The sequence below is a fragment of the Pristiophorus japonicus genome, chromosome 23, assembly GCF_044704955.1.
Source record: "Pristiophorus japonicus isolate sPriJap1 chromosome 23, sPriJap1.hap1, whole genome shotgun sequence".
Classification (NCBI taxonomy): domain Eukaryota; kingdom Metazoa; phylum Chordata; class Chondrichthyes; family Pristiophoridae; genus Pristiophorus; species Pristiophorus japonicus.
This window is the reverse complement of record NC_091999.1, coordinates 50400983-50545161: the sequence shown is the minus strand read 5'-3', so window position 1 is coordinate 50545161 and position 144179 is coordinate 50400983. Positions and strand designations below refer to the sequence as shown.

Below are 144179 nucleotides of genomic sequence, written 5' to 3'. Positions count from 1 at the left end.
GGAGTGGAGAGGAGAGTAGTGATAGAAGCGACTTGAAAACAGGGGGGAGGAGAGGATAGGGGAGGAGAGGAGATGATTGGAGATGAGAGAGCAGAGGAGAGGAGATGAGAGGAGATGAGAGGAGAATGGAGGAGAGGAAAGGGGAGGAGAAGAGGGTCGGGGTGAGGGGAGAATGGAATAGAGGCATGGAGAATGTAGGCGAGAGGGGAGAAAATGAGGACATAAGAGAGTTGAGAGAACAGCTGAAAGGGGAGGAGAGTTGTGGAAAGGCGGGGAGATGGGAGAGGAGAGAGGAGAGAACGGGAAAACAGCTGAGGAGAGAAGTGGAGAGGAGAGAGGAGCAGATGGGAGAAGGGATGAGCCGAGTGGAGAGGATAGAGGAGGAGAGGGGAGAGGAGGAGAGAAGATGAAAGGAAAAGGAGGTGAGCAGAGGAGAGAGGAGATGAGAGGAGTGTGGAGGAGAGGGGAGGCGAGAGGAGGAGAGTTGTGGAGAGGGGAGGAAAAGAGGGACGAGCGGCGAGAGGAGGATAGAGATGAGCAGGGAGGGGACGAGAGTGTAGGGGAGGAGAGGTGACAAGAAAGCAGAGCAGGGGAGAGTAGAGGAATGGAGAGTAGATGTGATGAGAGGAGAGGAGAGGTAATTGGAGTGAAGAGGGGAGGGGATTAGCGGAGAGGGCTGGGCAGGGGAGAGGAGAGGGTAGGGGCGAGGGTAGGAGAGGAGAATAGAGTAGAGGAGGGGAGAAGGCAGGGGAGAGGAGAGGAGACGAGCATAGAAGAGATGTGAGGAGAGAGGAGAGGAGAGGGGAGGGGTGAGGAGGGGAGGTGTTGGGGTAAAAAGGAGGCTTCTCTCCTTTAAGGTGGACTAACTTATGTAGTTAAATGACATCTCGCCCAGCTTCCCACTGTATAACGACCAAGGAAGTAAACAAACGAAACCTCAGGTTTATTGGTTTTATTACGAGCAATGCACGGGAAGGTTCAATCTTGGAACCTCTGAAATAGAAGCGTTTTCAAGCATAATTTATACAGGTGTTGGAGAGGAGCTAACCTCCTGCAAAATCATCGATAGTTCTATTGCTATTAGCGAAGTTACATTGATTTGTTGACTCTTATCAGACGGGCTCTGAGTGGTACATGCAACTGCCCATCTCTCATCTTTGTTTTGTTCCATTTTGCCCTCTACCCCAGTATATCCGATGCCTCGTATGGTTGTCCTGGTTTCTTTATCTCTTCTCAGGGACTTGTAAAGAAAACTGCTGATTTTGGCTGATTAAGTCTTACTAAGGTTAAGCTATAATATACTGCGTATAAGCGTGTTTTCCCTTTATAAGCAAGTGTTACATACATAGGTAATTGATAAGTTCACAACCTTCAGCATAATGCTGACCCCATATCTAGAACCTTACTATTTATCCCTTACAATTACCCCCAAATGGCCCTTGGCTATATGCCCAAGATAGGTCATTTCGCAATTAATTCCACATGGGTGAGCTTCCAGGGGTGACCTTTTACTTGGGTAGTGCTACTTCCCGAGCTCCTAGATCTATCTGTTGGTTTTCCCATCAAGGTTATACTATGTATGTCCTTTCTGCCGGACAGTCTGATTTCCCTTTCTTCAATGTTTTATCCATAGTACGGACTAGGGCCTGCCTCTTACGTCGGTTACAGCTTTTTAAAGGATAATACTAGCAAGGTGAGTTCCATTGCACTACAACCAGTACAATGAGTCCAGCATAGTTCGTGTATAAGTCCTTTCTAGCCAATATTTTCTCGGTGTTCGAATTATGCCCCGCCTGGGGTATACTCTCTTTCTTCTATTTTTCCTCCACTTGGGGTCTTCTCTATTCTACCGAATTCTTGCCCTGCCTGGAGTATCCTCTATGTTGTCGAATGGTGTCCAATTCAGTCCAGTTTGTTTCTCTTTCAATTCGAGTATCGGTTTTCCTTGTTGTCCGATGGCCTTCGCATAACCTCCTCAGGTAATGTCCATCATTGTCCCATCGATCATTCCTCCTTTAGCTCAGGGGTTATAATAAACCCATTTATATCTGTCTCGTTAAGTGGAGTAAAGCAGAAGTCAATATCCATAATGGTGCATGAGGTGTTCCTTTCTTCATTTCAGTTGCCGTGATGCTCACACATGAATCTCCATAACCTCGTGAAACAGCGATAATTTTGTAGTCCTGTGTTAGTGGGGGTGATACTCAAGATGCACCCGTCCACTTGATTATATCCACAGTCATCTTTGATCATTCGTAGTGGATCTCGACATAAAGCAACTTGGTTATTTTTATAACAATCTACATATGCTGAGACTCTTAGTACTGTTGTTCTCTTCAATTAAATTTCTGTTTTTTCATCGTACCGCACACGAGTTTGATTCCTTTTTACTCCTACATTGTTTGGTGTAGAGTATCTACCATTGTCACATCATACTGTCCTTTTGATAATAAAAAATCTATTTAATGTGCGGTTACACAGCAGGCCTTTGAAACCCAAGCATGACTGTTTCTCTGCACCTCGCAGGCATGAGTCATGTTTTTTCTAAGGTCCAGTTGGTAAATATATCAAGTGTTATCCAACCGGCACCTTTCTATTCTGAAGCTGTTCAATGTTATGTTGTATTCCATTCAGCAACCATACTCCATATCCTATACATAATAGTTCTGTCTGTATGGTTTAACTTAAGTTCGTTTCTGCTCTATTCATTTTTAGTTCTGGCGTGGTCTCGCAATGTGTGGGCCACTTTAATAATTCCCTTTCTGCGCCATTACCCAGTTGTGTCTGTAACTTTTCATGATCCTCATCCCTTTCCAGCAATCCCTGTAAGGTTTGTGTTTGGGCGTTAACTCGATCATCTATCGTGTCTGGCCCTATAGTGTTCCAACTCCCGCAACGTATCCCACCGTGTGCCATTTCTAGCATCCCTCATTTTCCCCTGTCCCGTTTTTTACCTGACCCTCTTTCGACAATAAATTTCATGGCTTTTGATTGAGGGCCTTTAAGTGCTCGCAGGGTCAAGTTTCTATACAGTCTTATACTGTTTAACCTGCAGATGTTGGTGTTAGTTATATTGTTTAAATTTACGAATACAGTAATTATTCGCTGACGTACCCTGACGTGTATCTTATCCTTGGTCTGCCATAGCAATTTCTCTTTTGCCCCAGTGTTTACAGTTGGACACGTTTGTGGCGCTGGGCGTGTGATGGTCGAGGTCCTGGTAATGCTCACTGTTGCTAAACTAGTGGATGGGGCCGTGTTGGTGGGTCTATCTCTGGAGATATCCCTCCACCACCATTCATAGATGTTGAGTGAAATCTGCACCCACTTCCCCGGGTGCAGTATGTTTGACCCTCCTGATTATAAAACACACCGCGGTCTTATTCCCACTAATTATGGTCCCGTATTATTGACACATCCCCAATGTTGTTTCGTTTCCTTGTTACGTTGTTTTATGCCCGTTATTTAACTCTACTGTTGTTCCGTCCTTCACCATCAGTGTTTTTGATGTTTTATTAAACTAATGTCGCCCAAGTTCCTGTAATACAGGCCTTGCCATCCCTCAGTCTGTTGTCCCTGATATGAGGCTGCGTTACTCCACGTTATTTCCACGAGCTCTTGAGTCCTGCAAAAAGCAATATTTTCCGGTCGTCACTGGTTAGTTAGTGTCATGCTTTTTTAACTGGATCCAGTGTTTCCACTTGCCGATACTCCTTATAAGTACCATAATTTACCATGATTACCTGATAGAGACCGATCCATTTGGATGCGATCCCGACCCTCTCTGGGGTAATCTCTTGACTGCCTATTTGGGGTGTTTGGAACTTCTGTTTCTTAGTGTCGTTCTCTAAATCCATCACCAGCATCTGGATATCGAGCTTATCATGTTGGTTCTACCTGTATGCACATACCCGTGGTATAAATTTAATAGGCTCCCCTGGATGCATTCCGGGGCCACCACATTCCCATCTTTTCTCCATATCCCGTCGGTCCCTTGTTTGGCCCTCTCTGCTTCCACTCCTCCTGTTCCTGCGGAGTGGCCTCTCCCTGTACCTCAAGCATATTTACTTCCTCAGGCCCAATTGTACATGCTCTGCCTTGGGCTTCCCCGGCCAGTGTACCTGCCACTCGCTTTGCTGCTTCATCTGTCCATGCATTCCCCTGTTCATACTGATCATTATTTTTTACGTGTGCTTTGATCTTTATTATCGCACACTCCTGGGGTAGGAAGGAGGCTTCCACTAGATGTTTCCCAATCTCCTCATGTTTAATCGGTCCTCCTCCTGAGGTCGTGTATCACCGTCTGCTCCAGGCTATCATATAATCATGCTCTACTCCGATAGCATATCGACAGTCTGTATAGATATTTACTCATTTTGCCCTCGCAAGCCTCAGAGCCTCAGTGAGAACCACAAATTCAACCACTTGAGCTGATAGATTGTCTTCTAACCGTCCTTCCCCTTTGACCTGACCGCTGCTATCTACCACGACCCATTCCGTCTGTGGTGTCCCATTGATATAGCGCCGAAACTCATCTACATGTAGATCCATGTCTGCCTCCTCAAGCAGGGTTTCACTTGCCTGACTACTTCCCTCATCTTCTGTTGTGCTACAATGATGCTCCTCTCCCTCTGTAATGATCCACCCTGCAGGCGTCTTTTATTATTGTTACCGTCCTGTTGAGTGGGGCGGGGGGCGTGGTGGGGGGTGGCGGGAGAGGAGGGGGGAGAACATTATTTACCACCTCGCCATTTGTGCATCGAATACATTTTTAGCCTTCCAGTTTTAAGTAATTCTACTAAGGTACGCTGGGTTTGTAGAATAATGCATCCTGACATTATTATTGGTTCGTTAACTCTGATGGCCCAAGCCGCACAGTCGAGGGCAGCAACGCACCTGGACAGTCCTGCAGCTGCAGATTGCGGTTTATCTGAGTAATATGCCACGGTCTATGCCTGTCTCCATGTAATTGAATCATCACCGCGTTATAATGATGGTTAATATGGTAGGTATAGACGTGAAAGGGCCTATTCTGGTCTGGTAGTCCCAGGGCTGGATGACTTGTGAGAGTTTGTTTTAACCGCACACATGCAGTTTCTTGATCTAGGCCCAAGTTTACTGGCTCTTAGGAGGGGTCCCATCCTTTGACCTGTTTCTGTATAGGTTAGGCCACCTTGGCATATTCGGGAATAACATTTCTGCAGTAGTTTAATAGCCCGAGTACCTGCCTGACCCCTTTCACGGTTCCTGGTCTGGGGATTGATTGAATTGTTCCTTACTGTCCTCGGGCATCTGTTTCTTCCCTTACGATATTATGTATCCCAGATATGTTACTTCGCTCCTTCTTTCTCCTAAGTCTACTGGTTCCAAAATCCCTGACAATATTCGATGAAGTATGCTCCAGCTGTTATTGAATCCCAGTGGTACCTTCGCCCATGTGTTTTGTTATCCATTTACCTTGAAGACAAATTTTCCTTGAGACTCTTTGGCTAAGGGAATGGTCCAGGTTCCATTCATTATATCCAGCACGGTGAATATCTTATGATCTGGATCCAGGCGATTAAAAATTGTGGCTGGACTTGCCACTATTGGGTGTTCTCCGGAAGTCACCTTATTCAGGGTGGTATAATCGATAGTCAATCGGTAAGACCTGTCGGGTTTCTTCATCAGCCACACAGGTGAATTAATAGAGGCTATTACATGTTTCAATATACTTTGCTCCTCTAATTCATGCACTATCTGACAGACCGCTGCCTCAGCTTCGGGTGTTAATTGGAACTGTCGGTGAGCTTTGTGTTCGGGTCCAGGAATTTTGATGGGTGATATCTCGGCTAATCCATAATCTTGTTTGCATTGTGCCCACAGAGTCGGGTATAATTGGCACACGCTACCCCATACACCCTTTGTTTCCCACTCGGGTTGGATTATGTTTGTTCCTACCACTCGTTGCTGCTGGTGTCCCGGGTTTTCGAACTTAATTCGGTTTCGTGCTTATCTCCCAAAATTATCCGATTACGCTGAAGAACTATCAGTACCCCTCTCTCCCGAAATGTATCGCTGCCTTCTGTATGCCTTCTTTATGTTGTCTTCTGTATTCTGACAGCACCTAAACTGAGCAGGTAGCATTAACCCTGTACTTCGACAACACCATCTCACTTCGGGTTGCTTTCTGATATCCCCCACTCTCTCCTTGTATGTTGATGGTCCTATGGGTCAGGGGCAAATCTAAGTTGGTTATTGGGTGTTCTCGGGTTGGGGCGGTGGTGGCAGTGGTACCAGTGGTGCTGGTACCTGTCTGAGCATGTCCATCAGATCTTCCCTGGTTAATGGTATTCCCTTCTTTGCCTGTTTGTGGTCTCGCCATCCAGCGCCTTCCTCATAACTCCAGCAATCTTTGGCCAAATGTCCAAGTTTACCACAATTTTGACATGTCCCTTTAGAATTGCTGTAACGTCTGCTTTTCTGCAGGCAATCCCTACTGAAGTTACCTTCCTGATTGCAGTTTAAACATATCAGTGGAGCTGCGCGGGAGTGTGTCTCTTCCTCCTTCGTCTCTGCTGCTAACGCTGTTGCTGCTATTTTTGCTCATTTATCCCTTGTTCTAACTTTAACCACTCTACATGTTCTGCCCATTCCAAAGTTTTATCATAATCATCTCCTGTCTTAAATACTCACTTAATTATCTTTTGATGTGCCTTTCCTAGTCCATCCTTAAACATTTTCAAGAATGCTGCATCATTTCTGTTGCGGTCATCAGCCCCAGAGTGGTTTTTGTATTCAATCCACTTTCGTTCCCCGTACTCCCCAACCCTTTTCCCTGCCTTTTGAGTCACAGTATTCTACTCCAGTCTTTTGTCAGAGTTCTGTATCTCTACTATTTTGCTTTAGCGGGTGGTAACTTATTCAATAGAATTTGTCTCCTGTGGGCTGAGGGGCACCTCCTGTATGGCAATGTGGGCTGCTCTACATCCGCTGGAGCGAATGGTGGTCGTGCGTATCCGTGCCACTGATAAATAGCCATTATCATGTGCCGGGGCCACCTCTACTCCAAACTCATTATCCCTGTCTGATTGACTGTTAGGTTGGGGTTGTGGACTGCACTTACCCACCTTGGGGTACATTATCTCTATTACCGTAGGTGATGGTGCTATGGCTGTGCTCTGCGCTATCTATCTGATCCTGTCTTTTTCTCTGCCAGCTTATTTATCTTAGCTTCTAACTCTTGAATTTGATGTGTTTAAATATCTAAATGTCCTCTGTAGCAGGTGATTATTATTACATAGGCTTTCTTCGTTTTGTTTTCATTCTGAATATCCCCACATTTCTTCTGTCTGTCAGGTGAGTCTTTTTTCTTTTATTAAGAAATCCAAACTAATAATGTCCAGTATAAAACATCTTTCAATGGAAAGGGTTAACTCCACTACAGGTTTGTAAGAAGGTTTGGCGTCATTACGTGACTTCGGGTATCCATCTGAAAATATTACCCCAAGTCTTTGTGCTTTCAAAACTTGATAAGAAATTAGGAATCCGTTAAAATAGCAGAAATTATTGGTAAAGTTGTCAAAATAAAACTTTCTCAGCGGGAAAGGCAGCATTTTAGATTAAACTCCAATTTCTCTACACACCCAATTCAAATACGTGCCAACGAGTTTTTCATTGATTTAAAGCGAGACCACACATTTTAATAGCTATTTTGTTTACAGAAATCCAATTTCCACGCAAGCTATATACATTCCAGCATTTTGTTTTTTTATGGTCCCGTTCACTGAGCAAATCTTGTGTTTTATTTTCACTCGGCACAAAATCTAAACTTCGGTGCCGGTCCATCTTTTTAAGAATCCTGTAATTCCCAGTTTTTTCTTTCTGTGCTGAGTTCACATAACTTAGATCTTTCCCCCCTTTTGAATCTGAACTTAATCATTTTTTGATGACATTACTCCAGTCCATAGTTAAACATCTTTGTTTCTCTTCCTCGGCACAAAGCCTTGTCGGGTTTAACTCATAAGTTTTTATATTTCAACCAATATGCTTTTCACAGCCAATTTAAATCTCGTTTCTTGAAATTAGGTTTAGTATTTTGATGATCTTCCTCCAGTCCATTTTGCTCAACATCTTTGTTTCTCTGCAGCTTTCAAAGTCAAATTTCTATCTTTTGATAAAAACAAACTGTCCTTTGTAAATTCAATTTGATATCCAACATTTTTCTTTTCTTTTATTAATTTTCCATTTATCTCAGCGAGCATTTTATCCCACTGGCATAGGATCCTGGGGTCCCACCCCACGGTTTAGGTTGTATTCCTTCTTGTTTGCACCGCACACGATCAATACCAGCTTCACTGTGTGATTACCACGTCATGCTTCAGGACATACGCCTTATATTTCCTCTAACAATCGCTGGGGTCCACTCCCCATGCGGTTGCATTCCTTCTTTTTCAGGCATACACCTATCCCACCCTTGGTTTTCAACCATCTGTGGTTCGTTATAAGTTGTCCTGCAGCTGACCCCTTCAAATTCTTTATACAAATTAGCTCCTTCCCCGTCAATGCTACAGCTGCATGTGGTAAAAAACATGCTCACTCCCATTTAGCTGTCACGTGATCCAGGTCGGAAGGTCTGCATCCGGTTCATGACGCCAAATGTTGGGGTTAAAAAGGAGGCTTCTTTTCTTCGACGTGGACTAACTGATATAGTTCATCGACACCTCACCTTTCTCCCACTGTATAACGACCACGGATGTGAACACACGAAATCCCACGATCAACTGGCTTTTATTACCAGCAATTGCATGGGAAGGTTCAGTCCTGGAACCTCCGAAATACAAGAGTTTTCAAGCATAACTTATACAGGTTTTGGAGAGGAGCTATCCTCCTGCAAAATCATCGACAGGTCTATTGATATCAGCGAAGTTACATTGATTTGTCGACTCTTATCCGACGGGCTCTGAGTGCTAAATGCAACAGTCCATCTCTCATCATTGTTTTGTTCCATTTTTCCCTCTACCCCAGTCTATCCGACGGTTAGAGTGGCTGTACTTGCTTATTTATCTCTTCCTCAGGGACGTAAAAATACTGCTGACCGGCTGTTTAAGTATTACAGAGGTTACGGATTCAGTTCAATGCGTTATACATTTGCGCTGTACCTACATAAGCAAGTGTTACCTACATAGCAATTATAAGTTCATAACCTTCATCATAATTCTGAGCTCCTATTTGCAACCTTATAATTTATCCCTTGATGGGGTCGATGCAAAGCCTCCATCATTGTTCCCCATGAGTCATCTCATTGTTTGGTGAGACGGTTATTCTCTCTGCTTAGATCTTCTTTTTAAATCTCAAGATTTCCTAATTGTTTACATTGCAGCCCCTACGTGAATTGCATTGATACTCTGCTGTTGCATTACTGCAGTAGCTGAGGCAAATTGACTCTGCAAATTCACAATTTTCTGTTTAATGTCTGAATCTATTTTCTGCAATTCTTCATTCTTAGCCGAATTTTTTTTTCCAGTTCTGATATTTTATCCTCTAATTCTTTCTTGACCTTTGATTGACGTCCTGCGAAGTACGAAGCTGCACAGGTGACTTAACTCATCGCCTTACCCAGCTTCCATTTCTTAGCTTTAATCTGTTCATCAATAAAAGTGACCGTATCCTGAAGGGATACATTCGGATTCTTCCCGAGGCAATCTAGCAACAGTGTCTGCACTTGCGTTTCGTCACATCTTTTTTCTAACTTTTCCAAGAGACTCTTCCAAGAGACACTCCTCCGGCATCTGAAAATTAATTATTTTTAAGTAAGCTTCCTTAATGAAGATAACAGTCACTAGCAGTTGACGTAAATCAACCTTACACAAGATTTGATCTGCCTTGCATCTGCTGGTGACACACAAGAACTTGTTTTCAAATAGAGAGAAAAAATTACAAGAGTTCCCAATTAACTTGATTATTGAGTATATTGCATTTTGTTCAATATCTCTTTGTTTTGTTCCTTCGTGGTCGCCAGATGTAGTTTTTAACCAATGAGCAGCTTTTTGCCGCTTTGCTAACTATAGCAATTCAGCTATTTCCAGGGTATATAATTAATTCAAACTGGGAGACTCTTGTTCAGATCATACCAAATACGTGTAATACAGGTATAGTGAGTAAAAACAGTGTTTTATCAAGTAAATTACATTCTGTTACAAAAAGTAATACTTAACAAATTATAGTCACAGTCTAATTCTCGATAGCGTCCTCTCGAGCTGACCGTGGTGCCGACTCCTTATCTCCTGTTCGCTTGATTCGCACTGCCTTCTGAGTAGAAGAGCTGTTACTTTATACCATTTTTCTCCCATTCAAAAGCTGTGAAAATTTACAGCTGTTGTAGCCTTACAGTAGTTCATATTATCTACTGCCTTTGACTTTCTATGTTATCTCTATCTCCCTCCCTCTCTGTGGCAGGAATCACTTCTCTGAGAACAATTATACAGACCATGGTCACACAGAATTCATTACTGAGGTTGGCTTTACAAAAATATGACAAGAACTGGTACGCAATGTATACCTTTATGTTATTGATTAATAATTTTGGCCTTGATCTTTGTATTTCTAAATGAAGCTTTATCAGCAGTTACAAAAATGGATAAAATAATAATGACTCAATTTTAAAATTATGCTTTGTTCATGTTTGTAAATGTATATGTGGTTATGTCGAAATGTTTGTTTATGTTGAGGTGTAAGTGTGTGTGAGTTTTCGTGTAACATTGTGTTCACATGTAAGTGTGTGTGTGTGTGTGTTTTGTGTTAGTTTGTGTTTGGATTTATAGGCATGTCAATGCTTGTGTAATTGTGTTGAGGTATGTGTTTTCCTGTAAGTGTATGGTTATGTCTCAATGTTGTTCATGTTTGGTGAGTGTTTGTGTGTGTATGTTTCGTGTAAGTGTGTGTTTTGATGTGTGTGTATAAGTGCAATAGTGTGTTTGCATGCAAGCGTGTGTGTGTTTTGTGTAAATCTGTATTTGATTTGATGCATTTGTTTACGAGTGTGTGTGTGTTTTGTGCAAGTCTGTGTGTGGATTGACGTGTTTATTTACCTGTGTGTAAGTCTGTTTTTGTGTTTTGTGTAAGTGTGTGTGTGGATTGATGTGTGTGTAAGTGTGTTTTTGCAAGTGTGTGTGTGGGTAGATGTGTGTGTTTTATTGTGTGTAAGTGTGTATAAATGTGTTTTGTGTAAGTGTGTGTGTGTGGATTGATGTGTGTGTTTATGTGTGTGTAAGTGTGTGTGTGCTTTGTGTAAATGTGTGTGTAGATTGATATATGTGTTGATATGTGTGTAAATGTGTGTAAGTGTGTTTTGTGTATGCGTGTCTGGATTGATATGTGTGTCTATGCTTGTGTAAGTGTGTATAAGTTTCCGTTGTGTTAGTGTGCGTTTCGATTGACGTGTATTATTGTTTTGTTCAAAGTTTCAGAGAGTACCAATAACTGGATTTGACAATGATGGTTTTCATTATATTCTAGTTATGTATAATATTATGTTTCAGGTTGTTAGTATGTCTTTATATGTAAGTCTTTGTGTGTTCATGTGTAATTGTGCACTTACACAAAAACACAAACTTATACAAAATCATCAAAACACTTACATGTGAACACACACAAACTCACTTTCACATGTATTCTCCTCCGCTCTGTGTAAATGTGTTCTGTGTGAGGCGCAATGTGACATCAGCCGAACGATTGCAACAATTCAACCGATGGGCTTCAGCAACATCAGGGACACAACTGTGAGAAACCCGCAGAGGATTCAGTCACCAGTTGAGACATGGCCCATTAGAATTCAACATGTTAGTTTACAATTAACATTGACTGTTGCACCCCCAACCCTATTTAAAAATATTACGTGAAATAAATAGTTATTTCAGAATATAATACTCATATGGCAAGTTTAAAATTTTTAGATCATGGGTTAGAATGTACGATGGCAACTTAGTGCATTAAAAAGAGAGTGGTTCACTTCCCATCTCCCTGCAGGAGGGGCAGTGGGGGTTACATGAATTACACGTTTCCCTTTCTCCTCTCGCTGGTGCGTGTGAGAGGTACAGTGAGTTAAAATTACCCTTTACTCCCTCTCAGCTGAAGTTACCTTCAGGAATCCTGTAATGAGAGAACTCCACCCAGTTTCTAACTCATGCTGTATCTGAGCTGGGAGCGCTGGCTGTACAAGCCTTGGGACCAAGATCCGCAAACACCCTACTTCAGATAAACAGCCCTCACATTGGTCAAAATAGGAAACATAATTAATTGAGCGGCTGTGTGTTTAACTCACGATGGAAGAAAAGCCCTTTATTGTTTTTTAGTTAAGAACTGAAATGCAATCGAGACATTCTCATTGACAAGAACGACTAAGAAAGCAATAAAGGAAGGAAAGATAGATTACAAAGGTAAACTTGCGCAAAACATGATTACGGATAGTAAAAGCTTTTACCGATATGTAAAACGGAAAAGAGTTTCTAAAGTAAATGTTGGTCCCTTAGAGGATGAGAAGGGCGATTTAATAATGGGAAATGTGGAAATTGCTGAGAGCTTAAACAATTATTTTGCTTCGGTCTTCACAGTGGAAGACACAAAAACCATGCCAGAAATTGCTGGTTAAAGGAATGTGGGAAGGGAGGACCTTGAGATAATCACTATCACTAGTGGGGTAGTGCTGGACAGGCTAATGGGACTCAAGGTAGAAAAGTCCCCCGGTCCTGATGAAATGCATCGCAGGGATAAAGAGATAGTGGAAGTTATAGCAGATGCATTCGTTAAAATCCACCAAAACTCTCTGGACTCTGGGGAGGTACCAGCGGATTGGAAAGCAGCTAATGTAACACCTCTGTTTAAAAAAGAGGGCAGGCAAAAGGCAGGTAACTAAAGGCCGGTTAGTTTAACATCTGTAGTGGGGAAAATGCTTGAAACTATCATTAAGGAAGAAAGAGCGGGATATCTAGATTTGAATAGTGCAATCAAGCAGACACAGCATGGATTCATGAAGGGGAAATCATGTTTAACTAATTTACTGGAATTCTTTGAGGATATAAAGAGCATGGTGGATACAGGTGTACCGATAGATGTGCTGTATTTAGATTTTCAAAAGGCATTCGATTAGGTGCCACACAAAAGGTTACTGCAGAAGATAAAGGCACGTGGAGTCAGAGGAAAAGTATTAGCATGGATAGAAAATTGGCTGGCTAACAGAAAGCAGAGAGTCGCGATAAATGGGTCCTTTTTGGGTCGGAAATCGCTGGTTAGTGGTGTGCCACAGGGATCGGGGCTGGGTCTACAACTGTTTACAATATATATAGATGACCTGGAAGAGGGGACAGAGTATAGTGTAACACAATTTGCAGATGACACAAAGATTAGTGGGAAAACGGGTTGTGCAGAGGACACAGAGAGGCTGCAAAGAAATTTAGATAGGTTAGAGAATGGGCTAAGATTTGGCAGATGGAATTCAATGTCGGAAAGTGTGAGGTCATCCACCTTGAGGGAAAAAAAACAGCAAAAGGGAATATTATTTGAATGGGGAGAAATTATAAAATGCTGCGATGCAGAGGGACTTGGGGGTCCTTGTGCATGAAACTCTTTTAGGAGCAAACAAAAAACATTAAGCCGTGCCCCCCGATCTGGGGGAAACACCAACATTTACAAGGTTTATTTTTGGCACAAAAGCATATTTTTTCTCCAAGTGCCCCCTATAAAAGGGGCGGGGGACACTAAAAGCACCGGCAATTAAAACAAATTAACTTAAAAATATGAAATCAAGTTAAAATTTGGTTGCCGGGCGTGATGATGCACTCCAGTCCCTCTGGTGACCACCTCTTGCGGAAGGCAACGAGTGTACCGGTGGACACCGCATGCTCCATCTCCAGGGACACCCTTGACCGGATGTATGCGCGGAAGAGAGGCAGGCAGTCTGGCTGAACGACCCCCTCGACCGCCTGCTGCCTGGACCGGCTGAGGGCCCCCTTGGCCGTGCCCAGGAGCAGTCCTACGAGGAGGCCCTCGGACCTACCCGCTCCCCTCCGCACAGGGTGCCCGAAGATCAGGAGAGTGGGACTGAAGTGCAGCCAGAATTTCAGGAGCAGCCCCTTTAAATAACAAAACAGGGGCTGCAACCTCGTGCACTCAATAAAAACATGGAACACGGACTCTTCCAGACCGCAGAAATTGCAGGCGGCCTGGGAGCCCGTGAACCGGCTTAAAAATTTATTGCTCGGCACTGCTCCGTGCATCACCCTCCAGGCCAAGTCCCCGGCAAATAGTGGGAGGAACCCTGCGTAGAGTGTCCTCCATCAGGATCCCCCGCCTCCTCTGGACGGCAAGATGGTACGCAATGGCGTGTCCAGACGGCAGGCAAGGATGGCAAAGTTGAGAGTGTGTAGGAGCAGCCCGTACAGGAAACCCCTCCGCGCGGAACTGAAAGGCACGGAGGGGATTTCCCCGAGGCGGCTCAAGTTGTGAGGCGCCGGCCCCGAGGGAGGTTCCGGGGTTTGGCGCCGATGAGAAATTCCGTCCGGACGGGGGTCAGTTCGGATGGGATCTCCCCGCATGCTTGAGCCTCCTCGATGCACCTAATGGAGTCGGGGCCCAGAGCTGTTTTTAGCGACTCGATGGCATCAGCCGCGCGGCGGACGTTGGCAGAATTTAGGCGCCACGCCAGCGTGTCTGGCGCCATCCAAGCCGCTCCTCCGCCATCGAGCAGGTCCCTGACCCTGGTCACCTCACCAGCCAAAGCCCTCTCATCCGACCGCCACCTAAAACCTCGGTCGTGGAGGTACGGATTCCCGAGCAGTGGCTTCTGCAGGACGGCCGCCACTCCAGCCGGTGGAGAGCTGCGTTTGGTGGAGACTTTGTTCCAGACCCTGATGAGTTCCTTGTAAAAGACAGGCAGCTCCCGGAGGGCGGTCCTGACGCCCCCCACACTCACAAACAGGAGCTGCATGTCGTAATTGAGGTCGCGCTGCTGGCGGAAGAAATACGTCGCCAGAGCACGCCATCTAGGAGGGGGCTCGACGTAAACGTATCTCTGCAGTGTCTGAAGATGGAAAGTAGCAAGCTGGGCGCTGACGCACACCAACGACTGACCGCCCTCCCCAAGCGGGAGACTCAAGACCGCGGCAGAGACCCAGTGCTTCCTGTTGTTCCAGAAGAAGTCCACCAGCTTCTTCTGTATCTTGGCGACAAACGCAGGTGGAGCGGTCAAAGTGACCAGCCGGTACCACAACATGGCGGCCACAAGCTGGTTTATGACTAGCGCTCGACCCCTGCAGGACAGCACTCGGAGCAGTCCTGTCCAGCGCCCTAGGCGAGCGGCGACCTTGGCCTCCAGCTCCTGCCAGTTCGCCACCCACACTTCCTCGTCCGGGCTAAGGTAGACTCCCAGATAGAGGAGATGGGTCGTGCTCCAGGCAAAAGTCCTGAGCTCCTCCGGCAGGGAGTCCACCCGCCACTGACCCACCAGGAGTCCGGAACATTTCTCCCAGTTGATTCTGGCGGAGGATGCGGCCGAGTAAATCTCCTGGCACTCACGCATTCTCCGCAGGTCAGCGGGATCCTCTACCGTGAGGAGCACGTCATCGGCATAAGCCGAGAGGACGAACTCCACGCACGGCCCTTGCAGAGCCAGTCCCGTCAACCTCGTCCGCAAGAGGCGCAGGAAAGGCTCCACGCAAACGGCGTATAACTGGCCGGACATGGGGCATCCCTGGCGCACCCCTCTCCCAAAGCGAAGGGGCGCCGTCAAGGACCCGTTAACATTAATCAGACACTCCGCGGCGGTGTACAAAAGTCGGATCCGGGCGACGAAATGCGTCCCGAAGCCGAAAGCGCGCAGAGTTCCGAGCAGATAGTCATGATCCACCCTGTCGAACGCCTTCTCTTGGTCGAGAGATAGGAAGGCGACCGACAGACCAGCCTCCTTGGAATAATGGATGATGTCCCGGACCAGATGGATGTTATCCTGGATTGACGGCCCGGGACCGTGTAGGACTGGTCGGGATAGATCATGTGGTCCAGCACGGCACCAAGACAAGCAGACATCGCCCTGGCGAAGATTTTGTAGTCCGTGCTGAGGAGGGAGACCGGGCACCAGTTCTTAAGGCAGCGGAGATCACCCTTCTTAGGCAGCAGGACGATGACTGCCCTGCGCCAAAAGAGGGGCATCTCCACGGTCGCCAGACTTTCCCCCAGGACCCGCGCGTAGTCGCCCCCCAGGACGTCCCAGAACGCCCTGTGGAACTCCACGGTTAGCCCGTCCAGCCCCGGGGATTTTCCCCTCGAGAGCCGGTCGAGGGCGCCAGTCAGCTCCGCCAGGCTTAGCGGAGCTTCCAGATTTTCGGCGCCCTCCGGGCTGACCTTCGGCAGGTCCTCCCACAAAACTCTACGCGCTTCCTCACTGGACGGCTCCGGAGAGAACAGGGCACCGTAATATTCACGGGCCCTGTTGTTGACGCCCTCCGGATCCGAGATAGAGCCGTCGTCGGCCAGCAGCGTCAAGAGCTGCTTACGGACACTCTGCCTTTTTTCCAGCGAGTAGAAGAAGGGGGAGTCGCGGTCCAGATCCCGCAGTAACCGGATCCGTGACCTCACGAACGCGCCTCGGGACCCGACGAGCTGCAGGTCATTTAGCGGGGCCTTCTTCGCTTCGTACACCGTCCGCAGGGCCGGGTCCCCGACGACTTGACCGAGATGGGCTTCCAGGTCGAGCACCTCTTTTTCTAGACGCCCGACCCTGGCCGCCCGCCTCTTGGTCGAATCCCTCGCGTACTCTTGATAGAAGACGCGGACGTGAGCCTTGCCCACGTCCCACCATAGCCTCAAGGAGGGGAAGCCCCCCTGCCTCCTTCTCCAGTCGGACCAGAAACGACGGAACGAGTCCTGGAACCGCACGTCCTCCAGCAGCTGGTTGTTAAAGTGCCAGTACGCGGACCCCGTCCTCGCGCGGAGCGAAGCGAGCTCCGCCCACACCAAGTGGTGGTCCGAACACGGCACCAGCCGCATGGAGGCCGCCGGGACACAGGAAACGTACCCCCGAGACACGTAAAGGCGGTCGACTGTGGACCATCCAACTCCAAGCCTCACCCAAGTAAAGGCGCTGGGGTCGGGGTGGAGATTTCGCCAGACGTCCACCAAGTCGAAGGACCCGACCAGGTCCCACAACTTCTCCATCGCCGTCATGCACTGCGGGGCACCGGAGCCGTCCCTCGCCTCGAGGGTGCAGTTAAAATCCCCCCCGAGGACAATGCAGTCGCCGACGTCGACGGAGCCAAGAAGAGCGGACACCTCTTCGAAGAAGCGCGTTTGCTGCGGGCCGGGCTGAGGGGCGTACACGTTCACGAGATGGAGCGGCACGTCCCCCAGGCGAACCGTTACGTGCAGCAAGCGGCCTGGCATGGGCTCCTCGACCCCCAAGATCTCCGGCTGAAAATGCGGGGCCAGCAAGATGGCCACCCCACTAGAAGTGGCAGTGAGGTGGCTCATCAGGACCTCTCCTTGCCATTCCAGGAGCCACGTGGCTTCGTCTCCCGGAAAGGTGTGGGTTTCTTGCAGGAAGCACACCGCATATTTCCCCTCCCGCAGGAGCGAAAAATTGTTAAATCTACGGCGTGCCTCTCTGCTGCCGTTGATGTTGAGGCTGGCTATGGTTATCTTCATGACAAAAGCATAGTGCAACCTCGACCTAACCTATTGTGGCGGGGGGAGTGGAGTCGTTTGTTGACCTCCACTCCTTCAGCAGCCCAGCGAGGAACCTTTTGAGCCGGCGCAGCTCAAGGCCTTGCGCCTTTAGTAAGGGCCCGCCCGCGGCCATGGTTTTAGTGGCGGTGCGGACGGAAGCGATGAGCAGCCCCAGCTCGGATCATCTTTCCCGGGCCAGATGGGTTTGGTTGCGGCGACCCTGGCTCTGGACCAAAAAGTCCCGGAGTTCCTCTACGGGAATGACGGGGGAATCAGCGGCGGTCACGAGGAGATCCACCGCCTCACTGGCGATGGACTCGAGATCTTCACCCGCGTCCCCCACCGAGTCCCCGTCCTCCTCCGGGAGGTCGCCGTCAGCAGCCGGCCCGTCGACCGCACGAGGTACGGCAAACGGCCCGGCCGCTCCATCTGGCCCCGGCTCTGCCCCGATCCCACCCCCAGGATCGTCGGCAGAGGAGTCCCCACTGGGCTCTTGTAAAATTGGTACTGGGTCGGGAAGCGACAGCGGAAGGCGTTCCTCCTCCGCCCCAGGAACCGGGGAACACGGAGAGACCTGGTCAAAGTAATGTTCCAGGTCCACCAAGTACCCCAGCTCCAAAGTAGGTGGCGAAGGTTGTTGTTCTTCCCCCTCCCCGCCGCCACCCCCCCGGCCCAGCGTGTACAGAATCGTTAAAATTAATCCATTTTCAGTTTCTTCCGGGCCGAGCGACTCTAGGGGGCAGATAATTAATAGCTGGGCGGGCTCAGGTTCGGCCTGTTCGGCCCCGGCTGCCTCAGTCCCGGGCACGCTCGACCCGGCGGCTACGCATTCCACCGCTGGCCCCACGCACCCCACGACAGGCAGATCATTCACGCCATCCCCGGGAGGCAGAGGCCGGGCAGCCTCGACTGCCTCACCCTCCCCGGGTACAGATTCCTCGCGCCTACAGCGCAATTTGGGGGCTCTGGTGGGGGACGCGGGACACGCGGCGGGCACCGACTCCTCCGCGGAGGGATGTTGTTCCCCCTCCGCCTCATTGGAGCCGCACCTCCTTTTGTTCCTGGGAGGGCGTGGAGGCAGGGAGACCTTCATGTCTGACGAGGCCTCCCGCTCCACCCCCGCCTTTTTCTTTTCTTGCCCGCGCCCGAGCGCCTCTGTGATACTGGTCAAGGGCTCGGGCACGGGCTCAGGGCACCCCGCGCTCGCCGGTGACGGGGTTGGCCCGAGCGCGGTAAACAGATTGTCTGGCGCACTGAGGGGTCCCGCCTCTAGATGTTTCGTCTTCTTCCGTGCCTTCTTTCCGCTCGGACGCTCTCCCTCCCCCCCGCCGGAGGCCGTGAAAACAAAGGCCTCCGACGATTCCCGCGCACCTACGGCTCCCGGCACGTGGACGCTACTCGGGGGAGGGGTGGCGGCGGCACCAGCCTTTGCCGCCTTCGGTGGTTTGGCGGCTTTGGAGGCGGGGCAGTTCTTGCGAACGTGCCCCACCTCCCTGCAGGCATGGCACCGCACGCCGTCCGACGTCCAGAAGACGCGGTAGGCAGTCCCCTCGTGCACCACATTAAAATAGCCCTCCGTCGTCTCCTCCCGCGCCAGCCGGACAAAGAGCTGATGGCGGAAGGAGAACACATGGCGCAGGCTGTTCTCCCTGAGGCCGAGCGGTATGGGGTTGATCCCCGGCCTTACCTCCCCCAGTTGGTGTAGGTGAGGAAGGAGGAGCTCAGCGGCAACAAAGGGCGGGACGTTTGAAATGATGACCCTCTGCGCGGTGGCCTCGAGAGGATGCACCGGCAGGAACGTCCCGCCCACCGTGAGCCCCTTTTCAATGGCCAGGGACACCGCTCGCTCTGACCCCAGGAAGAACACGGCCTTCCCAGACATCTTGGAGGCTGCAACAATGGCCGAGTGGCCGACTACCCCAGCCATCGCCCGCACGCACTGCTCGATGCTCATTGTGGGGTGAGTGTAGCTCTTGACCCCGTGTTTCTTGGCTATAAGTCTGAATGGTGGCAGGGCAGCAGGAGGCACAGGAGGTGCCGTGGAAGCGGTTGCCACCTGCGCATATGTCCTCGCTGGCCCTGCCACCGGCGTGGATGGGGTCGCCATCACAGGGTCCCTTTAAGGCCTACACCCACCCCAAAGTCACAGGCCTTAATGGTCTTAAATGGCCTCGTTTAAGTATTTGAACAGAGGGAGCTCTGAAAGAGGCACACCTCTCCCCTAGTTGGCAATTGGGGAGGGTCCTTGCTCCCTCTGCTCAGTTGTCTTAATTGTTCTTGTCTTTTTTTCCCAATTGGGAGGAAAGGCTCTCAGAGAGAGAGGGGAGAGACAGAGAAAGAGTGAAAGAGCCAGGCGACGTGGAAAAGAGGGAAGCTGCGAGGGCTGGTCTCCCCTCACAGCGATGGGTGGGTGCACTCCCCAGATGTCAAACAAAACAGTCTTTGGGGTGGTCTTCGGGTGGGTGGAGAAGATGTCTTCACCTGGGACAGCTGGAGCCACACAGGTACACACTCCCACCGATGTTATTCAGGGTGATTGAGTTTCTTCAGCCAGGTAGCTCCAGCTATCCCAGGCTAGGCAATGGTGGAGGGGTGCTTCAGTGGTGTGTGGGCCTAGCTGTAGGCAAGACCCCCACACACACTTCAACACACACACACACACACACACACACACCCCGCGATGTTCCGGCCCTCAATTGGTCTTCTTTCCTCCCCCCAACCGATAAAACAAAGTCTTTTTGGGGAATGCACCAAAACACACCCACCTCTGGTTGAAGAAGTCTTTCCCTCCTTCCACACTGGTAAGTTGTTGTTCTTTTTTTTTCCCCTCTCTCGAACTCTTCGTAGGAATAATAATGGTGTTGCAGTCTTCTGCTCTCCTCCTCTCACTCTGGATAAATGGTAATGAAGCTCCTTCCTTCCTCCTCCTATTCCTGGTCTGTTCTCAGGGCTCAGTCAAGGCATCCCAGACAGGAGCAAAGCAGGGAGTTCCTTCTCTCTCAGCAGCACAGCTCCAAGTGAAGAGGCCACGCCTCCAAAGCTCCACCATTGGTCTTTGTGCATCAAACTCTTTTAGGAGTAAACAAAATAATTAAACCGTGCCCCCCGATCTGTGGGAAACACCAACATTTACAAGTCCCTTTTTTAAATTTTTTTTTTTTTGGGGCACAGAATCAAATTTTTTTTCCAAGTGCCCCCTATAAAAGGGAAGGGGGACACTAAAAGCACCGGCAATTAAAACAAATTAACTTAAAAATATAAAATCAAGTTAAAATTTGGTTGCCGGGCGTGACGATGCACTCCAGTCCCTCTGGTGCCCACCTCTCGCGGAAGACCGCGAGCGTACCGGTGGACACCGCGTGCTCCATCTCCAAGGACACCCTGGACCGGATGTATGCGCAGAAGAGAGGCAGGAAGTATGGCTGAACGAACCCCTCGACCGCCTGCTGCCTGGACCGGCTGATGGCCCCCTTGGCCGTGCCCAGGAGCAGTCCTACGAGAAGGCCCTCGGACCTACCCGCTCCCCTCCGCACAGGGTGCCAGAAGATCAGGCGTGTGGGACTAAAGTGCAGCCAGAATTTCAGGAGCAGCCCCTTTAAATTACAGAACAGGGGCTGCAACCACGTGCACTCAATAAAAACATGGAACACGGACTCTTCCAGACCGCAGAAATTACAGGCGGCCTGGGAGCGCGTGAACCGGCTTAAAAATTTATTGCACGGCACTGCTCCGTGCACCACCCTCCAGGCCAAGTCCCCGACAAATAGTGGGAGGACCCCTGCGTAGAGTGCCCTCCATCGAGGACCCCCGCCTCCTCCGCACGGCAAGATGGTACGCCATGGCGTGTAAGGACAGCAGGCGAGGATGACAAAGTTGAGAGTGTGCAGGAGCAGCCCGTACAGGAAACCCCTCTGCGTGGAACTGAAAGGCATGGAGGGGATTTCCCCGAGGCGGCTCAAGTTGTGAGGCGCCGGCCCCCGAGGGAGGTTCCGGGGTTTGGCGCCGATGAGGAATTCCGTCTGGACGGGGGTCAGTTCGGACGGGATCTCCCCACGTGCTTGAGCCTCCTCGATGCACCTAAAGGAGTCGGGGCCCAGAGCTGTTTTTAGCGACTCGATGGCATCGGCCGCGTGGCGGACATTGGCAGAATTTAGGCGCCGCGCCAGCGTGTCTGGCGCCATCCAGCCCGCTCCTCCGCCATCGAGCAGGTCACTGACCCTGGTCACCTCACCAGCCACAGCCCTCTCGTCCGACCGCCACCTAAAACCTCGGCCGTGGAGGTACGGATTCCCGAGCAGCGGCTCCTGCAGGACGGCCGCCACTCCAGCCGGCGGAGAGCTGCGCTTGGTGGAGACTTTGTTCCAGACCCTGATGAGTTCCTTGTAAAAGACAGGCAGCTCCCGGCGGGCTGTCCTGACGCCCCCCACACTCACAAACAGGAGCTGCGTGTCGTAGTTGAGGCTGTGCTACTCGCGGAAGAAATACCTCGCCAGAGCACACCACCTAGGAGGGGGCTCGACGTAAAGGTATCTCTTCAGGGTCTGAAGATGGAAATTCGCAAGCTGGGCGCTGACGCACACCAACGACTGACCGCCCTCCTCAAGCGGGAGACTCAAGACCGCGGCAGAGACCCAGTGCTTCCTGTTGTTCCAGAAGAAGTCCACCAGCTTCTTCTGTATCTTGGTGGCAAACGCAGGGGAAGGGGTCAAAGTGACCAGCAGGTACCACAGCATTGCGGCCACCAGCTGGTTTATGACTAGCGCTCGACCCCTGTAGGGCAGCACTCGGAGCAGTCCTGTCCAGCGCCCTAGGCGAGCGGCGACCTTGGCCTCCAGCTCCTGCCAGTTCGCCGGCCAGGCTCCCTCGTCGGGGCGAAGGTAGTCTCCCCGGTAGAGGAGATGGGTCGTGCTCCAGGCAAAAGGCCTGAGCTCCTCCGGCAGGGAGTCCACCCGCCACTGACCCACCAGGAACCAGGAATATTTCTCCCAGTTGATTCTGGCGGAGGATGCAGCCGAGTAAATCTCTTGGCACTCACGCATCCTCCGCAGGTCAGCGGGATCCTCTACCGCGAGGAGCACGTCATCGGCGTAAGCCGAGAGGACGACTTCCACGCCCGGCCCTTGCAGAGCCAGTCCCGTCAACCTCGTCCGCAAGAGGCGCAGGAAAGGCTCCACGCAGACGGCGTATAACTGGCCAGACATGGGGCATCCCTGGATCACCCCTCTCCTAAAGCGAAGGGGCGCCGTCAAGGACCCGTTAACCTTAATCACACACTCCACGGCGGCGTACAAAAGTCGGATCCGGGCGACGAAATGCGTCCCGAAGCCGAAAGCGCGCAGAGTTCCGAGCAGATAGTCGTGATCCACCCTGTCGAACGCCTTCTCTTGGTCGAGGGATAGGAAGGCGACCGTCAGACCAGCCTCCTGGAAATGATGGATGAGGTCCCGGACCAGATGGATGTTAGCGTGGATTGTCCGGCCCGGGACCGTGCAGGACTGGTCGGGGTGGATCATGTGGTCCAGCACGGCACCAAGGCGAGCAGACATCGCCCTGGCAAAGATTTTGTAGTCCGTGCTGAGGAGGGAGACCGGGCGCCAGTTTTTAAGGAGGCGGAGATCGCCCTTCTTAGGCAGCAGGACGATGACTGCCCTGCGCCAAGAGAGGGGCATCTCCCCGGTCGCCAGACTTTCCCCCAGGACCCGCGCGTAGTCGCTCCCCAGGACGTCCCAGAACGCCCTGTGGAACTCCACGGTCTGCCCGTCCAGCCCCGGGGATATTCCCCTCGAGAGCCGGTCGAGGGCACCGGTCAGCTCCGCCAGGCTTAGCGGAGCTTCCAGATTTTCGGCGCCCTCCGGGCTGACCTTCGGCAGGTCCTCCCACAAAACTCTATGCACTTCCTCGCTGGACGGATCCGGAGAGAACAGAGCCCCGTAATATTCACGGGCCATGTTGTTGACGCCCTCCGGATCCGAGATAGAGAGCCGTCGTCGGCCAGCAGCGTCAAGCGCTGCTTACCGACACCCTCTCTTTTTTCCAGCGAGTAGAAGAAAGGCGGAGTCACGGTCCAGATCCCGCAGGAACCGGATCCGCGACCTCACGAACGCGCCTCGGGACCCGACGAGCTGCAGATCCTTCAGCGCGGCCGTCTTCGCTTCGTACACCATCCGCAGGGCCGGGTCCTGGAAGACTTGACCGAGACGGGCTCCAGTTCGAGCACCTCTTTTTCCAGGCGCCCGACCCTGGCCGCCCGCCTCTTGGTCGAGCCGCTCGCGTATTCTTGACAGAAGACGCGGACGTGAGCCTTGCCCACGTCCCACCATAGCCTCAAGGAGGGGAAGCCACCCTGCTTCCTTCTCCTGTCGGCCCAGAAACGTCCTCCAGCAGCTGGTTGATAAAATACCACTATGCGGACCCCGTTCTCGTGCGGAGCGAAGCGAGCTCCGCCCAGACCAGGTGGTGGTCCGAACATGGCACCGGCCGCATGGAGGCCGCCAGGACGCAGGAAACGTCTGCCCGAGACACGTAAACGCGGTCGACTGTGGACCATCCTACTCCAGGCCTCACCCAAGTAAAGGCGCTGGAGTCGGGATGGAGATTTCGCCAGACGTCCACCAAGTCGAAGGACCCGACCAGGTCCCTCAACTTCTCCATCACCGTCATGCTCTGCGGGGCACTGGAGCGGTCCATCGCCTCGAGGGTGCAGTTAAAATCCCCCCCCCCCGAGGATAATGCAGTCGCCGACGTCGACGGAGCCAAGAAGAGCGAACACTTCTTCGAAGAAGCGCACTTGCTGCGGGCCGGGCTGACGGGCGTACACGTTCACGAGATGGAGTGGCACGTCCCCCAGGCGAACCTTTACGTGCAGCAAGCGGCCTGGAACGAGATCCTCGACCCCCAAGATCTCCGGCTGAAAATGCGGGGCCAACAAGATGGCCACCCCACTAGAAGTGGTAGTGATGTGCCTCATGCGGACCTCTCCTTGCCATTCCAGGAGCCACGTGGCTTCATCTCCCGGAACGGTGTAGGTTTCTTGCAGGAAGCACACCGCATATTTCCCCTCCCGCATGAGCGAAAAATTGTCAAATCTACGGCGTGCCTCTCTGCCGCCGTTGATGTTGAGGCTGGCTATGGTTATCTTCATGACTAGAGCATAGTGCAACCTCTACCTAACCTATTGTGGGAGGGGGAGTGGAGTCGTTTGTTGACCTCCACTCCTTCAGCAGCCCAGCGAGGAACTTTTGGAGCCGGCTCATCTCAAAGCCTTGAGCCTTTGATAAGGGCCCACCCGCGGCCATGGTTTTAGTGGCGGCGTGGACGGAAGCGATGAGCAACACCGGCTCAGACCATCTTTCCAGGGCCAGTCAGGTTTGGTCGCGGCGACCCCGGCACTGGACCAAAAAGTCCCAGAGTTCTTTTGCAGGAATGAGGAGGGTCTCAGCGGCGGCCGCGAGCAGAACCACCTCCTCACAGGCGATGCACTCGAGATCTTCACCCGCGGCCCCCACCGAGTCCCCGTCCCCCTCCGGGAGGTTGCCAATAGCAGCCGGCCCGTCGACCGCACGAGATACGGCAAACGGCCCGGCCGCTCCATCTGGCCCTGGCTCTGTTCCGATCCCACCCCCAGAATCGTCAGCAGAGGTGTCCCCACTGGGCTCTTCTAAAATTGGTGCTGGGTCGGGAAGCTTCAGCGGAAGGGGTTCCTCCTCCGCCCCAGGATCCGGGGAACATGGAGAGACCTGGTTTAGGAAATTCTCCAGGTCCATCAAGTCCCTCAGCTCCAAAGTAGGGGGCGAGCTTTGTTGTTCTTCCCCCTCCCCACCGCCAACCCCGGCCCAGCGTGTGGATGTATATTACAGTTGTCTGCAGTGTCAGTTTCTGCCGAGTCGAGCAAATCCCGGGGGAAGTTGGGTATTGGCTGAGCGGGCTCTGGTTTGGCCTTTTCGGCCCCGCCCGCCTCAGTCCCCGAGACGCTCGATCCAGCGGCTACACATTCTTCCGCTGGCCCCACGCCCCCCACGACAGGCAGATCTTTCACGCCATCCCCGGGAGGCAGCGGCTGGGCAGCCTCGAATGTCTCACCCTCCCCGGGGACAGACTCCTCTCGCCTACAGCGCAGCTTGGGGGCGCTGGTGGGGGACGCGGGACACGCGGCGGGCACCGACTTCTCCACGGAGGGATGTTGTTCCCCCTCCGCCTCATTGGAGCGGCGCCTCCTTTTGTTCCTGGGAGTGAGCGGAGGCAAGGAGACCCCCATGTCTGCCGAGGCCTCCTGCTCCACTCCCCCCTTTTCCTTATCATGCCCGCGCCCGAACACCTCTGCGGTATTGATCGAGGGCTCGGGCACGGGCTCAGGGCACCCCGCGCTCGCCGGTGACGGGGTTGGGCTGAGCGTGATAAACAGATTGTCTGGCGCACCGAAGGGACCCGCCTCGAGATGTTTCGTCTTCTTCCGCGCCTTCCTTCCGGCCGGACGCTCTCCCTCCCCCCCGCCGGAGGCCCTGAAAACAAAGGCCCCCGACGATGCCCGCGCACCGACGGCTTCCGGCACGCGAACGCAACTAGGGGGAGGGGTGGTGGCGGCGCCAGCCTTGGCCGCCTTCGGTGGTTTGGCGGCTTTGGAGGCGGGGCAGTTCTTGCGAACGTGTCCCACCTCCCTACAGGCATGGCAACGCACGCCGTCCGACGTCCAGAAGACGCGGTAGGCAGTCCCCTCATGCCCCACATTAAAATTGCCCTCTGTTGTCTCCTCCCGCGGCAGCCGGACAAAGAGCTGGCGGCGGAAGGAGATCACATGGCGCAGGCTGTTCTCCCTGAGGCCGAGCGGTATGGGGTTGATCCCCGACCTTACCTCCCCCAGTTGGTGTAGGTGAGGGAGGAGTAGCTCAGCGGGAACAAAGGGCGGGACGTTCGATAGAATGACCCTCTGCGCGGTGGCCTCGAGAGGGTCTACCGGCAGAAACGTCCTGCCCACCGTGAGCCCCTTTTCGACGGCCAGGGACACCGCCCGCTCCGACCCCAGGAAGAACACGGCCTTCCCAGACATCTTGGAGGCTGCGACAATGGTCGAGGTGCCGACTACCCCAGCCATCGCACGCACGCACTGCTCGATGCTCATTGTGGGGTGAGTGTAGCTCTTGACCCCGTGTTTTTTAATTATCAGTCTGAATGGTGGCAGGCAGCAGGAGACGCAGGAGGTGCCGTGGAAGCGCTTGCCACCTGCGCATATGGCCTAGCTGGCCCTGCCACCGGCGTGGATGCGGTCGCCTTCACGGGGTCCCTTTAACGGCTACACCCACCCCAAAGTCACAGGCCTTAATGGTCTTAAATGGCCTCGTTTAAATATTTGAAGAGAGGGAGCTCTGAAAGAGGCACACCTCTCCCCTAGTTGGCAATTGGGGAGTGGCCTTGCTCCCTCTGCTCAGTTGTCTTAATTGTTTGTTTTTTTTTAATTAGGAGGAAAGGGCTCTCAGAGAGAGAGGGGAGAGACAGAGCGAGATAGATAGAGGAAGAGGGGGGATGGGAAAGAGGGAAGCTGCGAGCGCAGGTCTCCCCTCACAGCAGTGGGTGGGTGCACTCCCAGATGTCAAACAAAAGAGTCTTTGGGGTGGTCTTCGGGTGGGTGGAGAAGATGTCTTCACCTGGGGCAGCTGGAGCCACACAGTTACACACTCCCAACCATGTTAATTAGGGTGATTGACTTTCTTCAGCCTGGTAGCTCCAGCTATCCCAGGCTAGGAAATGGGGGAGGGGTGCTTCAGTGGAGTGTGGGCCTAGCTGTAGGCAAGACCCCCACACACACTTCCACACACACACACACACCCTCCGCGATGTTCCGGCCCTCGATAGGTCTTCTTTCCTCCCCCCACCGATACAACAAAGTCTATTGGGGAATGCACCAAAACACACCCACATCTGGTTGAAGAAGTCTTTCCCTCCTTCCACACAGTTGTTTTTTCCCCCTTTCTCCAAATCTTTGTAGAATTAATCAAGTTGTTGCAGTCTTCTGCTCTCCTCCTATCCCTCTGGAAGAATGGTAATATAGCCCCTTCCTTCCTCCTCCTATTCCTGGGCTGGTCTCAGGGCTCACTCAAGGCCTCCCAGACAGGAGCAAAGCAGGGAGTTCCTTCTCTCTCAGCAGCACAGCTCCAAGTGAATAGGCCACGCCTCCAAAGCGCCACCATTGTTCCTTGTGCATAAACTCCTTTAGGAGTAAACAAAAAACATTAAACCGTGCCCCCGATCTGGGGGAAACGCCAACATTTACAATGTCCTTTTTTTTTTGGGCACAGAATTGAATTTTTATCCAAGTGCCCCCTACAAAAGGGGAGGGGGACACGAAAAGCACCGGCAATTAAACACCTAAAGTCAAATTAAAACTTGGTTGCCGGGCGTGATGATGCACTCCAGTCCCTCCGGTGCCCACCTCTCGTGGAAGGCCGCGAGCGTACCGGTGGACACCGCGTGCTCCATCTCCAAGGACAGCTTGGACTGGATGTAAGAGCGGAAGAGAGGCAGGCAGTCTGGCTGAACGACCCCCACGACCGCCCGCTGCCTGGACCGGCTGATGGCTCCCTTGGCCGTGCCCAGGAGCCGTCCAACGAGGAGGCCCTCGGACCAACCCGCTCCCCTCCGCACAGGGTGCCCGAAGATCAGGAGTGTGGGACTGAAGTGCAGCCAGAATTTCAGGAGCAGCCCCTTTAAATAACAAAACAGGGACTGCAACCTCGTGCACTCAATAAAAACATGGAACACGGACTCTTTTAGACCGCAGAAATTGAAGGCGGCCTGGGAGCCCGTGAACCGGCTTAATAATTTATTGCACGGGACTGCTCCGTGCACCACCCTCCAGGCCAAGTCCCCGATAAATACTGGGAGGACGCCTGCGTCGAGTGCCCTCCATCGGTGACCCGCGCCTCTTCCGGACGGCAAGATGGTACGCCATGGCGTGTCCGGACGGCAGGCGAGGTTGGCAAAGTTGAGAGTGTGCAGGAGCAGCCCGTACAGGAAACCCCTCCGCGTGGAACTGAAAGGCACGGAGGGGATTTCCCCGAGGCGGCTCAAGTTGTGAGGCGCCGGCCCCCGAGGGAGGTTCCGGGGTTTGGCGCCAATGAGGAATTCTGTCCGGACGGGGGTCAGTTCGGACGGGATCTCCCCACGTGCTTGAGCCTTCTCGATGCACCAAACGGAGTCGGGGACCAGAGCTCTTTTTAGCGACTCGATGGCATCGGCCGCATTGCGGACGTTGGCAGAATTTAGGCGCCGTGCCAGCGTGTCTGGCGCCATCCAGCCCGCTCCTCCGCCATCGAGCAGGTCCCTGACTCTGGTCACCTCACCAGCCACAGCCCTCTCATCCGACCGCCACAAAAAACCTCGGCCGTGGAGTTACGGATTCCCGAGCAGCGGCTCCTGCAGGACGGCCGCCACTCCAGCCGGTGCAGAGCTGGGATTGCTGGAGACTTTGTTCCAGACCCTGATGAGTTCCTTGTAAAAGACAGGCAGCTCCCGGAGGGCGGTCCTGACGCCCCCACACTCACAAACAGGAGCTGCGTGTTGTTGTTGAGGCCGTGCTGCTGGCGAAATAAATACATTGCCAGAGCAGGCCACCTAGGAGGAGGCTCGACGTAAAGATATCTCTGCAGGGTCTGAAGATGGAAAGTCGCGAGCTGGGCGCTGACGCACAACAACGACTGACCACCCTCCCCAAGCGGGAGACTCAAGACCGCGGCAGAGACCCAGTGCTTCCTGTTGTTCCAGAAGAAGTCCACCAGCTTCTTCTGTATCTTGGCGACAAACGCAGGGGGAGGGCTCAAAGTGACCAGCCGGTACCACAACATGGCTGCCACCAGCTGGTTTATGACTAGCGCTCGACCCCTGTAGGACAGCACTCGGAGCAGTCCTGTCCAGCGGCCTAGGCGAGCGGCGACCTTGGCCTCCAGCTCCTGCCAGTTCGCCACCCACACTTCCTCGTCGGGGCTAAGGTAGACTTCCAGATAGAGGAGATGGGTCGTGCTCCAGGCAAAAAGCCTGAGCTCCTCCGGCAGGGAGTCCACCCGCCACTGACCCACCAGGAGTCCGGAACATTTCTCCCAATTGATTCTGGCGGAGGACGCGGTCGAATAAATCTCCTGGCACTCACACATCCTCCGCAGGTCAGCGGGATCCTCTACCGCGAGGAGCACGTCATCGGCGTAAGCCGAGAGGACGACTTCCACGCCCGGCCCTTGCAGAGCCAGTCCCGTCAACCTCGTCCGCAAGAGGCGCAGGAAAGGCTCCACCGCATATTTCCCCTCCCGCAGGAGCGAAAAATTGTCAAATCTACGGCGTGCCCCTCTGCCGCCGTTGATGTTGAGGCTGGCTATGGTTATCTTCATGACTAGAGCATAGTGCAACCTCTACCTAACCTATTGTGGGGGGGGAGTGGAGTCGTTTGTTGACCTCCACTCCTTCAGCAGCCCAGCGAGGAACTTTTTGTAGCCGGCGCAGCTCAAGGCATTGCGCCTTTGATAAGGGCCCGCCCGCGGCCATGCTTTTAGCTGCGGTGCGGACGGAAGCGACGAGCAACACTGGCTCAGACCATCTTTCCCGGGCCAGACGTGCTTGGTCGCGGCGACCCCGGCACTGGACCAAAAAGTCCCGGAGTTCCTTTACAGGAATGAGGAGGGTCTCAGCGGCGGCCGCGAGCAGATCCACCGCCTCACTGGCGATGGTCTCTAGATCTTCTCCTGCGTCCCCCACCGAGTCTCCGTCCCCCTCCGGGAGGTCGCCGCCAGCAGCCGGCCCATCGACCGCACGAGATACGGCAAACGGCCCGGCCGCTCCATCTGGCCCTGGCTCTGCCCAGATCCCACCCCCACGATCGTCGGCAGAGGAGTCCCCACTGAGCATTTTTAAAAGTGGTGCTGGGTCGGGAAGCGACAGCGGAAGGGGTTCCTCCTCCGCCCCAGGAGCCGGGGAACACGGAGAGACCTGGTTGAGGAAATTCTCCAGGTCCACCAAGTATCCCAGCTCCAAAGTAGGGGGTGAGGGTTGTTGTTCTTCCCCCTCCCCGCCGCCTCCCACCGGCCCAGCGTGTGGATGTATATTACAGTTGTCTGCAGTGTCAGCTTCTGCCGAGTCGAGCAAATCCCGGGGGAAGTTGGGTATTGGCTGGGCGGCCTCAGGTTCGGCCTTTTCGGCCTCGCCCGCCTCAGTCCCCGGGACGCTCGACCCGGCGGCTACCGATTCTTCCGCTGGCCCCACGCCCCCCACGACAGGCAGATCTTCCACATCATCCCCGGGAGGCAGCGGCTGGGCAGCCTCGACTGCCTCACCCTCCCCGGGGACAGATTCCTCACGCCTACAGCGCAGTTCGGGGGCGATGGTGGGGGACGCGGGACACGCGACGGGCACCGACTCCTCCGCGGAGGGATGTTGTTCTCCCTCCACCTCATTGGAGCGGCGCCTCCTTTTTTTCCTGGGGGTGCGCGGAGGCAGGGAGACCCCCATGTCTGCCGAAGCCTCCCGCTCCACTCCCCCCTTTTTCTTGTCTTGCCCACGCCCGAACCCCTCGGTGATACTAGTCAAGGGCTCGGGCACGGGCTCAGGGCACCCCGCGCTCGCCGGTGACGGGGTTTGGCCGAGCGCGGTAAACAAGTTGTTTGGCGCACCGAGGGGATGTTTCGCCTTCTTCCGCGCCTTCTTTCCGGCCGTGAAAACAAAGGCCCCCGATGATGCCCGCGCACCTATGGCTCCCGGCAAGTGGACGCTACTAGGGGGAGGGGTGGCGGCGGCGCCAGCCTTGGACGCCCTCGGTGGTTTGGCAGCCTTGTTGGCGGGGCAGTTCTTGCGAACATGCCCCACCTCCCTACAGGCATGGCACCGCACGCCGTTCGACGTCCAGAAGACGCGGTAGGCAGTCCCCTCGTGCACCACATTAAAATAGCCCTCCGTCTTCTCCTCCCGCGCCAGCCGGACAAAGAGCTGGCGGCGGAAGGAGAACACATGGCAGAGGCTGGTCTCCCTGAGGCCGAGCGGTATGAGGTTGATCCCCGACCTTACCTCCCCCAGTTGGTGTAGGTGAGGGAGGAGGAGCTCAGCGGGAACAAAGGGCGGGACGTTTGAAATGATGACCCTCTGCGTGGTGACCTCGAGAGGGTCCACTGGCAGGAAAGTCCCGCCCACCGTGAGCCCCTTTTCAAGGGCCAGGGACACCGGTCGCTCCGACCCCAGGAAGAACACGGCCTTCCCAGACATCTTGGAGGCTGCGACAATGGCCCAGGGGCCGACTACCCCAGCCATCGCCCGCGCGCACTCCTCAATGCTCATTGTGGGGTGAGTGTAGCCCTTGACCCCGTGTTTTTTAGTTATCAGTCTTAATGGTGGCAGGGCAACAGGAGGCGCAGGAGGCGCCGTGGATGTGGACGCCGCCTGCGCATAATTCCTAGCTGGCCCTGCCACCAGCGTGGATGGGGTCGCCATCACGGGGTCCCTTTAAGGGCGACATCCACCCCAAAGTCACAGGCCTTAATGGTCTTAACTGGCCTCGTTTAAGTTTTTAACAGCGGGAGCTCTGAAAGAGGCACTCCTCTCCCCTAGTTTGCAATTGGGGAGGGGCCTTGCTCCCTCTGCTCAGTTGTCTTAATTGTTCTTGTCTTTTTTTCCCAATTGGGAGGAAAGGCTCTCAGAGAGAGAGGGGGGAGACAGAGAGAGAGACAGAGTGATGGGGTGTGGGAAAGAGGGAGGCTGCAAGGGCAGGTCTCCCTTCACAGTAATGGGTGGGTGCACTCCACAGATGGCAAACAAAACAGTCTTTGGGGTGATCTTCGGCTGGGGGGAGAAGATGTCTTCACCTGGGGCAGCTGGAGCCACACAGGTATACACTCCCAACGATGTTAATTAGGGTGATTCAGTTTCTTCAGCCTGGTAGCTCCAGCTATCCCAGGCTAGGCAATTGGGTGAGGGGTGTTCAGTGGTGTGTGGGCCTAGCTGTAGGCAAGACCCCCACACACACTTCCACACACACACCCCCCCCCCCCCCGCGGTGTTCTGGCCCTCGATTGGTCTTCTTTCCTCCCCCCACCGATACAACAAAGTATTTTTGGTGAATGCACCAAAACACACCCACCTTTGGCTGAAGAAGTCTTTCCCTCCTTCCACACTGGTAAGTTGTTGTTCTTTTTTCCACCTCTTTCCAACTCTTTGTTGAAATAATGAAGGTGTTGCAGTCTTCTGCTCTCCTCCTCTCCCTCGAGATGAATGGTAATGAAGCCCCTTCCTACCTCCTGTTCCTGGGCTGGTCTCAGGGCTCACTCCAGGCCTTCCAGACAGAAGCTAAAGCAGGGAGTTCCTTCTCTCACAGCAGCCAGGCTCCAAGTGCATAGGCCACGCCTCCAAAGCTCCATCATTGGTCCTTGTGCATGAAACTCTTTTTGGGAGTAAACAAAAAACATTAAACCGTACCCCCCCCCCCCCGGGTCTGGGGGAAATACCAAACATTTACAGGCCCTTTTATTTTTGGTGGTATTTTTTGGGGTTTTTTTTTGGGCACAAAAACATATTTTTTCTCCAAGTGCCCCCTATAAAAGGGGAGGGGGACACTAAAAGCACCGGCAATTAATGTTAGTTTGCAGGTGCAGCAGGTAATCAGGAAGGCGAATGGAATGTTGACATTCATTGCCAGAGAGATGGAGTACAAAAGCAGGGAGGTCCTTCTGCAACTGTATAGGGTATTGGTGAGGCCGCACCTGGAGTACTGTGTGCTGTTTTGGTCACCTTACTTAAGGAAGGATATACTAGCTTTGGAGGGGGTACAGAGACGATTCACGAGGCTGATTCAGGAGATGATAGGGTTACCTTATGATGATAGATTGAGTAGACTGGGTCTTTACTCGTTGGAGTTCAGAAGGATGAGGGTTGATCGATAGAAACATTTAAAACAATGAAAGGCATAGACAAGATAGAGCAGAGAGGTTGTTTCCACTGCTCGGGGAGACTATAACTAGAGGGCACAGCCTCAAAATACAGGGGAGCCAATTTAAAACTCAGTTGAGAAGGAATTTCTTCTCCCACAGAGTTGTGAATCGGTGGAATTATCTGCAAAGGGGAGGAATTGAGGATAGCTCATTGAATGTATTCAATTCACAGAAAGATAGATTTTTAACCAATAAGGGAATTAAGAGTTATGGGGAGCGGGCGGGTAAGTGGAGCTGAATCCACGGCCAGATCAGCCATGATCTTGTTGAATGGCGGAGCAGGCTCCAGATGCAAGATGGCCTACTCCTGTTCCTAATTCTTATGTTCTTATGTTCTTATGAAGGTGTCCATCAGAACAAGGAAAATGCTTTACCACTGGATTTATTGACGGTTCTGTTGGTGATTATCAAGGAGATCGCTTCATGTCCCACCACACAGGTGTGAGAGGCGTCGCTGGCCCATACCTCGGCTGCAATGGATAGCAGGCTGTACATGAAGAAGGAGCTGCTACCGTTCTCCGCCATCACCTCGGTGTTCTTGCAGTTGCGGGAATCCACCGGCTTGTCATTGACGGTCCATTTGACGAAGATCTCTCGGGGGGAGAACCTCTCACTAAGCAGGTGAGGCTGACCAACCTCTGAGCAGAGACTTCTGCTGAGGGCAGGAGGACAGACACGGCTGGTTCCCGCGGATCTTTCGCTGTAGAACAGTAACAACAAAGGCCAATGAACTGGATAGTTCCAGAGACAATGGGGGAATTTCAACCCAATACAGCGGGCGGGTTTTGGGCGTGGAGGTTGTTAAATTGGTAAAAATTAGAATCCCTACCTCAACTCGCCTACTTCCAGTTGTAATATTATATTTGAGTAATATATTTAAATGAGACTTGAATCCTCTATTTTAACCACCATTTGGTGTTTAACAGTCGTTGGTCCGGTTTGAAACACTGTGTAAATCTCAGCAGTTACAGCAAGGTGGGGATTGCTGCTCCCAGGTGGTAATTGCCCTTACACCTACCTCCTGGATCCAGGATCCGCGACCTCCTCACTCGGCTTCCAATCCTCCCGTTTTCACTGGTGGCCTGTGAGACCAACGCCCACAACTCGCCTTCCTCATTTAAATTCAGCCAATTTCCGGTGGTTAGATGTGAGAGAAATGGACACCGCGTTGAATTTTGACGCTTTTCCTTTTCCCCTCTGTTGCCTCTCTGGTTTTCCATCCCTTATCCGAGGGAACGTAATCTTTCTCTCTGAAATATTGAAGCATTGGACTGGAAAATGACAAAGAATTTAATGCACAGAACGAGGAGATTTGGCCAACTGGTCGATGCCGGTGTTTATGATCCAAACAAGCCTCCTCCGAGACCACTTCATCTAAACCTAATAATATACCGTTCTATTTCTTTCTCGCTCATGGACTTATCCAGTTTCCCCTAAAATACATAATGTCATGTCCCAGAGTGCTGAGTTGGTGGAATTACCAACCTGAATTATCAGAGTAGCCATTAAACACTTTATATAATCAATTGGCCCTTGCACACGCATCGAAATTGTCGCAGTGTCGTACTTATTGCAACAATCTCCCCGCTCACCCTTTCCCTTGTGGATGGAATCTCTGAGAGCAGTCGGCATATCCTGATGGCTCACCACGCAGTAGAACTTATTCCCACTCAGCCAGTCTTGTGTCGAGATGTTTTAGTTGCTGATCACACTGTTGGGATCCTCTCCGGGTTGGACGGCAATCTCTGATTTCAAAGACTCGTTTTTTCGTGTCCAGGTCACGGTGAGCCCATAAGGAGCGTTAGACACGACGCACGTTAAGGTCACCGTCGCCTCCAGTAAAACCTGTTCCAGTGACGGTGGGCGAAGAGTGATTTTTAATCGCTGCATGGGACATCCACTGCGAAACAGGAATGAAAGTCAGGAAAAGCCGCATCTTCAGAATCAGGACACCAATAATTAGCCTTAACTCTTTCAAGGAGAATAACTCACTTTTGAGATATCAACCTCTCGCTATTGCTTGAACACCGTCGTTATGGAAGGACAATGAATTGGCAACGATTCCGGGGAATCTGTAATATTTCCTGTGTATTTGAGCCAGAGCTACCTGTAATGGCCTGTGAAGCAAATACCTGGCGTAAAATGGGAATACATTGGGACGCAGTTGTTAAAGGCACTGAATAGCGCTCTTCCTGAAATCCCTTGCTCCTTTACGCCCGTCTATAGATTCTTGCACCCAAGTGCATCTCCACTGGTTATAATAGCTGAAGCCCGAATATCCCCAAGTTCAAGAGGTCTACACCAGCATTACACTGGTTCAAAACCAGTGTCAAATTAATTTCAGGATTTATGGGACAACAGGAAACAAAGTTAAGTTTCTAGTCTTTTGCTGCTATTTTTGTTGCGATGAAAATGTGCAGGAACCAGTCACATCCGCCGTCAGAGGAGAAGTGCAAGGTCCGGAGAATGGAGTTGCAAGGAATCTTTTGTGGTGGGGCATCATTTGTAATGATGTGAGGTAGTTTGTTAATATCTGTAATTACTGAACATTTATCATGTCTGGTGAGAGAGATTCAGAAAGCACTATGACCTCAGGGCATTAATAGCAACATAGGAATAGGAGAAGGCCATTCAGCCCATCCATCCTGTCCCGCCATCCAGTTAGATCATGGCTGATCAACACTCAACACCATCTTCACGCCTTGGTTATGTAACCCATGATAAACTTGCCGAACAAAAATCTATCAATTTCAGTTTTCAACTTTTCAATTGAAAGCAAGTGTCAGCAGCTTTTGGGGAGGGAAATCCCGAATTGCAATATTCTTCCTGTTAGAAAATCCTTTCTGACATCACCTCTGCACGGCCTAACTCTAATGTTAAGGTTCTGCTACTTGTTCTGGACTCTCCCATCAAACTAAATACATGTTTCTATATCTACTCGATACAATTCCATTTATCAACTTAAACACGTCAATTGGACCATCTCTTAACGTTCTATTCTCACCACCTGATCATTTTACATTATTAGCCCCGGTATAATTCGGGTAAACCTGCAGTTCAACACCTCCACGTATATCCTTCCTCAGGTGCGGAGCCCAGAATTGGGCTCAGTACTCTGAATATGGTAGATGCCCATTCTTGCAGTGGGTTCCTGGACAGTCAGCAGTGAAGGATTCCAGACTCCTATTGCCATTCCGTATATGATCAGCTAACTCAGGATATACCTGAGACGAAGGACACTTCACTCACTGCCTGGCACCAGAGCAAGGGGAAAGCTTCTTTGGCGAGGTTAATAAATCCTGAGCAATGAGGAATCCTGAACCAAAAGATCGTGGGTTGAAGTCCCACTCCAGATATTTGATCACAATATGTAAGCTGAGTCTCTCAGTGCAGTACTGGGGGCGTGGTGCTTTGTCGGAGGTGCCGTATTTCGGATCATGTGTTAAACCAAGAATCCGTCTAGCCTCTCAGGTGGAGGTAAAAGTTCCCCTGGAATTATTTCAATGAAAAGCAGAGGAGTTCTCCCTGGTGGCCTGGGAATATTAATCCCTCAAGAAATAACACTAAACAAAAAAAATGGTCGTTATCACACTGCTGTTTGTGGGAGCTTGTTGAGCACTAAATGACTACAGCACTTAGTACATTACAACTGTGACCACATTTCACAACTTAATTCATTGCCTGGCAAGCGCTTTGGTTCAATCTGTGGTCGCTGAAGGCGCTGTTTCAAGGCAAAATTTTATCACAAGAATACACAAACTGCATGATTGGGAATTAGGAATATTCCTCTGCTTTCTACTAATTTCAATCAAAGTTCTGACTGAGATCAGCGCTCAGAATGGTCTGGAACCTCGCCGGATTGTGCCTCTTACCCTAAGATCTGCTGAAGTTACGGCTTTGTGTGCCCCCTTCATGAGTGACCTGGCAGGTGCAGACCGAGCCGGTGAACCATTCCCTGTCGGGGAGTGTCAGACGACTGGCCGTCAAAACGTTTCCGTTCATCTCAAAGGCGGGAGAGGTGATGAAGCCCGAATCCAGGAGTTGTCCACTCTTCAGCCAATTCACGGTCAGTGACTTTGGCCTTAATTCGATGATTGAACACATGGCGCTTACATATCTGCTGCAGATGATTTGTTCAGTGGAACTTAGCAAGAGGAGAACAATTGGAGGAACGATGATCCGTTCAGGACGTTCACGAGAAGGCATTTTATTGACATTGCTTGCAAAATAAATGATTAAGAAAGGCAAAGTCTCCTTATATTTTAACAAGTTCTTTGCTGTCAGATCCACACTAACCTGGCATTTGCAGAGAGCAAAATTGTGCGCAGTATACTCAGTGTAATATGCAGACCAGAACTGTGCATATTATTGTAAGTGCGATATGGGGACCAGAACCATGCACAGTATTCTAAGTGTGATATGGAGAGCAGAGCTGTGCATACTATTCTAAGTATGATATGGAGAACAGAACTTTACACAGTATTCTAAGTATGAGATGGAAACCAGAATTGTAAACTAAAACCTAAATGTGATAAGGAAACTAGAACTGTGCACAGTATTCTAAGTATTATATGGAGACCAGAACTATGCACAGTACTCTAAGTGTTGTCTAAACAAGTTTCTATACAAGTTGAACATAACTTCTCACCTTATCACAGTTTGCCCTGTATCCCACATCATTAACCTGATATTGTGATGTTCCACAGCGACCCACCACGTCGAACTTCGCAGCAGATTGTGCTGCTCCCCACCTCGGACTCGGTGATGGTTAATTGGCTGCTCAGGGTGTTGGTTCAATTCTTTTTGAGCAATGACGGGTAGGTCTTCAATCCAGTCGTGGTCGGCTCTTTATCTTCCTTCCAGAAAAGGCTGATGATGTCAGGGGAGTCGTCCATCACCAAACAGCCCTACGTGATGGAGCCATCGGTGCTGGGCTGTTCACAGGAGGAGAGCAGGGCGCAGACGATGGGGGAGACGGTGTTACTGGGAAGGATTGGCCCATTGAACAAGTTAGACTCTGTAATCCGTGCTTATAAAAGAAATAAACAAATCGAAATTTGACTGCAGAATAAACTAATTCCACCATTTCTCCATCAAAGGCTACACGGGCATTTGAGCTTCTGTCAGTTCTATCGTAAGCACCTGTCAATGCGCTGGTCAGGAACGCACCACTCTATCACCGAGCTCTGTCACATTACACAAGAAGAACCTTTACACAACTCGTCAATAAAGAAGCCTTCATTGGATCGTGCAATAGCAGAACAGAGACGTGTTCCTGTTATTTCGGCCTGCATTTATTTCTCAATGAGCACCATTTCTTGTCCTTTATTTAATTGCAGTTTGGGGAAATTTGCTCTGTGCACATTGCCTGTGGTGTATCCCTACAAAACAACAGTGACTGCACTTCAAAGGAGCAGCGGAATTCCTGCTTAGGACGTTAGCAAAATACCCTCCAAACTTGCCTACCACATAATTCAACAGGTAGCATTTCCATAGTCTAGTTTCTAAGATGCATGTTGTAAATGAACCGCGATTGAGACGAATGTCTTCCTTATTTTCTCAGCATTTGAGTGAGAGCGATGTCCTTCAGCGCACTGTGATCTGAGCACTATTCCATTCAATTATATGCATGTCTCTTGAGTAGCCTGCTTCCTGCCACTCCATTAATAATCCGAATAAAATACCATTCCAAAATCCGGTTAATTTGAAGTTTACTTCTTAAATGGCCCGTTTCAATTCCCATTGTTGTTCTTGTTATATAACAATAACATGGACTTGGTTACAGGGAATACAATTTCGAAGTTCGAAAATGATGCAAAACCTTGCAACGTAGCCAATAGTGAGCATGATAGCAGCAGACTCCATGAGAAGACAGATGGACCAGTGAAATAGGCTGGGACATGGCAATTGCAATTAAATGCGAATCATTGAGAAGCGATGCACATTGGGTGGAAGTTGGAGAGGCAGTATAATCTAAATAGTATTGTTTTGAGGGGATGCACGAATAGAGAGATCTGGATGTACATATTCACAAATCTTTGAAGAGGGCAGGGCAAACTGGTAAGGCTGTTAGGAAAGCGTATGGGATACTTGACTTTGTAAATGGGGCATTGACTACAAAAACAAGGCGGTTATGCTAAGCTTACAGATCACGTGTTAGGCCTCAGCTGGACTATTGCGTACAATTTTGTCACCACAATGTAGGAAGGATGTCAAGCCCTTGGGGAGCGTAGAGGGGAGACTTTTACCTGGATGATGCCAGGGATGGGGTCATCAGTTGTGTGGCGAGATTGGAGAAGCTAGAATATTCTCCTTAGAGCAGAGGTTAAGAGGAGACCTAAGAGAGATATTCAACATTATGTAAGGTTTTGATATACTAAGTCGGGAGAAATTATTCCGCTGGAAAGTAGGTGGGTAACCAAATGTCGCCGTTTTAAAATAATTGTGAAAAGATCAGAAGGTGAAATTAAGGTGATTTTTTTCACACAGAGGGTTGGTAATTTCAGGAATGCACAAGGCAGTATCTCCAGTACGTCAGGAGGATTCATTTGCACGTTAAATTCTGGGGAGTTGGACTAAATTGGACAGCTCTTTCAGAGCCGGCACAGGCACGATGCCTGAATGGCCTCTTCCAATGCTGTGAGATGCTATCAGTCTACACGAGTCAGTGGGAATAGTTCTTCTAGATTTCATGGAAGGAAACACTTCATATTTTGGACACCTATACCAGATCTATTTTTATTGTTCGTTATAATAAAAGAGGATATTTAAAATAAAGGGATCTTATAAATCTGACGCAAATTAGTCAATCACATGCTGTTAGAAAGGCTTAAATTCATTGCGAATGATGACTTATTGCAGGTTGACTCTCTCTCTTTAAATGTTTCACAGTATTGCAGCTCAGTGACTGTGTGCCTTGTGTTGTGACCCAGGCCAATAGCTGCATCTCGTCACAGTTTGTCCCTGCCTTTAACCTTCTCAGGAAGACTTGGACAACATAATTTTTCTAAACATGAGGTCCCCATGATGGTTATTTGAAGTGGGAGTCTCGATATTCTCTATTTTAATTGTGGAAATAACTTGTAACCTCCCATCAGATCAGAACAGGCGCTGCTTTCTGAAGCGTTATTCACTTCCTGAAACTGTTTGTTCTGAAAGTGAGCTGAGGATCAGGCCAATCATGTTCATTAGTAATCTGATGCTCAAAATGTTCAAACATTAATAACTCATTAAAAATTGAGCAGTTTATCTGCTATCTGTTAGACGCTGATAACGGTGCCGAGAACACTGCCTGACCAAGCACTCTCAGGTCAGATACAGCACGGATAAGAGAGCAAAGCTCCCGCTATGCTGCCGTGTGGGTCAGGACAGGTATAGCAAGTGTTGCACACAGAGTAATATATTATCTATACTATCCCGTCAAACATTCCCAGCTCAAGTACTGCAGAGATGTGCTACGAAATGTCTCCCCATAAAATGCGTTATCAAATTGACCGATTAATTAAGCACAATTATGACGAGTACAATGAAAAGCTTCCAAAACACTGTCCCATTAAAGCGCACCACCCCTCCAAAGCTCTGATTAAATAGAAGATCATTCTATATTGAAGGACCCAATTAAATTCCACGTCCTTTTAAAGAAAAGGTTAAAGACTGATTAAAGCTATCTCTGCAATTTCCCATCAAGCATTGGCAGATAAGATAACGCACGGGTTAGTTGCAGAGTAAAGCTGTCATATCAAACACTGTCAGGGCAGGTACAACCGGGTTAGAAACTGATTAAAACTCCTTCGACTGTCTCCCCGTGGTGTTTCGGAACTGCTCCTTCTGACTGTCACAATCTGGATTACTGATCTCATCTCTACAGCGACTCCTCAACCTTAAAGTCAATCTTTCCCGTTTCTCACATATACCAGTTTCTTAAATAACTGAATTAAGTGACACTGCCCGCAATACAGGATCACAATCCAGAAGGTTTACAACCCGTCAGGAGGACTCCTGATTCTCACCCAGTGAGCAGGCGCACAGAAACAGAACAGACACAAACGGTGCAACAAGGGTGCTCCAGGCAGAGAGAGACCAGTTCAATCTGTTAATTTCAATGAAGCTGTTTGATTTCTAGTTTATTTCTTTTCAATTTCCAACCACCTCAACGCTGCAGATTCTTTGAAATTAATCTGATATTAATTTGAGAGACTCTTCAACATCCAGCCATTTCCCCATTTCTGTCAACTATCTGGTAAACCGTGTAAAAATTAACTTCCCTGAAAGCAAGTATCTGGAAATAATTCACATTCCACGGGAATTTGCTGCCTGTCACACGGGACTCGGTGACAGAGTAAGAATGTCACAATCCAGGAGACATATCCAGTGATACCTAATCACCCACTGATTTTATATATTTTCATCAGTAAATATAACCTGTAAAATCATCGCGGAAAAACAGGAAATTAATTCACTAAAATCTGCAGCGACACCTTGTCGAACTCAGCACAGCCGAGTTATAAATGTATTGTTTTCTAAATTAATTTATGAATGAATTAAACATTATCTCCAACCCTTGAAATTTTGCAATAATTGTAATACTGACCAGTATGCAACACAATTGTAAGGGCTCGCTTATGTTTTAATGAATTAGCACTGATGTTACATTCTAATTTAATGTTCATGTTAGCTGAATATTGAAAATAATCTGAGTGCCAGTCTGGCCCTTCCTCCTCAGAAGCATACCTACCTGGAACTTTTGAAATTAAATTAACGTGCTTGAATTTCAGCCATACAAATACAAGTAATTATTAATAATTCTAAAACCTTTTCTGCCTGATAACTTGTGATATATTATGGTTTACTTAACTTACCATAACAATTAATCAATATTAAAATATTAAGCAGCATATTAATACATAACTACTCAGAAATATACCTTATTTTTACTTAAATGGAATCAAATTTGAATAATTGACAATAATCAGGCAGTTCTACTAATGTCCCGCTCTCGACCGACACCTTTTTAAACTCTGCATGTTTCTAATGTAGCATAAACTGCGTCTATTCGCAGAGAACATTTCACATGATGGATTTGGGGGTGGTCTAATTTAAATAGTTCTCTGTCCAGCCGGGGTCACAACTCCGATGGGCTGTAAACCGCTTGTTTACTAATGCTGGAATCTCGAGCTGAAATATTCTCCTCAATCTTAAACCCCAAAAATGGTTTTATTAATTAAAATCCATCCTTGCAGTTTGCAGTCAGTAGCAGAGCCTCCGCTACTGAATAACACAGACAATCTTTTAAAGTTCATAGAGACATAGAAAATAGCTGCAGGAGTAGGCCATTCGGCCCTTCGCGCCTGCACCGCCATTCAATGAGTTCATGGCTGAATACTCCAGTTAGTCACAAAATGCCCGTAAGTTAATGATTAAATATATTCTGCTACTTCTTGAAAATAGTTTCCAGAATGGTCAGTGTAAAACTAGAGGATAACAATTCATTCAGACCATCTGGGGCACTGAAACTGAATGAGCAAATGGAGGAGAGACATTGTTCATCAATTTAATATTAATAAGAATTAAACATAGCTCTCAGATATGATTTGTGCTTTGTCTACCGTTCTATTCCGCATACAGCAGCGTTTTGGGAGTTGAATTTTGTTTTAAATTCAAAATAAGATGAACCTTTTGTAAGTAAATTAATCTGCTTGAATTTCAATGGATTATTTGCTGTCTCCAGCCATACGCAGTCGGAACCTGCCTTGAATTTCAATATAATTACATGAACAATTCTTTGACTGCCAGCGACGCCTGTCTTTCAGCTTTGGTTCTTGCAAAGTGTTCAAGATTAACTTAGTGATAATTCTATCAAACAACACACAATATTGATTCAATAACAAATTTCTGCTACACAGTGAGAATGTCATACCCCGGCAGATATATTAAATTGATAAAATGGAATTTGCAACACGGCTTTAAGTTATAATTAATTGCACTCAGTCATTCATCTGTGTAAACAGGAGGTAGCAAGTAATTGAACTCCCGACTCAAACTGAACACAGCGGTGGAATCAGTATGTTGTTAATGAAATAATTGCAGGCATAATTAATAACTGTATCCAGCCTCTAAAAGTTTCTGCTTGCCTTAATGGTGCCCAGTGTCGAGCAGGATTTTTGAAGGCGAATAATATTAAGTAAATGAACATTGGACTTATAGCATATTTGAATAACATTCAGAGATATTATTGCATTATAATCGGTTGGTTAATAGTAATTTAATCCAACTACAACCTGAATAAGTTAATTATGTAGATGGCAACTAGTTACATTTCACATATTAATATACCAGCATCGTCAACATTGATTAATAGTTGAATATATAATTATCACTTCAATAATTGTGATGTTAAAATACCTTTCAATAATTTCTGATGTCTAAACCCGTCCTGTTCTTTGCCTACCGACTGTTTTCAAACAGTTTCAAAATACATATCGTGTTTGGATTCGATCAGAAACCTGCTGCTGTCACCGATATTAAACATTGTAGAAACGCCAAACAGTTTCACAAATTCTAGGTATTCTGAGTAACACAGGCACAAACTCTCCTCAGCAGATCAACACTAAATCACATCGCTGAGGGGCGGAATCCCTCGACAGAACCTTTCATGGAGCAGATCCGTAATTCTATAAACCCTTTCAGCAGAATCAAATGTATCATTGCAAAAAATCTCATTACACAATCATCAAACCCGCCTAACACTGAAATAACGAAAGATTGAATTCAACAGAAATATAAAATACTGACAGAGAATTGTGATTGGACGGATCATGTTAAATACATTAATTTTGATATTATAGCGTATTTCAATAATAATCGGTGATATTACTACGTTATAATAATGTTAATTTAAATGTGTTCCAGCTGGAAATATGTTAATTTGTCAGTTCTTAATTACAACTCACGTATTGAATCTGATCATTCGGGAACATTCGGTCAGTAGATGACAATGTAATTTTCATGAAAAAACTTAAATGACCTTAAGGTTATTTACTGACCTCTAAGCTTTCTGTTTTGTGCCTACAATGTTCTTTTAAACACATTCAAACACAATGTTTGCATTCGATCAGAAAAACTCCAGCAATCAGAGGTCACCAAGATTAAACATTGCAGAAACGTCAAACAGTGTAATGATCATAAGGTATTTAAAGTAACCTCGACACACAGTCTCGTCAGCAAATAAATACCAAATCACATCAGCAACATTTTCTGTGGAGAAACAGTTGAATTTTATAATCACTTTGCAGCAGAATCACATTGATAATTGCAAAAAAATCTCAAAACAAAATCCACCGGACCCAAGTTTCAGTGAACGAAATAATTATTAAAATAAACAGAAATATAAAATAAAGACACAAATACAAGTGTTACTGAATCAGTGAATGCTCCTTACCTGCAGTCACCGTCACCATGGTCCCTTGTCCCCAGTAGCCAATTGCGTAACAGAGTGAGACACGTTGTGTCAAATACTCCGGCGGACTGTTAACTGTAAAATACAGAGATTAAATTCCACCCAGCTCTAAAAACCCGATTCCGACTATCGTAAGAGTGAATCAGCGAGATATTTCATTTTGTACCGTTCATTATATTTACAAAAATGATTGGAATACTTCTGAAGCATCTGTGCATGTTCAACATGGCAATCAATAGTAATAAAGAAGAAAACTGTTATACATTTAAATATATATATATATATATATATATATATAACTTATTTCTAATTATTTTTATTTAAGCCTCAGTTCCTTCGACGCTCCTGGCGTGGTAATGGTCGCAGGTTTGAGCAAACTCCCTGTCTGGGGTTTTTGTATGGAGAGCTCGCTCTGTATTGCACCGTGACCCACTCCCATAGTCCTTCCTTGCACAGTAATAGATGGCGGTGTCTTCGCTCCTCATGTTCTTCATGTCCAACGTGAAGATGTTGTTTGAAGTGTCTTTGGATGCAGTAAATCGGCTCTCAATCCCTGGGACGTTATTGTTGCTCGCTGGAGTGTAGTAGTAAACCAGCCAATCCAGCCCCTGTCCGGGAACCTGGCGGACCCAGTTCATACCATAGCCGCTAAGATCGAACCCGCTGGTTTACAGGTCAGTCTCAGGGAGCCTCAGGAAATCCTGGTCTTTGCCTCGGGCTGAGTCAACACCACATCCGACTGGACACCTGTAAAAATAATCAAAATACCCCGAGGATCAATCCTCGAGAAATGATTCCTGACTCTGTAAAATTCCATAGAGAGACTATCACTGAGACAGTAACAATGAGAGAATTGGACAATAAAAACGACTCACGGGAAAGTAAAGCCAGCAACAAAACGAAAGCAATCGCCGACCTCATCCTCCTGGCAATGTGTGGTGACTGGTTCTGGCAAGAACTCACTGAGCAAACCCACTCCCAGACTGTTGTATTGCGCTCCCAGTGGCCGGCAGCTAAATACCCGGGAGATGGGGGCGAGGTTAAAGGCGCCACCCATTGATTCCCTGATAGAAGCGGTTTCTGTATCCACGTCACTCTTTCCACATCACCAACAGAATGGACTCACATCTGGACTGTAAATTAAATCCCTTTATTCCTCACTCTTTCACAGGGGATGTAAATCTTTGAGATTGAATTACATTATCAGGATCTAAACACACGGCCAGTTTGTGCTTTTACATCTCCCGCTATCTATCCATGCAACTGTACCAGTAAAGTATCCCCTATAATCTGAATTGATATCACTCTATGTACCCGAGTGCGGTAGATGGGTAATGTGATTCTATTTACAGTGTACTTGGCTGAAGCTACACTTTTGTTCTGGAGATGATATCATACTCCTCACATTATACAATTGTCTCTCACTGCATTTCACTAATGCCCCTGAGTCTGTGACTCTAAGACAGCCGTTTAGCTGTAAAATTTAGCTGTAAAATAAGTCCACTTGTCTGATGATTAAGGAGTGAGTTGACGAAGACACATAAGAAAGTGGGGCCCGCCCGCTTCAGACCAGCGTTTTATGAGAGAAGCTGGTGAATCAGAATCGATAATGTGATCAGCAAACCTCGACATCCAAATCCTTGCAGCTAACTTTAATAGCGACCGAATGTGTAACAGACACGGGTAACAGGAACACGGTCTATCAGGACATAGTGATATGTTACAGAATATCACAGGAATAAATGCTTCATCTCCAGCAGAAACAGATCACAATCTGGGCCTTTCACCACCCACTGGTAGCCGGGCTGTGAGAGGGCTTGTTCAGCGATCCAAATCAGTTCAAATTACACTGCACACTGCGCGGCTACTGATCACGAATAATGGAGACATTAGTTTAGACCAGGCGCAAAATTCTGTGAGAATATTAAAGAAGTGCAGCTGGCACTTCTCTGTGAGAATATTCAAGGCACTTCAACCTGTTTTAGTTGCTTTGCGAATCCCACTCATCTCATTACAGTGTGGGGTGAGGACATTAAACCTCTCTCCAGCACTTCATGCTGTACTGAATAAATCGACTGAAAGATTTAGAATGGTCTTTATTTGGAAATAGTTTTCATTAGGTACTGTGTGTATCAATTCATTATTTTCCGATCCTGTTTTGTAATATTGTGAGCATGCAATTTACGTAAAATCATTCTTGAGATGTTATACGATGTAAAATGTTTCTTATTTTAAAAGTTCGACTGAATAATGTAATATTTAAATAGTTAAATACCATCTTTCTCTCATTCTTGTTCACGCTAATCTGACCCGCACAATATTTGGCAGTAACCCAACCGACTGCCGTCAGCGAGCCTCGAACACCAGTGTCATTTTCAGGAAGCATCTGGGGTTCTGTGCACTCCATCAAAGGTCAGTTTTCTCTCTACTGACCGCATGCCTGGAAGCCAACTTCAAAACATTTACGTTGTGAAAAGACCTATTTATATACACATCTACCCAATAACAGAACTGGTGTTAAGTAAAATGTTTTCGTTGTGTAAATGTGTGTAACTATTCACATATTGCAGGAAAGGAAATATATCCAAAGTCTCAGACATCATGTCATTAGCAGCAGTCAGCTGGTGTATCAGTACTGCACATAACCCTGTAATTGATAGATAGATAGATAGATAAATAGATAGATAGATGGATAGATAGATAGATAGATAGATAGATAGATAGATAGATAGATAGATAGATAGATAGATAGAAAGATAGATAGATAGAAAGATAGATAGATAGATAGATAGATAGATAGATAGATAGATAGATAGATAGATAGATAGATAGATAGATAGATAGATAGATAGATAGATAGATAGATAGATAGATAGATAGATAGATAGATAGATAGATAGATAGATAGATAGATAGATAGATAGATAGATAGATAGATAGATAGATAGATAGATAGATAGATAGATAGATAAACAGATAGATAGAAAGAGGGATCCCACAAAGGTCAGTGCTGGGTCCACTATTGTTCACAACTTATATTAACAATTTAGATTTTGGAGTCAAACACACAATATCTAAATTTTACCAATGCACTTGGGGCGGGCGGGTTGGCGTTTAAATACTGTGGAACACTGCAACTAATTAAAAGAATACACGGACTGACTAATTAATTTCAACACAGACAAGTATGAGTTATTACAGTTTGGTGAGAAAAATAAGGAGGTCACTTATCACGTTTAAAATAAGAATCTATGTGGGATGGAGGAACACAGGTCTCTGAGAATGCAAATACACACATCACTAAAGGTAGCGACGCAGGTTAATAATGCTATAAAAAGAAGAACACCTACACTCGGGTTTATTTCTAGAGGGATCGAATTGAAACGTGAAATAGTTATGCTAAACATGGTTAGACCACACTTGACGTACTTTGTATAATTGACCAATCCCCCGCCATTTCCCTGAAGCCCTGCATATGTTTCCATTAAGATATGTGGATAGTGCAGGGAAGGGGAGTTGAGGTAGAAGAGCAGCCATGATCCCGTTGAATGACGGAACAGGCTCGCTGAATCATATGGCCTACTCCTGCTCCCAATTCTTATGTTCTTATGTTGTGATTTCCGAGGAAATATGGACATTAGATACTCAATCTCTCCTGATAGAACAGCCTCACGCCCCCGCCGCCGTCCCAGGAATCAGATCAGTCTGATGAACCTGAGATGCACTCCCTCCAAGGCAAGTGCATCCTTCCTTAGATAAGGAGAACAAAACTGTACACGATACATCAGGTGTAGTCTCAGCAGAGCCCTATATAAGTGCATGAAGGCTTCTTTTTTCTAATATTCCAATCCCTTTGCAATAAAATGTTGCTTACCATTTGCTTTCCTAATTGCTCACTTTGGCTCCATGTTAGCTTTCTGTGATTCGTGTACAAGGCCATCCAGGTGTTTCTGAATAACAATATTACCCAGTTTCTCAGCATTTAAAAAATTTTCTGCGTCTCTATTTGTCCTACCAAAGTGCGTAACTTCACACTTCTCCACATTATACTCAATCTGCCATGTTCATGCCCACTCACTTAACCTGTCAATATCCCTTTGCAGCCTCCTTACTTCTTCCTCACTGTTTACTGTCCTATCTACCTTTGTATTGTAAAGTACGCTAATTTAAGTCATCTTTCTATACACGTGTAGAAGCTCTAACCATCTGTTTGTAGATTTTGATAGCTTATTTAATTTTATATTTTCTCCCATATTATCAGTTGCATGTGCATCTTTTGCAGAATTCCAAAATCTTCCTAATTTTCGGGCTTACTACTCTTTTTGTCAACATTCCATGGCTGTTAATTTAATCTAATACTATCATTAACTTCCCTTGTTAGCCACGGTTGCACCATTTTTCCTGTGAGGTTTTTATTCATTATGGAAGTTTATCTAATCTGACCGCTCTGTATGATGAGCTGAAGGTGAATTTGCAATAATAATTTTGCTAATTCCGCCCTTGATACTTCCTGATCATCTGCACCTCTTGTGGTTTGTTCTAAAAAAAATCCTCTGGGTAAACGTTCAAGCAAGTTATTGTTGTGGGTGTTATGAATCATGTTTGAAGTAAGCTCTGGAGCTTGCAGTAGATGTCGTTTATCAGCAGGTGGCGACAATGATCATATTGATACATGAGTCATGTGGAGACGGATGTTGCTGAGCATTTCAGTCACCGTCCATTTTGTCAAAACAAGTAAAACAATATAATTAATGCTTCTCAGTCAGTCAAATTTGAAGGGAGCATGTATCCTTAGAAATAATCTGAAGGGCAAATAAAGATTGAATTTTTTTCAATCCAAATTTTAAGAAGATTGTCGGGCTCTTGTCGAGGATGCAGAGGAGATTGGTGCAAGGCATGAGGGAGTTCAGTTTTCTGGAGACGAGAGAGGATGGGTTTATTCTTATTATAGCAGGGAATGCTTAGGGGAGATTAACAGATGTTTTCAAAATTGTGAAGGGGTTTCATTGAGTTGATAGTAAGGTGGGGATTCTATCGGCAGGTCTATCGGTAACCAGAACACAAAGATTAAGATGAATGAAAAAATAAATCCAGACGGGAGATAAGGAGATTTTTTATGCAGCGAGTTGTAATAACCTGGAATGTAGTGTCTGGAAGGGTGATGGTAGCAAATTTAATTATAACTTTCAAATAGGGAAATCAATATATATTTGAAAAGGAAAGATGATCTGGTGTAATAAAAAGAGAGACAGTGTCGAAGATAATATAAACAGTGACAATGCCTGGCGTATTATAAGAAGAGACAGGGTCTCGTGTGATATAAACTGAGACAGTGTCTATTGGAATATAAACAGAGACAGAGTCTAGTGTAATACAAACAAAGATAGGGTCTAGTGAAATATAAACAAGGATAGTGTCAGAAAGATTATAAACAAAGATAGTGTCTGGTGTAATATAAACAGAGACATGGTCTAGTGTAATATAAACAGAGAGAGGGTCTAGTGTAATATAAACAGAGACAGATTCTAATGTAGTATAAACAGAGACAGTGTCTAGTATATTATAAACAGAGACAGGGTCTAGTGTAATATAAACAGGGATAGTGTCTGGAAGAATATAAACAGAGACAGGGTCTTGTGTGATATTAACAGAGACAGGGTCCAGTGTAATATAAATAGAGACAGGGTCTAGAGTAAAATAAACAGAGACCGGGTCTAGTGTAGTATAAACAGAGACAGGGTCTAGTGTATTATAAACAGAGACAGGGTCGAGTGTAATATAAACAGGGATAGTGTCAGAAAGAATATAAACAGAGGCAGTGTCTGGTGTAATATAAACAGAGACAGGGTCTAATGTAGTATAAACAGAGACAGTGTCTAGTATATTATAAACAGAGACAGGGTCTAGTGTATTATAAACAGAGACAGCGTCTAGTGTAATATAAACAGGGATAGTGTCTGGAAGAATATAAACAGAGACAGGGTCTTGTGTGATATGAACAGAGACCGGGTCCAGTGTAATATAAATAGATACAGGGTCTGGAGTAAAATAAACAGAGACAGGGTCTAGTGTAGTATAAACAGAGACAGGGTCGAGTGTATTATAAACAGAGACAAGGTCAAGTGTAATATAAACAGGGATAGTGCCTGGAAGAATAAAAACAGAGACAGGGTCTAGTGTAATATAAACAGAGACAGGGTCTAGTGTAATACAAACAGAGACAGGGTCTAGTGTAATATAAACAGGGATAGTGTCAGAAAGAATATAACAGAGGCAGTGTCTGGTGCAATATAAACAGAGACATGGTCTAGTGTAATATAACAGAGACAGGGTCTAGTGTAATACAAACAGAGACAGGGTCTAGTATAACATAAACAGGGATAGTGTCAGAAAGAATATAAACAGAGGCAGTGTCTGGTGTAATATAAACAGAGACATGGTCTAGTGTAATATAAACAGAGACAGGGTCTAGTTTAATATAAACAGAGACAGGGTTGAGTCCAATATAAACAGGGATAGTGTTAAGAAGAATATAGACAGAGACAGTGTCCAGTGTAATATAAACAGAGGCAGGGTCTAGTGTATTATAAACAGAGACAGGGTCTAGTGTAATATAAACAGGGATAGTGTCTGGAAGAATATAAACAAAGACAGGGTCTAGTGTAATATAAACAGAGACAGAGTCTAGTGTAATACAAACAGAGACAGGGTCTAGTGTAATATAAACAGGGATAGTGTCAGAAAGAATATAAACAGTGGCAGTGTCTGGTGTAATATAAACAGAGACATGGTCTAGTGTAACAAAAACAGAGGCAGCGTCTAGTTTAATATAAACAGAGACAGGGTCGAGTCCAATATAAACAGGGATAGTGTTAAGAAGAATATAGACACAGACAGTGTCTAGTGTAATATAAACAGAGACAGGGTCTAGTTTAATATAAACGGAGACAGGGTCTAGTGTAATATGAAGAGAGATAGGGTCTAGTGTAAAATAAACAGAGACAGGAGCTAGTTTAATATAAACAGAGACAGGGTCCAGTATAATATGAACTGGAAGAGGGTCTAGTGTAATGTAAACAGAGGCAGGGTCTAGTGTAATATAAACAGAGACAGTGTCTAGTACAATATAAACAGAGACAGGGTCTAGTGTAATATAAACAGAGACAGAGTCTAGTGTAATATAAACAGGGATAGTGTCTGGAACAATATAAACAGAGACAGGGTCTAGTGTAATATAAGCAGAGACAGGGTCTAGTTTAATATAAACAGAAACATGGTCCAGTGTAATATAAACAGAGACAGGGTCTAGTCGAATATAAACAGAGACAGGGTCTAGACTAATATAAATAGAGACAGTCTCTAGTGTAATATGAATTGGGAGTGGGTCTAATGTAATGTAAACAGAGGCAGGGTCTAGTGTAATATAAACAGAGACAGGGTCTAGTACAATATAAACAGAGACAGTGTCTAGTGTAATATAAACTGGGACAGGGTCTAGTGTAATATAAACAGAGACAGGGTCTAGTGTAATAAAAACAGAGACAGAGTCTACTGTAATATAAACAGAGGCAGGGTCTAGTGCAATATAAACTGGGACAGGGTCCAGAATAATATAAACACCGACAGGGTCCATTATAATATAAACAGAGACAGGGTCGAGACTAATATAAACAGAGACAGTGTCTAGTGTAATATAAACTGGGACAGAGTCTAGTGCAATATAAACAGAGACAGGGTCTGGTACAATATAAACAGAGACAGGGACACGGGTAATATAAACAGAGACAGGGTCCCGTGTAATATTAACAGGGACAGGGTCTTAAGAGAGCCAGGTTCTAGTGTAATATTAGATAGAAGTACAGATAGATGGATAGAAGTACGAATCGACGGATGGACGGACAGACGAATGGACCGACCGACCGAACGACAGACAGATAGACAGTCAGACAGACATGAAGATTCGCATGGCTGGAATGTTACCATCAAATTATTCCAGGCATTCTATATGTTTAAATTACTCTGGACCCTGTTTAATTATAACTACACTCGATCATCTCTCTTTTCGGATTGCACAAGGCCCTGTCTCAGTTATTACTGCACAAGTCTCGGGATCAATTTTATTACTGTGGATACTGTCTCAGTTACACTGCACTAGACCGTGTCTCTGCTTATATTATGCTCGGCTCTGTATCAGTTATCACAGTACTGGACCCTCCGTTATAATACATTAGACCCATTCTCAGTTACTACTGAACTAGACGCTGTCTCTGTTTATATGACCGTACACCATGTTTCTGTCAATATTTCACTAGTTCATGTCTCTCTTTATATTGCACTCGATATGTCTCAGTTTATATTGCACTCGAAAATGTCAATGTTTCTACTACAATATCTCATGTATTAGTTAGTATTAGAGCACGTTATCCTTTGTTATATTATGTTGGACCCTGTCACTATTTATATTATACTATCCCCTGTCTCTTTATAATAGATTGGTCCTGTCTCTGGTTATATTACACTAGACGCTGTCTCTATTTATATTACACTCGACCCTGTCTCTATTTATATTACACTAGGCCCTGTCTCTGTTTATATTATACTAGACTCTGTATTTTTTACATTACACTAGACACTGTCTCTGTTTATATTACACTAGACCCTGCACTTTTTATATTACACTAGATATCGTCTCTGTTTATATTACACTAGCCCCTTTATTTTCTATATTACACTAGACACTGTCTCTCTTTATATTACACTAGGCCCTGTCTCTGTTTATATTACACTAGACGCTGTGTGTTTATATTTTACACTGGTCCCTGTCATTGTAGATATTACACTATATCCTCTCTCTGTCTATGTTATACTTGGACATGTCTCGGTTATTACTGCACTAGACCCTGGGGTATAGATGTGTCTATATAGGTCAAATCGAGCAATCCATTTGGCTGAGGGTCAGACGTCGCACCGATGAAGCTATGGCGACCAAATCACGTTCATGACGCTGCTTTGTTGTAAACAATGAGGTCACCCATTGTTTACGTGTTGCTGACGTGATGATGTCAAAGAGGTAAACACGAAATGCAATATACAGGAAGTTGCACTGACAAAAACAATTTTCTGCGATAGTGATGTCACACTGTGCCATCAAACATTCCCAGGGCAGGGACAGCGCGGGTCTATGCAAAGAAAAGCTCCCTCGATGCTGTCCCATCAAACACTCCCAGCTCAGGTACAGCACGATTCGAAAAACAATAAAGCTCCCTCTACACCGTCATATCAAACGCCCCCAGGGCAGGTACAGCACGGGTAAGCTATAGAGTAAAGCCCCCTCTACACCGTCCCATCAAACTCTTCCAGAGCAGGTACATCACTGGTCTATGCAGAGAAAAGCTCCCTCGAAACCGTCCCATTAAACACTCGCAGGGCAGGTACAGCACGTAGTTAGATGCAGAGTAAAGTTCCCGCTACAGAGTCACATCAAACACCCAAGATCATTGAGTTCACATGATATATTTTATTATAAAGCTGCCTCTCCGCACACCCACCAATTTGGTTTGAGGCCTGGAAATAGACCTTAGAGAATATTTTTGTTTGACATTGACTTCTTATTGTGAAGTAAAAATAATGACGCATTCTTTAGAGGCAAGGCAAAAGGTGGGGATAGTAGAGAGAGGCAGAGAGGGAGGGGATACAGAGAAATGCCACGAATACATTTGAGCTGTGACTATGTACGGTGACTAGAATCTTTCCCTATTCTGGCCGCGGATAACATCGTTGATTTGTTCACCAATAACTGAAAATAAATATCCCAAACATCAATTGTTGCTGGAATCCGTTGAGACATTAGCGTTTCTTTCTCTGTTTATTTCTATTCTGTCGTTCACTATTCTAATCTGGGACTTCTATTTCTGCGTTTATTTACATAAACACCTCACAGGTTTCCATGAAGTGTTCATGGCAGCAAAAGCAGATCCACAAAGTCATTTACTGATTAGTTTTAACTCACAGCACGGGTTTATTTTATGAATATTGGTAGTTGGTACAAAGAAATGGAAATATCTCCAGCTGTGACATCGGTTTTTGGTTTGTTCAATTAGAAGAGATGTGATTTATATCAAAGGGAACATATTAAAATTAATAATTCAATTCTGAAAATTCTGCTACCAATGTCAATGGAACCTCGCTGAACAGATCAGTAATTCACTGGATGTCCATTTAGCGTAAGATTCCAGCCACTTAAAATAAACAAGTTAAAACAGCGAACAGAGGAGTCACCCATTGCAACGTGTATTTTAAATGTTGACGTTTAGAAATAACTTTCACGTCTTTCACGTCCTCAGAATGTCCAAAAGTGCTTTATAATGAAGTACGTTTGAAGTGTAGTCACTTTTGTAATGCAGGAAACGTGGAGTCAAATTGCACACAGAAAGCTCCCACAAACATAATGTGATAATAACCACAGAATCTGTTCTTTAGCGATGCTGGTTAATGGATAAGTATGTGTAATGGACTTCGGGGTGAACTCCCCTGCTATTTAAAATTGTGCCACTCAATCTCTTACATCCAACTGTGAGTGAAGACTCAGCAGATGTAACGTCTCATCCGAAAGACTGCTCCACCGTCAATATAGCCCCCCCTCCCCTTCTCCTTCGGTACTGGTACCGGGAGTGCCAGCCGAGATTATGTGCTCAGTCTGTGAAGAGGGGTTGAGAACCCACAGCCTTCTCACTCAGAGGTGAGAGTGATCCCATTGTACCGGGGCTTTAGCACGTCACAGCTTAATTTTTTAGATGTTGTCATTTAGTTCAGAGTGTCCAAAGTTCATTGCCTGAGACGAGTCTTACACAATCGGTTTAATTCCTGGGGATAATGCTCTTATCTTGCCTGGGATGATATTCTGGCACTGTTGTAAAATGGGATCAAATCTTAGCGAATCCTCATCTGGATGTTCATGAGGTGCATCAGTAGAACAGCTGGAAACTGGGACGGTGCTCCTTATATCCGAGAATGTTAAGGCAGATTTAATAGTGGCGATCAAAATTATGAGGAGTTTTAATCAAGTAAATAGTTAGAAAACTTTACCACTGGTAGGACGGACAGTAACCACAAGCCAGAGATTTAAAATGTATTACTGCACTAGACCCTGTCTCTGCTGAGATTACACTAGACCCTGTCCCTACTTACATTGCACTAGACCCTGTCTCTGTTTACATTACACGAGACCCTGTCTCTATTTATATTACAGTCGCTTAAACAAAGGGGACTACAGTGGGATGATGGCAGAGTTGTCTAAAGTAGACTGGAAACGCAGACTAAACGGTGGCACAATTGAGGAACAGTGGAGGACGTTTAAGGAGCTATTTCATAGTGCTCAACAAAAATATATTCCAGTGAAAAAGAAGGGCGGTTAGAGAAGGGATAACCAGCCGTGGATAACCAAGGAAATAAAGGAGAGTATCAAATTAAAAACCAATGCGTATAAGGTGGCCAATGTTAGTGGGAAACTAGAAGATTGGGAAAATTTTAATCGACAGCAAAGAATGATTAAGAGAACAATAAAGAATGGAAAGATAGATTACAAAAGTAAATTTGCGCAACACATAAAAACAGATAGTAAAAGCTTTTACCGATATATAAAACGGAAAAGAGTGACTAAAGTAAATGTTGGTCCCTCAGAAGATGAGAAGGGGGATTTAATACTGGGAAATGTGGAAATGGCTGAGACCCTAAACAATTATTTTGCTTCGGTCTTCACAATGGAAGACACAAAAACCATTGCAGAAATTGCTGGTCACGGGAATGTGAGAAGGGAGGACCTTGAGATAATCACTATCACAACGGGGGTAGTGCTGGATAGGCTAATGGGACTCAAGGTAGACAGGTCCCCTGGTCCTGATGAAATGCATCCCAGGGTATTAAAAGAGATGGCAGAAGTTATAGCAGATGCATTCGTTATAATCTATCAAAATTCTCTGGACTCTGGGGAGGTCCAGCGGATTGGAAAGCAGCTAATGTAACGCCTCTGTTTAACAAAGGGGGCAGACAAAAGGCAAGTAACTATACGCCGGTTAGTTTAACATCTGTAGTGGGGAAAATGCTTGAAGCTCTCATTAAGGAAGGAATAGCGGGACATCTAGATAGGAATAGTGCAATAAAGCAGACGCAACATGGATTCATGAAGGGGAAATCAAGTTTAACTAATTTACTAGAATTCTTTGAGGATATAATGAGCATGGTGAATACCGAAGAATGTGGTGCATTTAGATTTCCAAAAGGCATTCGATAAGGTGCCACACAAAAGGTTACTGCAGAAGATAAAGGTAAGTGGAGTCAGAGGAAATGTATTAGCATGGATTGAGAATTGGCTGGCTAACATAAAGCAGAGAGTCGGGATAAATGGGTCCTTTTCGGGTTGGAAACCGGTGGTTAGTGGTGTGCCACAGGGATCGGTGCTGGGACCACAATTGTTTACAATATGCATAGATGACCTGGAAGAGGGGACAGATTCAATCAAGTTAGTCAGATATGACCTTCCCTGAACAAATCCGTGCGGACTGTTCCTGATTAATCCATGTCTTTCCAAATAAAGATTTATCCTGTCATTCAGGATTTTTCCAAAAAAAAATCCCACCACTGAGGTTAGGCTGACTGGCCTTTAATAAATCGATCTATCCTTGTCTCCCTTTTTAAACAAAGGTTAAACATCAGAGGTCCTTCAGTCCTCTGGCACCACACCTGTAGCCAGTGTGGATTGGAAAATGATGGTCAGAGCCTCTGCTATTTCCTCTTTTGCTTCGCTTAACAGCCTGAAATACATTTCATCTGGGCCTGGGGATTTATCCACTTTCAAAGCTGCTAAGTCCCTTAATACTTCTTCTCCAACTATGTTTACCTCGTCCAATATTTCACACTCATCCCTCATTGCAAAATCTGCATCGCCCCTCTCTTTTGTGAAAACAAATGCAGGGTATTTATTAAGAATTATATTCACATCTTCTGCTTCCACACACAGATTTCCTTTGTGGTCTCTAATAGGCCCCATTCTTTCTCTAGTTATCCTCTTAATGTATTTATAATGTCTACCTGTCCTGAAACCTTCATGGGTCTGTGGATATGCACTCCTAGGTCTCTTTATTCATTTACACTTCTCAGTATCCTACGATTCATTGTGTATTCCCTTGCCTTGTTAGCCCACCCAAATGCAAGACCTCACACTTCCGCGGATTGAAGTCCACTTGCTACTATTCTGCCCACCTGATCAGTCCATTGACATCTTCCTGCAGTCTATAACTTTCTTCTTCATTATCAAACACAACGGCAATTTGTGTGTCATCTGCATACTTCCTAATCATACCCTATAGATTGAAGTCCAAATTATTGATAAAAAAGGGACCTAGTAGTGAGCCCTATGGATTCCCCACTGGAGACAGCCTTCCAGTCTCAAAAACACCCATCAACCATTAACCTTTGCTTCCTGACTCTGAGCCAATTTTGGATCCAACTTGCCACTTTGCCTCGTATCCCAATTGCTTATACTTTTGTGACCAGTCTGCCTTGTGGGACTTTATCAAAATCGCTGCTAGAATTCATATACACATATTCAAATGCACTGCCCTCATTACATTTTTTGAGGGGCTATATAGGAGAGTCAATCGGTAGACAGACCCGGCTTTCCCTTAACAAATCCATGCTGACTGTCCTTGATTAATCCGTGTCTTCCCAAATGAAGATTTATCCTATCCCTCAGCATTTTATCCAAAAATTGTCCCACCAACGAGCTGAGGCTCTCCCAGCTTGTAGAGGATCTATGTCCCAGCTTTGTTCAGGTGCAACCCGACTGGCTTGTCCAGTTCCCACCGCCCCCAGAAACAGTCGCAATACCACAGAAATTTAAAGTCTTCCCTCCTGCATCGTCTCAAGCCACATATTCACCTGCTCGATCCTCCTATTTCTGTACTCACTAGCACGTGGTACTGGGAGTAATCTGGAGATTACTACATTTGATATCCTGTTTTTTAGTCTCCTTTCCAGCTCCCTTAAAACTGCCTGAAGGACGTCATTCTTCTCATTGCTGACAATATAGACCACGACTTCTGCTATTCACCCCCCTCCCCCCCGTTCCCTCACAATGTCCTGCACCCTATCAGTGACAAACCTTGACCCTGGAACCAGGCAGGCAATAACTATCCTGCAGTCACGTCTGCAGCCTCCAAACGTCCTTATTACTAGGGGGATCAAGGGGTATGGCGAGAAAGCAGGAATGGGGTACTGAAGTTGCATGTTCAGCCATGAACTCATTGAATGGCGGTACAGGCTAGAAGGGCCAAATGGCCTAGTCCTGCACCTATTTTCTATGTTTCTATGTCTGTCTATTCCCCATGTATCAAATGACCTACCACTATTGCTCTTCCACTCTTCTTCCTTCCCTTCTGTACAGCTGAGCCACCCATGGTTCCATGGACTTGGCACTGGCTTCACTCCCCAGAGCAACCATCATGCTCCTCATTAACCAGAACTGAAAAGCGGTTAATGAGTCAGGCGATTCCTGTCCTACATGCCAGTTCCTCCTTGTCTGTCTGACGATCTTCCATTCCCTCTATGCCTGCACAATTTTAAGCTGCTGGGTGACTACCTCCTGAAATACGTTATTCTCGAAGCTCTCAGCCCCGCGGATAGACTGCATTGACGCTAGCAACTGCTCAAGCTCCGAAACCCGGTGCTCAAAATGCACCCCTATGATAAGGAATCTATATGGGTAGAGCTGCAGAACACCAAAGGGCAATACACGTTAGTGGCAGTTGTGTACCGACATCCAGACAGTAGTAGTGATGTTGGGGAGGGCATCAAACAGGCAATTAGGGAGCTGGCGACACTTCCCGCAACGTGGTCATCCAGATGTTCCCACATGGCCCAGTATGTGTATTCCATGTGACTGTGCTGCCTGACCAGGATGTACATTCCATGGGACTGTGCTGCCTGCCCAGGATGTACATTCCATGGGACTGAGCTGCCTGCCCAGGATGTGCATTCCATGGGACTGAGCTGCCTGCCCAGGATGTGCATTCCGTGGGATTGAGCTTCCCTGCCCAGGATGTACATTCCATGGGACTGAGCTGCCTGCCCAGGATGTGCATTCCATGGGACTGAGCTGCCTGCCCAGGATGTGCATTCCAACCGACTGAGCTGCCTGCCCAAGATATAAATTCTCTACAGACAGTTCTAGTTTCTCTGGAACATTCTTTACTCTCTTGCTTATCCTAAGCTGTATAATTAGTCGACTCCACTGCTCTGCCTCATAACCCTGCAAATCTTTGCAACTCAAATATTTATCTCTTTTGCACGTAAAGAGTGAATCTGCCTCCACCACCCTTACAGGCAGTGCGTTCCAGGCCATAACATTTCGCTACTGAATGTTTTTCGCTCTTGTGGCATCTGGTTCATTTGCCAATCATGTTAAATCGGTGTCCTCCGGCTACCGAGCCGTCTGACACTGAAAATGTTTTCCTTCATTAAGAGGGTTGGTGGGCTGGAGGAGGTTACAGAGATAGGGAGTGGCGAGGTGTTGGCGGGATTTGAACAAGAGGAGGAGAATTTTACAGGCTGAAGCTACCCGCCGTCTCCCCCAGTGCAGAATGTGGTTCTCTATTAACAGGAAGGATTTTTGTTTCACAACTAAAGATGCATAATGAGGGGAAATCAATCTGTGTTCCTTTAACTAACAGCGATATGGAAAGAGAGAAATGAATGGCCTTTAAACACCTGGTTATCGACCCCCGAAACTGTTAATTATTTCTCATTATATAACCATAGAAATTTACAGCAAGGAAGGAGGCCATTTAGGCCCATCGTGTTTGCGCAGACTGATAGAGAGCTATCCAGCCTAATCCCACTTTCCAGCTCTGAGTCCGTAGCCTTGTAGCTTACAGAGGCGTGAGTTCGGTGCCATTGGGCAGCGCGGGCCAGACCACACAGTGATATGTGTGCACACTAGGTCCGTGCAACAGAGCACATCTAGGATAACCCTTGCCACTGGAATAAGACCTAGCTCTGTCAAGCCCGTGTGGCGGCTGGTGTGTAACGGCCACCACACGTTAAAAAAATTCATGCACAAGCATCTTCCACCCGTCAGGATGTAGTTTGGAACCTGGAATATTAGGTTCTTCATTGAAACATCTGTGAACTCATCCTTCTTTTTGGCGTGGAAGCAAGTCATCCTCGTTTCGACGCACTGCCAATGATGATACTTTGTATCGGGTGAGAATGCAATGTGTTGTGTGAGTACAGATTAACATTTGTCCGTATATGTTGTTTTGTGTGGGTACACTTTGTATTGTGTGAAGTCACGATATATTGTGTGAGTAGAACTTGTGTTGCATGAGTACAGCTTGTGTTGCGTGACTACATCTTGTATTGTGGGAGTACACCATGTATTTATAAGTAAAGCTTTTATTGTGTGAGCACACCTTGTATTGTGTGCGTACTGACTTTGTTGTATGAATACAGCTTATATAGTGTGAGTATTGATATTATGGTGTGAGTTTACATTTTATATCGAGTGAGTATAACTTTTATGATATGAGCACACGTTTTATCGTGTAAGTACATCTTGTATTGTGAAAGTAAAGCTTTTGTTGTATGTGTACTCCTTGCATTGTATGAGCACCCCTTTTACTGTATGTGTACACCTTTTATTATGTGAGTACACCTTGGTGTTGTGTGCGTAAACCTTGTAATGTGTATGTACACCTTGTATTGTGTGAGAATAGATTGTATTGCGTAATTTCAGCTTGTATTGTATAAGTACAACATGTATTATGTGAGTAAACCTTGCTCTCTGATCGGGAGGAGCATCAGTTGGAGGAGCTAGAGGGAATGGGAGGATCGAGGCGGATAAAAGTTCTGCGGCAGATCGTCAGGAAGAGCAGTCGCAGGAACAGCTGGTGTAGCGTCAAAAATCAAAAAGCAAAATAGAAGTAAAAAGAAATCGAAGGGTAATGTCACAGCCAAGCGGGTAAGTTTTTGGCTGGTTGATTGGTAAGCATTTTTTCTTTATCTTTTTCTTTTCTCATCAGTAGGAAACCTTTGGCATTGTTGCCAAATTATGTTAATCTAAAGGTTAAGTCATGGCAGGAGAGCCCAGAGCCGTGTCCTGCTCCTCCTGTGGTATGTGGGAAGTCAGGGACACTGGCTACTATGTGTGCGTGAAGTGTGTCGAGCTACAGCTCCTGTCAGGTCACATTGAGGCACTGGAGCTGTGCATGGATTCACTCTGGAGCATCCGCGATGCTGAGGATGTCTTGGATAGCATGTTTAGTGAGTTGGTCACACAGCAGGTAAAGATGACACAGACAGATAGGGAATGGGTGACCATCAGGAAGAGCAGGGGACGGAAGGTAGGGCAGATATACAGTTTTGGATACTGTTGAGGATGGTGGCTCATCAGGGAAAGGGAGCAGCAGCCAAGTTCATGGCAGCAGGGGTAACTGTGCTGCGCAGGTGAACTGGAAAAAGAGTGGAAGGTATATAGTGAGAGGAGATTCCATTATAAGTGGGAGAGATAGGCGTTTCTGCGGCCGCAAACGAGACTCCAGAGTGGTATGTTGCCTCCCTGGTGCAAGGGTCAAGGGTGTCTTGGAGCGGGTGCAGGGCATTGTGGAGGGGAAGGATGAACAGCCAACTATCGTGGTGCATATAGGTACCAACAATTCAGGTAAAAAACTGGATGACATTCTACAAGCTGAATTTAGGGAGCTAGGAGTTAAGTTTAAAAGTCGGGGCTCAAAGGTAGAATCTCAGGATTGCAATCAGTGCCACGTGCTATTCAGAGTTGGAACAGCAGGATAGTTCAAATGAATACGTGGCTTGAGGACTGGGGCAAGGGGGAGGTATTCAAATTCCTGGGACATTGGAACTGGTTCTGTGGGAGATGGGACCAGTACAAACCGGATGGTCTGCACCTGGGCAGGACCGGGACCGAGGTCCTCGGTGGTGTGTTTGCTAGTGCTGTTGACGAGGGTTTAACCGAATATGGCAGGGGGATGGGGATCTATTTAGGGAGGCAGAGGGAAGTAAAAAGGCGGCAGAAGTAAAAGATAGGAAGGAGAAAAGTAAGAGTGGAGGGCAGAGAAATCAAAAAGCGACATATTAAAATATAATTCTAAAGGACAAAGAGTTTTAAAAAAACAAGCCTGAAGGCTTTGAGTCTCAATGCGAGGAGCATTCATAATAAGGTGGATGAATTAATAGCGCAGATTGCTTTTAACGGATATAATGTAATTGGGAATTTCGGAGACATGGCTCCAGGGTAACCAGGGCTGGGAACACAACATCCATTGGTATTCAATATTCAGGAAGGATAGACAGAAAGGAAAAGCAGGTGGGGTAGCGTTACTGATTAAAGAGGAGATTAACACAATAGTAAGGCAGGACATTACCTTGAGTGATGTGGAATCTATATGGATAGAGCTGCGAAACACCAAAGGTCAGAAAATGTTTTCGGTAATTATGTACAGACCACCAAACAGTAGTAGTGAGCGTTAGGATGGCAAGAAACAGGAAATTAGGGATGCGTGCAATACAGGTACAGCAGTTATCATTGATGACTTAAATCTACATATGGACTGGGTAACCAAACTGGTAGCAGTACTGTGGAGGAGGATTTCCTGGAGTGTATTTGGGATGGTTTTCTATACCAATATGTCGATGAATCAACTAAAGAGCAGTCCATCCTAGACTGGGTCTTGTGTAATGAGGAAGGATTAATTAGCAATCTTGTCATGCGAGGGGAAGAGTGACCATAATATGGTATAATTCTTCATTAAGAAGGATAATGTCACAGTTAATCCAGAGTCTAGGGTCCTGAACTTAAAGAAAGGTAAGTTCGATGGTATGAGACATGAATTGGCTAGGATAGAGTGGCGAATGATACTTAAAGGGTTGATGGTAGATAGGCAATGGCAGACATTTAAAGATCACATGGATGAACTACAACAATTGTACATCCCTGTCTGGCATTAAAATAAAACGGGGATGAAGGCTCAGCCGTGGTTAACACGGGGAATTGTGGATATTGTTAAATCCAAGGAAGAGGCACATAAATTGGCCAGAAAAAGTAGCAAACCTGAGGACTGGAAGAAGTTTAGAATTCAGTAGAGAAAGACAAAGGGTTTAATTTTGAGGGGTAGTGGGATACCGCAAGTTTCAGTGCTGGGACCCCAACTATTTACAATATATATTAATGATTTAGACGAAGGAATTGAAGGTAATATCTCCAACTTTGCAGATAACACTAAGCTGGGTGGCAGTGTGAGCTGTGAGGAGGATACTAAGAGGCTGCAGGTTGAATTCGCCGGATAAGTGAGTGGAAAAATGCATGGCAGATTGAGTAAAATATGGAGAAGTGTGAGCTTATCCACTTTGGTGGCAAACATAGGAAGGCAAATTATTATCTGAATCGTGAAATATTTGTAAAAGGGGAGGTGCAACGAAACCTGGGCATCATGGTACCTCAGTCATTAAAATAGGCAGGCATGTACAGCAGACAGTAAAGAAAACAAATGGCATGTTGGCCTTCATAGCATGAGGATTTGAGTATGGGAGCAGGACGGTCTTGCTGCAGTTGTACAGGGCCTTGGTGAGACCACACCCTGAGTATTGTGTGCAGTTTTGTCTCCTAATCTGAGGAAGGACTTTCTTGCTTTTGAGGGTGTGAAGCGAAGGTTAACCGGACTGATTCCCGGGATGGCAGCACTGACATATGAAGAAAGGTTGGATCAATTGGCTTATATTCACTGGAATTTAGGAGAATGAGAGGGAATGTCATCGAAGTATATAAAATTCTGACGAGATTGGTCAGGTCGGATGCACGAACTTTGTTCCCGATGTTGGGGAAGTCCAGAACCAGGTGTCACAGTCTAATGAAAAGGGGTAAGCCATATAGGACCGTGATGAGGAGAAGCTTTTTCACCCAGAATATCGTGAACCTATGGAATTCTCTACCACAGAAAGCTTTTGAGACCAGTTCGTTGGATATATTCAAAAGGGAGTTAGATTTGGCCATTACGGCTAAAGGGATCAGTGGGTATGGAGAGAAGGCAGTAATGGGGTACTGAAATTGCATTATCAGCCCTGATCATATTGAATGGTGGTGCAGTCTCGAAGTTCCGAATGGGCTGCTCCTGCACCTATTTTCTCTGGTTTCTATGTTTCTACACATTGTATTGTGTGTACACACCTTGTATTTTGCGAGGACAATCAGAGTTGCATGAGTACATCTTGAATTGTGTTCGTACACGTTGTACTGTGTGAGTAAACCTTGTATTTCGTGAGTACATTTTGTATTTTGTGAGCACTTTGCACTTTGTGAGTACACCTCGCATTTTGTGCGTATGCCTTGTATCATGTGAGTAAACCTTGTATCGTGTGAATACATCTTGTATTGTGTGATTACACCTTGTATTGTGTGATTACACCTTGTATTGTGAATACACCTTGAATTGTGTGATTACATCTTGTATTGTGAATAGACCTTGTATTGTGTGATTACACCTTGTATTGTGTGATTACAACTTGTAATGTGATTACCCTTGTATTGTTAGTGTACAGCTTGTATTGTGTGATTACACTTTGCATTATGTGAATACACCTTGTATTGTGTGAGTACATCCCGTAATCTGCCAGTTCACGTTTTATTGTGTGAGAATAAATTGGAATATTTGAGTACACATTGTATTGTGTGAGTACACATTTTATTGAACGAGTACATCTTGTATTGTGAGAGTACATCTTGTATTGTGTGAGTACACCTTGTATTGTGTGAGTACATCTTGTATTGTGTGAATATATATTGTATTGTGGCAGTACACTTTAAAGCAGGTGAGTACACATTGTATTGTATAAGTAGACATTGTATTGTGTTAGCACATCTTATATTGTGCGAGTACATCTTGTATTGTGTGAATATATTATCTATTGTGTGAGTACAGCTTCTATTGTGTGAGTACATCATGTATTGTGTGAGAATCCATTGTAATGTGTGACTGCAACTTGCATTGTCAGTTTATGCATCTTCTGTTGTGTCAGTACACCATGTATTTTGTGAGGATACATTGTATTGTGTGATTTCACCTTGTATTGTGTGAGTAGTGCTTATATTGTGTGAGTACACCTTGTATTGTCTACCGACACATTATTTTGTTTTAGTACACCTTGTATTGTGTGACTTCAATAGAAATACAAATTGGGATGCTGGAGTTTTCCCAGCGCTCAGAGGGCGGGATCGGTGGAGAGTCAGCTATCAAAATAAAAACATTGACAGTGGGTTGGGACCGAGCACCATGCTACTTTCCCAGATGTCCGGTCTGTAAACTCTCAGCAGACCCGCCACGCTGCAGCAGGCGAGGCAATTTAGGTCATTGTGACCTTGTTAAGAGTTTATTAAAAATAATGTTGAGCTGAACTTCCCATTTTGCCAGGTTTTCAATGAGATTCACACGGCTCGGGAAGCAGGACATCGGGCGATCTGTTACCATGAATTCATTTCTTTACCTGTTAGCTACAAATATGTTGTAATACTCCCATCTCACAGCTGTTTGTATTTCAAGATTAAAACGTCTTGCTTACTGGGTTTGGGAGGCACATTGAACTTTGTGGACGTTGCACGTCCTAGGAACAATCTCTCATTGGAGGTTTCACATTCGGAACAATCTCTCACCATTGATAGATCACTTCTGTCCTCTCAAGGTCACTTGCCATGTATTACATTAGCCTTTGGCAATTTAAGCTTTCTCACCTTGCTCCTCTGAATCCCATCACGATTAGCGCCAGCACCATAATCACAATTAACACTAGCAGCACCAACAACAACATCCTTCTCCGTAATCAACTGATGCTGCACAGGAGAGAGGGCATCAGAACTCGGCCATATTGCTGACCAGGACGGGAAGGATGGCCTGACCATGATTTACTTCAGCAGACGCTGTACATCCTGCCTGTCACATAATGCGCCATTTGACACCACTCCAAAAGAACATCATACAGCGTCGTTACAGTGCCCAAGCCACAGCTTTCACACTAGTTGCCATTGCGGGGGGTACCGTTATGTTTCAACATTCACACAGCTCATAGCATCACATCTGAAGATGCGCATAAATCTGTCCAAGAACACAAAGTGATGAAATTAAAGGTGTCAATGTTTGACAGCACATTAACAGAAAGCTTGTATGATCATTGGCTAAACTACACATGCCTACCCTTGTGTGTTGTTAGTTGGTATAATTGCAACAGGATGAGGGTGAGTATGGGGCGTGGCTAGCGAGATGGAGAAGTTATAATGTAGATAGAGAGGGATAGGTGGATGTGCAAGGAAAGTTGATGTGCGTAAGAATGTGCAGGAAGTGATGGGGCTGTGGTGAGTGGCACAGCAGGATAAGGTTGAGAATGGCTTTGCAATAAAGGTTGTGATCCACTTAGATCATGGAAAGATTTGCACCACTGCAGGCTGGTCCTGCTGACGATATCACTGCCTTTGATTCCACTGCAATGTGCAACCGTGTTGATTTGGATTCCTGGGGAGGTCGCCCCTGCCCATAGTAAGTAACGAAAACGTCTCTCTGTGCTGCATAAGAGAGCCTGGGTGAAGCCGTGCATCTTTCTGCAGTGCGTGTCACTGTTTGTAGCAATTCAATACTGTGGAACACTCAGAGCACAACTATTAAATTCAATTTCGAAAAGGACCCTTTCAGGAAACCGTCTGATGACGCGTCTCCAAATGACGTCATCAGGCCCCCTTCCTTCAAACCGCCCGAGCAATGCTCTGGGCGGGCTTAACAAGCTTAATCAATGGATAATCTTATCGACATAACTGGCTGGAGCCAGCAGCGAGATCGGAACCTGTACGGAGCCACTGAGGTAGGCGAAATTGCGGCCATAAAACGAGCTGCAGGTTCATTATCAGCCGCTTTACACTACCTCTTGAAGTGAAGATGTGCCTGCTTGAAATGATTATGGGTGAAATTGGTCTTTCATGGTAGAGGTAATCACTTAACAGTTTTACAATTCTCCCGGTTATCTGCCCATTGACATCGAAGGAGAAGAAATTACGATTGAGCATATAACAGGTGGCCTATTCGCTACAGCCCGTCACTAATTTCACCCCAGTGTTCCTTCTGATTTTTATATTCCCGTGTTGCTAAGGACGGAGGCAATTTACAATATCCAGGTGTATATATCGCCTGGTATACGCAGTGCCTGACATTCAGTGTCTAACACCTGAGATGATATCTTCGGCCCTGACTTTCAATATTGAGGTAGGATTGCAATTTGCAGCTATTACCTAAAACTGGCATCGCTGATCACTTGTCCTTATGGAAGCTGGTCGATTTTCATTTCCAGCACCAACACCAAGCTGCTCAGTTGGGATCGACCTTTTGTGTTCCACGTTCTACATATCTCAATCAATGCAAGCAGTCTGTTTCTCGCTCCCTTGTCTTATCTTTTCATAATTTGAAACATTTCTATCACATCATCCCATAATTAGGGTTCAAATCAATAAAAAAACAATTTTGGAAGATTTATTGATATTTGTATACCATCATGCCAATCAGCATCGCGTGATTTTCTCTCTCTATTGCCTCACTATCCTTCCTATACTGCAATACTTTATACCGTATTCTTAACTAAATCTCGTTAACCATGCTTTCCGTATACTAACTCCAACCATCAGTTTCATCCATCATGCCCTGTGCTTGCTGACCTACACGAGTTCCTGGTCGAACAACGCTTTGATTTGAACGTTCTCACCGTTGGCCAAATCCTTCCATTGCACCACACCTCCAGACTTTGTAACCTCCTTCAGCCCTACCATCTTTGATCATGAATGCATTCCTTCAATTTTGGCCTATCCCCCGTCCCCAATGTTCTTCATTCCACCATTGGTGGCCATGCCTTCAGCTCCCTAGTCGTTAAGCTTTGGAATTCTCTCTCGAACCGTGCTATCTCTCTCTCGTCATGAAAGACGCTCCTTAAACCTATCTCTCTGATCAAGCATTTGGTTATCGTTCCGTATATTTGGCTCAGTATGATACTCCTGTGAAGCGTCTTGGGACGCTTTACTACGTTAAATTCGCAATATAAATGCAATTTCTTGTATTATATAGTTTCATTATTATCTCTTGGCTTTTATTTTCTATTCCACTAGAGATAAAATCTCGGGGTTTATCCCCATTTAATTAGTTGCTTCTATTATTGGGGATTGCAATCTTCAATATTTTCGTTGTCGTACAGTGTGCATGAAAAGACAACATTGAAAAGTTGCACATGAGTAACAGATGGGTCCCCGGTTGTAAGGAACATTCGACATGTAAGGGTTGATGTGTAGGTCATTGGTGAGGAATTTATCATTTCTGGTGAAGGGCCTGTAACCGAAGCCAGGTTCTTTCTGTGTTCTTTATAGATGCTGATTGAGTTGTTGTGCATTTCCATCTCAGTGGTTTATTTTCAGAGCTGCAACATTTGCAGTTTCATTTCAGAGGGTTTTGGTTCATTTTTGTTACCCACTTTTGATTGTTATTTCTCATAATGCGCTAATTTTGGCCTTTAAATCGGATCTTTCGTCGGCTTCTAGTGGGTTTCCTAGCAGAAATGATTGCGTTGCTGATAATGAAAGACTGAATATAAACTGAATACAGACTACATTTGTAAACCAATGTAGATATCAGACGAGAACGATCACATGTATCGGATAGAATTTTTAAAAAGTGAGGCTGTTAAATCAATTATTCAATCAATGATTACATTTATCGAGTAAGTTAACTTAAGTGATTATGTTTAATTTATACAATAATTATTAATTGAGAGAGTCAGTATCACTATCAAATAAGGTGAATAGTTTATTTACTGGATAGAACGTTGTTCAGGTATGGCTGCTTAGTGTTAATGGGTAATTTCGCGATGCTCGATTCTGAGACACTCCTGATGGCCAGAAGTGGATGAGCAAGGAAGACGGGATGGAAGACATGCTGCTTGCGCGTTCAGCATAAAACCGGGCTAGATAACCGAGGAGTGATGGCTTTGACAAGAAAATCGTTAAGGCTGAGTAGACAGAATTAGAATTTAACATGGATCATAGGACCAGTGTTTAAGACATAATGAACGTTGAGGGAGTCAGAGGGGTCGACATTCATCGGGGAATCTGGAACAGGTCTTGAAACGGTCATTAGGGTGAGCGTTGGGCACAGGGCCAAGTCGTAGGCCAGTAGAACAAAACAAGTTTTGGCTAAGATTTATTTAAAAAGTGTACATTAGTAGCCACGCGTAATTAAATAAACTATAAATAAGTTTGTTGTTTTTGTCTTGTAAATATTATATTTAGTTGCAAAGAGAAGCTATAATATTTTAGTGATAGATGAACATTTGATATAAAAGAATAAGCTGCATGAAATTTCCATTTAAATATGTTCGCATCTACTTGAGTGTGACACAAATCTTTGAGAAAAAATTGAGATAGAAAGAGTGATGAACAGGAAATTCACGTGACATGTAGCGTCCGGATATTGGGAGATCTCAACCCAGGAGCAGCATCGGGACACCCGTTTGGTGACCCGAATTGCCGGCCTGGCGTAAATGAGGCCATTGCTTCAAAATCACAGGGACAGCACTGATCTTCGACTTCAACTCGACCTTCCCGTACTATCACCATATCCCTTGATACCTCCAATATGCAAAAATCTATCGATTGCAATCTTGAATAATAATATGCTAAACATATTTTTGCTTGCTCTTGGTGACTAAAGGAAAGTGACTTTCCATTTTTACATGTTGGCAAATGTTTGTGCGAATTTATTTAATTACATTAATAGAAACTGCTAACTATTTACTTACACAATTCCAGCATAAAGGGCGTTATAGCACTTTAGTTTGATGTTACACAGCTGCTCACTTTACACTATAAAAAATCGCCAAATCTTCAACCAACTATTTTCCTCAAATTCAGTAACGGTTTCTATTTAACTAGGAATAATAATACTGAATCAGTATTGTAGGACTGGGGTGAATTCCTACTTTTGCTGCCAGGCAAAAAGTGTGTCGCAGGCAATCCCAGCCCCTTTTGCACACCAATCTATTTTCATCGACTTTGCCCATTATAATGATCGCTGTTTGTGTTAAACATTGAAGTAAATCGAAATGAAACGCAGCCAATGCTACACTCTTGATAAAGTATAATGATCCATCATCTCTTGAACAGAGCATTCGCGCACACATTCCCCCTCCCATTTCTCTATCTGCATATATATATCGAAAATCTATAACCACACATATTCTCGAACTTTTTTACTTTATTAATATTGACAGAACATGCAAGTATGTCATACTTCTACACTTACGAGTAGGATACCCACCGGTTTATAAGAACTATGGATCAACCCAGGATAATTCTCAGCACGGAGTGCAAAAGGATAACTGATGGGGCCAAATTGCCCATTTCTAGAGGCCCGTTAGTGCCTCCAGGGGTGCCAACGGGGCAAAAGACAATTTTCGCAAGGGGTGGGGGACACTCCTGGCTCCTGGTAAATTGCACGGGAATTTGGAGAACGCTTCCCGCAAGGCTGGCGCGCGCTGCAGCAAGAAGTTAAAGGTAATGTCGCCAGAGCCCGGCGACATCATCTTCCTCGTTTTGACAACTCTCGGGTTAGCACTACATGTCCCCCTCTGGCATGGTCAAAGGGTACTGCACAAAATAAAGTTCACTTGGTTGTGACATGTAAAGAGGATTGGCTAACCAGCAGAGAACAGAGTGTCGGGATGAATGGTTCATTCTCTGGTTGGCAACCAGTAACTAGTGGGGTGCCGCAGGGATCAGGCTGGGACCCCAACTATTTACAATCTATATTAATGACTTGAAAGAAAGGACTGAGTGTTACGTAGCCACGTTTGCTGACGATAAAAAGATGAGAGGAAAACAAATGTGTGAGTGGGATACAAAAAATCTGCAAAAGAACATTGAACTGCGAAGTGAGTGGGCAAAAAATTTGGCAGATGGAGTAAAATGTTCGAAAGTGTGAGACAGTTTGGCATAAAAAAATCAAAGAGCAAGTCATTATTTGAATGGCAAAAGATTGCAAAGTGCCGCAGTACTGCGGGACCTGGGCGTAATTGAACATTAAATACAAAAGGATAGTACGCAGGTACAGCAAGTGATCAGTAAGGCCAATGGTATCTTGGGCTTTATTGCAAAGGGGATGGAGTATAAAGACAGGGAAGGCTTGCTACAGCTATAAAAACGTTTTGGTGAGGCCTCCCCTGGAACACTGTGTGCAGATTTGGTTTCCATATATACGCAAGGGTATCATTGCTTTGCAGGCAGTTCAGAGAAGTTTCACTAGGTTGCTTCCGAGAATTCTGGAGTTGATTTATGAGGAAAGGCTGAGAAGGTTGGCCCTATATTCTATGGAGTTCAAAAGAAGGAGAGGTGATCTTATCGAAACGTATAAGATTATGATCGTGTTTGACAAAATGCATGGAGAGAGACTGTTTCCACTGATGGGGGAGACTAGAACTAGGGGGTATGATCTTAGAATAAGGGGCCGCCCATTTAAAACAAAGATGAGGAGGAATTTATTCTCTCAGAGGGTTGTAAATCTATGGACTTCGCTGCCTCAGGGAGCTGTGGAAGCTGGGATAGTGAATAATTGTAAGTCAGAAATAGACAGTTTCTTAAACGATAAGGGGCTAAGGGGTTATGGGGAGCGGGTGGGGATGTGGAGTTGAGTCCATCATCAGATGAGCCATGAACTTATTGAATGACAATGCAGGCTCGAGGGGCCGTATAACCTACTTCTGTTCCTATTTTTTATGTTCTTATGTTCTCATGGTCCTAGCCACCATCGTGGAGCCCGTTATTCTCTTTTGGGTGCCGGGCTGCAGGGCCGGTACCACGCAGTCCTGGTTGTTTAGTGGAGACCACCAGAGGCGTGAAAAGTGCACAGAGGCCCTCCCCTTTAGGCGAAGGGTAGGGGCATTAAACCGCAGCAGCGTTATGTGGAGCATCTGTGTAGCACTGCACTACTCACCCTGTTAGCGCAGCTGGTACCGCCACTAAAATAAGTGGAACGCGCGAGTTTGCACTCCACTTCATTTGAGCGGCAATAAGCCAAATTCTGCAACCGGGGCGGGACTTCCATACTGGGCGCAGGATGTCCCAACCCCAGCTGGTTACCACCCCAATCAGGGTGCAGGGCAATTTCGCTCCGTGAGCTTTCGCCGATTAATGCACCTAGATGTGAGATCAGTCGCTCTGAACCTATCAATTCTGTGATTATTCTCATGTCGTGTTTCTGTTGTCATGTGCCACATCACCTGTAAATGGAAATGTGGCACCATAGACACTCCAGTCTCGCAGGGGTTATAGTTGTGTTTATGTAGAATATATAGAGTTTGTTTGGTTATAAAGATCAGAAGTCAACAAAATCGAGAACAGTTTGGAGGCGTGTTAGCTCCAAACAAGCGAGAAATCTTACACATACCCTTTGATGCTCCTTAAATTGCATTAACATGAATCCTCCTGCTTACTGAGTATTCTCTTGTAGTATCCCAATGGTCTCATCTAAACCGTGGTCGGCTCTATCAAATAATAGATTCTCATAATACCAACTTATTAATACTGACGATTGTATTTTAAGTTACTTTCCTGTTACATTATACTGTATCCTACAGTTGACAACTAATTATCGGGAAAAATGTCGAGATACAGGTGACACTGGAAACGCACTAATAATTTTTGGGGTATCTTTTGTAAACGGTGTTCTGCTGTGGTTGGATGAAGTCTCAAAATGTCACAGAATAACTGTCACACTTATGTGTTTGCTGAGACTTTGACTGGTAGCTTCCCAATGTTAACTTTCTTCTTAGTCTCAGTTAATTTAGTGGCAATTGTGATCCTGTCCCAAGGAAGGTGCGGTCTCTCCAGATGTACCACTCGGTACCTTGTGTCCATAGCGGTGACGGATCTTCTGGTCATTATCACAGCTGTGATATTCAATCGGATTTGTGGCATTTATTTTCCAGGTAGTTTTTTGTCCCTGACCCCGGCGTGTACTCTTAGTCCTGTGGTAATTTATGCAGCCACGGAGAGTTCGGTCTGGTTAACGGTCGCTTTCACCTTTGATCGATTTGTAGCCATTTGTTGCCAGAAGCTGAAAACAAATTATTGCACCGAGAAAACAGCGGCTGTGGTTATAGGAACGGTCTGTTTAATGAGCTGTTTAAAAAGCGTTCCTTGATACTTTATATACGAACCGCTCTATATAATCAACAAGTTCCCGTAGTTTTGAAATATTAAATCAACCTTCTACACTTCACTCGTGTGGATAGCGTATGATTGGTTTGCTCGTCTTTTCAATACAGGCCTCCCATTCTTCCTGATCTTGCTGCTGAATGCTCTGACCGTCAGACACATTGTAGCAGCCAACAGAGCCCGCAGGAGGCTCCGGACCCACATCAATGGAAAGAACGAGAGTGACCCAGAGATGGAAAGCCGGAGAAAGTCCATCATTTTACTCTTCACCGTCTCGGGCAGTTTAATCCTGTTATGGATGACGTATGTTGTAGATTTCTTGTATGTGAAAATTACAAACGGATCTTATTTCGCAGGTTCCAATTTCAATGAACCCAATTTCATTCGCCAGGAAAGTAGAAACATGCTCCAGCTCCGAAGTTGCTGCACCAACACGTGTATTTATACAGTGACACAGAAAAAATTTAGGGAGAAGTTAAAGCATGCGGCAAAATATTTTTGCAATCGAATTGTAAATTTAGTAAACTAGAAAAGCTTTAAGAGTCGGCTTCAATTACTACTCGGATTATATATTGGTGTCTTTCTTTTCTTCGGCCTGACATTCTGTCATGACATTGGTCTTTGTCGGCCTTGTAAAATGTGCAGCCGATTCGCTATTGCCAGCTTTGCACTACCGCTCCCTTCAAGACTGTCCCCTTCGTCCGTGACTATTTTCCCCTTAAGAACATAAGAACGTAAGAAATATGTGCAGGTGTAGGTCATGTGGCCCTTCCAGCCTCATTTGCTGGTCAATAAGGTCATGGCTGAACTAGTACATCATCTCCACTTCCCATTCCCATATTCGTTTTGAGCCCAAAAGTCTATTGAGCTCTGCCTCGAATATACAACGACTGAGCCTCCGCAGCCCCCGGGAAGATAAAAATTTCAAATATTCACCATCCTCTGAGTAAGTAATCCCTCCTCATCTCCGTCCTAAATGGCCGACCAGTTATGCTGGGTCTATCACCCCTAGTCCTAGAATTTCCAGCGCGGGTAATCATCCTCTTATCATCGACGCTGCCAAGCCCTGTTAAAATTGTCCCCGTTTCAATGGGATCACCTAATTCCTCTAAACTCCAGAGAATATAGGCCCACTCTACTCAAGATTTAATCTCTCGGTCTGACACGAGGCCACTTCCTTCTCCATTTTAACCCTGTGGAAATCAAAGGATAATGCAAAATGATCTGGCAAATCGTCAGGTCAGTAAAGTTCACAAAGGAACACGAACAAATGTGTAATAAATTCCTTTGTGTATTTTCTTAACATGGACTTTAAACCTATTAAAGTGTGCGCTCCTGGGCAAAAAATACCAAAGTTAAGTTCTCAAGAAGAAACTTCATCATTGGAAGGTCTGCCCTCCTATTACTGTTCCAAATTGGCACAATGTTTTCCTGACGCTGCACATTAGGTTTTGATACAGTCACAGCCACGGTCTCGACCATGTGATACATCGAAATGTCTGTCAGCAAACACAGTCGCAACTGCAATCTTTACATTCCCCAGGGCCTGATGGACTGCATCCCAGAGTACTTAAGGAGGTGGCCTTGGAAATAGTGGATGCGTTGACAGTCATTTACCAACATTCCATTTACTCTGGATCAGTTCCTATGGAGTGGAGGGTAGCCAATGTAACCCCACTTTTTAAAAAAGGAGGGAGAGAGAAAACAGGGAATTATAGACCGGTCAGCCTGATATCGGAAGTGGGTAAAATGATGGAATCAATTATTAAGGATATCATAGCAGTGCATTTGGAAAGAGGTGACATGATAGGTCCAAGTCAGCATGGATTTGTGAAAGGGAAATCATGCTTGACAAATCTTCTGAAATTTTTTGAGGATGTTTCCAGTAGAGTGGATAAGGGAAAACCAGTTGATGTGGTATATTTGGACTTTCAGAAGGCGTTCGACAAGGTCCCACACAAGAGATTGATGTGCAAAGTTAGAGCACATGGGATTGGGGGTAATGTACTGACATGGATTGAGAACTGGTTGTCAGACAGGAAGCAAAGAGTAGGAGTAAATGGGTACTTTTCAGAATGGCAGGCAGTGACTAGTGGGGTACCGCAAGGTTCTTTGCTGGGGCCCCAGCTGTTTACACTGTACATTAATGATTTAGATGAGGGGATTAAATGTAGTATCTCCAAATTTGCGGATATCACTAAGTTGGGTGGCAGTGTGAGCTGCGAGGAGGATGCTGTGAGGCTGCAGAGCGACTTGGATAGGTTAGGTGAGTGGGCAAATGCATGGCAGATGAAGTATAATGTGGATAAATGTGAGGTTATCCACTTTGGTGGTAAAAACAGAGAGACAGACTATTATCTGAATGGTGACAGATTAGGAAAAGGGCAGGTGCAAAGAGACCAGGGTGTCATGGTACATCAGTCATTGAAGGTTGGCATGCAGGTGCAGCAGGCGGTTAAGAAAGCAAATGGCATCTTGGCCTTCATAGCAAGGGGATTTGATTACAGGGGCAGGGAGGTGTTGCTACAGTTGTACAGGGCATTGGTGAGGCCACACCTGGAGTATTGTGTACAGTTTTGGTCTCCTAACCTGAGGAAGGACATTCTTGCTATTGAGGGAGTGCAGCGAAGGTTCACCAGACTGATTCCCGGGATGGCGGGACTGTCCTATCAAGAAAGACTGGATCAACTGGGCTTGTATTCACTGGAGTTCAGAAGAATGAGAGGGGACCTCATGGAAACATTTAAAATTCTGACGGGGTTAGACAGGTTAGATGCAGGAAGAATGTTCCCAATGTTGGGGAAGTCCAGAACCAAAGGTCACAGTCTAAGGATAAGGGGTAAGCCATTTAGGACCGAGATGCAGAGGAACTTCTTCACCCAGAGAGTGGTGAACCTTTGGAATTCTCTACCACAGAAAGTTGTTGAGGCCAATTCACTAAATATATTCAAAAAGGAGTAATATGAGGTCCTTACTACGAGGGGGATCAAGGGGTATGGCGAGAAAGCAGGAATGGGGTCCTGAAGTTGAATATTCAGCCATGAACTCATTGAATGGCGGTGCAGGTTGGAGGGCCGAATGGCCTACTCCTGCACCTATTTTCTATGTTTCTATGTTTCTATGTTTAACAATGGCCTAGAAATCCCAGTCGAGGTCTTCCCGAAGGCGATCGACTAAAAAATTTTAAAAGTTGCACAACTACCTGCAATTGCTGCGACTACCATCAATTCAGGCCTAAGGCCTCCACGCTGTGCAGCAGAGGCGTGCACGTCTCAACGTCCATAAGCTTGAGCTGGAATCACATGGCCCTGGGCAGCCAATCAAGGTACAATATTTTCTCATTTAAAATAACGGGAACTCTATAAGTTGGATTTCCGGTTATTTTGATTGAGAAACACACCCGCCAAACATCAAAACAAAAAGAAAAAAAAGAAAAAATACACCACATATTTTATATTTATTTAAATTAAAGCTATTTTTGTCCAATAAAAAAATCTTTCCAATTTAAAAAAAAGTTTTTTTTATTTCCGGTTTAAAATAAACTTACCTCAGTGGGCAGGGCTTTTAACAAAAAATGTATTTTAAATTTTATTTTTCTATGAGTTTCATGATTTAAAACTCTTATGCCTATAAAAGAAGGCTTTGCACCTGCTTTTATCAGCTTCAAGTTTTCAGGACATTTGCAATCTTGCCCATGCGAATGTGCTGGCTGCTGAGATGTGGAGGATCTGTCAAGTTGGAGCTTGACAGATGGGAAAAGCCGGCTTTCAACCATGCACATTGTGCACAGAGCAAGTGAACAGTAATAAATGACGCTGTCAGACACCTGGCAATATTGAATGTTTAAAGGAACCGTTCCTATGGCATTGTCTAATGTAACTACAGCAGACACTTCCCAAAGGCAGTTACATTATTTCCAGATCGAGCTTTGCAGTATTTATTGCGGATTTGCCTCTGGCTGCTGAATGCATGAGAAAAAATGAAGGGTGAGGAGGTGATGTCGCATAATTACACTTCAAAGTGAAACTTTGCCCGTCACCCAAGGTGTTACTCGGTGGGTCCTGAAACACGGACACTATTTCCTCACTGGACTTGATAAGGAACATAAGCAAGTAAAAGGCATCATGTTATCAGAATAAACAACACTCAAGCAATGGAGGCTGGACCCACACTTGCAATTTCATAAATGCCAGTAACACATACACACAGCTCAATGCATTGCGCAAAGCCTACCCTCAGTGTAAACAGGAGAGCAACTGGAAACAAATACCTGAATGGCACCTCGGGAACAGATCTCTGCAAACCATAAGTGGAAAACAAAGCTTCTAGCACATACTGACAGGTGCTGATGGGTTTTATAACATTGTCAACCTTTCATTGTCCATTCAAAAAAACAGGACGAATCAGCGTCAGAAGACAGGATTGAAATCATGATACTGAGTTTGGAGTGAAGATCTTTATCAAGAAGCACAATCATGAATCTCTCTCTCTCTCTCTCTCTCTCTGTCTCTCTTTACATTGCTCTCTGTCTCTCATTATCTCTGTATCAGTCTCTCTATCTATGTACCTTTCTCTTTCTCTCTCTATCTCTCTCTTTCCATCTCTCTATCTCTCTCTGTATCTCTGTATCAGTCTATCTATCTATGTATCTTTCTCGCTCTCTCTTTCTTTATCTCTTTTTCTCGCTCCCTGTACCGCTTGCTCAATCGCTGTATCTCTCAACCTCTTTGTATCATTGTCTCTGTTGCTGTAGAAGGAAAACTTCTCTTACTCAAGGTGGACTCCCTGATGTAAGGAATCGACACCTACCCGCCCGTATAGCGACCACAGAATCACTCAGACGAAACTTCGTTTCAACTGGTTTGTATTCAAGCATGCAGGGGAAGTTTTCATGGATGGACCTTCCCAGAACAGAGGTTTTGCAAACACACTTCTACAATTTTAGAGGTGTGCGCCCGTCTTAAAAAAAATATCGATTGGCATACTGCTATCAACGAACTTACATTGATGTGTCGACCCTTGTCAGACTGGCTCTGAGTAGTGCTTCCCCACCTCTCCATCTTGCATCACATGTCACTCTTCTGGAATGTGTTATTCTGTGGTGTCAAATTTGCCTCAATTCCTCATGAAGTGTGAATTGAAATTGCTTCCCAGGATTTGCTATCTTGTTCCCAAATACATACTTTCTTATCCTGTTCCCAAGAGAATTCTAGTGAAAATGTTCGAGTTCCCTTAAGAATCTCATGAGATTGAGAGGCTGTCCAATCTTGTTTCAAACTGTTAATTCTCCACTGACTTTGATGGATGTGTTATTCTGTACTGAATGTATGTTTCCCTCAGTCTTTATTGTGAAGCACAATTTGCTGTTTCCGCGACTGAAAACCCATAAAAAGCGAGAGTATAAGCGTGCTGTACATACATAAGTGAGTTTTTCATACAACCGGTCAATTTAATATATATTATAATCCCTACCGTAAGACAGAGGAACTCCTGATTCCTCAGAACCTCCTAATACTGATAAGGCCTACAATCTAGACCATGTGTTAGATCAATTCACTACCTTCAGTAGCCACTTTAGTGACCATCTGTCCGTCTGTCCACTCCCACTTTAGTGATGGTATTTTATCCCCTTACAGTCTCACTTTATCTCTCTCGATTTCTTTACCTCTGTATAATTTGTATCTCTCTATATATATATATATGTCTATACATATCTGTATCTCTGACAGTCTGACTTTCTCTCTATCTCTCCCTTCAACTCTCGCTCTCCCTTTCTCTTTCTCTCTGTTTCTCTGAATCACTCTGTATCTCTTTATCCCTGTGTCTGTCTTATGCTTTATCTATCCCCGTCTCTCTCTCTCTCTCTCTCTCTCTCTCTCTCTCTCTCTCTCTCTCTCTCTCTCTCTCTCTCTCTCTCTCTCTCTCTCTCTCTTCTCTCCCTCTCTCTAAATCTATACCTGTATCTCTCTATCTATATACCTCTTTCTATCTCTGTCTCTCTCCATAGCGGTCTCTCTATCTCTCTATCTCGCTCAGTATCTCATAAGCCCTGCTTTACCCTGTGCCTGATTTTCTCAATGTCTCTCTATCAGTTTAAACCCTGTTTTCTCCCTATTTCTGAATTATCGTTGTCTATCTATCTGATCACGCCCTGTTTTTTTCACTCCTGACTTTCTCACTGTCTCTCTGTCTGATTACCCCTTATCTCATTCGCTCTCTCTGACTGTCTCAGTGTCTGTCGATCTGATTACCTCCTGTTTCACTCCCTCTGTCTGATTATCTCAGTGTCTCTCTATCTGCTTACCCTACGTTGCTCTCTTTCTGACTGTCCCAGTATTTATTTATCTGATTAACCCCTCTCTCTTTCCCCGTCTATGTGTTTCAATGTCTATCCATCTGTTTACCCCATGCTTCTCTCTCTCTCACTCACTCTCTCTCTCTCTCTGTCTCTCTCTCTCTCTCTCTCTCTCTCTCTCTCTCTATCTCTCTCTCTCTCTGTCTGTCTGTCTCAATTTCTGATTAACATCTGTGATCTCTCTGTTTCAGACTACATCAGTGTATATCGATCAGATTACCCGTATTTCTCTTTCACTGTCTGTTGCCTCATTGTCTTCCTACCTGACGAATTCCTGTTATCTCTCTGTCTGACAGCCTCTGTCTTTCTTTCTGTCTGATTACCCCTATTTCTCTCTCTGTCTGTCTGTCAAAATGTATCTCTATCTGAATAATACCTGCTTCTCCCTTTCTGTCTGACTGTCTCACTGTCTCCATCTGATTACCCCTGTTTCTCTATCTTCCTGACTGTATCGAAATTTCTTCATCTGATTACCCCTGTTCTCTCTATCTCTCTGCCTGATTGTCTCAATGTATCTCTATTCGATTAACGTCTGCTTCTGTCTCGTAGTATCTGATTGTCTGAGTCTCACTCTATCTAATTTACCCCTGTTTCTCTCTCTGTAATTCGGTCTCAGTATCTCTCTATATGATTAACGTTGTTTGTCTTTCGGTCTTTCTGTCTCAGAGTCTCCATATCTGATCAGTGCCTGATTTTATCTCCCTGACTGTGCCGTTTCATTCCATTTGATTAATCTGTTTTTCTCTTTGTGTCTGACACTATCAGTGTCCCTATCTAAATACTCCATCCTTCTCTTTCTGTGTGTCTGTTACCTCAGTACCTCACTTTCTCATTATCCCCTGTTTCTCTTTCTGTCTGTCTGTCAAAATATCTTTCTATCTGAATATTACCTGCTTCACCCTCTCTGTCTGACTGTCTCACTGCCTCTATCTGATTACCTCCTGTTTCTCTATCCTCCTGACTGTAGCGAAATGTATTTGTCTGATTTCCCCTGTTCTCCCTCTCTCTGTCTGATTATCTCAATATCTCTATTCGATTAACCCCTGGTTCTGTCTCGTAGTATCTGATTCTCTCAGTGTCACTATCTAATTTACCGCTGCTCGTCTGTCTACCTGTCTGTCTCAGTATATCTATGTATGATTAACACTGTTTGTCTTCCGGTCTTTTTGTCTCAGAGTCTCACAATCTGATCACTCCCTGATTTTATCTCTGTCTGTCGCAGTTTCACTCCATTTGATTCATCTGTTTTTCTCTCTGTGTCTGACAGTCTCAGCGTTTCTTTCTGAATACTCCCTCCTTCTCTCTCTCTGTGTCTGTTACCACAGTACCTATCTTTCTGATTGACCATTTTTCTCTCTCTCTCTGTCAAAATATCTCTCTATCTGAATATTACCTGCTTCTCCCTCTCGGCCTGACTCACTGTCTCACTATCTGATTAACCCCTGTTTCTCTCTATCTGTGTCTGACTGTCTCGGTGTTTCTCTATTCAATTAACGCCTCCTTCTGTCATTAATGTCATACGAGAAGAGACAAGATCAACTGGGCCTTTATTCACTGGACTTTAGGAGGATGGGAGGGGATCTCATAGAAACGTATAAGATTTTGACGGTACTGTACAGCTAAGATGCAGGAAGAATGTTCCCAATGTTGGGGAAGACCGGAACCAGGGGACGTAGTCTTAGGATAACGGGTAAGCCATTTAGGAAAAACTTCTTCACTCAGAGAGTTATTAAACGATGGAATTCCCTGCCGCAGAGAGTTGTTGATGCCAGTTCATTGGATATATTCAACAGGGAGTTCGATATGGCCCTTCCGGTTAAGGGGATCAAGGGGTATGGATAGAAAGCAGGAAAAGGGTACTGAGGGAATGATCAGTCATAATCGTATTGAATGGCGGTGCAGGCTCGAAGGGCCGAATGGTCTAATCTTGCAACTATTTTCTATATTTCTATGATTGGCTGTAAACCTATCTAATTTACTACTGTGTCTCTCTGTGTCTGTCTGTCTCAGTATTTCTCTATTTGATTATCCCTGTTTATCATTCGGGCTCACAGTGTCAGAGTCTCTCTAACTGATTACTCCGTGCTTCACGCTGTTTGACTGTCTCAGTTACAATCCATCTGATTAACCCGTTTTTCTCTCTCTGTCTGTATCTCAGAGTCTCTTTCTATGTCTGCCATTCCCAGTGTATATCTATCAGATTATCCCTTGCTTCTCTCTCTCTCTCTCTCTCTCTACCTCTCTCTCTTTCTCTCTCTCTCTCTCTATTTCTCTCTCTCTATCTCTCTCTCTCTATCTCTCTCACTCTATCTCTCTCTCTCTATTTCTCTGTCTTTCTCTCTCTCTCTATTTCTCTCTCTCTATTTCTCTCTCGTTCTCTCTCTCTCTCTCTCTCTTTCTGTATGTCTCAATGTCTCTCTACCTGAATACATCCTGCGTCTCTCTCGCTCTCTGTCCGACTGTGTCTCAGTGAGATTCTATATGATTGCCCCTTGTTTCTATCTCTGTATGACTGTCGCAGTATATCTCTATCTCATTACTCCCTGCTTCTCACTCTCTGTCTGGCTATTTCAGTGTCTCCCTATCTGATTAATATTTGCGACTGGCTCTCTGAATCTAACTGCCTCAGCGTGTCTCTATCTGATTACTCCTCTCTCTCTCTATCTCTGTCTGATTGTCACATTGTTGCCCTCTCTGATTAGTCCCTGTTCTCTGTGTGTCTGACTATGTCAATGTCTCTCGCTCTATGATTACACCCTGTTACTGTCTGTGCCTGACTGTTTCAGTTTCTCTCTGTATGATCACCCACTGTTTCTGTCTCATTGTCAGATTACCTCAATGTCTTACTATCTGACTACGCCTGATCTTCTCCCTGTCTGACTGTCTCCGTGTCTCTCTATCTGATCACTCCTGTTTTTCTCCCTGTCTGACTCTCAGTGTCTCTCTATCTAAATACCTATCGTTTTCCCTCTAATTCTGAATGTCGCAGTGTTTCTCTATCTGATTTCCCATTGCTTCTCTCTCTCTCCGTATGCCTCCTCTAATTCGTTAGGTAGTATCAAATTACAAATGTCAGTATCCAAGTACTCAATAATGTGCTCCTGAGTCTGCTTTGTAGCTCCAATGTGGCCTGATGGGGTTGCATTAATATTTCTCCTATATTGATGGAGGCTGCATCTATCATGACCAGTTCTGAGGCAGTTACATGGTCCCGCACTCTTTGTGATGAAGTTCAGATTCTACAGGATGTACTGTGGGGTTTACTATAAGGAATCCATTTCAGTTCTACCAGGCATTTGGCCATCGGTCGTTAAGGCTGAGGGGAGATCGTTGAGGGGCTTTGGTAGTGCCCCAAAATGGCCTTCCACATTTAAGACGGGTTGGTAGCAGATTGTTCAATTCTGCCTGGATCAGCATATTTTTGTATCAGCATGTATTTTCTGGAGAATAATTATTTGCGACGTGTGTGTGGTAGTGCAATGTTTGTAAGCACGGGGAGCCAAGGTGTTGGTGTCGATAAAAGCGTACCGGTGATTATTCTCATAGTAGAATTCAGCTGGACATCAACGGATTTAACAACCGAAATTGATATCCAAGCCGGAAAGCGGAACTCCACTGCAGAGTAAACCAGTGCGAGTGCTGTAGTACGGGGGGAGGGGGAGGGCTTGAGGGTCTGATCCTCATGTGGTTCCGGCGAGTTTCTCGATCATGTTCATTCTACTCTTCAGTTTCTTGCCAAGGCACTGGAGATGTTGTCTATATGACAGCGTGTGATCCAGCGTGAATCCTAAATAGGAGGGTTTTTATTTTGGCATCGTTTACCGCTATTCCACATAAGGAGCCTTTCAAAGCTTGGTATGCTTGATGGGTGTGAAGGTGGAATGCCGAGGTGACAATCTTTTCCGGGTTTGGCCGGAGATGCTATCGGCAGAAGTAGGTTTCCATCGTCTTGTAGGAGTTAGTTTTTCAATGTCCTGTATCTGCTCTTCTCGGTGCCAGGGTAAACAGGGGAGCTTCGGACTCGAAGCACGGATTTACACAAGAACATAAGAAATAGCAACAGGAGGAGGCCACCTGGCCCCACAAGCCTACTCCACAATATATAAGATCATGGTTGATTTGATCATGGACTCAGTTCCCTGCCTGCTCCCCCTGACCCTTTTATTTCCTCATCGATCAAAAATCTGTCAAATTCTGTGTTAAATGTGTTCATCATCATCATCATCATCATCATCATAGGCAGTCCCTTGGAATCGAGAAAGACTTGCTTCCACTCCGGAAGTGAGTTCTTTGGTGGCTGAACAATCCATACGAGAGCCTGTGTAGCTGTCCAGTCCGCTAGCTTTTAGTGATTGCTGTACTCGGACAACTAAATTTTTAGGGCTCAAAATGTTCTTTGTTCCTGGGAGGTGAATGACTACAGCGAGGTTTTACTAGCCAATCCCCTGGCGCCTTGAGTGTATTAGCAGAGAAGCAGGTTAAGTGAGGAACAGATTCCCTACAATGAAAGATATTATTCAACCAATTGTGGTTTTTAACAACCATCCGTCAGCTTTCATCCTACTTTCCTTTTGGCAACTCACATATTTTCAGCTGTATTTTACATCAGTTTCACGGCTTGGGGAGCTTCGAACTTACGAACTGCGAGTTACTGGTCTAGTACTCTTACTGCTGGGCTGGTTGTTCCACTGTAAGATTGATATCTGTAGAGCAAGATGGCCTTTATAGAAATCATATTAAAGTTGGAAGCTTTAACTACTGATATGGACAAAGACGAACCTAGCAATTGTAACTGCATTTATGATTGGAGACTTGAGATTTCGATTGAAGCTAATAAGTTTATGCGATCTAATCGAGTTTTTGTTGTAAAGTAGCTTTACTGGAGAGAAGATGAAAAGACTGATTCCTCTGCTTGTGGGAATCGGTAAAGAAAGATCATAAAATGCAACATATTAACAAGAGAGTGACAGAAGCTCAGAAAAATATATGCATGGACGCGAGCGTGGGAGTTGTTGGAGCATGGGACATTTTGCCACAAATAGTGTTTGAGGCAGAGAACATTACGCCTTAAAAATGTTGCAGCGGTATTTTCGTTATGTTACTCCATTTGTAATCCAGAGGCCTGGGCGAAGCAGTTTATTGCACGAATTAAAATGGTACCTGCGTAGTTTGGGAATTTAAATTCCGATTTTTAAAAAATAAATGAGAGGCTGGTATCAGAAAAAGTGACCATAAAGTGATCGGCATTGGCAAAAACCCCAACGGGTACACTAATGTCCCGTCAGGGAAAGAAATCAGCCGTCCTTACCCCAAAAGTGATTCCAGTCCCATACTCAACGTGATTTAGCTCTTTGAAATGGCCCTGCATGCCCCCCAGTTGTATCAAACGCTTGAAAGGAGCAGAACTGCAGTGGTTCGAAAAGCAGATGGCTCACCAGCAATTTCTCAAGGGGAAACCAAGGGATGGGCAATAAATGCTGACATGCCAGTGAAATCAATATCCCTATAATTAATAACGAAAGGAAAGGTTTAAGATGCAGTTGCATTAATTTCAGACTGTTGAAACCGACAACCCTCCACGACCTGTCTGCTCCTTCAATTCTGGCCACTTGTGCAATCCCAATTTAATCGCTCCAAAATTAGCCGCCGTGTCTTCACCTGCCTCGGCCCTAAACTCTGGAATTCCACCCCTAAATATCTGCTCTAATATCTCCGTATGTAGCTAGGTGGCAAATGTTATAAGAACACAAGAAATAGAAGCAGGATTAGGCCACCTGGCTCCTTGAGCCTGTTGCGTCATTCAACAAGATCATGGCTGATCGGATCATGGACTCAGCTCCACTTCCCTGCGCTCTCCCCATGACCATTTATTCCCTTATCGCTCAAAAATCTGTCTATGTTACCTCTTTAACAGGGTCAATTTGTAAAGCGAGAGCAGTGAAGGAAACAATTAATGTTGTTCTGACAGCTGTGCGGGAGCTTCCCATTAAAGGAGCTGTTTGCTGACCATTACCACTAAGCATAGCCGATAAAAGGGGGATGTAGACGGGAAGCGAGCCATGAAGGATTTGAACACAATGATGTGGTAAATTAAAATAACTCCTTTAACCTCAATAAAATGGAGAGTCACTGGCAGGTTTGAGCAGAATGCGATGGCGCGAACACCAAGAGGTAAATCATAATACAAAAGCAAAATACTGCGGATGATAGAATCTGACATAAAAAATAAAATGCTGGAAATCTCAGAGGGCCAGGCAGCATCTGTGGAGAGAGAAACAGAGTTGACCTTTCAGGTAGATGAACCTTCATCAGAACTGGCGATTGTTCCGAATGAAAAGATTCTTATGGAGCACTGAAAGGGGGAGGGGAAGAAAGAATAAAACAGAAACTAGGTAAATCATATTGCGTCTGAAGAATTTTCAGCATCAGTCCTAAGCTGACCTTTCATAGTTTGAACTTGCGTCCTCAGGTTCTACTTCCGCGGTTTCATTTAAAATAATAATCAGAGTTAACTTTTTTATGCACTTCGCGATCTTGATAACCTGTTGGAGTAATTGCAGTCTGGAATTCGGGTGATGGTTGGAACAGCGCTAGTGTCCAATTATTTCATCATTCAGCTGCGAAACTAATCATTACAACGCCGTTACTGAGCAGTGAAACACGTTGCAGACGCCGCAGCATGAATTAACACTTTTGTCTGCATCTGATGATAATTTCAAAGAAAGGAGGAAGGGATCATTGGGTGAAGAGATAGAGAGAGAGAGAGACAGAGAGAGAGAGAGAGAGAGAGAGTGAGTGAGACTGTGTATTTAGCTATCTGCCGGTCTATCTAGTTAGTTATCTACCCAGCTATATATTATCGAGCGTTTCGTTTTATTGTTTGATTTCTATTGTAACATCCCAATGCCGGGTCTCAGAGCTGATTCAGTGAGAGGTAATTAAATTCCATTGCTTGTTTTGTACGGACTGACTGCGCCCGTGTAGCAGTGTGGGGGTCAGCGCAGAGTGATGCACGGCAGATTCAGAGACAAGAGCCCCGGATATATTTAAAGGAACTGTTTACTAGTCTTGGTCCAAAGCAGCAGAAAACCGTCCTGGGAAATCAGGAGAATGATCCCTATTCCCCTTGCCGTATCTGTTCAGTAAATATCTCGGAACTTCCCCGGGATACTGGACATACCAGAAGAGAATTGGGGCAGTGTACGCTGCTGAGTAATTACCGTTCAGTTTTAAGGTCTGACCCTCCTGAATCATTACTTCAGACGGATGCTGGGACACTGAATCTTCGCCACTCCTTCCTGGAACAAAATACAGAATGTGTTAAAAGTCTGATAGTAAATATAACCCATGGAGCACAAACTGACCCTTTAAACATAGACTCACCGGGCAGCATGGCAATTATTATCAGTAGTGAACATGGGGAACACATGGTGTCTAGTTTAGATTTCGATGTACAATAATTGAATGTTTTAAATATGTTGCCGTTTTTGGTCTGATAATAAAGAGCAAACCCAAATCAGCGGCAGTCATCATTTATTTCAAAACTGAGGTGCGTTTCTCAGGGCTTGGATTGGATGATCTCTCAAATCCAACGCCAGCTGTGGACGAATCACTGTCAGTTGAGGACCAATTACTGATGGCTCCCTCCAAACTCTTTCCTTCCCAGTCAGTGCCTGTGTGTCTTTCTATCTGTCTCACACTCCTGCACCGTGTCTCTGTCAATCGGACTGCGTTTCTGGCTTTGTATACCTTTCGGTCGACCTCAATGTCTCTATCAATAGATATATAGATCTCACCATAATTAAGGTGAAAAAGTAAATAATTCCAAATTAATTTCAAGCCCTAGTATTAATGAATATCGTCCAATTCATCAGCATCATTAATAGTTACAGTCTTAAAGCCACTTGGACACGATAATAGTAAAACCGGGATACGATACCAGTAAAGAGCTGATTTCAATCAGTCACTACTTGTGGTATTAGCATCCCAGAAGCTCTGAATTTTCCCGCCCCCGAGGCCGACTTAGAGATTAGATAACTTTTGAAAGACTCAAATGTCAGATCTGCATCACCCAGGACTTTTACTTTCACAGATTGAGCCTGTTAGAAATCAGAGACATCTGCAGGGTTGTGTATTACTGGAGTGGAAATGTCTGAATTTGATGGTACAATAAAATGCTAGAGATATTTCACGTTTCCCAACACTGACAGCAATGACTTTAACTGAAGAATACCTCTCGGATCAGGTTGTACTTTCACATTTATTTCCTCAACAAACTCTGTAGGATTCAATCGCAGGCATTTTTCCAGAGCCCACATTTGCTGACCTGTGACCTGTTTATGCATGAGGCCCGAGGGATTCTTATTCACTGTGGGTCATCGCACATAGTAATACACGGCACTGTTTCTGATCTTAATGCCTTTCATGGATAAGTGAAAAGTTCTTTGTGTCCGGTTGAGATTCCTGCTGAAGTGTTCAAATGCCTTAACTATCGGCTCCGATCAGATACTGGGGGGCTTGGTGGAGATACTGCAGAGCGGCAGTTGGTGAGAGGGGAGCGACCTATCAAAAGCCCAGCGGGAGATCGAGAGCCAGCGGCAGTTGCTGAGAGGGGAGCGACCTATAAAAGGCCCAGCGGGAGGTCGAGAGCCAACAGCAGTTGGTGAGAGGGGAGCGACCAATAAAAGGCCCAGCGGGAGATCGAGAGCCAGCGGCAGTTGTTGAGAGGGGAGCGACCTATAAAGGCCCAGCGGGAGATCGAGAGCCAGCGGCAGTTGTTGAGAGGGGAGCGACCTATAAAGGCCCAGCGGGAGAGCGAGAGCCAGCGTACCGCTGCAGCTACAGCGGGAGAGAAAGCAAAATAGAAGTAGAAAGGAATCAAAAAGTGAAGTCACAGCCAATGGGGTAAGTGATTGGCTAGTGATTGGTGAGTAAATTTTCTTTTCTTTTTTATATCAGTAAGTGAACTTTAGCATTGTTATTACCAATTTAAGGGTATCTAAGGTTAAGACATGGCAGGAGAGCTCGGTCACGTGATATGCTCCTCCTGTACCATGTGGGAACTCGGGGACACTTCCGGTGTCTCTGGGCGCTACGTGTGTGGGAAGTGTATCCGCCTCGAGCTCTTGACGATCCGCGTTGTGGAATTGGAGCTGAGGGTGGATTCACTCTGGAGCATCCACGATGCTGAGAATGACGTGAGTATCACGTGTAGTGAGTTGGTCTTACCGCAGGAGAAGTGTCCACAGCCAGATAGGGAATGGAAGACCAGCAGGAAGAGCAGTGCAAGAAAGATAGTGCAGGGGTCCCCTGTGGTCATCCCCCTGCAAAACAGATACACTGCTTTGAGTACTGTTCGGGGGGATGACTCACCAGGGAAGGGCAGCAGCAGACAAGTTCATGACACCGTAGCTGGCTCTGCTGCACAGGAAGGCAGGAAAATGATTGGGAGCGCGATAGTGATAGGGGATTCGATGGTGAGGGGAATAGATAGGCGTTTCTGCGGCCGCAACCGAGACTCCAGGATGGTATGTTGCCTCCCTGGTGCAAGGGTCAAGGATGTCTCGGAGCGGGTGCAGGACATTCTGAAGTGGGAGGGAGAACAGCCAGTTGTCGCTGTGCACATTGGTACCAACGACATAGGTAAAAAAAGGGATGAGGTCCTACGAGAAGATTTTAAGGAGCTAGGAGCTAAATTAAAAAGTAGGACCTCAAAATTAGTAATCTCGGGATTTCTACCAGTGCCACGTGCTAGTCAGAGTAGGAATCGCAGGATAGAGCAGATGAATACATGGCTTGAGCAGTGGTGCAGCAGGGAGGGATTCAAATTCCTGGGGCATTGGAACCGGTTCTGGGGGAGGTGGGACCAGTACAAACCGGACGGTCTGCATCTGGGCAGGACCGGAACCAATGTCCAAGGGGGAGTGTTTGCTAGTGCTGTTGGGGAGGAGTTAAACTAATATTGCAGGGGGATGGGAACCTATGCAGGTACACAGAGGGAGACAAAAATGAGGCAAAAGCAAAAGACAGAAAGGAGATGAGGAAAAGTGGAGGGCAGAGAAACCCAAGGCAAAGAACAAAAAGGGCAACTTTACAGCAAAATTCTAAAAGGACAAAGGGTGTTAAAAAAGCAAGCCTGAAGGCTTTGTGTCTTAATGCAAGGAGTATCCGCAATAAGCTGGATGAATTAACTGTGCAAATAGATGTTAACAAATATGATCTGATTGGGATTACGGAGACGTGGCTCCAGGATGATCAGGGCTGGGAACTCAACATCCAGGGGTATTCAACATTCAGGAAGGATAGAATAAAAGGAAAAGGAGGTGGGGTAGCATTGCTGTTTAAAGAGGAGATTAATGCAATAGTTAGGAAAGACATTAGCTTAGATGATGTGGAATCTATATGGGTAGAGCTGCAGAACACTAAAGGGCAATAAAAGTTAGTGGGAGTTGTGTACAGACCTCCAAACAGTAGTAGTGATGTTGGGGAGGGCATCAAACAGGAAATTACGAGTGCATGCTATGAAGGTGCTGCAGTTATAATAGGTGACTTTAATATGCACATAGATTTGGCTAACCAAACTGGAAGCAATACGGTGGAGGAGGATTTCCTGGAGCGCATAAGGGATGGTTTTCTAGACCAATATGTCGAGGAACCAACTAGCGGGGAGGCCATCTTAGACTGGGTGTTGTGTAATGAGAGAGGATTAATTAGCAATCTCATTGTGCGAGGCCCCTTGGGGAAGAGTGACCATAACATGGTGGAACTCTGCATTAGGATGGAGAATGAAACAGTTAATTCAGAGACCATGGTCCAGAACGTAAAAAGGGTAACTTTGAAGGTATGAGGCGTGCATTGGGTAAGATAGATTGGCTAATGATACTTCAGGGGTTGACTGTGGATGTGCAATGGCAGACATTTAGAGACCGCATGGATGAATTACAACAATTATACATTCCTGTCTGGCGTAAAAATAAAAAAGGGAAGGTGGCTCAACCGTGGCTATCTAGGGAAATCAGGGATAGTATTAAAGCCAAAGAAATGGCATACAAATTGGCCAGAAATAGCAACGAACCTGGGGACTGGGATAAATTTAGACCTCAGCAGAGGAGGACAAAGGGTTTGATTAGGGCAGGGAAAATGGAGTACGAGAAGAAGTTTGCAGGGAACATTAAGGCGGATTGCAAAAGTTTATATAGGTATGTAAAGAGAAAAAGTTTAGGAAAGACAAACGTAGGTCCCCTGCAGTCAGAATCAGGGGAAGTCATAACGGGGAACAAAGAAATGGCAGACCAATTGAACAAGTACTTTGATTCAGTATTCACAAAGGAGGACACAAACAACCTTCAGGATAAAAAAGGGTCAGAGAGTCTAGTAAGGAGGAGGAACTGAGGGAAATCTTTATTAGTCGGGAAATTGTGTTGGGGAAATTGATGGGATTGAAGGCCAATAAATCCCCAGGGCCTGATGGACTGCATCCCAGAGTACTTAAGGAGGTGGCCTTGGAAATAGCGGATGCATTGACAGTCATTTTCCAACATTCCATTGAATCTGGATCAGTTCCTATCGAGTGGAGGGTAGCCAATGTAACCCCACTTTTTATAAAAGGAGGGAGAGAGAAAGCAGGGAATTATAGACCGGTCAGCCTGACCTCAGTAGTGGGTAAAATGATGGAATCAATTATTAAGGATGTCATAGCAGCGCATTTGGAAAATGTTGACATGATAGGTCCAAGTCAGCATGGATTTGTCAAAGAGAGATCATGCTTGACAAATCTTCTGGAATTTTTTGAGGATGTTTCCAGTAAAGTGGACAAAGGAGTACCAGTTGATGTGGTATATTTGGACTTTCAGAAGGCTTTCGACAAGGTCCCACACAGGAGATTAATGTGCAAATTAAAGCACATGGGATTGGGGGTTGTGTGCTGACGTGGATTGAGAACTGGTTGTCAGACAGGAAGCAAAGAGTAGGAGTAAATGGGTACTTTTCGGAATGGCAGGCAGTGACTGGTGGGGTACCGCAGGGTTCTGTGCTGGGGCCCCAGCTGTTTACATTGTACATTAATGATTTAGACGAGGGGATTAAATGTAGTATCTCCAAATTTGCGGATGACACTAAATTGGGTGGCAGTGTGAGCTGCGAGGAGGATGCTATTAGGCTGCCGAGTGACTTGGATAGGTTAGGTGAGTGCGCAAATGCGTGGCAGATGAAGTATAATGTGGATAAATGCGAGGTTATCTACTTTGGTGGTAAAAACAGAGAGACAGACTATTATCTGAATGGTGACAGATTAAGAAAAGGGAAGGTGCAACGAGACCTGGATGTCATTGAACATCAGTCATTGAAGGTTGGCATGCAGGTACAGCAGGCGGTTAAGAAAGCAAATGGCATGTTGGCCTTCATAGCGAGGGGCTTTGAGTACAGTGGTAGGGAGGTGTTGCTACAGTTTACAGGGCCTTGGTGAGGCCACACCTGGAGTATTGTGTACAGTTTTGGTCTCCTAACTTGAGGAAGGACATTCTTGCTATTGAGGGAGTGCAGCGAAGACTCACCAGACTGATTCCCGGGAAGGTGAGACTGACCTATCAAGAAAGACTTGATCAACTGGGCTTGTATTCACTGGAGTTCAGAAGAGTGAGAGGGGACCTCATAGAAACGTTTAAAATTCTGACGGGTTTGGATAGGTTGGATGCAGGAAGAATGTTCCCAATGTTTGGGAATTCCAGAACCAGGGGTCACAGTCTAAGGATAAGGGTAAGCCATTTAGGACCGAGATGAGGAGAAACTTCTTCACCCAGAGTGTGGTGAACCTGTGGAATTCTCTACAATAGAAAGTAGTTGAGGCCTATTCGCTAAATATATTCAAAAGGGAGTTAGATGAAGTCCTTACTACTCGGGGGATCAAGGAGTATGGCGTGAAAGCAGAAAGGGGGTACTGAAGTTTCATGTTCAGCCATGAACCCATTGAATGGCGGTGCAGGCTAGAAGTGCTGAATGGCCTGCTCCTGCACCTATTTTCTATGTTTCTATGTTTCTATACCAGAACAGGCCATAGCTTGTAGCCAATACAGAGTAACTGCAATTTATTGCTGAATCTGCACCCAACTCTGACCCGACTCCTTGGGACACAGAGTCTCCGCTAGTCATCCCTGAAAATAAACAGCAGACACACAGCAGGTTAGACAGAGAAACAGATAGAGAAGAAGCACCCGTAGATGGAAACGAGAAGTTGTATGAGAATTGGAGAATCTTATAGAATGGTTCAAAATATCACAAACTCTGTTCAGGACAATAATCAGAGACAGGAAGAGTTTCACTTCAATTGTTCCAGTCTAAACTCCAGGAAAAAGAGACTGTCATCACTGCCTTTACCAGGCCTGAAGTGGAAAACTCAAATAGGACGGGGATCTTATCAGCTTGGCTGGGATTTCTTCTTCCCGCCCATTTTTACCTCTCTAAACAGCCACCACTGTACATAGAGATCATGATCTTTGTAAAGTGATCAGAGAGCTCACTCCTGCCGATCATACAACTATGGCATAGTGCATTGGCAACACGGACAAATAGACATACATATACACATACACACATGCACAGACAGCCGTACTCACACACACACATAGACATCCATAGACATATAGACATGCACTCAGCCACACATACACAGACACACACACACACACACACGCACACACACACACACACGCACATACACACACACAGACACATTAATGTGCATATGCGCAGAAGGGCGACGTAGTACAAATAGTTAGTCTGTTCATGGGCGCCCTTAAACTGCTTGCATGCCCTGTTTTATTGGAGAGATTGCTGCTGCAGATCCCTGTTTAGCATTGTTTGGATCAGCAGGGCAGTGGGGCATGGTACTCTATTTCTGTTCCGACAGAGGGTTTCCAGGACCGCATAGCTTCAGACTCAGGGAATGTAATGTGGAACCATCTCGCACTGCTCCTCATCATTATGTAAAATCCCTGTTTAAAAAAGGAGTCAGCCAAAAAGCAGAAAACTATAGACCAATTAGCCTAACATCTGTGGTTGGGAAAATGTTGGAGTCCATTATGAAAGAAGCAGTAACAGGACATTTGGAAAAGCAAAATTCGGTCAAGCAGAGTCACCATGGATTTATGAAGCAAAATCATTTTTGACAAATTTGCTGGAATTCTTTGAGGATCTAACGAACAGGGTTGATAAATGGGGAACAGAAGATGTGATGTATTTGGATTTCCGGAAGCCATTTGACATAAAAGATTACAGAACAAGATAATAGTTCAAGGGGTTGGGGTAATATATTAGCATGGATAGAGGATTGGCTTACTAACAGAAAACAGAGAGTCGGGAAAAATTGTTCATTCTCTGGTTGGCAACCAGTGCGGCGCCGCATGCATCAGTGCTGGGAACTCAGATATGTACAATCTATATTAACAACTAGGAGGAAGGGGCTGAGAGTAAAGTATTCAATTTTGCTGATGATAAATAGATGAGAGGAAAAGCAATGTGTGAGGAGGGCACAAAAAACTGCGAAAGGACATAGACAGGCTAAGTGAATGGGTAAGAATTTGGCAGATGGAGTATAATGCTGGGAAGTGGGAGGTCAAGCGCTTTTGCAGAACAAATCAACGAGCAAGTTCTTATGTAAATGGAGAAAGATTGCAAAGTGCCACAGTTCAGCGGGAAGAGAAGGTGATGGTGCATGAAAAACAAAACGATCGTATGCAGGTACACCAAGTGATCAGGAGGGCCCATGGAATCTTGGCCTTTATTGCAAAGGGGATGGAGTATAAAAGCCGGGATGTCTTGCTACAGCTGTACAGAATATTGGTGAGGCCACATATTGTGTGCAGTTTTGGTTTCCATATTTACGAAAAGATATACTTGCTTGTAGGCAGTTCAGAGAAGCTTCACTAAGTTGATTCCGGGGATGAGTGGGTGACTTCTGAGGAAACGTTGAGTAGATTGGGCCTCTACTCATTGGAATGCAGAAGTATGAGCGGTGATCATATCGAAACGTATAAGAGTATGAGGGGGCTTGGCAACGTGGATGCAGAGAAGATGTTTCCACTGATGGGGTGGAGTAGAACTAGAGGGCATGATCTTAGAATAAGGGGCCGCGCATTTAAAACAGAGATGAGGAGTCATTTCTTCTCTCAGAGTGTTGAAAATCTGTGAAATTCGCTGCCGCAGGGAACTGTGGATACTGGGACATAAAATAAATTTAAGACATAAATAGTTACTTAAAGTTTTAAAGGGGATGATGGGTTATGGGGAGCAGGCAGGGAAGTGGAGTTGAGTTCATGATCAGATCAGCATTGATCTATTGCATGGCGGAGCAGGCTCGAGGGACTGCATGGCCTAATCCTGTACCCATTTCTTATGTTCTTATGTTCTTATTATATCACTTCTTAATAAGTATTTCTTTCTCAGTGAAAATCCATTCTCCCCTTCACTGCTGTAACCCAGATGTTATTATTGGTTAAATGTGTAATGGTGGCGATGATGGTTATTTTGTTTGAGATGATGGTGACGATGAATATGATGACTATTACTATTATTTAATGTTACCATGGAGACACCACGGCACAGTGGAACAGGCAGTTCGTGAAATGATGGTTGAAGAGGAAAGTATTAACACAAACGCCTGCCACTTGAAAATAATTCCTTCGTGATTTATCTCTATGCAGCGAGAGTAAAACGGCGGATTAATATTAGTTTGTGATTTCAACTCGTAGTTATAATAAAATTAACTTCAGAAATCATGTCTGTGGTGCCACAATTCACCCTTTGTCTTTCGATGCTACTTCCGTGCCTGTATGTACCTTCTCTTCCCCTGTCTCCACTCTTTATCCATAATGCTACGAACTTCCTTCTCTCTGTCTTTAGTAAAACCTTTGCTGCTGCTCGGCATATTATTTCAGGACTGCTCTAACCCAGCTTCCCATAAGGAGGAACTGCATCAGGTCAGTGAATATCCCACACTTTCCCCCGAGATCTGAACAATTCACTGAAAAGCTGTAGATGGTGTCAGGTCACAATATACATTTTGTGGATCAGATCCCGGGCATTGTGTTAAATTCTGCTTTATTCCAAAAGTTGTGCAAATTGTGGAATGAATTGAAGATTAATGTGTGAAATCCGCAAATGGGTTGGGTCGGTACATCGGGCACAATCATCAAAAAAAGACATCAGTCATATCGAACGATGGCTTTGGTTAGTAAACTGTGGACAGAACACGTGACGAGAAGAGTGTGGCAGATCGAAAACACAACATTAAAATGTGAATCAATGACACACACTGAGATCTGATTTCTGATGCCATTAATTATACCAATGGTAGAGATCGATATTAACGGGGCGAACAATAAATCGCATCCGCCTGTAATTTATTTGATTTCTGCGCCATATCCATTTCTAATATGAGTGAAAGTTGTAAGGACATTTTTTCCGGCCATGCTGATGTTGATCTTTTATTAAAAAGAACCCGGCCTACACCTCGCCTTAGGGGTCTGAACCCGCCCTACACCTCATACTGGTGCTCTGCACCAGCTCCACACCTCACCCTTAGGGCACTGAAATCGCCCTACATCTCACCCTGGGGGTCTAAACACGCCATACATCTCACCCTGGGGCTATTGGTTCACGTTACACCTACCCTAGCGCTCTGAACACGCCCAACACCTCAGTCTGGTGGTTTGATGCCGTCCAACGCCTCACTTCGGGGGCCGTGAATCTGCCCTGCACCACACCCTGGCGATTTATAGCCGCCCAACATTCATCCTCTGCGTTTGAACCCAGCCTCCAATCACCCTGCCCTTTTGTACAATTTCTCCGCATTCTGCTCCCGTGAACATTAATTAGACGAACGGGAAATGGCTAAAAAGCGCCCCTCCCCCTATAAAACAAAGCCATCAACAATCCTGCAAATTTCAGTCACAATAACCAGGTAAAGGTTTCATTCCCAGCACTGGTGTTTAAAACCAAACCATTCCCGTATAAGTACACTGAGTGTAGCCCAGCTCGGAGTGTTGCCGTACACTGGCTGCCAGCTCACCACCTACGGTCTCACAGCACAACCGAGAGCATCCTGAGACACGACACACGAATATTGAGAGTGGGTATTAGAATGTGTGTCTTTAAATATACAAACCCCTTTTACAAAGCAGCAGCGACAATGCGATGACTCAGCAGCGGGGTTGCGTGGGACATTTCTGAAAGATAATTGTGGAGAAAACCTATTTAATCTTTTCTATCATTTCTAATATGGGTTGAAACTGAATTGTAATCACAGCCCGGTCTGACCTTTTCCTGTTTGAACAAGTTGCCCAGATCTGAGTAAAGGAGACTCTGTCACTCACCAGCTGTCCTCAGGAGTTAAGGCACAGGGTGAAATGGTGATTTAAGCTGTATTATGAAACTGCATGGAGCTTGTATTATTTATTCTGCTACTGGTAACACCCAGACACACAGCCCACGTTTACACTGAGGCAATATTCGAACGGTGGTGAGAATAATGCAGATTTTGCTCAAACCCGTTTCTCTGCAGAGCTCCAGACCACGAATAAATTCATCAGCTTAAACATCTCCGGGCTGCACCCTACTGACGCTGGCGTGTATTACAGCGCCCTGAGACATGCAGAGATGGAAAGCAACATCACCACCGTACAAAAACTGCCATTGGCCTGTTCGGCGGAGCTCCTGCCTGTTGGAATCGCGGGCAGATGCAGCCACAGTGTGCAGCGCGCTGTCAGGCGCTCAGACACACAGAGAATATACCAAATTAACCTCGGATCCAATTGTCAGCCAAATGATTCCAGGAGCGGCCGCGAAAACAAGTTGCATTATTCAATCGGTCCGAAAATCGACCTGTGAATCGACCACCATCGAATGAACTGACTTCTAAACTGTCCTTTCTGCTTCTGATCAGCTGTTTTCCCTTGACTTGATGGATGGATGTTCAGATCAGCTCCAGGAGCTCCAAGGTCAGCTTGTCGCTTACTTAATAGGAAAGGTTCTAGTTCCTATATTCTGCCTCTGTGGGTGATTTCATCCCGTGTATTCCTTTAAAGCTGGATATTTATCGTGTTGTTCTGCTCGTGGAAGGCTCCGGCCCATTACTTTCTTTAAATTTCACCTAAAGACAGCTGTAACTTTCCAAACTTGAAAACAGTTGTCTTGCAATCACTCAACCGAATGAGGGAGGATATGAAATAGAAAATAGTTGTATGTTTCGGGGACTCTGGGGAAAATAAAGATTTTTGTACAATTTGCTCTTCTTACTTTCCGGTCTCTGACTCAATAATATAACTTCCATGCTTTGATTAACCTGAAATACATCTGACCAAGTGCTATTAGCTCATACGGAGAGCTCTGATTGCCTTATGGGGGCTTGAATAAATTGGCATTCACTGGTTCCTTTAGCTCACATCCTTTCAATGATTTAAGGAGTCGTGAATAACAGAGCTTTCACAATGCAAAGCGGCCAAAAAAGGCTCAATGTGGTCCCCGGGCCGCGGTGCTCTATGGGAGGACTGTTCGCACATGTGCTACTCGCCAAACGACAAAGCATCTGGGTAGTGTGAAGGGCATTGTGGCTCAAACCTGTCAAACACTTTAATCGTGGCTGCCTGTATCTTTATTTCTGTCGCCTATTTGCTAGTTTTTATTGAAAAAGTAAAATTGTTTCCTTTGTGGGAATTTAAGTCATGTTTTATTTAAATGGTTGTAAAGAAACATAAGTTCATGTAATGAGACGTCACAGAAACATAGCTACGTCATACTAACACGGCCGACAGCACATCAAACATATATGGCCAACTGTTTGTCAGAAACAAATGGTGGAATGTCCGTCAAACAGATGCTTTTGAAAAGTAGGCGGTGTTTCAGTGCTTATTGCAGCACGTTTCATCCGGGCGTAGGAGCGGCTCACATGCCCAGCCGCCCACAGGAAACTCAGATGCAGCTCTTCCTGCTACTCCAGCTTTAAAGGTGGTTGGGGATTTTTGCAGCTGCAATTCCCTTGCTCATTACCAGCTTCTTCAACAGTAACTGCATATCTTGCCAAGAAACCCTCCCCAGAATGTATAATCATAACTATGTTCCTTCCACCTTTCATTTCTCCTGATCTCTTGGCTATTGTATGGTTTGCTCTGTTAGTTAGTCAATCTTCAATCAATGGTAATATATTACACAACCAGGTGAGCTTTTAATTTGTGCAGTAACCACTTATGTGGTACATTATCGAATGCCTTCTGGAAATCCAAATACAACACATCTAATGATTATCCTTTATCCACCCTGCTCGTTACCCACTCCAGCAAATTTTCCAAACGTGATTTCCCTTTCATAAAAACATGCAGACTCTTCTTGATTGGATCCTGCTTTCCAAATGTCCCGCTACTGCTTCCTTAATAATGGACTCCAGCATTTTCACAATGACAGATATTTGGCTAACTGGTCTAGTTTCCTAATTTGTAGCTGCCTGATTTTTGAAATAGTCGCATTACATTTGTGGTTTTCCAATCTGATGGGACCACCCCAGAATCCAGGGAATTTTGGTAGATTACAACAAATGCATCTACTATCTCTGCAGCCACTTCTCTAAAGATCCTAAGATATAATGCATCAGGTCCAGGAGACTTGTCCAACTTTAGTCCCATTATTTTACCTAATACTACTTCATTAGTGATAGTGATTGGATTAAGTTCCTCGCTACCTATAGCCCCTTGATTATCCACTATTGGGATGTTTTTGGGGTTTTCTACCGTGAATACCGGTACAAAATATTTGTTCAACGTCTCTGCCATTTCCCTGCGCTCCATTATTAATTCCCCTTCAAAGAGAATCTATTCTCCTGTTCCTATTCCCAAGCCAAGATAATCTAAACCCTCCGCAACAGCACGATCAACCCCTCTCAACCCCCGCAACCCCACCCGACCAACCCGCGTGGATATTGGTCCGGCTCTGTTGAGGTGAAACCCGTTCTGGCTTGTACAGGTCACACCTCCACCAGAAGCGGTTCCAATGCTTCAGGATTCGAAAGCCCTCCCTCTTGTACTATTTCAATCAGTCACACATCTACCTGCTCTATTCTCCTATTTCCGTACTCACTAGCTCTTGACAACTGGATTAATCTGGAGATTACTAGTTTTGAGGTCTTGCTTTTTAATCTGTCTCCTAGCTCCCTAAATTCTGCCTGCAGAACCTCATCCCTCTTACTACCCATGACGTTTGTCCCGATACGGATCAGGACCTCTGGCTGTTCATCCTCCTCCACCCAGAAAGCCCTGCAACCGTTCGGTGACATCCTTGACCCGAGCTGCAGTGAGGCAACATACCATCCTGGAGTCACAGCTGCGGCCGCAGAACTGATTGTCTGCTTCCCTGACTATTGAAGCCCCAACCACTACAGCTCTTCCATTCTTCTTCCTCTCCCCTTGCTCTTTAATAGAACCTGACATATGACTGTGACAGACCATAATGTTAGAGGTACTGCGTTGTCGCTGTGCTGTCAATTGCACTCTGGGACTTGACTTACAAATGCAGAGATAAAGGTGTCTTTATTCTGATGGGAAACTGGGTGGCACAGTGGCTCCTTAACCGAAGGGACTTGGATTGAAACAAAACCAAAACAGGATCTGTAAAAAATATCAGTCAGGGAAATAAAACAAAGTGTAATGGGATATGCAACGGTGCGGATGAGCCTCCTAGAAAGGAATTCAACAACATTTCCAACTTAGTCCAATCGCCATTCCAGATTTATTAACAATTTCGCAAAGAACAATTTGTAGAGAAGTTTTTCAAAAATGTAGCATAAAGTGAATATAACAGCACATTGAGACCACAACACCGGTGGTCTGAGCTGGCCGGCTATCTGTACAAATGAAACAGGCATCTGGGAGAGAAAATAAGGGATCAACATAAAAGGAAGGGAATAATTGAGAATTAGGAACTAGAAAAGTGACTTATTTCCCCAAGAAATATTCAAAAAACGGTGAAACTCTGAGATATATTTACATTATGGCCACGATTATCTCACACATTTCAAACAGAAAGATGGAAATCCCGGTTATGATATTCTCAGCTAGAGATTCGGAACTATTAATTGAAACATTTTACTCTGAGAATCACGATGGACATATTTATTTTCAGGACACAGAGTTGTTAATAAACAGAGAGGAAAATCCACGGCATCCGAAATTCAACCGTTCAGTTGACCTGTAAAAGAGGTATTAAAGAGTGAAGTGAAGATCTAGTGGTATGGGGCATTTATCGCAAGGTTTTTATCAATGAAACATCCAGAGATTTGTCAAACCGCTTCAAACAGATCGATGTAAATGGATTGAATCTTCTCGCTTTCATCAGAGTGACGGCAGCGCTGTAGGAAATTCTCAGGAAGAACAGGATGATGAATGTGGAAGCGGTTGTCCAGATGTTGTCGCACTCATCCTCATAGTCTTCACTCGAGATGTGGTCTGAGGAATCTACGGGGATGAAGAGATAGAAATATATCGAGATCGCTTATGTAACCAAGATATCATGTGATCATATATTCTCTTTTCTTTTCCATGAATTATTATTTTGTTCTCTAATTTAATTGTCAATATATACCTTGTGTTATGTTAATCACTCTCGGCCATCTATCTCTGTTCCTACCTCCACAGTCATTCTTCCTTTATGATCCTCTTATAGTCCTTGTTGGAAAATATGAATGTTGCCTTCAATTGATCTTGCATCAATTTTCTACATTCTACCATTCGGGAATAGTATAATGTAAGATCGAGGGAGGTTTACTGATTGATATCGATAATTTAACGATAGGTTTAGATAGCTACTTATTTGGAGACTGTCAAGGAGACAAGGTAAGTGATCAGTTGTGAGTTATAATATTGTTTATTTACTTGTTATGGCTGTGTTCTGAACATAATTAACTTGTATCAGTTTCCAACAAGAACATGGATTCAGTGTTGGAATTGAGAAAGTGAGAATTATGTTTTCAGGAATTTTTTATTCAGTGCAATCGTTCCATGCTGTGCCTATATAAAAAGTGCATTGAATTCCACATATGTTTATATCCTGATGTGTTTTGTGCGCTTTACTGTTTGCATATGTGTGGATCATGATCTCTTGTTTTCGTTTTCCCTGTGTTTGTGTTTTAATGTTTATGTTAATATGTAACTGTGTGTGTTATATATAATTGTGCGAGTGTTTATGTAAGTGTGTGTATGTTTATATGTAAGTCTTTGTGTGTTTTTGTATAAGTGTATTTACATATATAAGTGTGCGTGTTATGTGTAGCAATGTGCATGTACCTTATGTGGATATGTAAGCGTTTTTGTATGTTGAGGTCTATGTTTGTGTTTTTATGTGTAACTGTGTGAGTTTGAGTGTAACTGCGTGTGTATCTGTGTGTGTGATTTGTGTATGTGTGTTTGTGTTGATATGTGTGGTTATGCGTGTGTAAATCTGTGTGTTAATGCGTGTGTTTGTGTACTTTGTGTAAGACTGTGTATGTTTACTCAAAGTTTCAGAGAGTACCACTAACCGAGTGTGACAATAACAGTGTGCATTATATTCTGGATACCTATATTATTCTGTGTTAGTATGAAGATTGTTTGTTTATTTGTAAGTCTGAGTGTGTTTGTATGGAAGTGTGCACTTACACAAAACCACGCAAATTTACACACAACAACGAACACACGTTCACATAAAGACACACACGCACGTTTACAGGCATTCTCGCCAGCTCTATGTAAAAGTGTTTCCGTGTGAGACGCAATGCGATGTCAGTTGATGGATTTCAACAATTCAACGATGGGCCTCGGACCTATCTTGGAGATAACCATGAAAAACCTGCAGAGGATTGAATAACTAGTTTACATTTTGACTATTAAAATTCAATCAGTTAGTTTACGAATAACTGATATAGATTTAGCCAAATACTAGTTAAAGCTAAAATGTTGAACAAAATTTATTATACAATATGATGCATATTCGGCAAGTTTAACGTTTTCTGACAGCGAGTTGAAATCTATCATTTTACTGGTTGCTACTGAGTTCACAGAATAGAGATCGGTTGACTTCCCCTCTCTGCGGTAGGGACGGGGGGCGGATGGTGGGCGTGTGAGGTACTTTGGGTTAACAATTGTCCTTTCCCATCTCTCTGGTGGTTGAGTTTGAGGTACATTGGGTTAACAATTGTCCATTCCCCTCCCTCTGGTGGTTGATTGTGAGGTACATTGGATTAACACTTGTCCTTTCCCCTCTCTCTGGTGGTTGAGTGTGAGGTACATTGGGTTAACGATTGTCCTTCCCCTATCTCTGGTGGTTGAGTGTGAGGTACAGGGTGTTAACCATTATCCTTTCCCCTCTCTCTGCTGGCGAGTTGAAGGTACAGTGGGTTAAACATTCCCTGTCCTCTCTTTCTGGTGTGATAATGGGAGGTGCAGTTCATGTACGTGTCTGGCCCTCTTTTCAGTTTCCAGAAGATGCGAAGCTTCAAAATAAAACTGGCCTCAATTCTGAAGGGATGGACAACATGAGAAACAGGGACGCCAATATCTAAATGGCTGCATTTGTTTGTCGGAAATGGGAACGTTAAAGATTCCTCCAGTGGGAGGAAATTTGCTGAAGTTACATTGAGGAAACCTGTCATGAAAGAGCTTCACCCTGTCTCCAACCAGTGGTTTATCTGAGCTGGGAACTTTGGCTGTACAAGCCTTGGACCCGACTCCTGTAAATAGCCTGCTTCAGTTTAGCAGCCTCCCGCATTCGGAAAAATGGGTAGAAAAACAATATTAATTGAGTGGCTATGTATTTAACTCGCAATTGGAAGAAAAGGCCTTTACAGTATTTTATTTAAGAATTTAAATGCAATCGAGAGATTCTCATTGACAAGAATTCACCGTATCTACCAGCTTTAATGAAATGTTCACAAAAGTCAGTTTACCACTGGACTTATTAACGGTTTTGTTGTTGATCTTGAAGGGGATCGCTTCATGTCTCATCACACAGGAGTAAGAAACGCCGTTGGCCCACTCCTCGGCTGCAATGGATAGCAGGCTGTAGATGAAGAAGGAGCTGCTGCCGTTCTCCGCCATCACCTCGGTGTTCTTGTTGTTGCCGGAATCTATCGGCTTGTCATTGATGGTCCATTTGACGAAGATCTCTTGGGGGGAGAAACCTCTCATTAAGCAGTTGAAGGTAAAGAAAGTTTGAACGGAGACTTCTTCTGCCGAGGGCAGGAGGACAGACACGGCCGGTTCCCGCGGATCTTTAGCTGCAGAACAATTATTTAAAAGTCAATAAACTGGATAATTCCAGAGACAAAGGAACCGGTGGTTAGATGTGAGAGAAATGTGCTTTGCGCTGATTTTTAAAGGATTCCCTTTTTCCCCCCTGTGGCCTGTCTGGCTTTGCAGCACGGAGCAGAGGGGGATGCAATCATTCTCTCTGGGTCCTTTAGGAGTCGGAATGGAAAATAACATAGCATTTTCTTCCCAACTGGTCATTATCGTTGTTTATGCTCCAAACGAGCCTCGTCCAGCTAATTTTATCCAACACAAATAAAATATATTTCCCTTTTTCCCTCATGGACTTATCCAGATTCCACTTAAGTGCATAATTTCGGGTCCCAGTCGGATTATTTAGTGGAATTACCAATTCAATTATCAGAGCAATCCATTAACACACTTAATAGAGCCAATTAGCACATGCACGGAAATAGTCAGAGCGTCTCACTTGTTGCTACAATTTCTCCGCTCATCCTTTTCCTTGTGGATGGAATCTCTTATAGTCGCTATAATAATGGTGCCTCATCACGGAGCAGAACTCAACACCGCTTAGCCAGGTTTGTTTCGAGATGTTTATGTTGCTGATCACACTGTTGGGAGCTTCGCCGACTTCGACGGCAATCTTTGATTTCCAAGTTTCCTTTTCTCGAGTCCTGGATATTTTGATTCCATAAGGACCATTAGACACGACACAGGATAATGTCTCAAGTAAGACCTGTTCTACTTACGGTTGCAGAAGAGTGATTTCTGCATTGGATATATTCTGTGAAGCAGAAATATAAATCAAGCCAAGCTTCATCTTCACAATCAGGGTAACAGCATGCACCCTTCATTCCCCCAAGAAGAATAAATCACCTTTGAGATATCAAGCACTCGCTGTCGCTTAAACAAATCGTTATTGGAAGGACAACAGATTGGCAACGTGCCCGGGAGAATCTTTCAAATTTTCTGTGTGTTTACATCCAGAGCCACCTGTAATGTGCTGTGAAGCAAATACCCGGCGTAAAACATTAAATACATTCATGCACAATAGTGTTACGAATTGAATAGCGCTCCTCCCGAAAACCCTTGTTCCATTACGCCCGACTAAAGATCCTTGTGCCCAAACGTTATCACCGTTTTAAAAATGACTCTGCCCCAGGTTCAAGAGCTCAACACGAAACTTACACTGGCTCAAAACGAATAACAAATCCAACTCAGGATTTTAGAATCGAAACGAAATACAGTTAATATCCTGGTGTCTTGTGATTTTTGGGGCGATGAAAATGTACAAGCAGCACTTGCAGCCCCCATCCAAGGAGAAAAGTCGGGAGAATGGCATTCCAAGGGGTCTTTTGTGTTTGGGAATCATTTGTAATGTTGGTGTGAAGTAGTTTTTTCATTTCTATCATTAGTGAGCCTTTATCATGCCTTGTTAAAGAGTGTCAGAAGGAAATATGAATTTCAGTCCATCAAGCCTGTTCCTCCATTCAATTAGTTCTTGGATGACCTGCATGTTGTGTATCTGTATAGCATGCATTCCCATGTTCCGACACCTCGCAGCGCATTCCCTGAAGTCCCAAGGGATCCCAGCATCCCTTGAGAGCACTGTATATAAGCCGGCCTTTAAGGCCTGTTAATCATTCTGGAGTGTCTTAATAAAGACTGAGGTCACTGTTAATTTAACCTCCCTGTGTGCAGTCTCATCTGTGTTTGGAACACAATAACTGGCGACGAGTATACGAATCCAACGCAAAGATGCACCAAACTGTGGGCATCCTGGAGAATTTCTCGGATGGTGAGGACTGGGAAGTGGATGTCGCACGGCTAGACCAGTACTTTGTAGCCAACGAGCTGGATGGAGAAGGAAGCAATGGAAAAAAGAGAGCGGTGCTCCTCATGGTGTGCGGGGCACCGACCTACAGCCTCATGAAGTTTCTTCTGGCTCTGGTGAAACCCACAGATATGTCATATGAGGAGCACTGTACACTGGTTTGCGAGCATCTTAACCTGAGGGAGAGCGTGTTGATGGCGAGGTATCGGTTCTACATGTGCCAGCGATCTGAAGGTCAGGAATTGGCGAGCTGCGTCGCTGAGCTAAGGTAACTTGCAGGACAATGTAAGTTTAATGGCTACCTGGAGCAAATGCTCAGATTTTTTGTACTGGGTATTGGACACGAGACCATCCTATGAAAATTTTGACTGTAGAGACACCTACACTCATTAAGGCCACTGCGATAGCACAGGCGTTTATGTCCACCAGTGAAAACAGCAAACAAATCTCTCAGTACACAAGTGCTAGCAATGTTCATAAATTAACTGGAACTGTGTTTTCGAGCAGAAATGTACAGGGCAGAACCCACGAGTCTGCAACTGCCAGAAGGCCTCAGGTGACCCAGATGACTCAGAGCTAAAGGATTAATGCAAGGCAATTCCACCTTGACGGCTTTGTGGAGGCTTCCATTCAGCCTATTCATGCCGCTCCAAAGGGTATGGTTGCAAGAGCTGTGGAACAATGGAGCTCCTCCAACGAGCTTGCAGATGAGCTGCAAGCTCGGCAAAACGTGCTAACCACCACGTGGCAGAGGAAGATCGGCCCATGGTGGATCAAAGCTATTTCGAGCCTCAGGGAGAGGAGGCAGATGGTGAAATACACTGGGTTCACACATTTTTGATGAAATGTCCACCTATAATGCTAAATATAAAATAGAATTGCTTACCCGTAGCCATTGAACTGGACACTGGCGCTAGCCAATCTACCTTGAGTAAAAAGATGTTTCAGAGACTGTGGTGCAACAAGGCACTCAGACCATCCCTAATCCCCATCCACACGAAACAGATAACTTGCACCAAATAGCTTATCACTGTCCTGGGCAGCGCCATGGTCAACGTCACCTACGAGGGCACGGTGCATGAACTGCCACTCTGGTTTGTCCCGGGGGATGACCCACACTGCTTGGAAGGAGCTGACTGGGCAAAATCCGCCGGAACTGGGATGACTTCCGAGCGCTATCACAGGTTCTTCAAAACTGTCCTTCCTTTTTGAGCCAGGCATTGGAAACATTTCCGGGCGAAGGTGCCACTTGGTCCCAGAGGCACGACCCTTTCACCACAAGGCGCGAGAGGTACTGCACATGATGAGGGACAGAGTGGAAATCGAGCTGGACAGCTGCAACGCGAGGGCATGATCTCCCCAGTAGAATTCAGCGAGTGGGCCAGCCCGATTGTTTCAGTACTCAAAAGTGATGGCACGGTCTGGATTTGTGGCGATTATAAAGTAACTATTAATCGTTTCTCTCTACAGGACAAATACCCACTACCTAAGGCAGATGACGTATTTGCGACGCTGGCAGGAGGCAAGATGTTGGCCAAGCTCGACCTAACTTCGGCCTACATGATGCAAGAGCTGGAGGTGTCTTCGAATGGCCTCACCTGCATCAACATGCAAAAGGATTGTTCATCTACTACAGATACCCATTTGGAACTCGGTCGGCTGCAGCGATCTTCCAGAGAAACACGGAGAGCCTACTCAAGTCAGTACCCCGCACGGTGGTTTTTCAGGACGACATATTGGTCACAGGTCGGGACACCATCGAGCACCTACAAAACTTGGAGGAGGTCCTTCAGCTGCGGTCGTACCTGGGACTCCTTAACTATTTTGATTACTTCCTACCGGGGTTAAGCATCCTCTTAGAGCACCTACATGTGTTATTGCCTAAAGGTGAGAACTGGTTATGGGGAAAAAAACAAGTATTGCTTTTGAGAAAGCCAGAAATATTTTATGCTCCATCAAGCTGCTTGTATTGCATAACCCATGTAAAAGACTTGTGCTAGCATGTGATGCGTCGTCGTACAGAGTCGAGTGTGTATTACAACAAGCTAACAATGCGGAGAAGTTGCAACCTGTCGCCTATGCCTCCAGGAGCTTGTCTAAGGCCGAGAGGGCCTACAGAATGATTGATAAAAACGCATTAACGTGTGTGTTCGGGGTAAAGAAAATGCGTCAGTACCTGTTTGGCCTCATATTTGAGCTAGAAACCGATCACAAGCCCCTCATATCCCTGTTCACTGAAAACAAGGGGATAAATACTAATGTCTCATCCCGCATACAAAGGTGGGCACTCGCACTATCAGCGTATAACTATACCATCCGCCACAGGCCAGGCACCGATAACTGTGCAGTTGTTCTCAGTTGGCTACCATTGCCCACCATGGGGGTGTAAATGGCGCAGCCTGCAAACTTATTGACGGTGGCGCAGCCCGCAGACTTGTTGATGGGCATGGAAGCTTTTGAAAATGATAAATCACCGATCACGGACCACCAGATTCGGACTTGGATCAGCCAAGAACCCCTTTTGTCCCGAGTAAAAAACTGTGTACTGCATACGAGCTGGGCCAGCAAACCCGTTGAAATGCAAAAGCTAATCAAGCCGTTCCAGCGGTGAAAGGACAAGCTGTCCATTCAGGCAGACTGCCTGTTGTGCAGTAACCGCCTAGTGCTACCCAAAACGGGCAGGGAGACGTTCATCTCGGATCTCCAAAGCACACCACCGGGTAAAGTAATGATGAAAGCGATAGCCAGATCCCACGTGTGGTGGCCCGGTATCGACTCTGACTTGAAGTCTTGTGTATGCCAATGCAGCATGCGTGCTCAGTTGAGCAACACGCCCAGAGAGGCACCACTAAATTTGTAGTCCTGGCCCTCCAGACCATGATCGAGGATCCATGTCGACTATGCGGGCCCGTTTCTCGGTATAATGTTCCTGGTGGTGGTGGATGATTTTTCAAAATGGATTGAATGTGAAATAATGTCGGGAAGCACCGCCACCGCCATCATTGAAAGCCTGAGGGCCATGTTTGCCGCCCACGGCCAGCCTGACATACTGGTCAGTGACAACGGGCCATGTTTCACCAGTGCCGAATTTAAAGAATTCATGACCCGCAATGGGATCAAACATGTCACCTCTGCCCCGTTTGAACCATCCTCCAATGAGCAGGCAGAGCGGGCAGTACAAACAATCAAACAGAGCCTCAAACAAGTTACAGAAGGCTTACTCGAAACCCGCCTGTCCCGAGTGCTGCTCAGCTACTGCACGTGACCCCACTCACTCACAGGGGTTCCCCCGGCTGAGCTATTCATGAAAAGGACACTTAAAACCAGACTCTCACTGGTTCTCCACAACCTGCATGACCAGGTAGAGAGCAGGCGGCAGCAACAAAATGTAAACGATGGTCGCGCCACTGTGTCAGGGGAAATTGATCTGAATGACCCTGTGTATGTACTAAACTATGGACATGGTCCGAAGTGGATCGCGGGCAGGGTGATAGCTAAAGAAGGGAGTAGGATGTTTGTACTCAAACTAGCCAATGGACAAATTTGCAGAAGCACTTGGACCACACGAGGCTGTGGTTCATAGACTGCCCTGAACAACCCACAACAGACACCACATTTTTCGAGCGCATAACACACACCAAAAGGATCAACAACACCACGCCGGACCAGGAAATCGAACCCATCACGCCCAACAGCCCAGCAAGGCCAGGCTCACCCAGCAGCTCTGCAGGGCCAACAACACACCAGCCCAGCGAGGGTGCAGCCAACACACCAGAACCGACATTTGTATCAAGGCCGTGCACCAGGGAAAGAAAGGCTCCCGACCGCCTCACCTTGTAAATAGTTTTCACTTTGACTTTGAGGGGGAGTGATGCTGTGCATCTGTAAAGCATGCACTCCCATGTTCCGCCACCAGGGAGCGCATCCCCAGAAGACCCAAGGGATCCCAGCATCCCTTGAGAGCACTGTATATAAGCTGGCCCCGAAGGTCTGTTACTCACTCTGGATTGTCTTAATAAAGACTGAGGTCACTGTTACTTTAACCTTCCTCTGAAGTCTCATCTGTGTTAGGAACACAATACTATACCTCAATATCATCTATCCGCCTCATTTGTGTAACCCCTTGCCTAACAAAGATGTATCAATCTCAGTTTTGACATTTTCAATTGATCCTCCGCCTCAACAGCTGTTGGGGGAGAGATTTCCAGATTACTATTATCATTTGTGTGAAAGAATCCTTCCTGACCTCACTCCTCAATGGGCTCGCTCGAATTTTGGGTTTCTGCCCCTTGTTCTCAATCCCGCACCAAGGAAATATTTTCTCTCTACCCTAACAATTCCGTTTATCAAGTTAAACAACTTATATCACCTCTTTACCTTCAAAATGCAAAGTAATACAAGCCTATTCTGTGCTACCTGTCCGCATTATTTAACCATTTTAGCCCCGGTATGATTCGGGTGAATTTGCATTGCACCCGTTCCAAAGCCGGTATATCCATCCTGCAGCGCGGTGCACGGAATTGAACACAATGTTCTAAATAGGGCAGGCGCCCTTTCTAGCAGTGGGTCCTGAGACAGTTACCAGCAAAGGGTTCCAACACCGCCTGTCGCTCCATCTCAGTATAAACCTGAGACCAAGGGCAGCAGACATATTATCTGAAATTAGAGCAGAGGGAAAGCAAGAGCAAAATACTGCAGATGCTGCAATCTGAAAAAAAAACAGAAAATACTGGAAATCTCAGCGGGTCAGGCAGCATCTGTGGAGATACAAAATAGTTAACGTTTGAGGTCGATGACCCTTCGTCAGGGCGAACATCTTGCGAGGTTATTAAATCCTGAACCATGAGGAATCCCGAATCAGAAGATTGTGGGTTCAAGTCGCACTCCACATTCTTGAACAAAAAATGTAAGCTGCTACTCCCAGTGCAATACTGAGGTAGCGCTGCATTGTGGGAGTACCATATTTCGGATGAGATAGGAAACCAAGGCCCCATCTGCCCTTTGAATTGGATGGAAAATATCCCTTGGGGTTATTTCGAAGATGAGCAGGGCATTTCTCCCAGTTGTCCTGGACAATACTTACGACTCAACAAACAGCACTAAACAAAAAGATTATCTGGTCATTATCACATTGCTGTTCGTGGGACCTTACTGTCTGAACATTGGCCGACGCGATTTCTACAGTAAAACAGTGACCACAATTCAAGAAGAACTTCCTTGGTGGTGAAGCACTTTAGGACAACTGGAGTTCGGCCATGGCATTTCTTTCTTTTATATTATAATGGAAGAAACCATAAACAGCACGATTGTATATTAGAAATAGAGCTTTCTCAGCATAAACCTCAGACTAAGGACACCTCACTCACTATCCGACATCACCGCTCAGGGAAACCTTTGACGAGGTTATGGAATTCTGAACCATGAGGGAACTTAAATTAGGACGTACAACGAAAGGAAGTCCAAGCTGTACGTTTGTCAATGAAAAAAGTTCTGTGCTGTTTACTAATTCGAATAAAAGCTCTGATTGACATCCGCGCTCATAATGATTTGGGACTCCACGGGCTGGTCTCCATTATCGTGAGATCTGGCAAAGTTTCGGCTTTGTCTGAACCCTTGATGAGAGACCTGGTAGGTAGAAACCTTGGCAATGTCAGCCGACTGGGCACCGAGAAGTTTCAGTTCACTTCACAGATGGGAGAGGTGACGAAGCCCTGATGCATGAGTGATCAGCCAATTCAAGGTCTCACTCTTTGGACGGAATTCGAGGATTGAACACACAGCTGATGCATATTTGTTGCTGGTGATTTCTTCACGGACGTCAGCATGAGGATAACGGTTGAATGATGTACCACACGATGTGCAAGAAATTTATTTTATTGATATTATTTATTGCAATCCAAACAATTAAGAATTGTGAAGAGTTTTTTCATAGAAACAGGCGATTCAGTCCAATAGGCTGATTTTTATGTTGCACATGAGTCTCCTCTCTCCCTACTTCTTCACCACCTATCAACACCTTCGATCCCTTTATCCGTCGTGTACTTATCTGCATTCCCCTGAAACGCATCTATGATATTTGCCTCAATTACTACTACCTATGGTAGCGAGATCCACAATCTACCCACTCTCTGGGTAAAGAAGACCCTCCTGAATTACCTATTGAATATCTTATATTTATGGGCCCTAGTATCAGGCTCCTAGTCAAGCAGAAATATCTTCTACCCGACTAACCTTTCAAACCCCTTCATAATTTCAAAAAACTTTATTCGGTCACCCCTCAGCCTTCCCTTTTCTTGAAAAAAAAGATCCCCAGCCGGTTTAATTTATTCTTGGCAGTTAAAATCGTTCAGTTCTGGTATTCTCCTTGGAAATCTTTATTTGCACTTCTCCAGTGCTTCTGTATCATTCTTCTCATATGGAAGCCAGAACTATGCTCAGTAAATTAAGTGTGATTATGTAGGTCAGAACTGAACACAGCGTCCTAAGTGTGATATCGAGACCACACTTGTACACCTTTGAAGAATAGTTCCATTCAGCCCATAAGCATGAACCCGCTTCTCGCTTTAATTTTCTGCTCCACTCCCACACTGACGTCTCCATCCTCAGTCTCTTACACGGTTCCAACGAATCTCAATGCAAGCACGAGGAATAGCACCTTATCTTCGATTTTATAGCATTACTTGCTCAATATCGAATTCAATAGAATTTCAGACCAGAACTTCCGCCTCTATGTTTTTCTGCCAAATGGCAGCAGTTGATGGTTCTGCCGTTCCCATTTATACTTCATGCGGAACAAACATGTGTTTCTTAACTTGTCCCATACCATCTCCCTTTGCCTAGCACCATCATCGCTTTTGTCTTTATATCACTCTTGCCTTCCATTCTATCACAGAGCTTATCATTTGTTCTTTACTCCACACCACCTAACCCTGACTTGAAACTTGCTTAATAATATGTAACATATCCAACTGTTTCCACTTTTGATGAAGGGTCTTCGACCTGAAATCTTAAACCTACCTATCTCTCCACAGACACAGTCAGACCTGCTGATTATGTCCAGCATGTTCAGTAGACAGATAGATAGACAGATAGATATATATGTGCATAGATGGATAGATCGATGGATAGATAAATAGGTAGATTGATAGATTGATAGATAGATAGATGCTAGATAGATAGATAGATAGATAGATAGATAGATAGATAGATAGATAATTAGATAGATAGATAGATAGATAGATAGATAGATAGATAGATAGATAGATAGATAGATAGATAGATAGATAGATAGATAGATAGATAGATAGATAGATAGATAGATAGATAGATAGATAGATAGATAGATAGATAGATAGATAGATAGAAGATGGATGGATGGATGGAAAGATATGTCGATATATGTACAAGCATATAGAGGGAGTTGTTGATATAAATTAAGATAGATAGGGCAATATGTAGATTATTGGGCAGACTGATAGATAGAAAGGTATTGATGCAATAAACAATTTGGTTGATTGACAAAATTCCTTTTGAATGCCAAGGAGTAGATCAAGGATGTGAACAGAAGGATAGCGAATTATTTTGAATAAAAGGTCATCTCAGTTTTCCGTTCCGATTAAGAATGTGGAAAATGCTTAGTGTCATCATCAGGGTATAGAAATCATATTGTGTGCTGAAACATGATCTACCGCACAATGGCAGTGAGAACTAGTCATACACAAATATTGTGGGAGGAAGTCAGGAGATATAAATCTCAGTATGTACTGACACATGATTTACTGCACGGTGGTTATGGGAGCAGGCATGTATAAATGTAGTGTGAGGAAGTCACAGATGAAAATATCAGTATCCACTGACACCAGATCGAAGATGAACACTGTCACTCTGTAATAACATAGCTCAGGAACATTGGCCTACCCAGTCCACCAATATGGGAGGACAGCTGTATCCCGTCTATCTGTGTCTGAATTTGAATCCAGATCCAAATAAAGGTACTGAACTACTGACACGTCCTGTCCACCATTAGAAAGAGCAGTCCTTCAACCCCTGTCAGCGTTTACATTTCACCTCAAGTTCTGGGGTTGAGTAAAACATTCATCTCACCAATGCTTGTATACTATTGAGATTCACATCAGAAATCGGATCCAATTCGGGTGGGTGGAGGAAAATGGACAGCTAGATTGATAGTTAAACATACTCTCTGCATCTACCTTGTCGAACACCCTCAGTAACTTATATGTTTCAATGTGATCACTTCTCATTCTTCTAATCCCCAATGTGTATAGATCAAACCTGATCAACCTATTTTCATAAGTCCCCCCTTTTATCACAGGATTCAAACTAGTGAAACTTTTCTGAACTGCCTCAAAAACCAGGATATCCATCCTTAAATAAGGAGACCAAAACTGTATGCAGTACTGTTGGTGTGGTCAAACCAATAACCTCTACAGTGTAGCAGGATTTCCCTGTGTTTAACTTCCATCCTCTTTGCAATAAAGACCAACATTCAATTTGCCTTCCTGATTACTTGCTGTACATAAATACTAACTTTTGTATTTCATGCTCAAGACGTCAGGCCCCTCTGTCCTACTCCATTTTCTAATCCATCTCCATTAAAATATTACATTGCTTTTTTATTGTTCGTGCCAAAGTGGATAAGCTCACACTTTCGCAATTTATACACCATCTGCCAAATGTTTTCCCACTCACTTAGCCTGTCTATATCCCTTTGCAGCTTATTTGTGTCCTCCTCACAACATGCTTTCCCACGCATTTTTGTGTCATCAGCAAACTTGGCTAAATTATATTCGGTCCCTTCAACCAACTCATTAATATAGATTGTTAATAGTTGAGGCCATAGCACCGATAACTGTGGCATCCCAATAGTAACCGTTTGCTCACCGTAAAATGACCCGTTTATTCCAACACTTTCTTTTCTTTAGTTAGCCAAATCTCTATCTATGCCATTATATTACCACCGACCCGCTGAGCTTGTATCATTTGCAGTAACCTTTTATGTGGCAACTTATCGAATGCCTTCTGGACATCCAAATACAGCACATACACTTGTACCCCCTTATCACCCTGATAATTACATCCTCAAAGAACTCAAGAAAATTTGCCAAACATGATTTACTTTTCAAAAAAGCATGCTGACTCCGCTTGAATGTGTCATGCGTTTCCAAATGTAATGCTTCTTATACCTCACTAAAGGAACCTGTGCACAATTTCCTGCTTTCTGTCGTCTTACTTTTTTAAATATGACCGTTATATTTGCGATTTTCCAATCTGTTGGGATCTCTCCAAAATCCAGGGAATTTTGGTAAATTGCAACCAATCCATTCAATATCTCTGCAGCCACTTCTTTTAAGACCCGAGGAAGCAGACCATCAATTCCAGGCGCCTTATCCAACTTTAGTCCTATTATTTTACCCAATAATCTTTCTTTAGTGAAACTGATTGTTTGAAGTTTCCTCCTCTCTATAGCTACTTTATTGTCCTACCTGGGCAGGACCGGAACCAATGCCCGAGTGGGAGTGTTTGCTAGTGCTGTTGGGGAGGAGTTAAACTAATATGGCAGGGGGATGGGAACGAATGCAGGGAGACAGAGGGAAACAAAAAGGAGACAAAAGCAAAAGACAGAAAGGAGATGAGGAAAAGTGGAGGGCAGAGAAACCCAAGGCAAAGAACAAAAAGGGCCACTGTACAGCAAAATTCTAAAAGGACAAAGGATGTTAAAAAAACAAGCCTGAAGGCTTTGTGTCTTAATGCAAGGAGTATCCGTAATAAGTTGGATGAATTAACTGTGCAAATAGTTCTTAACAAATATGATGTGATTTGGATTACAGAGTCGTGGCTCCAGGATGATCAGAGCTGGGAACTCAACATCCAGGGGTATTCAACTTTCAGGAAGGATAGAATAAAAGGAAATGGAGGTGGGGTAGCATTGCTGGTTAAGGAGGAGATTAATGCAATAGTAAGGAAGGACATTAGCTTGGATGATGTGGAATCTATATGGGTAGAGCTGCAGAACATCAAAGGGCAAAAAACGTTAGTGGGAGTTGTGTACAGACCTCACAACAGTAGTAGTGGTGTCGGGGAGGGCATCAAACAGGAAATTAGCGGTGCAAGCAATAAAGGTGCAGCAGTTATAATGGGTGACTTTAATATGCACATAGATTGGGCGAACCAAACTTGAAGTAATACGGTGAAGGAGGATTTCCTGGGGTGCATAAGAGATGGTTTTCGAGACCAATATGTCGAGGAACCAACTAGGGGGGAGTCCATCTTAGACTGGGTGTTGTGTAATGAGAGAGGATTAATTAGCTATCTCGTTTTGCGAGACCCCTTGGGGAAGATTGACCATAATATGGTGGAATTCTGCATTAGGATGCAGAATGAAACAGATAATTCAGAGACCATGGTCCAGAACTTAAAGAAGGCGAACTTTGACGATATGAGGCGTGAATTGGCAAAGATAGATTGGCGAATTAGACTTAAGGGGTTGACTGTGGATGGGCAATGGCAGACATTTAGAGACCGCATGGATGAACTACAACAATTGTACATTGCTGTCTGGCGTAAAAATGAAAAAGGGAAGGTGGCTCAACCGTGGCTATCAAGGGAAATCAGGGATAGTATTGAAGCCAGGGAAGTGGCATACAAATTGGCCAGAAATAGATCGAACCCGGGGACTGGGAGAAATTTAGAACTTAGCAGAGGAGGACAAAGGTTTTGATGAGGGCAAGGAAAATGGATTACGAGAAGAAGCTTGCAGAGAACATTAAGATGGATTGCAAAAGTTTCTATAGATATGTAAGGGAAAAAGGTTAGTAAAGACAAAGGTTGGTCCCCTGCAGTCAGAATCAGGGGAATCATAACGGGGAACAAAGAAATGGCGGACCAGTTGAACAAGTACTTTGGTTCGGTATTCACTAAGGAGGACACAAACAACCTTCCGGATATAAAAGGGGTCAGAGGGTCTAGTAAGGAGGAGGAACTGAGTTAATTCTTATTAGTCGGGAAATTGTGTTGGGGAAATTGATGGAATTGAAGGCCGATAAATCACCAGGGCCTGATGCACTGCATCCCAGCGTACTTAAGGAGGTTGCCTTGGAAATAGCGGATGCATTGACAGTCGTTTTCCAACATTCCATTGACTCTGGATCAGTTCCTATCGAGTGGAGAGAAGCCAATGTAATCCCACTTTTTAAAAAAGCAGGGAGAGAGACAACGGGGAATTATAGACCGGTCAGCCTGACACCGGTAGTGGGTAAAATGATGGAATCAATTATTAAGGATGTCATAGCAGTGCATTTGGAAAGATGTGACATGATCGGTCCAAGTCAGCATGGATTTGTGAAAGGGAAATCATGCTTGACAAATCTTCTGGAATTTTTTGAGGATGTTTCCAGTGGAGTGGACAAGGGAGAACCAGTTGATGTGGTATATTTGGACTTTCAGAAGGCTTTCGACAAGGTCCCACACAAGAGGTTAATGTGCAAAGTTAAAGCACATGGGATTGGGGGTAGTGCGCTGACATGGATTGAGAACTGGTTGTGAGACAGGAGGCACAGTGTAGGAGTAAATGGGTACTTTTCAGAATGGCAGGCATTGACTAGTGGGGTACCGCAATGTTCTGTGCTGGGGCCCCAGCTGTTTACATTGTACCTTAATGATTTAGACGATGGGATTAAATGTAGTATCTCCAAATTTACGGATGACACTAAGTTGGGTGGCAGTGTGAGCTGCGAGGAGGATGCTATGAGGCTGCAGAGCGACTTTGATATGTTATGTGAGTGGGCAAATGCATGCAGATGAGGTATAATGTGGATAAATGTGAGGTTATCCACTTTGGTGGTAAAAACAGAGAGACAGACTATTATCTGAATGGTGACAGATTAGGAAAATGGGAGGTGCAACGAGACCTGGGTGTCATGGTACATCAGTCATTGAAGGTTGTCATGCAGGTACAGCAGGCGGTTAAGAAATCAAAAGGCATGTTGGTCTTCATAGCGAGCGGATTTGAGTACAGGGATAGGGAGGTGTTGCTACAATTGTACAGGGCCTTGGTGAGGCCACACCTGGATTATTGTGTACAGTTTTGATCTCCTAACCTGAGGAAGGACATTCTTGCTATTGAGGGAGTGCGGCGATTCCCGGGATGGCGGGACTGACCTATCAAGAAAGACTGGATCAACTGGTCTTGTATTCACTGGAGTTCAGAAAAATGAGAGGGGACTTCATAGAAACGTTTAAAATTTTGATGGGTTTAGAAAGGTTAGATCCACAGAGAATGTTCCCAATGTTGGGAAGTCCAGAATCAGGGGACACAGTCTGAGGATAAGGGGTAAGCAATTTAGGACCGAAATGAGGAGAAACTTCCTCACCCAGTGAGTGGTGAACCTGTGGAATTCTCTACCACAGAAAGTTGTTGAGGCCAATTCACTAAATATATTCAAAAAGGAGTTTGATGAAGTCCTTACTACTAGGGGGATCAAGGGGTATGGCGAGAAGGCAGGAATGGAGTACTGAAGTTGCATGTTCAGTCATGAACTCATTGAATGGTGGTGCAGGCTAGAAGGGCCGAATGGCCTACTCCTGCACCTATTTTCTATGTTTCTATGTTTCTATATTGGGATATTTTTAGTATCGTGTACCGTGAAGACCGATAACAAATATTCGTTCATATATAGATAGAGAGATAGATAGATGGATAGGTAGATATGTACATATAAAGGTAGATAGATGGATAGATGGAGAAAAAGAGCGAGAGATTGTGTGTGAGAGATAGAGAGACCGAGAGAGAGATAGAGAGATAGATAGATAGATCGATAGATAGATAGATAGATCGATATATAGATAGATAGATAGATACATGTTAGGATAGTTAGATATATAGATAGATAGATAGATAGATAGATAGATAGATAGATAGATAGATAGATAGATAGATAGATAGATAGATAGATAGATAGAGAGAGAGAGAGAGAGAGAGAGAGAGAGAGAGAGAGAGAGAGAGAGAGAGCGAGAGAGAAAGAGATAGAGATAGAAAGATAGATAGATAGATGGAAAGATATATCGATATATGTACAACATTATAGAGAGGGTTGTTGATATAAATTAGGACAGAGAGTGCAATATGTAGATTATTGGACAGACTGATAGATCGAAAGGTATTGATGCAATAAATAATTTGGTAGATTGACAAATGTCATGTTGAATCCCAAGGAGTAGAATAAGAATGTGAACAGATGAATTGTGAATTATTTTGAATAAAACCCTATCTCTGTTTGAAGTTCTGATTAAGAATGTGTAAAATGCTTAGTGTCATCATCAGGGTATGGAAATCTTATTGTTTGCTGATACCTGATCTACTGCACAATGTCAATGAGATCTAATCATACACTAATACTGTGGGAGGAAGTCAGTAGATATAAATCTCAGTATGTACTGACACATGATTTACTGCACTGTGGTTATGGGGATTCGTCATGTACAAATGTAGTGTGAGGAAGTCACAGATGAAAATATCTGTGTCAACTGACACTGGATCTAATATGAACACGTGTTTATCTGTAATAACAAAGTCCAGGAACATTGCCCTAACCAGTCCCCCAATAGAGGGAGGACAACTATATCCCGTCTATCTGTGTATGAATTTGATCCCGTCTCCAAACGAAAGTCACTGAGCTACTGACACATCATATCCACCATTAGATAGAACAGACCTTCATCCCCTTGTCCGCGTTTGCATTTCACCTCAAGTTCCAGGGGTGAATCAAACACTCATCCTACCAATGCTTGTATACTATTGAGGTTCACATCAGAATTCGCATCCAATTGGGGTGGCAGAGGAAAACGGAGAGGTAGATAGATAGTTAAACATGCTCTCTGCATCTAACTTGTCTAACACCCTCAGTAACTTATATGTTTCAACGTGTTCACATCTCATTCTTCTAATCCTCAATGTGTATAGATCCAACCTGCTCCACCTTTTTTCATAAGTCACCACATTTATCTCAGGATTCAAACTAGTGAATCTTTTCTGAACTCCATCCAATGCCAGTATATCCCTCGTTAAATAAGGAGACCAAAACTGTACGGAGTTTTGTTGGTGTGGTCACACCAATATCCTGTACAGTTGTAGCAGGACTTTCCTACGTTTATATTCCATCACCATTGCAATAAAGGCCAACATTCAATTTGCCTTCCTGATTACTTGCCTTACATTCATACTAACGTTTGTGTTTCATGCACAAGACTTCAGGTCCCGCTGTACTGCGGCATTTTGTAATCCATCTCTAGTAAAATATTATTTTTTTTTTTGTTGTTCCTGCCACACTTTACCATATAATGCACAATCTGCCCAATACTTTCCCACTCACTTACACTGTCTATATCCCTTTGCAGATTCTCTGTGTCCTTCTCACCACATGCTTTCCCACTCACCTTTGCATAATCAACAAACTTGGCCACATTACACTCCATTCATTCATTCATGTCATTAATATAGATTGCAAATAGTTGAGGCCATAGCACCGATAACTGTGGCACCCCATTAGTTACCGTTGCCCACCGTAAAATGACCTGTTTATCCCGACTCTCTGTTTTCTGTTAGTTAGCCAATCCTCTATCCATGCAAATATAGTACCACCGACCCCCTGAGCTTGTCTCCTGTGCAGTAACCTTTTATGTGGCAACTGATCGAATGCCTTCTGGAAATCCAAATACAGCACAGCCACTCGTCTCCCCTGATAGTTACATCCTCAAAGAACTCAAGTATATTTGCCAAACATGATTTACTTCTCAAAAAAATCATGCTGACTCTGCTTGAATGAATTACGCTTTTCCAAATGCAATGCTCCTACTTCCTTACTAAAGGACTCTGGCATTTTCCCAACGATAGATGTTAGGCTAACTAGTGTCTAATTTCCTGCTTTCTGTCATCTTACTTTTTGAAAATAGGACCGTTATATTTGCGATTTTTCTATCCGTTGGGATCTCTCCAGAATCCAGGGAATTTTGGTAAATTGCAAACAATGCATCCAATATCTCTGCAGCCACTTCTTTTAAGACCTGAGGATGCGGATCATGAGTTCCAGGCGACTTGTCCAACTTTAGTTCCATTATTTTACCCAATACTTTTTCTTTCGTGAAAGTGATTGTTTTACGTTTCCTCCTCCCTATAGTCACTTTATTGTCTATTATTGGGATGTGTTTAGTGTCTTGTACCGTGAAGATCGAAATCAAATGTTTGTTCACAGAGGGATAGAGAAATAGGTCCCTCTGTACTGCTGAATTTTGTAGTCCTTCTCTATTAAAATATTAAATTGCTTTTTTATGGTTCATGCCAAAGTGGACAACCTCACTTTCCCACATTATGCACCATCTGCAAAATCTTTTCCCACTCACTTAGCCTGTCTATATCCCATTTTATATTCGTTGTGTCCTCCTCACAACATGCTTTCCCGCCCATGTTTGTATAAACAGCAAACGTGGCGACATTACACATGGTTCCTTCATCCAAATCGTTAATCTTCATTGTAAATAGTTGAGGCCATAGCACTGATCACTGTAGCATCTCATGAATTACGGTTTTCCCAAAGTAAAATGTCCCGTTTATCCCGACTCTCTATTTTCTGTTAGTTAGCCAATCCTCTGTCCATGCCAATATATTATCACCGACCCCCTGAGTTTGTATCGTGTGCAGTAACCTTTATGTGGCACCTGATCGAATGCCTTCTGGAGTTCAAAATACACAGCATCCACTCATTCCCTCGTATCCACCGTGATAGTTACATTCTAAAATAATTCCAGAATATTTGTCAAACATGATTTACTTTTAAAAAAATCATGCTGACTCTGCTTGAATGTATTATGCTTTTGCAAATGCAATGCTACTACTTCCTTACGAAAGGATTCGAGCATTTTCCCCACGACAAATGCTAGGCTAACCAGTGTATAACGTCCTTTTTTTTGTCGTCTTCATTTTTTAAATAGCACCATTATATTTGCGATTTTCCAATCCATTGCGATATCTCCAGAATCCAGGCAATTTTGGTAGAATGCAAACAATGCATCCAATATCTCTGCAGCCACTTCTTTTAAGACCCGAGGATGCGGACCATCAGTTCCAGGCGACTTGTGAAAATGTAGTCCCATTATGCTAACCAATACTTTTTCTTAAGTGAAATGTTTTAAGTTTCCTCCTCCCCATTTCCACTTTGTTGTCTATTATTGGGATGTTTTTAGTGTCGTGTACCATGAAGGCCGAGACAAAATATTTGTTCATAGATAGATAGATAGATAGATAAATAGACAGATAGATCGATAGATAGATAGATAGATAGATAGATAGATAGATAGATAGATAGATAGATAGATAGATAGATAGATAGATAGATAGATAAATAGATAGATATATTGATTGACAAATAGATAGATAGATAGATAGATAGATAGATAGATAGATAGATAGATAGATAGATAGATAGATAGATAGATAGATAGTTAGATAGATAGATTGATAGATAGATAGATAGATAGATAGATAGATAGATAGATAGATAGATAGATAGAGAGATAGATAGATAGATAGATAGATAGATAGATAGATAGATAGATAGATAAATAGATAGATATATTGATTGACAAATAGATAGATAGATAGATAGATAGATAGATAGATAGATAGATAGATAGATAGATAGATAGATAGATAGATAGATAGATAGTTAGATAGATAGATTGATAGATAGATAGATAGATAAATAGACAGATAGATCGATAGATAGATAGATAGATAGATAGATAGATAGAGAGATAGATAGATAGATAGATAGATAGATAGATAGATAGATAGATAAATAGATAGATATATTGATTGACAAATAGATAGATAGATAGATAGATAGATAGATAGATAGATAGATAGATAGATAGATAGATAGATAGATAGATAGATAGTTAGATAGATAGATTGATAGATAGATAGATAGATAGATAGATAGATAGATAGATAGATAGATAGATAGAGAGATAGATAGATAGATAGATAGATAGATAGATAGATAGATAGATAGATAGATAGATAGATAGATAGATAGATAGATAGATAGATAGATAGATAGATAGATAGATCGACCGACATATATACAAACATATAGAGAGAGTTGTTGATATAAGTTAAGAAATTAAGACAAATAGAGCTCTATGTAGATTATAGGGCAGACTGATAGATAGAAAGATATTGATGCATTGAACAATTTGGTTGATTGATAAAAGTTCAATCTGAAAGATTAGAACAAGAATGTGAATGGACGGATATCTGAATTATTTTGAATAAAACCCTATCTCTTTTTGTAGTTCGGATTAAGAAGGTAGAAAATGCTGAGCTTTATCATCAGGGTATGGAAATCTTATTGTGTACTGACAGCTGATCTACTGCACCGTGGCAGTGGGGACCAGTCATATACAAATGTAATGAGAGGAAGTCACTGCTGAAAATCTCTGTGTTGACTGACACCGGATCTAATATGAATATTTGTCGCACTGTAATAACATAGCTCAGGACCATTGGCCTACCCAGTTCCCCAATAGGTGGAGGTCAACTGTACCCCGTCTATCTCTATCGGATTTTACCCCAGAAATCACATCCAATTGGGGTGGCGGGAGGAAATAGGAGATAGAAACATAGAAACACAGAAAATAGGTGCAGAAGTAGGCCATTCGGCCCTTACATCCTGCACCACAATTCAATAAAATCATGGATAATCATTCACATCAGAACCCGTTTCCTGCTTTCTCTCCATACCCCTTGATCCCTTTAGCCACAAGGGCTATATCTAACTCTCTCTTGAATATATCCAATGAACTGGCATTAAGAACTCTCTGCGGTAGGGATCTATCTATCGATCTATCTCTCAATCTATCTGTCTGTCTAACTGTCTGTCTATCTGTCTATCTATCTGTCTGTATGTCTATCTATCTATCTATCTATCTATCTATCTATCTATCTATCTATCTATCTATCTATCTATCTATCTATCTATCTATCTGTCTATCGATCTTTCGATCTGTCTATCGATCTATCTCTCTCTCTATCTATCTATCTGTCTATCTATCTATCTATCTATCTATCTATCTATCTATCTATCTATCTATCTATCTATCTATCTATCTATCTATTTATCTATCGATCGATCTATCGATCTGTCTATCTATCTATCTCTCGATCATGCTTTTCTCTCACCATCTCCCATTACAAATTGCTACATCAACATTTTTCATTCAATTGTGCATTATTAAATGTAGTTGTAGTTGCTGAGACTCACTACGAGGCCACTTCGTTTCTACTGTCTCGATCCCAAATGTGTTGCCATTTTGAGTATATGAAAACACATTGCATGCATCAATTTGTCCTGGGCAACGCCACGAGCAATCTGCTGCTGAATATCTGAAGTCACGAGCGAACCTCGGACTACTGGACCTCATTGCTGGTGACGTACTGTAACGTTTCCGGCGACTCCAAGCCAGCAGTGGTGCTTCACATGCAGTTTGCATACGGTAGATCTAGTTATGGGACCAAATAATTCACTGATGGAAGACGATAAAATTTAAGACATGCTGTGTGTAGACAGGGCGGGGAGGCAATAGGAAGGCATAAGTCTTTCGGGATGGTATATGGTTAGAATTGATGTGGGGACTTGATTTTACCGAGTCTCCACCCATGTTCCTCAATTGGAAAATAGCGACTGCATGGAGCAGGTCCATGTGCTTTTGTCCTTCCTTCATGATGGATCAGTGGGAATTGTTTGGCGTTGATAGAAGGCTACGTGAAGAGAGCCAGGAGAGAGCATGGCAGTGGCATTAGTTTGGGATTCATATACGACTATAGGGAGAGAGTGGCACACTGAGGTTAGTTTCGGATGGATAAAGGCTATGGTGCTTGGGTGGGCAGTGTGTTTTTTGTGGCATTGATAAAGGGCTACGTTGCGTGGGTGTGGCAGTGTGATTAGTGTGGGATTGATGCAGGGCTGTGGGGAGAGAGCGGGGCCATGCGATTAGTTTGGGATTGATACAGGGTTATGGGGAGACAGTGGGGCAGCAGGAGCAGTTTGGGTGAGATTGATGGCTGTGGGGAGAGAGAGGGCTGTCGGATTAGTATGGGATTTGTACAGGGCAATGAGGAGTGAGCTGGACAGTGGGATTCGTTTTGAATTGATGCAGAAATATGGGGAAAGAGGGGAAAGAGCAATTTGTTTTTCAGTAATACAGAGCTTTGTGGAGAGTATGCAGTGGAATAGTTCGATGAATATAGGGAAATAGAAGAAAGCATACTTAGTTTGGGATTGTAACTGTGGTATAGGCAATGAGCGAGGCTGTGGGATTAGATTAGAATTCCTACATGAATCTGGGGAAAGAGGCGCATTGGTGTTAGTTTGCAATTGGTATCGCGCTTCCGAGAGAGAGTGGCTGTATGATTAGTTTCGGTTTATACAGCACTTTGAGGAATGAGCGCGGCTGTGGGATTAGATTGATATTTATATACGGCTCTGGAGAGAGAGGGGACAGGATCACACAAGGGGCAAAATTGCAATCAGTAATTCCGATCTGAATGAATGGCTTCAGTTTGTGCCGCTATAAAATTTTGGTTCATATCCCAGATTCGATATGTGGACACTTGCATTTGGTCAAAGTAAACAATTTATTAATTAGTTGCTTCATCAAGGAGAAATGCGATCAGGTTCTCAACATAGATACTAATTCTCATTGTCTGTTTCTTTACCTGCTGTTTGCTGCGAAATGTTGTTTGAATCTGTGAATGTTGTAATTCTAAAATTGGCAGTCAATAAACTCTGAATGTATATGTTAAAGAGCCGAACCATTTAATTTTTTAAAAACACCACAATCTACTAATTCAAGGTTATAGCAATGCGTTCCTCGTCTGTCAACACCAACAAGAACTTATGTCAATGTAGCGCCATTAACCAAGAAAAACGTCCCAAGGTGCTACACAGGAGAGTTATTAAACAGAATCTGACACCGAGCCTCATAAGAAGAAATTAGGATGGATGAGAAAAAGCTTGGTCAAAGATGTAGGTCTTAAGCAGCGTCTTAAAGACTGAGAGCGAGGTCGAGAGGTGGAGAAGTTTAAGGAGGAATTATTTTGCTGAGGAACTACGCAGCTATATGTGCGGCCACCAATGTTGAGTGATTAACAAAGAGAATGCGCAAAAGGCCGGGATTTAGAGATGTGCACAGATGTCGGTGGGTTGTTGTGTTGGAGAAGGTTACAGAGCTTAGCGAGAAAGGGATGAATTAAAAAAACAATGAGAGTTTTAAATGGAGATTTTTCTGGAACGAGAGCAAATGAAGGTCAGTGATGGAGGAACGGGTCGGTGTGAGTTAGGGCACGGGCAGCCGAGCTTTTGATATGGTAAAGTTTATAGAGGGTGTAAGATGGGAGCACATCCATCTGAGCGTTGAAATAGTGAAGTCTAGAGATAAGAAAGGCATGGATGAGGGTTTCCGCAGCAGATGAGCTGAGGTAGGAGTGGTGTATAGCGAGGTTACTGAGGTTAAAATAGGCAATCTTGCTGATGGAGCGCAAAGGTGGTTGGAAGCTCATCTCGGAGTCAAATACGATACCAAGATTGCAGATAGACTGGTTCAGCTTCAGTCAGATGCTAGCGAAAGGAATGGAGTGGGTGGCTATGGAACGGAGTTTGTGGCGAGAGCAAAGACGCTGGCTTCAGTACTCACAATATTGTGTTGGAGAACATTTCTGCTCATCCAATACCGTATGTCACAAAAGCAGCCTGAAAAATTAGAGAAACTGGTGGGGTGGAGAGAGGTAGTGGTGAGGTCGAGCTGGGTGTCGTTAGCATATATGTGGAACGTGATATTGTGTTTTTGGATGACGGCCCCGACGGGCGCCGTTTAGATGAGAAATATCTGGGGGCCAGGGATAGATACTTATGGGACACCAGTTAACAGCGTGAGACCGCGAAGAGCAGCCCTGGCTTTTGGCAGTGTGTGGAAAGAGGTTTCTACTCAAACCAATGGGTAGGCCCTGATGGAGTGGGGGAAGGGTGAAGGGAAGGAGATTTTTTCTTGTTTGCGTGTGGAAAGGAAATAAATAACGAATTAATTTAGCGCGCTTGATGAGCTCAGGACGTCTCAAAACGCTTTAGAATCAATGAAGTACTTTTGAAGTGAAGCCACTGTTCATTGTAGGGCACGCAGCAGCCAATCGATGCAGTGCAAGACCCGACAAACAGCAATGAGATTAATGAGCATATAATGTACTTTAATGATGGTGGGTGAGGGATAAATATTAGCCGGAGCACCAGGAAAATTCCCCTGCCATGGGTTCTTTTGTATTCACATCAGAGAGCAGGGAAAACCTCAGACCAACATCTCATTAGAAAGACGGCACGTTCGACAGTGCAGCACTCCCTCAGCAATGCACTGGCGTGCCAGACTACATTATGTGCTTAAATCGTTGCAGCGGTACTTGAATCCACAACCTTCTGATGTCAGAGGTGCGGGTGCGACTGCTGAGCAAACGCTGACGCCTTGATCAGAGAAGATTACGTGGAGATTTGATAGTGGTCTTCAATATTAGACAAGATATCGATAGAGTAAATTAAACTGAACAGTTTCCACTGGAGGAAGGATCGTAACCAGACAATATCGATTTAAGTTAATCGGTATTAAAAGAGATGGCAAATTAGGAGGCATTTTTGTGCAGCGCGATATTGTGACAGGGTATGCACTGTCTGAGAGGGAGGTGGAAGCAGATTTTATTAGTAACCTTCATAATTACCTTGATATATTCTTCAAAAATAAAGATGTAAATGGCTATGGGGCAAGATTCGTACTAATTGAACTGCCCCGTAGTAGTTCAGTATTCATTAAGATTTCCATCTCCTGACATTATATTATTACAAACACTGACACCCCGTCCCAACCTTCAGTAGTTCAAGTGTCTGTACTCACTGATATTCAATTCTCTGCCCCACCCCCTCCCACCACCATGATTTGTCTACATATTTTAGTCAAATCGCTCACTACTTTTTATCAGGTTTCACTACACAAGGCAACCCCCCCCACCCCCACCCCTCCACCCCTTCCGCATTATATTATTACGGTCCCGGGACCAGTCCTAAACTGCTGTAGATCAGACGTCAGTACAGAGGGAGATCTCCAGCTCATGTCATGTCCCCCTTTCTCAATTATAGTATTACAGACTCTGGTACCCAATGCCACATTGCTGTAGATCAGATGCCACTGCACGTTGAGATTTCCATACCCTCATGTTGACAAAGAGCCTTTTCCATTTTCTTAACACGAACAGCAAACAAACATTCATTCACCATGGCAATCTATCCATCTGTACTCAAGGCTACTCATTAGTCTCTTAAAATATTAAAATGATTTGTGAAAAGTATTATCGATCTCTCTGCATCACTGTACCGTTCTCTGTATCTGACTGTCTGTCTGTCTGCATGTCTACCTATATATTGCACTATCTGTCATAATTTATATCAACAACATTCACTATATGTTTGTATATATGTCGATATATCTTTCCACCTATCTATCTATCTATCTATCTATCTATCTATCTATCTATCTATCTATCTATCTATCTATCTATCTATCTATCTATCTATCTATCTATCTATCTATCTATCTATCCATCTATCTATCTGTCGATCTGTCTATCTAACTGTCTATCTATCGATATGTCTGTCTGTCCATTTACGATTGGAATAAAATGATGAATATTCATAATTGCCCGGATTTAGCCGGGCTGATGATGGTGTCTGCACAGCGTGCGCCGTCGTAAGTCCTCAGAATGGGTCCGCAACTTCTGACTTTCCATATGCGCTGCACATGCACGTAAAACCCGGAAGTTCCGATCTGTCAAGATTCATCTTTATTGATCATCTGCGATCACCCCGAAAACACTCTTCCTTGTGCAGGGCCCAACTGCGCCCCACCGAATGCCCCTGAAACATTTTAAATGCTTAATAAAAGGGACTTTTCATTCATTTGGAACAGGGGATTCGTTATTTTTATTAGAATTGTGTTTTATTGAGAGATTTCTCACAAGCTTATGGGAATTTATTTTGTAATTGGAAGCCCCATAAGGTAATGGTGAATCCCTCTATTTAATTGGTTGGGCTGGCCCAGCCAGGTGATCCCAGGAATGCTTCCGAACCGCCTACTTCCCTGGGATCCATTGGCCTTTATGCAGATATATACATTGAGTCCCAAGACCTGAAGACTCCAAAGCTCCAGAGACACCAATTTATTTTCGTGTCGGTGGCGTACTCCGGGTGTATGCCTCAGACCTCAAATTCAGGACCCATATATCTATCTATAATATAATAGAAATCTTATATCTTTGCGATCTTTGTGCGAACTTCTCGCATTTTATGTTCCTATCTCTACATTTATAATGGAAACTGCTTATGCAAACGTGCCACGCTTTGATTACACTCTCCCGATAGCGGTGGCGCTGTAGTGCCTCAGTTTTGCATCTCCAGCCTTCCCCGCCTCGACAGCAAGCAATGCCCGATTTTCGATACAAATCTACTTCTCTCCTTCCCAAAATACACTAACTCTTGTTATTTACCTAAAGGTAATAACATGAAACCAAAACATAATATAATGAAACGAATGCAGCATGTATAACTTTAAAATGGAGAAGACTTATTTCTGCAATTATTTCTAGTCTAATTCTCCCGCAGCTTTCCAACCCCATTTATACTGAGCACTACACTTGTTTTTTGCGCCCTATATAAAATGCCAGGTGAGTTCCACTTGTAATCATCTAAAGCAACAATAATGCTTTAATCAGGCAGTAAAATATATTCAAATTTACAATTCTGGTGCATTCATGTCCCACACATCAAGAGTCCAATTAAAAGGACCTCAAAAACCCCATTTCTGGCATTACACAGGCGGACGCACTGGCAGTCGGTGAAGATGTATGTGGCGCAAACACCCGGCGTCTCCAGTCCGTCCAAGTCGGGCAGCGATTGGCAAGAAAACCGGTAAAATCCCGGTAAAGAAAATGCGGCACCAGTTGCCGGGTGACAGCGGGACTACAGAATTGGAAGACTGGTGGGAAACGATTGCCGGCGAGGATCGGAGGACTGGCAGTAATCGGCGGGTCGCGAGGACCCAGGAAAGAGTCAGCACGGACAACCAGTGAGGTCTGGACCCAGGAACGGTTTAGAACGGGTCAGCAGCAAGGACAGAATCCAGGGAAGGTAGAACACAGACCAGCAGCAGGATCCGGAGTCCGAATGCTGCAGCGAGGTCGGGAAGCCAAGGCCAGCAGTAAGCTCGGGACCCAGGGAAGGTACAGCATGGACCCGCAGCAGGGCCGGGAGGCAGAGCGCAGCAGCGAGGTCGGTAAACCAAGGCCGGCAGTAAGCTCGGGACCCAGGGAAGGTACAGCACGAACCAACAGTGAGGTGGGAGGCTGAGACCCACAGCGAGGTCAGGACACGAGGAAGTACAGAGCAGCACAGAACAACAGGGTCGTCGGGATCCAAGGAAGGTACAGCACGGTCCAACAAGGAGGTCAGGACGCAAGGAAGATACAGAAAAGACCATCAGGGAGTTTGGCACAGGAGGCTAGCAGCATGGCCCGGATCCGAGGCCAGTACCGAGGTCGAAACACGAGGCCAGAATAAACGTTGTCACTAGAAAACAACCAACGACAAAAGTGTGTGCGGTTGGAGAGAGAATAGGAAAGCGCAGGAGAGCCGCGTGCTGGTGCTGGTGCGGGGCTGGCGCGGGGGGTGGGGGAGACACATTGTTAATATTCTATGCACAATTCTGCAAACCGCTCCAAGATTAAGGTGCTCACCGACACTGTGATCTCTGAAAACATTTTAGAGAGGACCTGAGGGAGCAGGTCAGTAGGAACATAGAAATATAGAAACATAGAAAATAGGTGCAGGAATAGGCCATTCGGCCCTTCGAGCCTGCACCACCATTCAATAAGATCATGCCTGATCATTCACCTCAGTACCCCTTTCCTGCCTTCTCTCCATACCCCTTGATCCCTTTAGTCGTTAGGTCCATAATCAACTCCCGCTTGAATATATCTAACGAACTGGCCTCAACAACTCTCTGCAGAAAAGAATTCCACAGGTTAACAACTCTCTGAGTGAAGAAGTTCCTCCTCATCTTGGTCCTAAATGGCTTACACTTTATCATTAGACTGTGACCCCTGGTTCTGGACTCCCCCAACATCGTGAACATTCTGCTTGCATCTAAGCTGTCCAGTCCTGTCAGAATTTTATATGTTTCTATGAGATCCCCTATCATTCTTCTAGACTCCAGCAAATAGACGCCCATTCGATCCAGTCTCTCCTCATATGTCAGTCCTGCCATCCCGGGCATCAGTCTGGTGAACCTTCGCTGCACTCCCTCAATAGCAAGAATGTCCTTCCTCAGATTAGGAGACCAAAAGTGAACACAATATTCCAGGTGAGGCCTCACCAAGGCCCTGTCGAGCTGTCGCAAGACCTCCCTGCTCCCATACTCAAATCCCCTAGCCAGGAACGCCAACATGCCATTTGCCTTCTTCACCACTTGCTGCACCTGCATTTCAACCTTCAATGACTGATGTACCATGACACCCAGGTCTCGTTGCACATCCCCTTTAACTAATCTGCCAACATTCAGATAATAATCTGCCTTCATGTTTTAGCCACCAAATTGGATAACCGCACATTTATCCACATTATACTGCATCTTTAATGCAGTTGCCCACTCAACTAACCTGTCTAATTAACCCTGCAGCCTCTTAGCATCCTCCTCACAGCTCAAACTGCCACCCAGCTTAGTGTCATCTGCAAACTTGGAGATATTACTCTCAATTCCTGTATCTATATCATTGATGAATTATTTCTGCATATCTCTGATCTTAATTCTCCCTCAGCTTTCCAACTCCATTTAAACTGATAACTACACTTGTTTCTTGGTCACTATATAAAATGCTAGGTGATTTCGACTAGTAATCATCGAAAGCAAAATAATGCTTGTATCAGACAGTAAAATATAGCCTAATTTACAATTCTGGTGTATTGATGTCCCACAAATCCAGAGTCCAATTAAAAGGACTTCAAAAACCCAATTTCCGGTATTATACGGCAGACGCACTGGCAGCATGCTTCAAGAGTGAAAAACAATCTCTGGGTCCTGGTTGATAGTGGCTTCTGATTTTTGTTTTACATCATTCCAATTGCTCCACCTCATCCTACCTCACAGTACTCCTCAGTTGTTGATGTGGAAAGAAACTACCCTGGGTCGTGGGCAGGCTATGATGTGAGAAACGTTATTACAAGCATGCAGGGGAGAGAATATTAGCAAAGGCTCTCTCCGATAAACAATTGCATCAGGTTTTATAAATGATTGTGCGGAAGCGTAAGCTTGACAATTTACAATGATAAAAAACATCCATATATGTCTGTGACTAGCAGCTGTTCAACCGTTGGCTCTGCCCATGTGACTGGTTAATGTATACACCCATGTCTCTTCCAAAGCGATCAGAGTCTCGCACGTAGGCTTTGGAAGATGCTTTCCGTTATCTCAAATGTTTCAGTATCAAGACATTTACATCTCACGTTCGGTGGTTCTAAACCACCATATCTGAAATCTCAAGTTGAAATTTCTGTCCTTTGTTCTAAACTGCTAAGCCTGCAGTTTTAACATGTTCAGCTTACAAATGGCCAAACGAAACGTCATGCATACGATGACAATAGCTTGTTATTAACATAGCTACAGCATCCATTGAAATGTCATTCTGACTTGCACGTGATGGAATAATCACAGGTTCTCAACATATCAGCACATTAAGAAATGCTACTTATTCCTATTAGCGCCTTAAGGCAGCTCCAGACCCTCCAGGTCGCCACATCAGCTTTTTCTCAACATGTATATAATACATTACAATCAACGTAAGTTACATTTATTCTGAAACTCCACCATTTATTTTGAATTTGCATCAATTATCATACTGATCAAAAAAATTAACATTGAATTTGTAAAATTTACGCCACAATTTAAGCAAGTGGTACATTGTATAGTCAGCAAACTCTACAACGTTGGACAGCTGCTGTGAAGCTGATGGACTGATGGTCGTTGCAGGTTCTTTCAAGTCCTCCATTTCAGATCTTGCATTTTGCCCATATCCTACAGTGTACTGCCCTGCTTTGGTTTCAAAGGGACAAGAGAATATTCCAGAACAAGTCCCATTTGTGAATCCCTCTCCATTCCCCTGCCCAGTGTCCAGTACGGCAAGTTGGTGATTGGTTCGCAGAAATAATGAGCATCATAACAGTGGGAATATCTCCCACACGGTTTAGACATATATAGAGTTACATAAATATAATGGCCAGGAATTTCCGTGGCATTTAATGCATACATGGTGCCAATGGGGCCATAAGTGCCACGCAAGTTCCAGCTTTCAGGGAGTGATGTGCATGCATGAAAACACAGAAATTGCAATCTGTCAAGATTTTGCTTGACAGATCGGCCGCATCCCTGGGAAAGGGACATTTGATGGTGGAGATTTTGGCTATTTGCCTAGCGAATGCCCATGAAAATCTTGCACCTGTTAAAAGGAGGCAGAGTGTTTTATTTTACCAGTGTAAGATTGCAGTTATTATTAAAATATATTTTAATCATTTAAACATAATAAAACCTTTAAAAGTCATTATGTTAACTTAACTTCTTGAAAACGTTTACATTTATTTTTCAAAAAGTTTAATATTTGTTTAAAATGTTTACTTTAATTGTATTTTAATTCATTTTGATGTATTGCTTGATTTATAATTAACAGGTGTGTAGTTCTGTTATTAGGTGCTTCCTATTATCTTCTCTTAGGCAGACCCCCGAGTTGAGGATGACTTGCTTCCAAACTAAAATGGGTTCTAAGGTGACTGCTGAGAACAATGCTGGATTTAGAGTCTCTCTCACAGGTGGGGCAGAGGGTTTTTGGAGGGACTGGTGGGTGGGGTGCTTGATTTGTCGTTCACTCCTTCTGCTCTTTATACTTGGCTTCTACATGATCACGGCGGAGAAACTTGAAGTCCTTGGTGCCTTGTAGGATTCTTCTGATCCACTTGGGCCAGGGATTCCCAAGGGTCAGTGGGGATGCTAATTTTTATCAAGGAGGCTTCGATGGTGTCGTTGAAGCGTTTTCTCTGCCCTCCTCGACCTCGCCTGCTGTGACATAGCTCAGAGAAGAATGCTTGTTTCGGAACTCTAGTATCGGACATGTGGACCATGTGGCCCGTCTATCGGAACTGATCGAGCATATTAAATGCCATGATACAAGGGAATTTGGCCTGAGAGAGACCCCTGATGTTGGTGCGCTTATCCTGCCAATAAGTTCGCATGATCTCGCAGAGGAAGCATTGGTGCTACTTCTCCAGTGCTTTGAGGTGCCTACTGTACATAGTTCATGTCTCTGAAGCATAGAAGAGGGCGGATACCACGACTGCACTTTACTCCATTTGCTTGTTGCTGGGATTGAGATCTTGGTGTTTGCACACTCTTTTCCTCAGACGACCAAAGGCTCCACTGGCACATTGAATAATGTGATGGACTTAGTCATCGATGTCTGTCCTTGCTGAAAGTAGGCTTCCAAGTTATGGGAAGTGGTCCCGATTGTCAAAGATCCCGACATGGATCTTGATAATCGAGAAGTAGTACTGTGCAGCGGGGTCGGGTTGCTGGAGAACGTTTGTCGTACTGATGCTTAATGAAAGGCCCACACTCTCGTATGCTCCAGTGAAAGTGTCAATGAAGGTTTGGTGTATGGGCTCCGAATGTGCACAAATGCAAGCAACGTCTGAATACTGTAATTCAATGAAAGAGGCTGGACCTACCTTGGATCTGTACTGGAGGCGTCACAGGTTGAACAATTTCCTGCTTGTCCATTAGATTAACTACACACCAGTGGGGAGATTTTTAAAGATGATGTGAAGCATTGCAGCGAGGAAGATTGAGAAGAGCGTCCTTGTGATGACACAGCCTTGCTTAATCTCCTTCTGCACTTATATTGTGTTTGTAGTAGATCCGTTGGTGACAAATTTCAGAGGAGATCCAAATTTGAGAATGACTGATATGGAGTATTAAAAAAGATACTCGACACAAGTTTGTCTATGAATACATACAAAATCAGAAAGTTCCATGTAGAGGCTTTCCATTTGTTGTTTTCCTGCAGCATCACAAAATTTTCGCCTACCTACTACGATTACAAATATTAATTGGTTAATGCAATTACTTTGAAAGCAAGCTTCGTTACGTCCTTGTGCACTTTTTATCTGATAAGTTAAGTGTCACATCAATCTTTGCTCTTCTCCTCTTTGCCTAACTGCTTTGAATCAGGTGAGATATTCTTCAATCATCTTTCGTTTCCCGTAATCTCTTACTACCCCATGTAACCTAGCCTTGGAATGTATTTTTCCAAACTGTCTGGTTTATACTGTGATAAGTTGATCTATCTTCCTGAGCGTTCGAGTTCTATCATTTTCCCTATGTTCGTAGCACGTATTTTTTTCTCTTACAAACTTGCTTTTAATTTTTAGCTTTACTTAATTAGGTCCCCTTATTAACCAATTAGGTTCCCACTACATATTTTTTTTCAACAATGACACTCCATAATCCCTCATGGTTGACGGATTCGGAGACCTTTGTGAGAGGAAAGTAAGCGATGTACAGAGATTGAAGTAGCTCTATACATTTTTCGTGGAATTGTCACACGGTGAATATCATGCCCATTGTGCCCCTTAGTTTGTGGAATCCGCATTTCGACTGTGGGAGGAGCTCTTCATTAATTGGGAGGAGATAATTGAGGATGACTTGTGCGATAATATTCCCTGCGAATTTCTGTAATTACTGCAATCGGACTTGTCACCTTTCTTGAAGATGGGCACGATTACGGCATCTTTGAGAGGCCCTGGTATGCTCTCCTCCTTCCAGTTAAGGGATATGAGGACATGAATTCGCGCCAAGTGTATTACTCCACCATATGTTAGTGCTTCGGCGGGGATTCCTGAGGCCTTGTTGTTCTTTAGTTGTCAGATAGCCTTTTCACTCTCGTGCTGGGTCAGGATTTTACCGATGTGGTGACGGGTTATATGTTGTGGGATGGGTTCAAGGACACTCAAATCAAAGACAGAGGCTTGATTGAGGAGATCCACAAAGTGCTCCTTCATGTGGCTAATGACTGCCTCTCTGTCCATGAAGAGCACTCCTCCATTCTCGGTTCTCTGCAGAATCGGACAGTGTGCTTGGCCATTAGGTGATCTTGATTGTGCTAAAAAAAATCCACGCACGTCATGATTGTCAGCTAATTGCTGGATCTCCTGCGCGTTTTCCACCCACCATCTGTTCTTATGTCACCAGTTTTTTGTTGTACATCAGCCTTTAGTTGTCTCTAGAACTGCTTGCTTTCACTCGAGTTGTGGTGTTGTTTCCAATTCAGAAATGATTTGCGTTTGCGGTTTATTAGCTCCTGGATCTCTTGGTCATTCGCATCGAACCAGTTTTGAAATTTTCTGGTATTGTAGCCAAGTGTTTATTCGCAGATGCTAATTTTAGTGGATTTAGGGCAGAACAGGCACTATGGACACTCTGCGGCTTTGGTTGATTGGAAGTCGTTAGGTAGGCTGTGAGCAGTTGGCTGATTAGGACTTTCTTTGCAGGGTCTTTGAGACCTTCAATGTTGATTTTTTACGGCAGGATTTATGTTGCCCCTGCTGTTTTGAGGCTATATTGATGGAGATAATAGAACGGATTAGGCGGTGGTCAATGCAGCAGTCAGCAGCTCCTGTCATGTCATGAGTGATGCGGACATCCTTGTGGTCCCTCAATCGGATGCCAGTGCCTGGAACGAGGGTGTTGCGATGTGGCCTTGTAGTAGTCATTCTGACGAATCAAGGTGTTGGATATGACAAGACCATGTTATAAGCAATTCCTCAGGAGGAGGATCCCATTGGAGTTAGTTTTCCCTAATCCTTCCCTGGCAATCACCCCTCTCATGAGGTCTGTGTCCTTTGCAACTCTGCCGTTAAAGTCATCAAGAATAATCAGCGTGTTGCCTATTGGGAGTCGGGACAGGGATTGTTCCAGGCTGGAGTAGAATTCCTCTTTGTCCGTGTCCGTAGTTTCCAGGGTTGGTGCGTATGCCCCATTGAGACGGTGTTATTCTTCTGGTGTGCCGTTTGAGAATGTGTATCAACCATCTAGTTCCTTGAGCTGACCTTGTCCTGCCCACTTTGTATCACTCAGGGCAGTGTTGTCGATGTCGAAGCATCTCAGTTCCCGGACAATGGCAGCAGTATGACGTTCTGGTCTGTTAATGTTGGGATTGTCCATGAGGGGCCTAAAGTTTCCAGGTCCTGAACTTCATTTTAAAGGTTAGAAGATACCCCTGCATGAATTATATTACTGAGGTGTGTCCCTTGCACACGAGCTACCACCGAACCTGACAGACTAAGTCTTGGTCCAATGGCAAGGGGATGCAAGATGATTGGAGACGAGGCTCTGCTGCATGGGTGTCAAGGTGTGTGTGGCGCAAACACCGGGTGTCTCCAATCCATCCAAGTCGGGCAGCGATTGGCAAGAAAACGAGTGAAACCCCGGTAAAAATACGTGGCACCAATTGCTGGGTGACGGCGGGAATGGAGAATCGGAGGACCGGTGGGAATCGATGGCCGGCGAGGATCGGAGTACCCATGAACGGTTTAGCAGGGGTCGGCAGGAGTACGGAACCCAGGGAAGGTACAGCACAGACCAGCAGCTAGGTCCGGAGACCGAGTGCAGAAGCGAGGTTGGGAAGCCAAGGCCAGCAGTAAGGTCGGGATCCTGGGAAGAAACAGCACGGACCAGCTGCAGGGTCGTGAGGCACAGCGCAGAAGCGAGGTCGGGAAGCCAAGACAGGCAATAAAGTTGGCATCCAGGGAAGGTTCATCACAAACCAGCAGTGAGGTCGGAGGCTGAGGCCAACAGCAATATCGGTACTCGAGGAAAGTAAGGTACGCAACAACAGGGTGATCGGGACCCAGGGAAGGTACAGCACGGTCCAACAGGTAGGTTGTGACCAGGAAAGGTACAGCACGGACCAACAAGGAGATCGGGACCCAGGGAAGATGCAGAAAATACCGTCACAGGTGGCTAGCAGCGAAGTCGAAACACGAGGCCAGAATATACGAGGTCAGTAGAAAACAACCAACGACAAAAGTGTGAGCTGTTGGAGAGAGAATCGGAAAGCGCAGGAGAGTCACGTGCTGGAAGTGGTGCAGGGGTGGGGGAAGGGGGGCGGGGCACTGTGTCAGTATACTATGCAGAAGTCCGCAAACTGCTCCACGATTAAGGTGCTCACCTACAATGTGATCTCTGAAAACCAGGTAGAGAGGAACTGATAGAGCAGGTCAGTAGGAACATCGAAGCATAGAAACATAGAAAATAGCTGCAGGAGTAGGCCATTCGGACCTTCGAGCCTGCACCACCATCAAATAAGATCATGGCTGAACATTAATGATTTAGACGAGGGGATTAAATGCAGTATCTCCCAATTTGCGGATGACACAAAGTTGGGTGGCAGTGTGAGCTGCGAGGAGGATGCTATTAGGCTGCAGAGTGACTTGGATAGGTTAGGTGAGTGGGCAAATGCATGGCACATGAAGTATAATGTGGATAAATGTGAGGTTATCCACTTTGGTGGTAAAAACAAAGAGAAAGACTATTATCTGAATGGTGACAGATTACGAAAATGGAAGGTGCAACGAGACCTGGGTGTCATGGTACATCAGTCATTGAAGGTTAACATGCAGGTACAGCAGGCGGTTAAGAAAGCAAATGGCATGCTGGCCTTCATAGCGAGGGGATTTGAATACAGGGGCAGGGAGGTGTTGCTACAGTAGTACAGGGCCTCGGTGGGGCCGCACCTGGAGTATTGTGTACAGTTTTGGTCTCCTAACTTGAGGAAGGACATTCGTGCTATTGAGGGAGTGCAGCGAAGATTCACTAGACTGATTCCCGGGATGGCGGGACTGACCTATCAAGAAAGACTGGATTAACTGGGCTTTTATTCACTGGAGTTCAAAAGAATGAGAGGGGACCTCATAGAAACGTTTAAAATTCTGACGGGTTTAGACAGGTTAGATGCAGGAAGAATGTTCCCAATGTTGGTGAAGTCCAGAACCAGGGGTCACAGTCTGAGTATAAGGGGTAAGCCATTTAGGACCGAGATGAGGAGAAACTTCTTCACCCAGAGAGTGGTGAACCTGTGGAATTCTCTACCACAGAAAATAGTTGAGGCCAATTCACTAAATATATTCAAAAGGGAATTAAATGAAGTCCTTACTACTCGGGGGATCAAGGGTTATGGCGAGAAAGCAGGAAGGGTGCACTGAAGTTTCATGTTCAGCCATGAACTCATTGAATGGCGGTGCAGGCTAGAAGGGCTGAATGGCCTGCTCCTGCACCTATTTTCTATGTTTCTATGTTTCTATGTTTCTATGTTCACCTCAATACCCATTTCCTGCCTTCTCTCCATACCCCTTGCTCCCTTTAGCCATAAAGTCCATATTCAACTCCCACCTGAATATATCTAACGAACTGGCATCAACAACTCTCTGCGGAAAAGAATTCCACAGGAGAGCAACTCTCTGCGTGAAGTAGTTTCTCCTCATCTCGGTCCTAAATGGCTTAGCCCTCAATCTTAGACTCTGACCTCTAGTTCTGAACTCCCCCAACATCGTGCACATTCTTCCGGCATTTAACCTGTCCAGTCCCGTCAGAATTTTGTATGTTTGTAGGAGATCCCCTCTCATTCTTCTAAACTCCAGCGAATAGACGCCCAGTCGATCCAGTCTCTCCTCAGATGTCAGTCCTGCCATCCCGGGCATCAGTCTGGTGAACCTGCGCTGCACTCCCTCAATAGCAAGAACTTCCTTCCTCAGATTAGGAGACCAAAAGTGAACACAATATTCCAAGAGAGGCCTCACCAAGGCCCTGTAGAGCTGCAGGAAGACTTCCCTGCTCCTATACTGAAAACCCCTAGCTGTGAACGCCCAAATGCCATTTGCCTTCTTCACCACTTGCTGCACCTGCATTTCAAGCTTCAATGACTTATGTACCATGACACGCAGGTCTTGTTGCACCTCTCCTTTACATAATCTGCCACCATTCAGATAATATTCTGGCTTCACCTTTTTGCCACCAAATTGGATAACCACACATTTATCCACATTATACTGCATCTGTGATGCATTTGCTTACTCACCTAACCTGTCCGAGTCATCCTGCAGTCTCTTAGCATCCTCCTCACAGGTCACACCACCACCCAGCTAAGTGTCATCTGCAAGCTTGGAGATATTACTCTCAATTCCTGCATCTAAATCATTGATGTATATTGTAAATATCTGGGATCCCAGCACTGACCCCTGTGGCACCCCACTAGTCACTGCCTGCAATTCTGAAAAGGACACGTTTAACCCGACTCTCTGCTTCCTGTCTGCTAACCATTTCTCTATCCACGTCAATACATTGCCCCCAATACCATGTGCTTTACTTTGCACACCAATCTCTTGTGTGGTACCTTGTCACAAGCCTTTTGAAAGTCCAAATACATCACATCCACTGGTTCTCCCTTGTCCACTCCACTAGTTGCGTCCTCAAAAAGTCTAAAAGATTCTTCAAGCATGATTTCCCTTTCCTAAATGCATGCAGACTTGGAGCGCTCTTTCACTGATTTCCAAATGCCGCTAATTCATCTTTAACAATTGATTCCAACATTTCCCCCAGTACTTATGTCAGGCTAATTGGTCTATAATTTCCCCTTTTCTCTCTCCCTCCTTTTTTAAACAGTGGTGTTACATTAACTACCCTCGAGTCCATAGGAACTAATCCAGAGTCGATAGACTGTTGGAAAATTATCATCGATGCATCCATTATTTCTAGGGTCACTTCCGTAAGTACTCGTGGGATGCAGACTATCAGGCCCTGGGAATTTATCGGCCTTCAATCCCGTCAATTTCCCTTACACAATTTCCTGTCCAATAAGAATTTCCTTCAGTTCCTCCTTCTCGATAGACCATCGAGAAGGAGGAACTAGTATTTCTGAAACCTTATTTGTGTCTTCCTCATTGAAGACAGAACAAAAGTATTTGTTCAATTGGTCTGCCATTTCTTTGTTTCCCATTATAAATTCACTTGATTCTGATTGAAAGAGGCCTACGTTTGTCTTCACTAATCTTTTCCTCTTTTCATATCTATAGAAGCTTTTGCAGTCAGTTTTTATGTTCCCAGAAAGCTTCCTCTCATAATCTATATTCCACGGTCCGAAATTGACCCTTAGTCCTCCTCTGCTGAATTCTAAATTTCTCCCAGTCCTCAGGTTTGCTGCTTTTTCTGGCCATGTCCAACAGGCACATTCCTATTTATGCTTTTGTTGATTCCAAAAGTTCGTGGAATCTCCATGAAGATAACTAGGATTCACCTTTTGTTTGGTCGGCCTGGCCCAAATGATCCCAGGGTCACATGCTAAACGCGTGCACCCCTGGGATATGTGGACGTTTATGCCTGCGTACCTGTAGAGGCCCAGGAGCGCCAGTGTTCGAACTTCCGTGACCATCAGTTAGGTTCGTATTTTCTTGTCGTTCAGAGGCATTCGACCATGGGAAAGCTCTGACCGCCAATTCAGGCCAATAATATTCGATAGAGACAGATCGATAGAAGGAGTGATGGAGACAGATAGATGGAGAGATAAACAGATTTAGATAGCAACATATAAATAAAGTTAGATAGAGAGATAGATAGATTATGGAGATACATAAATATGTAGATAATGGTAGAAGAATTCTGTGATAGAGATATTAATCGATGCATCAACAGCAACATACATAGAAAGATGGAAATTGATGGATGGTTGGATAGATATGCATATGGTTAAACGGTACTTATAGTGATACGCGGTAAGATAAATCAACAGAAAACAAATTTATGAGTACGTAACATTGATAGATAAATGTAATCATTCGTTCTTGATGGACACATAAGCTAAGTTTGGAATGATTTCACTTCAGGCAAGTTCAATCTGCTATAATTTGTACCCTATTTGCTCAGTCGCAACAACTGGACAAACACTGTTGCTCCTGATGTCCGTGTCTTCAGCACATTCTCTCCGTACTTAATGTGGAAAAGCAGATGGTGAGTTCTTACACTCTAACTCAGACCCTGCTGATGTGAGCGTGTGGGTTACTGTTTCGAGCATGTTACACAGTGCAGCAGCGCGATCGCCATTCAAAGCTCTGCGACCTGAAAATGTACAGCAAGGGATTGAGGAAGGCAATGAATGAAGGGAGGGTCCAGTTGTAAAATTTACTATTGCCCCTGTAAAAAAACTGGGAATGGATTCGCTGGATCTAGCAAATCCTTAATCTCAAAATACAATCAAAATACAGTTCAGGGATGTGATAAGGGTCAAAGCAGAAAAGAAGCACCAAAATTACACGAATGTACTTCAGCACTTTCTTCTTCATCAGCTCTATAGATTCCTTCTCAGCTCCCACTTCTATCATTATTTTGCGGTTAGGGTATAGCAGATCAACAACATCAGGATCGGAAATAATTTAATTTAAAAAAATTGCATGAAAATTTGCCACGATAATTGCATATATTTGCATGAAACCTTATCAGCTAATTCTCATTATGAAAAGGCTATCAGGCTCAGGGCCAACACTGCCACCCAAATTGCATAGGCTAGAATGAGGTAGCATCAAGGCCTTCACCACACATGAGACCTAATGTGGTGGGCAAAAAAATATATTGGTCAAGGAGATCGGGTAGCGTTGCTGGTTAAAGAGGAGATTAAAGCAATAGTAAAGAAGGACATTAGCTTGGATGAAGCGGAATCTGTATGGGTAGAGCTGCGGAACACCAAAGGGCAGAAAACGCTAGTGGAATTTGTGTACGGACCACCAAACAGTCATAGTGAGGTTGGGGTGGCATCAAACTGGAAATTAGGGATGCGTGCAATAAAGGTACAGCAGTTAGCACGGGTGACTTTAATTTACATATAGATTGGGCTAACCAAACTGGTAGCAATATGGTGGAGGAGGATTTCCTGGAGTGTATAAGGGATGGTTTTCGAGACCAATATGTCGAGGAACCAACCAGAGAGCTGGCCATCCTAGATTGTGTAATGAGAGAGGATTAATTAGCAATCTTGTTCTACGAGGCCACTTGGGGAAGAGTGACCTTAATGTGATA

General features: G+C 45.0%; 1 pseudogene; it reads right to left on the bottom strand.

The window, feature by feature from the left end:
• Positions 1 to 33995: 33995 nt before the first annotated feature.
• Positions 33996 to 99870, bottom strand: LOC139235536 (Ig heavy chain C region-like; annotated as a pseudogene).
• Between the last annotated feature and the right edge of the window lie 44309 nt (positions 99871 to 144179).